Source organism: Pelmatolapia mariae, linkage group LG4, assembly GCF_036321145.2.
Source record: "Pelmatolapia mariae isolate MD_Pm_ZW linkage group LG4, Pm_UMD_F_2, whole genome shotgun sequence".
NCBI lineage: Eukaryota > Metazoa > Chordata > Actinopteri > Cichliformes > Cichlidae > Pelmatolapia > Pelmatolapia mariae.
The window spans coordinates 11,046,186-11,190,364 of record NC_086230.1 but is presented as its reverse complement, the minus strand read 5'-3'; the positions used below and the strand labels follow the sequence as shown (position 1 = coordinate 11,190,364).

Genomic DNA, 144,179 nt, shown 5'->3' with positions numbered 1-144,179 from the left:
ACACACACACACACACACTCCAAGCTTCTAGCAGCTGGTGTTTCCATGGTAACACTGCTGGGGTGCACAAGAGGATTCAGATGTGGGTGGAGACAGCGGCCATTTCGCACACAGCCTCTCCTCCCTCTCTCTCCCCCTCCTGGCAGAGAGAGAGCCAACCCAGCTCCGCCTGCAGCCTCACACTTCACCCACAAACCGCTGCACCCATTCCTGGGATCTGGGTCATATTCTGAGGGACTCATTTTTTCAGCAGAATCAGTCAGCAGCTGGAGGAGGAGGAGAGGAGGTTGGGGGGCGGATTAGATAGGGTGGTGTATGTTTGTTTTGCTATGTTGGGTGTTCCTCTGGGATCTGCAAACCTGACAGGGGTGTGCGGGGGGAGATGGGTGGATGGATTAGAGGGCTGCTCGGGAGGCTCCAACATTACATTACGACCCAAAATGTGCATTTGTGTGTGTGAGTGAGCAGTTGCCCTTTCTCTGTGCTAGAATAAATGTTTCAACACAACGGCTCCATTCAGGAGACAGAAAGAAAGTGTGTGTCTGTGTGTGTGCAACAAATGGAGCTGCTGTGGTCAGAAACTGGCAAGAGACTAAAAATGAAGCTATGATTACACGAGAAACGAGCAGGGGAAGAAAAGACTAGGGTTTCCAGAATTATCCAGGTTGAACTTGGAAAATGTCGTCTTCTTGAGGATGCAATAAATAAATCAGTTTGCAAGAACAAAAGAATTTATCATGAGAAAGTCTTGGGCTTCAAAGTAAGCTTTAAATGTCGAGTAAAATGCACAGACTTTCTCCATATGTGTTAACAACCCTGCCCCCCAGTCTGGCACATTCATCGTCCTGATCGGTCCTCTGCGGTTGAAGAAAGTAGTGAAGAAAGACAAAATATGTGAAGCTTTTGGATAGTTTTCTCCTTTTTATCTCTGAAACCTGTTTACCTTCACAATAAAGCATTTGAAATGAGACCATCAAAGCGCAAGATGGACACGAACGTCGTCTTATTTCCTGACATTTCACATGTTGAAATATTAAAAAAAAAAAAAAAAAAAAAAAAATGTAAAAGGCAAACTAAGATGGCAAGAACAGCCACCCCTCCCTAAGTTCTGCTAGAGATTGCACCCTGTTTTTCCTTCCCACAGTCACAAAGTGCTTGTTCATAGCTGATCATCTGACTGTTGGGGTTTTCTCTGTATTGCTGTAGTCTTTATGTTACAATATAAAACTTTTTCGAGGCAACTGTTGGTGTGATTTGATGCTATATAAATAATTGAATTGAGATTAAAAATATTTGCAAATATTTAATTCTTTTCAAGTCTGGAACCTGTAAAGATCCCCCTTTGACATGTCTTTACTGGAACCATTTTTTGCTGGTTTGTAGGTCTTTGCAGCTTCAAGGTAGCCTTCAGCAAGTGAGACAAATGCTATTGCATTGTGATCTTAGCAGTTTTAAATCCCCAGTTTTCCTAAAGAAGCACTTTGATAGGACACTGCTTCAGAAACATGCAGGCTGCTTCTAACAGAATCCATTTGCGGCGTCTGACTGAATCCGTTATAAAGTATAGCTCTCAGATCCAGATCCAATCAGCAGCCACAATATCAAAAAAACTGACCCAGTATTTTTGAGTGCCCACACCTCCACCACGCTTCAGATCAGGAGTACTTTTCCAGGCTTTTCTCTTCCCATCATTCTTGAAGTTTATCTTAATTCTTAATCTTAATTTGTCCATGAATGTCTTTCCTGGACTGATCAGACTGCTTAAATCTTGCCCCTACCTTTTTGTGATGCGATACCTCTGGTTTGCATCCAATAGTGTTTTCCTAGTTTGAGGTTTTCATGTTGTTTTTCTTAACCATGGAAATAATTCTGTCATCATGCACTCTTTTGTATTCTTTCAGGCCTTTTGGAGTTTTTGATTTTAATAGGCTTACTTTGCTCCATAAGCAGATTCTCTTTTTGAAAATATAGGAAAATATTAAAAATGTCAGCAATTCCACAGCAGTAATGCAATATTTACATTAAACCCCTCAGACTAAAGTTTAAAGCCTCCATTTGATCATACTTGACTGCTTCTTTTTCACAGAAACTATAACTGACCAAGTAGGTGAGCTGCGTGATCAATGTAATCAGAGCTTTGAGCACTACTACTGCAGCAGATGTGCACAATTTTTAAAAAATACATGCAGTTCAAAAAAAAAAAAAAAAAAAAAAAAAGTTCTGGAGAGGAGGTCACTGAGGACACCAGGGTTTTGTCTGAAACTTGCCAGGAAATGAGAAAAAAATACCATTGAGCCACGTAGCGTTCCAAATCCCAGTTTTATTGGTCGTTGGATTTTAGGTGAACCAATGGCACGAGAGAGAGAGAGAGAGAGAGAAAGAGAGATTAATCCACAAATATCAAAAAAATTATACAAAATAATACAAAAGGAAGTTCCAGTTATACAAAGCAAAGATGTGGACTTTTTTTTTCTAATTTGTCTACTGCCCGAAAACTCAAGAGTAAGGCACAGTCATTACCACATGTTTACCCTTCCACATCCGTTTGTCTAAGCCCATGTCTTGGTTACCTTGGAGAAGCTGGTTTCTCTGAGGACAACTGCTCCTTTTATTCACTCGAGATTCTCAACCATTCATGCCAAAAAATTAAAAAAAAAAAAAAAAAACAACCTTCAGAAAGTTGGACGTGGGCTAAGCAGTGATTGGTTTTCCATACTGACCTTCAGATCAGAGGAATGCTGGATGATGATGGGTGGAAGAGCCCAATAATTCAGGTGGGGGCGGGGGTGCACGTGCCAAGATCATCTTTGCTGGATCGTTAAAAAAAAAGGAAAAAAAAAAAAAAGCAGCAGATAGAAACTTTCTGCTTCTGTTAGTATGAATGCAGACTGCTGAAGGGTGGAGAATCGAAGAGGAGGTGGGGGAGGACCCGTGGGTGCAGCGTGCTACATGACTGCATTACAGACCACTTGTAATCAAACGCGAAACCAAACTACTTCTTTCCTCCTTTTAAAACAAGTCTCTTCTGAACTTTCACCAACAGTTCAGACATAAGAAAAAAAAAAATCCAACGCAAACAGAAATGGAGACGTCGCTGTAAATGCGGTCACGGCGCTGCTCGGACCGAAAAGAAGCAGCAGATTTAGGGAATGGGGAACGGGTGTAGAGGTGGACAGGCAGCAGGAAAACCGTCCCCGGACGGTGTGCGAGACGCTCGACGGGATGTTGTTAGTAGCACCAGGTTCCAGTTTTTGTCGGTTCCAGTATCAAAGGTTTGGTCTACATGTAAAGGCTAAGGTGTGCGCCAGGTCGAGGGAATCGAAAAAGCAGCTTTCAAAGAGTTTATAAATCATTTTACTCCAGTTTTTATTTTTTAGGACTACCTACTGTACACTTACCCATGATAATGTCTGTGCCTCGGACATGGAAAAAGAAATGAATCCAACTGTGTTTCACAGACTTTTTTCCTCCTTCATTACACATACCACATGTGGCCCCATCATTTTTAATGCTTCACTTAGTTTCTTTACACTATTCTTGTGACAATAGAATTAGCGATCAACTTCCTACTTCCCATCGTTTGGTCTAGGAAATCAGACTTCCTGCCAAACCAATGAGGAAACAGCTAGAGGAACTATACGGGAAACTGTTTGGACATTTCCTACACTTGAGATGAAAAACGGGCGAGACTGAACCCTTCGATCAGAACATCTTCAACATCTTTATCATCAGCAGATCCACTCCAGTTGTATCACAGTCATCACAGGCGCACGAGGTCCGCTCATGAGAGAGAAAAGGAAATTAAGAAAAAAGAAAACAGCCTGGTGAGAAAACCAGTTTCTACAAGAGCCAACCATCAGAAAAACAGACCTCCTCCTTCCTATCTCACAGCCACCTGACAGGACACAGCGATGAGGTTTGAGTCTGTTTTCAGAGATCAGATCAAGTAGAAAAAGGACTCTACCAGATCAGCTCAGACACCATAAATACTGCCACTGTGTGCCGCTCACACAAACAATAGAGACGAGTGGAAAGACGAGGGGGTTCACTCAGAGAGGAGGGGGCTCTTTAAACGTGGCTCTGCTCTGCTCTGGGGGGTAGAAACAGCCCAATCGTAAGGCGAGGACGGAGTGAGTGGCGGAGGATGGGGGGGTGGGGATGGGTCGAGCAGCAAACCAGATTGGAGCAGAAGAAAAGTGCACAGCCCCGTGGTAACTATGGCAACAGATAAAGGTCGGCACTGCAGAGCAGAGCTGGAAAAAAGAGAGGAAGGATAAAAAGGAAAGGAAAAAGGAGCGTCTCCTTCTTTCCTTCTTCTAGCCTTCCTGTTCTCTCTGTGCAGTTCATCAACATATAAAGTTATAAGTACAGGATATACTGAGGAGCAAGAGGGGAGGGAGGAGGGGAGGGGGGGGGTGAGGACACCATATATGTGTGGACGGGTGGTGTCGTCGAGCCGCCGCCGTGCTCTCGTTTCCCTCCTCTGGCATCACGGCAGCAGTCGACCACATCCCCGTTCGCCGCGGGTTTCCCCCTCCACTTCCCCCTCAGTACTCCCACAGCGTGGCGGTCTCAAGGTCGTCGGCGTTGGCCTTCAGCACGCCGGCGTGGTCGCCGCGCAGGTACTTCCCGTCGGCGGCATGGCAGATGGCCAGCTTGTTGTAGTCGCAGAACTCAAAGAGGAAGTCGACGGGCGTGTCGCTGCTGCTCACCACCGACTGCTCGTTCCCCACCATCCAGTATTTACCTGTGGAGTCTGCAGGAAGAGTGGAGAGGAGGCACAGGGGAGGAGGAAAAGTGAGGATTAAAAATGATAATCATGGGGAAGAAACAAAAGATGCAAATCCTTTTTTGGCACAGACACCTTGTGAGTCCATAGTGAAAATCTAAATCTCTTGGAGAATAAATGATTAACCCCCCGAGTCTGTGTCTCTCCACATACTGACGTTATAGCAACAGCTTGCTGACTGTTTAAGGCTACTACAAATGAAAGTTTCCATTAATGTGAGTCCTCCTCTGCAGGACCCAGTTGTGTCGAAAACGGACCTTGCAGGCTGTACGCTCCATCTCTGAACTCCAGAGTAAAGTAGTCATAGGAGGAGCGGTTGGAGTCCAGTGTCCCGGTCACCTTCCTGCAGCCGATGAAGCCGTGCTCCCCGCGCAGCACGATGATCGGGCGGTTGATCAGCTTCATGATGAACTCCTCAGACTCGCCTGAAAGAGACAACAGATGTGTCAGAGCAATGTGTGCGTCTTCACATCAGCACATTGTGCTTCTTTGTTTTGCTGGAATGCTGCTTATGATTAAAAATGCTGACTCTTTGTTCTCATTAAAAAATAACGTATGTGATGCAACTCATGTCAGAAATCTGTGTCAGCGAGTGCTCAAGCTGCCAACGCCTCCCGAAAGAGAAACTGCAGCACAAAGCAAAAACACTTCAGCTTTGATCCGCCAATGCTGGAGACCAACGCCCGATCTATAAGCGGAGCATCTTGTGATCTGCTTGCTGACTTGTAGTTTCTGTCAGCCTAAATTCTGTGCAAAAGCTTGGCATTTCCTTTTTTAGAACCTCTGTGCCACCGAATAATGTGAGGAAAAAGGTGTTTGCAGAGGGGTTGATCTGCCTATTAAATGCTAATGTTACAGGCAGCCAGTTAGCACAAAGACTTTCATCATGTGCTTGCAGCCAAAGTTAATAAACACTTATTAATAAAAATGTATCTGGCCAAGCGTTACATGTATAAAAATTCAGTGTAATGTCAATGTAAGGACATCAGTGTAACAAATCAACCAAACTACTTGACAATATGTGGCATCAGTGTATGAGGAAAATCTGCAGCTGTTAGCTAGCTGGTTAGCACTGACATCAAATCTGTCTACAACTACAAAAGACTGTTAGGAGAAGCTGTTATTTCAACATTGGCTTCTTATATCTGACCATTTTCACAGGGAAGATTTTTTGTTTAAAACTATGAATCATTCAAGCATGAAGAAAAGGCACCCAACAGAACCAATTTTAAATTGCACCTTTAGGCACTTTGTTGCTAGCAGCCTATTGCAAAAAACCAAAAAGAACACATTTGGTTCCCTTTTTTTTTTCCCCCCGCATAGAGCTCTTAGGTGAATAGCCTGACACACGACCTGAGAGATGCATCCAGAACTTCACCTGACCCACCTACTGTTCACTGATGCCTCACAAGAAATGGTCTCAGTGGAAAGGTGATTGTCAAGAAGTCATTCTTACTGACAAACCGGGAGAAAAGGCTGTAATAGGTATACCAAACTACACAAGAACTGGACTGAAAATCTGTGTCAATGCGCTTTGCAGTGATCCCCAACACACTGTCAATGGGATAAAAGCATATCTGCATATCTCGATAGAAAAAACACAATGTTACACAGTCAGTCATGGATTGGCCTCCCCAGAACCCAAACCTCAACACCATTGAAGCAGTGTGGGATCATCTTAACAAAGAACAGAGCAAAAGCCAGTCAACATCCAAAGAAGAGCTTTGAATGTCCTTCAAGAAGCCTGGAGAACTGTTCCTATACCTGCCCAAGAGAGTTCAGACTGTGTTGGAGAATAAAGGGGATCATACCAAACATTGACTTTCAGTCTTGTATAAACTCAGTTTTTGCAGTACTAGAAGAGCTTAAAATATTCAGTGTTTGAAGGTAACATTAAAAAAAACCCTTCATAATGTCAGCATAACCTGTATTTTCTAAAATGCCAATATAACGTGTTGGGCGATGTTTCACTTTCCATGTTGTGGCTGATAAAGAGCACATTCATGGCTCTGAGAGATATAAAGAGGTTTTTTGTTTTTGGTCAGCAGGAAGCTTTTCACTCATTGCACAACACTGGTAACAAAAGCCAGCCCTTATTTATTTTTAGTGTCACACACACTCTTGCTTGCTCAGGAATTTTCTCATGATGTTTCCAATCAGCACCATTAACTCAATACATCGAGTAAGAACTTGGCAAAAAACGCAAACGAAAAGACTGCAACAGAGTTAAAAAGCATTAAACAGCTTACAAAACAGAACCCCTCCGCTCTCAAGTGCACAACTGGAGCCACAATTGAATTACTTCCACTGCACTGAAAATCCCCCCGTCACTGCAGAGGTGTAAATTGGTTAGCCCCCATGCGTCTGTTTGCACGGCCGTATCAACACATCACACTAACCTGCACTGTCGATGGTGGCCGCCAGCTGGCCGTTTTTCTTGGCGGCGACGTATTTCCCATTAGCAGCCCGGAATGTCAGCCTCTTCCCACGCCACTCAATGTCAAAGTAGCAATTAGCTGATCTGCAGAGATGGAGAGAAAAGTAAAATGTAAGAGTTAAAGGAGTACCCAAAAAACCTTACACAGCAGCCAGGTATGCAGTAATGCACTCGCAGGATTGTCAGCTAAAAAAACAAAAACCAAACACATCTTCACAGACTGAGACACCCAGCAGCTTTATCACAGTGCAAGTAACTCTTGGGTAATTGGATAGGTAGGATCCGGGTAGAGGGATAAGCTTGTAGTCTTCGGTTAAGTGGAATCAAGCAGCTTACTAAATCCTTTCACTTGGTGGAGGATTTTTTAAGTTGATTTTGATTCTCTGAAGCTCAGAAACATTCTCAAAATGTTTTCAGCAGACCACAGCTGGTTAAAAAAAAAAAAAAAAAAGCACTTTGGTGGTCTAATCTGCGAGAAGTAAACAGAGGGAAATCTCAAGAATGTGATTGAGTAATCTGGTGAAGTTCCTGCAGGCCCCCCTCAGTGTCGGGGATCTGCTCGGTCTTATCTTAAAAAACAGAATGGTCTGCTTCTGAGCTCCCTCATAGCGCATGCTCGTGACCGAGCTGATGCCGGATCCGTTTACTGCTGTCCTCTGCATCATTCCTGCACACGTGCAAACATGCTAACGCTAAACATCTGCAACTCCTCCTCATCACCGTTTCCTCAAGAAAGAGTAAAACTCTTTACCTGTAAAACTCTCTCTTAATACTGAAGCATGACACGTAAAAGAGACCAGACTCCCAATCCTGGAGCTGTCTGGGGCCTCACAGAGAAGTGACTCAAGAGCATAGGGTCAAAGGTCAGGGGTTAATAGCTAGCTCTCTGGTTGGACTGAACTACTGTACATTAAAGCAAATGACTCCACAGGTTAGGGTTGCACACAAATGCACTTCAACTCCCACAGCATGCCACAGCTATGAACACGCCATCAATCCCTCCCACACACAGGTCAAATTACGAGTTAGGACTAAACAACAGAAGCTATGACGGACCAGTTTGAGTTTTCCACAATCAGCAGACACACACACACACACACACACACACACACACACTCACACGGACAATGAACGGACAGACTGGAGCAGGTGTAGCTGTGATGATGTGTGCGATTCTTACTTAGTGGAGGCCGTGCACTGCAGGCCGCCGTTAGCCGTCAGGGTCCAGTATTTCCCAGCGGCAGTCCGGAACGCGCACTTCCTGTTTTCACGGCAGATCTCCATCTGGAATACCTCTTGGTCACTTTCTTCATCCTGATTGGCTGACAGATCCATACCTGTGCGGGGTTAAAATGTTGGGGAGACCTTGTCAGGCTGATGAATATGAGAGGGATATGAATAACCACAGAAGACTCATCATTAACATTCAACACACACGCACGGACACACATGCTCACACACGCGAGGCAGGTAACCATATAGTAAGGACTTCTTCTGAAACTTCTCCACAAACATTCTCCAAAAGCTTTTTCTTTGCAAGGATTATGAGGACATAAGCCCTGTCCTCATAATTCAAAGTATCCGGACAGCGCTGCATGCACCCTTATACCCACCGAGGTATACACAGCCCACACGTTCACATCCGCTGGTCAGGATCAGACGTACTAAATGAACAACATCAGTCAGCTTAGATTAGTGAAGGATTTAACACAGCTGCACACAAACCCACACCCACCCACTCACATCTGTCCTGGTCTAGACAGACCCCACTACACTTCAAAGGATCAGGCGTCACGGTGGACGGTCACAGCACACAGAGAAGTCCACGAGAGCTTAAACATCTGAAGCAGTTTGCTAGCCAGCGGTGACAACAGTCTCTGCGGAAATCTGAGAAGGCACAGCAGCACTGAAGCTAAATACTTACATCTACATCCCCAAATAATGATACAATATTAACATGCTTCCATTTATAGCATGGAAACATCATTACTCAACTAAATTATAAGTTGTTGGCTTTGTAGGCATTTAGTATTTCAGATATTTTTCCCCACTCTGCGTGATGTCAGTGAGAACATATCCTAATATGGTCATCTCAGGCACACAGAAGCTCCACCCACCTGCTGTTCAAACCTTCTGTTCATGAGGGGCAGCCAATCAGATATCAGAAGAAAACTGCAACAAGGCCCAGTGTAAGTTAAAAGGATTATTTTGAACTGTGAATCATGCAAAGCTACTATAGCGGATTCCAAGAATACGAAACGAGAGTGATGGTGTCCCTTAAGGTGTACCAAAAGCAATGGGAACTATCTGAATAATTTGATTGGCTATTTCATCAATGGCAGCTAGCCTTGACAAAATTTGTAGGCAAATTTAAAAAAAGAAATAAAGCTTTAGCTCTGTGAACATTTAAAATACATCACAGTTATAATTGTCATTTCCACATCCTTCTTCCCCTGCTGTATATCTGTAGTCCAAAAAAAACTACAAAAAAAAAAAAAATCAGTGAGTCTGTGAGTGCATGTGTGTGTTTGTACAGGACAGCAGACCTCATTAAAATCAAATCAACCTTAGTCAGGCACTCAAGAGCAACAAAGAGGTAAACACATGAGTCAACTATAAGAGAGAAAACCCAGACGCACAAATACAATCTAAGCAGCACAAAGCCCGCTATTGTATATGATGAAATCATACTGTGCACTGACCTATAGCCAGAGGGCTCACAAAAAAGAGAGAGAGCGAGAGAGACTGTCTGCTATGTAAATGTGTGCAGAGCAAGAGGTGAGAGGGCGAATCAGGAGAAGAAGACGAAGAAAAAAAAGTAACTATTCTGCCAGCAGCACTCTGTAGTAACAGTATTCACACAGAGCCAGCGTTACATGAAGGTGTTCAACAGTTACTGCTCACGGACTGTGTCTGGTGCTCACTAAAAGTCAACTCGGGATTGAGTTTCTGCAGAAAAATGCAGAGATGCACACATGTGCACACACACAGATGATTAAGAAGGAAAATATAACCATAATGGGAACCACATGGTGGAGAGGAGGGGGTACGGAGGAAACAAGAATGTTCATTTAGAAGGGTTTGAAGAGGACAAGGAGAAAGAAAAATGGCAAAAAAGATCCGTCTCCTCCAAGATAGGACACGTCACTGAACTCTCCTCTAATGCTCGCTGCTTCCTGCTCAGCCAACGCAACTCTGCAGTAGCAAAGCAGAGCCCATTTATTACAGAGACTGTGGCTATGCGTGGATCAAACCATCTGCTGGTGGTTTTGACCCATGACGAGCTTTTGGCTGGTATTAGAGACGACTTTACAATGCAAATAGCAAATGTGCTAATTTTAAAAACACTACAAAAGACTCTTATGAAATTCATTCAAAACCTCATATTAATATGAGGTCTTTACTTTGGAAATTTTGACTTGTAAATGATAAGAGCACAAAGAAAAAAGCCCGTCAAGCGTGAGTTATGTCATCTGGGCTGCGTTAACATGAGCTGTTCATTCAAAGCAGTAGCACGGGCTCTGTTTTGATACAGTGTCGAGGCGGCTCTATGAAAAACAAGCAGTTTGATATCCAGCTCAGGAAGTTAGGGGTCAAACCAGACAACCAGGGCAAGGCGAACAAATCATAGTGGTAATTACTGAGCTTTAAAGAGCAGGTGGTAGGTGGACTTGTTACTGTGGACAGAGCCAAGCTAGCTGCTTACATCTGTTCAGTTCAAGCTAACCTGGTGCTAACCTCAGCTTCATACAAATGTGATAAATTACATATGAGACTCACAGCACTCAGAGTCACTGAATAGAAATCTATTCAAAGGCAAAGTTGGTGGTTTTCTCGCTCCGTCCTCCAAAAGAACCAATCAAGAGCCAAACCTGGAAACCTGAGCCACTCATCAATGACACATGGCGCACAGGTGTGGTGGTGGCCATATCTATTCATTAGTCACTTCCTTCTATCGTTTTTCTTTGCTGGCTGTTTCCATATTATGAACTGGCATGGCTTTTTAAATCAGTGCTCTGGTGAAAAGAGCTGGATATGTTCATGTGGTGAAAAATAACTTGCATGAAAACCCTTTAACTGCTTTCAAAGACTGCACACTCACTGGCCACTTGTTCAACTCCTTGTTATTGCAAATCTCTCAACAGTCAGCCACATGGCAGCAACTCAACACACCTAAGCAGGTAGATCTGTTCAAGACGGCCTGCTGAAGTTCAAAGCGAGGATCAGAATGTGGAAGAAAGGTGATGCAAGTTACTTTTTATACATAGCACGCTTGTTGGTCCGAGTATTTCAGAAACTGCTAGTCTGTTGGGATTTTCCCACAGAACCATCTCTACGGTTTATAGAAGATGGTCTGAGAAGAAAAATTATTCTCTGGATAAAATACCTTGTTTATGTCAGACAAGAATGGACAGACTGTTTTACGCTGAGGAGAAGGTAATTCCAACAACCACTCGTTATAACCATGCCATGCAGAAGAGCATCTCTGAATGTAAAACATCAAACCTTTGAGCAGTTCAGCTACAGCAGCAGAAGACCACAGTAGAAGAAAACCCATCATACTGATGCTAAAACTCACACAAGATCATTAAAATTGGACAACAGGAGACTTGGAAAATGCTGCCTGGTCTGAGGAGTCTCAGTTTCTGCTGCAACATTCACATTAGAGACAGAATTTGGCATAAATAACATGAAAGCGTGGATCCATGCTGCCTTGTACCAGCAGTTCAGGCTGCTGCTGGCGGGGTAATGTTTTGGGAGATTTTTTCTTTCTGTTTGTGACGCGACCGGTGAAATTAGATTACAGCTTCAAAACGTACAACTGTGTTACCACGCATCTTATCCGACTGTCATCAGTCAAGAGGATAAGCATACTTCCCAAAATGGGGAATTTTTCAAACAAACAGTCTATTCAGTTGCGCTCTGCCCAAGCAAAACAACTACTTCAGTCTAAAATAAAACAACTGCTGACACCAAATCATCACAAGGCTCGAATACGTTCATTTCAGTGACCGATGACTTGGGGTAATATCAAGCATCACACACTTTTAAACTCAGTCTAAAAATATTGAATAAAAAGGTCAGCAGGGTTTACTTTAGCTTCTGTTTTTCATTCTCAGTTCAATGTTTTTCATTTACTTCATTTTTGTACAAATCTAAGACGTCTGATTTTTACGTGCATGTATAATGTGCATTTTCACACAAACACTGAAAACCGGCACCGGCTAAAGTCTGGCGTGAGTTTGGAACTGTTAGTTTCAGCGGAAAAACAAACATGAATTTCACTATATGAAAATAAACCCGGAAACTAAGACGCAGTTTTGCATGCTGAGCTGATTTGAGTAAATGATTCTCCGAATATCTGATTTGAATAAACTTCAGTCAGCCTTACAGATGGTGTCAGACACTTTCACACATTCGGCTGCCTTGTCTTGAGTTATCACAAGGACATTAAAAAAAACTGCTATAAAAATACCAGACTGACAGACAAAACAGTCACCCTGAAGGCCGTGCAGCCTCAGCCGTGACCCAGAGAGAGGCCGAGGCCGCTACACAACCAGATCTGTCCACACTGATCAGTCTTGAAGCTCACAGGGTTATGGAGGACAGAGAGGGTCTGCAATCATGTACACACACCAGCAAACCACACATGCCGAATCCTCCCAAACCTCATGCACACGCTCTACTTAAACAACCCCTCCATCTTTCTGTCCACTCCACCCATCGCACTCAGCCTAATGGCGGCAGGCACAGATTGTCCTCAGTGAGCCAGCACCAGAGGCCTGCTGTGAACGCACGTGATTCTATCAAGCCTACTTTGTGTGTTTGTGTTTGTGTGGCTCCTATTGTTCACCAGGCCCTGGCTGAGGAGGCGACCAGCTGGGGCACAAACAGGGAGCCAGATCATCAGCTTTTGTTCTGATCCAAACACAGAGTGTAACCAGCCGGCCCACACTGACTGAAACACTGCTGCTTCAACTCAAAAAAAACAAAAACAACAAACATGCATGCAGAGAAAAGGAGGTCAGGCATGTGAGAGAGTATCGTGCCCGGGGATGCCCCAAATCTTTTGGCAAATTGATTCAAACTGTGTGTTCAGCTCGTCTCTACTGAAGTACAGTTGCGCTGTGAACTCGAGGACGGCAATGTGGAGACACACCCAGAGCACGGCAGGGTGACACGCTGGAGACCAGCTGAACCCTAACCTATAATAAAGCGCAGACATCGAGGAGGAGAGGTTCCCCCCCTCGTGGGTATGCAGCTGACGCGAGGCCGATCCTCTGGCGCGCTCCCAGCACACAAACACGCAGAGGGCGTGCAAACATTAAAACGCCAGCGTGCCCACTCAGTCACAGCCAGCGAGCATTACCAAGGATGCATAAATTAAATGCTTCCCATCTTTTTTATCTTACTGGCCGACCTTGTTGCAGTCAGAGAAAGCAAATAGTCGCCCTTCACCCCGCGGGGATTATCGCACACCAGCCAAGGTCAGAGCTGCGCCTCTCACGTCTCATTTCCTGCTTGCGGGGGGGTGGATGAAGGAGACAGAGGGTGTCAGGGCTGACTCGTGGCCAGACACAACATGGAGCCAGTGTTTCTGTTTCCTGAGTTTACCACACATTACATGGTTGGTTTCAGCCTGATTAATGCGCACACTTAAATATTATTTATGAATTACGAGATGAGGATTCTGTCAAATTAATGCAAAGCAACCACAGATGAATCTGTAATCCGTATAGATGACTTTATAGGGAGAAGCAACCATTTAACAAGAGTGAGCTTTGTGAGGCTATAGAGATGTTTAGGCTGGCTACATTTAAAGCTCAGTTTGTTCGATCCACAGGACTGTCACACCTCATTTTCTGACATTTTGCTTCCAAGGAGCCGGATTTTCTTAAAATATGTCATCTTCAGGCTGTCTGAAGCTCTTCCAGAGTTTTTCGTTGCATCAGTTGCAATTGATCATTTTCAGAGGAATGGGGTTGTTTTTTTTGTTACTACTCACTGAACCATTCAAGAAATTTAAAAAAGACTCCCGGCTCTATAGATAAACCAGCATAGTGTCTGCACATACTGGACAACTTAGTATAGAACCGGTTTTAAATAGTAAATTTATTACTAGCAGCCCGTCAAAAAAAGAAAGACAAAAAACCCCCAAAAACATTAGCTCACATTTTGTTTACTTTAATCTCTGAAAAATGCCAAAGATAAAGTTACGTCATTAAGAAATAAAGGTGAAAAAAGAATCCAAAGACCTGACACGGGACCTGAGAGGCATGGATTGGCCTCCCCGAACCCCAGACCTCAACCTTGTTGAACATTATTGGGATCATCTTGACAAAGAACAGAAGAAACAGCAGCCGAAACCCAAAGAAGAACTTTGAATGTCCTTAAAGAAGCCCTGAGAACTATTCCTGAAGATTACTTAAAGTATTATATACTTATATACACAACTATACACATACAGTATATAATATTGCATGTTTCAACAAGCTACTGCACTTCTTTCCCATTTTCCTAGCAAATTATAAAGAAATAAAAGGAGACTTAAGATGGTACACAGTACTGTAAGCTAAGTGTTTCACAATGGGGGTTGGAGGTTTGGTTGAATCTAGTGTTTTCATAGTCCTTTGGGTTTTATGGAGACAGCAGGAGCTTTGTCACCAAAAACCAAAGACCCCCCGAGTCAACTCACCTTTGTAAGCAACAATTCCCTGTGGAGCAAAGAGCAGTCAGCAAGTCAGCACTCAGTGGTCACAAAGCAACCACCGGTCACCAACAGGATGTGACGGATTCTTATTGGTTTAGCTGACAAACCAGCACTCAGTCTTCACTCACACTTGCCCTACAGTTTAGAGGAAGAACAGGCCACTTAAGGGCCACCGAGCTGCAGGCTAACTGACTGATAATTGCGTCTGAGTCCATATGAGGGTCGTTAAACAGCCTCTCTGAGAATTCGTGACCAGAGACAAGAAGAGTGGATGTTATGAGCCGGAAACAAGCAGCAGCACCGAGTCAGTTTAAAAAGCAATTACAAATGCTGTGAGTTCAGATTAGCGAACAGCAGAAACTGTGGCACCCATGTGACAAATGACTACTCTGTCCTCACAAGGCTGATTTCAGCAACTTTGAATTGAATGAAGTTTGGGTTTTGTTTAAAGTCACACGATGACGGACATCAGACTTAACGTGAAGCAATATGAAATATTGGATTTATTAAAACACTGCTGGGCTGTAACAATAAAATAAATCACAGAAGGGAGTTAAGAGTCAGCTCCTCTCTTGTAAAAACATTTGCAACATTTGAGTTATTTGCAACATTTTAGATTAACGGCAGTCTCATGATGAAGTGCAAACAAAAGCACTGATAACGTTTCTAATCCCATTCAGCTCAGTTAGAGTCTTTGGTAGGTGTGTTTGGATGAGCTAACTTAATACTATCAGCTGAAGCTGCATTCATAATATATTAACCATCTGCACCGTTGAGGTGTGCGGATGCAGATTCCCATGACGTAACCACAACAAATCAAACATGCTAAACCTGAAACGAGCAGCTGAATCTTTTTCCTCCAGTGAGCTCCACTGTAACACGGTGTCTGTGCAAACTAACCTGCAGTAGCCAAAACTGAAAACACACACAATACAGACTATAATTTTATCTTAAAGTAGGGTTGCATGAGAAAGATAAAAAAAAAAAAAAAGGAGAATTTCATGACTCAATAATCATGGCCGACTAATGAAAGGATGTCTAAACTGGATTTACCGCTTTTGAGCGTGAGAACTTGACAAACAGCAATTAAGTGCGAGTCACCAAATCAACAGTTTTGACTGGACAAAAGCAGCTTTCAGAGTGACCCGATTGAGCTGGCCCGAGCCAACCCCCCCCCCCCCCCAAAAAAAAAACCTAATGAAAGCCAGCCGATTTTAACCATCATCACAGCTTGGGTCTGTCAGCCGCTTTAGAATGGAGTGGAGGGGACATAACCAGCTGTTGATTTGAAAAAACATCTGGAGGCAGTTTAATTCCACTTGGCATTTAATCTGCATCACAATGATCCCGTTGTTGGCGGGCTGAATGTGGTTTTCCCCCTCTCAAGATTCGGATCTCCTGCTCATTATAAGTTGTAGCAATCAGAAGGGACGACTTGGGTTGAGTCACCCATGAGCAAGGCATCATGGGTACATGTCTGATATGATTTCCAATATTTCAGCATAAAGCATCTAAAGACATGAGAAGCAGTCTGATAGCAGTGCTCCTTTCCCTGCACCTTTAAGTTAAAGCAACACACTTAAAAGTGACTCACACCACCTGTGACATCACTCGCTGGTTTGTAGACGAGTTCTGGCCGTCGCCATCTTGGTTGTTTAAAACCAGCCATCGCAGGCAAGAAGTGGCTCCACAGAGTTCATGACGGGGGAGAGTGCATGCTAGCAAGCATGGGTGTAATAAAGGTAAAGACATTCTGAACCCAACACCTCTGTTTGACCTTTTTCTCACTGAGAAACATCGAGTGCAAGTAAATTTTTGTTTGTCTACAAGGTAACCATCAATGCAGATCCACCACGCTGCATCCAATACTCCATGTGTCACTCGAATCGTAAAGAGATGGATATGACAAACTGCAGTTTCCTCGATTACAAGCCACTTGGTATCAAAATTTGCTTAAACACATGCCATGTAAGCAGGATACTGCACCTTCCATAATAAACTGTGGTGGAGCAGCCAGCATTCAGATCACAGTGTGATTGTTTTTGTGGTGGATTATTAAAGAGCAGTTCGTGCTCTCATTGCAGGGGCCCATCATTTTAATACCGCAACCTCCACCTTCAAAACGGACCACCATTTTGTGGGCTTGGACTGAGCTTGAAGGTGGACAAAAAAAAAAGAAAAAAGAAAAAAGTAGCAACTCCTACTTTGTGAGTCGAGGATGAATGTCTCTGTGACAAGTAAACAAAGCAGGGAGACAGAGCAAACATGCCTGGGGTGTGACAAAGATGAGAGAGGAAAATGAAAGGATAGACAGATCACACTTCATGAAAATAGAAGAAGCTGTAGTTAAAAAAACAAAACAAAAAAGCCACTAAACCACCAGTCTTCTCAGCAGACGCCAAATATTCAGAGCGATTCAGAGCATCAGTTATAAGTCGTTCATTACTTTCAGAGCCTCGCGGCCTCATGCAAATACTCTTAGATTACTGCGCTGGCTCACAGTGATATTTAGAGAATGATTCACACACTCTCGCTCTGATCTCAAATTTCTGCTGAGTTCATCATACTTTTTTTTTTGTTTAGGATTAATGATGGGAAAGGGATATTCAGGCACACATCAAGGCTGACAACTGTTCAGCACGAGGCATGCCATCGATGACGACTGGAGACACAGCAGCCAAGCCTGAAGGCTTGGTATGAGTGGGGGAGGGGGTGGCAAGGCAGGAGGAGGGGAAATATAGAAGAGGTGTTAAAAACAAAGGTTAGAACAATAAAGGAGACAGAGATTGGGGAAAAAAGGAAGGAGGGGTGAGGAAAAAAGGAAGGAAGGAAGGAAGGAAGGAAGGAAGAAGGTGGAGGGAGAAGCTTGTGTCCTTGCCCAGTCATGCAGCTGAAAATCAGACATTCATGAAGACCATGAGCTCTCACTCAAACAGTAATGGAGGGAAGGGGGAGTAGATTGAAGAAAAACAAAAACTATTCCGCCTTATCGAAGCTAATAATCACATCAGCAGTGGATGCTGCTGTGCATCTCTCTTAATGAGACACAAAGGCTCCAGTTTCAGCTTTTCCATCCACATTCACTGGGCAGCTGAGACTGTGGAGCTTTTTCTGCTGCACAGATGGTGAGGACTCTAGTGTTGCATTTTTAAATGCTCCTGGTCATATCAGTCAGAACCTCACCCGACCTAAATTAAGCAAGCTGTTTTGGTATAAAGACAAAAGTAGCAGTTGCCTACCAAGTCTTCAGTCATCCTCTCCCCTTTCTCTAACTGTGGAGCCATTCTGCTTCGGTGGCACGGTCAGCCTTCCAGTTTAAGACTGTTTTACATTTGAATGAAGGCACGTGTGCACACGGTGCTCTGTGTGTAAGAGGCTGAGAACTCTGTACATGGTGGTGGTTTGTAAAGTTTACTGACCATAGACGATACAACAGTGCTTTTAATCCGCTCCAGCCTGAGGGGGTTGGGAATAGCAGGGGGTGGGGGGGATGGGGGAAGTGCTGCATTTTGTAGAGGTGGGCTGATGGATCCAAATATTGATAGTATCGATACCAATGCTGGTATTGGTATCAGATGGATACAAACGTGATAGAATCAATGGAAATCATTTACCCAAAACATGCACTATGAAAAATGCAAAAACAAACAAAAGCCAAGTTTCAGAGTACATGAAAAGCTGAAAGGTGGGTTTTGTTGCATCAGCGTTAGCCAATTATAGTGGAATGTAAAAATCAGTGTTTCAGTGGTCATTAAAATGTGCTCAGAATTTGCAAATTAGAGATTCCTCTCATAAATCATGACACACTGCTCTCCCCTACATAAGCTGCCATTATAGGTTAAAAGTATTGGTACTGGTATCAACAACACTGGCCCTGTATTTGCTTGGTATGGCACACCAGGAGTATTTTTTATGCAAGGAGGGTGATTTGGCCCAAAAAGCATTGTTTAAACATGTGTAAGTGCGCACAGGCCTCTGGTGTGGGACTAGAAGTCTAGGCCATGCTCTGTGTCCATCATTCAGTGTGTGTATGTGCGTGTGTGTGCGCGCGCGCTGCAGGAGGGAGATGCAGTCTCAAAATTCCATCACGTTAACCCTTCCTCGACCAGACACTCTTCACACACACAGACACACACTCAGAGGATCTGGACCGGACCACCACCACACCCACCTTGCCGGGTGGAGACGTTCCTCTCGTTGGCTGCGGTGAGCACGACCTGCGGGTGGCTCTGCTCCAGCACGAACATCTCGTCCTTGCCCACGCGCGCGCTCTTGCCGGACTTCATGGTACCGGAGGGCCCGGAGGGCGCGAGGTACCTGCCGCTGCAGTCCCTGAAGGCCACCTTACCGGAGCGGAACTCCAGCGTGTAGCCGGTGCTCTTGTCCGTCGTGGCGACCAGCGCGCCGTCGTTCCTCAGGAAGCGGTTGTCGGACGTCTGGAGGTGGTACCGCTGATCTCGGAACACGAGCGTGATCATGGAGTCCACTCCCCACGGGACATCCCGGTCGATGGCGATCTCGTCCACCTTGTCGCTCAGGTGCGCGTACCGCTTGCGCGTCACGCTGAAGATGTTCACCTGCGGGTGCATGGCGATGTGCACGCTCCATTTCTCCGCCACCGAGGCGGTCTGGGCGAAGCAGATGATCCGGTCCTCGGTGCCGCCCAGGTAGCGGCCGTGCTGCTCGGACTGCAGGGACCAGCGGCCGTCGTCGTGAGCGGTGATGACGAACCGGCATTCCGGACCCGGGGTCTCGCTGTCTCCGGTGACGTTCCCGTCCTTGTCGGCGGCGATGTACCGGCCCAGATGTGACTTGAGGAAGAACACGTTCCCGCTGGAGTCATCGCCGCTCTGCTCCAGGGTCCAGATCTGCTTCTTCTTCATGGACGTGGCGGACGCGTTGATTTTGAAGCCGAAGGTCTCCGCCGTCAGGTATTTGTTCCCGCAGTTGATGAGACCGAACTGGATCTGCAGCATGTCGCTGGTTCCGTTCGTCGCTCCGTTAGTTGTCATTGTCGCTTCTGTGCGCTCGAGCCTCGGACCGGACCGGTTCTGTCCTGAGAGGGATGAGAGAAGAACGAGGAGGAGGAGGAGAGGGGAGGAGGAGCGGTTCTGCAAGTGAGCTCGCGGCTGAAAGGGTGGGATGCTGTGCAGCCTCGCGTGCTTCTCTTTGTTTGGGGGAGTCTGTGAGCGCGCGCCGCCGGTCCTCGGTGCTCTGCCTGTCTCAGCAGCGCGAGACCGCCGCCACAGCTGCAGCCTATATAACCATCAGTGACGTCGCACATCAAGCCACGCCCTCCGGGATGACCAGCAATCTGGGAGCAGAGCTCGGTTGTCTCCTCTGCTCGAACCCTGTTGCTTTTATCCGTCTAGTTTAGGTATTTTCCCCTGTTTTCCCGCTTCCCATGAGAATTCCATAGAAGTCTAATTGCGAACAGTGTGTGTTGGTACAAGCTCAAAACTCAAAATTCTTAAAAAAAAGCTCTCTATTTTAATATCTAGCGACTCGATTTCCACCCAAGTATTAAAATAATATCACTTTCTCTCGCTTTCAGACACATATGAGACCGGTTCAGCATTCAAATCACGAGGACCGTGTGCGTGTGTCCGCTCACAAAACAGCTCTATTCATGGGCCGAGCATGCACATCAGAGGGCTGGAAACAAAGAGGCCAAACAGATCACACTGGCATCTTCTCAGTGCATGTGCATGAGCACACACACACACACACACACACACACACACACACACACACACACACACACACACACACACAAGTACACAGTGCGGAGGTCATATCAGCACTATCATCTGCACACTTTAAAACAAAACAAAACAAAACATACAAACAGATAACGGCCAACGCAGAAGTAGCTTATGGCTCAGTGAAATTTCAAGGACAGTTGTTCCAAACATGACCCGTGCGCGTCCATGGCACAGCTCCATGAGAGCGACAGCGCTGGAGTTTCCAATCTGGGTACATTAAAGAAAAAAACACAAATATTCTTTCCACCTGTATAACTATGCAAAGTAAGATCAATCACAAGCTAGCTTTGCTACCTTTCCAGCTGGCTTCAATCATGATCAGAGAGCTGTCATCGAGCTAAAAAAAAACAAACAAACAAAAAAAAACACCCCCCACCCCTGTTATTCTAATGTTTGAATGTTATTACTAATAAAGTTTTGGTTCTTTTTAACTTTGCCAACAGGAGCAGAGGTTCAGAGTGCCAAATGCCCCCCCTCCAGCCAAAGCACTGAAACCTCCCTGCACTGTGATTTTTTCTTGTATAATCATATTATTATTTAATGAGTGCTTGAGTTATATTTATAACAGACAGTGGCTCTGTTTGTCATCTGCTGTGTCTGGAGCTGAGGAGTAAAGAGTGATGTACTCCCACTCACTTTCATGAATGAATGGGTGTTTGTGTTGTTGGATCATTCATACAGTGCAGCTGGCCTGGATGTACATCACACTCTAGTCCTATACATCTTAACCAATACAATACCAACTTTAATAGTTAGAAACACACAGGATTTTCATTTTCATTTAATAAAAAAAAACTAATAACTGTCACATCCGGTGAGCTGATCACGAGGCTCTGAGGTCTTTGTTACTCCCCTCTCTGCTGGGTTTGCAAACGTAAAGTAATCTGACCCCTAACCAGTAATCTAATCACTAGTAATCTTTGCCTTTCTCTCCTGCAGTCTGAATAAATCCAATCTTCAGACAGAACATCTTCAAACAAATCAAATCTCTGTGTAATTTCAGCTCCACTCTAATAAAATCACCACACTCGTTCTCATGTATTTTTTTCCGTTTTGGGGCTTGTGTTGTTTTCATTTCTAACAGCCTTATTTTGCAAAACTTAATTTTAAAATGTGCGTGTAAGGGTCTGTGAGGTATCCGTATGTGCGTGTGTGGTAAAGCAGTGACTTTAAACTGCAGATCAGCACGGAAACATCACCTTTTGAGTCATTGCAGTTCACACAGAAACCATTTGCATCTGTACTTTTGTACAGCAGCTGTGGCGATCCCAGTGGAGCTTCCATGGAAAGATTAACAGCATGCAAAAAATGTGTCAGTACAGCAGCCTCAACTATTTTCTATGTACTGAAGAACTTCTGGGTCACGCATGCACAACATGAAGTACAACAGGTACTAAGCTGGACTCATTTTAAAAACAGCTCAAGGAAAGAAAAAGTGCAATAATCAAGCTTCTCATAAAAGTTCAACATCATTCAAGAGTTCAGTTTGTGAAGTTTCTGAGATCTTGGTAGATTATTTCTGTTACTGTGGACACACTCAACGTAGCTGTTTCTAGTCTTTAGGTTGAGCTGAGCTAGCCAATCCTTTAAAGATCATGTTTCAGGCACCCATCCATCTTAGAGATAGTCTTATCTGTAGGACAACTTGTGTTGCTGAACTGGAAAGAATTGGCTGTTTTTTGGTGGGGGGTTGCCTGCCTGCAGCATCATCAGTGAGCTTTTTCTCCTAAGTGCAGAATCCCTCTCATTATGTGCTGCCAAACGCAGCTCAAATTAACCAAGAGGATTCAGATGAATAATTGATTTGGGTTTGATGTGGGATTAGCAGACATGTCAACAATCACACATGCTCCCCTCCTCTCTGAGGCTGTTTGCTGCTCAGAGAATTTCATCCCCTTTACCAAAATCCCAATTACAGCTTTAGTTTGCGGCCATGCCCATTTAGGAAAATCATCTTTAACTACTTTGTGATTTTTTTCGTCATGCTACATGTTTGTGGATGTTTTTACTGATGTTTTTACTTACGTCTAAGTGTGTGGAAACGATGAAGTCACTGACAACAAATCAGTGTACCCAGCAAAAAAATAAATAAAAAGAAATCAGAAACATAATGATTGATGAATCACTCACACGGCAACAACATTCACAAAGGAATAACCAAGGAATGAAAAGTGCAGTTCCTCTAATGGCCACTGGAGGCTGGCACCAAAATTAAATCGAGCTCATAACAGAATAAAACATGATGGATGGAGCTTCCAGGTGGGGAAAGTGAAGCCAGTGCAGAAGATCCTTAAACCTGCAATCTATCTGAAGGCCACCAGATGGCGATAGCTGTGGCTGATAAAAGACTTCCAGTCCTATAGAAGTCTATGAGAAAATGGCTTTCTCACTTGACCTCTGTCAACACTTTCCTGATGTGTTTGTGGGCTCAGTCATTAATTTTGGATCATGCTGAATAGAAAATGAAATCGATTTTGTACTTTTGGTCATTCTATGTTTCAGAAAGAATATTATTATTATTCCCATTGGCTAACGACTTATAGCTGACAAGTTGTTAGCCAATGAACAACACTCACTCATCCTTATCACATTCTGTTTTTTTAAACTAAAATGACAAAGTTGAAAATGCTCATTTTAAACAAGACTTCAGAAACCAATGGATGAACATTCATACAACATTCAGACATCGTTACTTATGCCGTGCTTATTGAGATGAAGCAACAATAATGACGCGAGGGCAGTAAATCTGAAGTATTTCACAGTAATTCATTTCACAGCAACGTAAACGTGTAACACAATCAGACGTTGAGTGACTTTCATCCAAATAGCGAATTCATTCTGATGACTGTGGGTCAGCTTTGCATGACAGTCCTCTGGGAGCCTGAAACACACAGGTGAGGCGTTTCACTTTTATAAGTCGGGGACTAATATCAGGGTCTGTAAACTACAGCGAAAATGTGGCTTCACACAGACAGAGGAAGAAACACTTCTTTAAAAAAACAAATACAAGCAAAATAATAATGGCTCTAAATCAAGCCTTCAAAACACGACTTCATTAACCAATCAGCTACATCGCAACAGCTATGCCATCTTTTATATACAGCCTATGGGAATGGCATTTCATTACTAAAGAGTGTGTGTGTGTGAACATTTTACACCTCTCTCACCCTATGCATTGTTGCCTCCATTGATGCAGCTTTAAATTATGTTTGAGAGAGAGGTAGTCTCACACACACACACACAGTCTCATTATGCATCTCTTACAGATGCTGTGGACCTGATGAAAGTGGTAATATTTGTGGTGTTATGTTATACCACACCTCAGTCAAGCACCCATCAGCACAAGCCTCTGTAGAGACTCAGTGGGGGAGGTAGGGAGGGAAAGAGAGAGGGACGCCATCTTTGTTCTCAAAGCAGCTTTGAGGATTGTTGCTATAGTGATCAGCCTCAAATCTGTCAGTTGATGAAGGGCAGGCACTCTGCTGTAGATGGCACACACACACGCGCGCGCGTGAGCGCGCTTGCATTCAGTACCTGCAGACGGCGCAGCACTGCAGCACTGCATCAGAGGACGCTAAGCTGACCAATAAGCTTCCGCCTTTGACACACACCTCTGGACTGGAGCCAATGGCACCTCCTTTTCCACAGCTGCATTATGACATCAACCAATCAGGAAACATCTTTGGACAAAACAGCCAATCAAAGGGAAGCCTGGGAGACATTTTTATTAAAACAGAGTTGTTGTTTTTTTTTTTTTTTTTATATAAGACGCCTGAGTCTAATTAAAGTAATGGCAACATTTTCCCCTGTCGTTGTTTTGTCTGCAGCTGTGGAGAAGTTGTTGCAGCGTTTTTAGTCGTGACTCACTAACCTGACTGAAACTGAACAAAGAAAATAATGTGAGGAGCAGAAAAGGGACGGATATGAACAGGGTGAGAAAGAAAGGGAGAATGATGGGGAGAGCAGGGGGACTCTCCCTCTCCTCTGACCTATATTTACAAACCCCAACTTGCGGAAACCATTGTTCAATGGTGAGTGTGTGCGAGCAGGCAAGCGCAAACCAAAGTGTATGGAGTGTCCTCGCTCTACAGATCTTATATTAGGTCAGCTAGGGTTGTATCAGGTCTGAGCAGACATGCACAACTGAGCGCAGAGCAGCTTTAGCTCGCCAGGGACGGCAGAGCAATAATGAGAAACCGGCTGGAACAGAATCTGCGTCACCTCTCAAGCATTAACCTATATTTTACAGTGAGCATTGACCAACTCAGTGAAGACATGAATGAACTGTCCCACTTTTCCTGCTGCAGTAAATCATATGATGCTGTGACAGAAGGCTGTAGCAAACGTGCCAGCATTTCAAGCCCGAGCGTCAAATGATTTCTTAGCCTCCCATCACTGCTCGATCCCTAATGTGCTCCAGTCTAGTGTGGGAGACATAACGACCTAAATTTGTTCTACAACAGGGTCCTTCCATTGATTGTATTGATCACTTTCCTGGTCATTACAGTCTTGTGTCATAAAACCAACAAATGCCTGTTTTCCCTCTCTTTGTTTTCCTGCCCTCATGAGTCTTCCTCACTAAGAAGAGCTTGGAAATTGGTGAAGTTCACAGGTTAAACCCCCCAACAGGGCTTCTATAGTTAGCTCTAATGTCTGAGAGTCACATTTCTTAAGCAATAACTGAATCTAAATAATGGATAGTGGAAATACTTTAACTTAAAACCTCAAACCAAATCTGTCTCATTATCAAAGCTGAATAAAGTAAGAAATGTAAGAGGGATTTTTTTTTGTTCTTATGCTTTATGTTGGCTTTGATTTCAAGCAGCCATTGACAAATTAAATACTTGATATTCTTAAATTCTTGAGAAACTGTTATCCAGATTTCATGCTTCAGGTTTGCTGAATGTCCAGTCAGTCATAATTAAAGCCTTTTAAATGTTTCCATTTAAAATGCTACTGTTATATGAAGAAAACTGCATAGAAAAACTTTTTGAAAGATGGACTGAAACAATCCTGAAAGTGGATGTCTGAGAGGGTCCTGTGTGTGTGTGTGTGTGTGTGTGTGTGTGTGTGTGTGTGTGTGTGTGTGTGTGTGTGTGTGTGTGTGTGTGTGTGCTGGTGTCTCTTGCAATCAGTAAGGAATGTGTGTGTGTGTGTTTTCTTGTGAGTGTGTGCACACAGCTGCTGCCCTACCAAGGGCCTCCTCTCCACCAACAAAGAACTGGAAGCTGAAGCCACTGGGCAGCCCCCCTCGTCTACTTGCCTTCACCTCCATTCTTCACACAGAGGTCAGGTCAAAGTTCAGCATGTGTGTGTGTGTGTCGATGTGTGTGTGTGCTCTGGGGGTGTCCTCCAGCTCCCTGTGCCCTCACATTGTCATGGCTACAGAAAAGCAGCTGAACTGAGATCAGCAGAGCTACTTCACAGCCTCTCTCTTCGTTTAACACATTACTAAGTGTGTGTGAGATTCTGTGAGTGTGACGGCGACGCCTGAAGCCGACAGAAAGACACAGGCCGCTCAAGGAGAGACGGAGCAATGAGCCACAAGCAGGCCAGCGCAGGCGCATGCGTTTGTGTTGTTGGCGTCACATATTATCTGTTTTTCTTTGTGTTTTTATGCTGGCGTGACGGTCAACTGTGGGTGCAACTGTCACATCTTCACATTTTCAGGCCCCTCCCCCCACACTCACACACACACACACTGCTCTCCCCACAACTCAGGAGAAGCCAGAGAGCTCTGTCTTTTGTGTGTGCTTGAATTGATTGTGGCATGATTGGCGCCTTAAGGGAAACCTGATCGGGACCACTAAAAATACCTCTTCCTGCCTCACTGTGAGAGCCTGTGACATCACATCCTGTCCTTATGAATGAACACTGTAGCCCTGATAGATCTGTCTCCTGACTAATTTCCTTCCTTTTCTTCTAGTCTAATTCTTTCATCTCTGATGCAGTAAACAGCTGCACACTTTAAATCTCTCTCCGTCTTAACAAACAGATACTGAGCTTTTCTTTTCCTTCAGACGGCATCGTGTCATTACCCTTACAAAGCCTGCCCTGTTAAGGTTTAGTCAACTTGTTTAGAGATAAACATTTACTGAAAGACTAACTGTAAACGCAGCATTAGTGTATTATCAGCTTGAGTAAGCAGGTATCTGATAACGAAGCTGGCCACTTTCTGTCTCTGTCCTTATCTAACTTGGAGCTGGTGACCACCAGATGATTGCTAGTTGTCTTTGAGTGGTTTTGGTGTTGGACAGGAGAGCGGGGACAAAGCAGTAAAGCAGAGGTACGTAAAACCAAAACAATGAGCCGAAAGACATTAAAACACTGTGTACAGCATTGGTGGGAACGGCACAGGTTTGTGTATAAATGTAGGGGTAATATTACCCCTATTGAAACAAGCATTCAATAAAGCCCCCAAGGCTACCCAAGCTTACCTCAGAACATGACAGTAAAAATGAACTAAAGACATACCGGCTTCTGTTGAAGAACCAGGGCACACTGATGAGAAGTGGGCTATTGGACAAATATAAACTCATGGGAAAAAGGCTTTTGCAGGACTAGACCTCTGTGGCATGAATATTATTTGTGGGAGAAAAAAATATTTCATCCTACTTTTCAAGAGCTTGGGCATCCCTGATGATATATCAATCAATAAATGTGCCTTGCACCAGAAATTGCTTTGTTGCCTCAGGGTAATAATGTGCTATAAGGGTACGAGAATATCACAGTTTTCTGTATATACTCATGTTGTAGTTATAGTAGAAAACAAGCAGTTGGTTCACTATTTTAATTTCATTTTAACAAATCAAGTTAATTTTCATTAAACATTCAATCTAACAACTAAATTGTGTGTGCATGCTCATGCATGCAAGGGTTTGTCTGTATGTGTGACTGGAGGCCTTTGTGCTTCGTGTGTCTGACATTGATAACTACTCTGTGCAGAACTCGATGATTCAGAGGCCGATATCACATTTCTATCATTTGACTTTTGGAGTACCATAACATCCTGTTACCTTACATAAACTCCTCTCCAAGCTCCCAACACAGACAGACATGTCACCCTCATTTATACGCACACATTGCCCTTAACTGACCCCTGACCTCCCAGCTGTTTCTCAAACTTGATTCTGGGGTCCACTCTCAGGCCTGATTTAGACTGTACTCACTGAGGGAGTGAGCCTCACTCTCCAATAACATTAATTGCTCTTTTCCTTTCCATATAAAGTTCTTGTCAACATTTCCTGTACGTTGGTACAAATTTATGTTAGCACCTACTGACATATCCCACCACTCAGTGTTATCGTGTGAGCCAAATCCCTGCTCCTGCACACCTGATTCAAATGATCGGGTATATATTTAAGACCCCAAAATATTTCAGTAAATAAAATAAATCTAAATCTGTCTTTAAACAGACAAATATACTTCTTCAGATAATCATGTAAGTGCACATAGTTTTATACAAGCATCATATTGCTGCGTCCCACGTGGATGTGATCCCTGAAAGGACAGCTTAACCCACAGGTCAAAGGTCGATTCTTCTTCTATTCTCCATTTTACCAAACTGTGACGTGTCCTATGTCATTAAATAGATACAAATAAATAAATACAAAATTTGAAGGGACAGTGCAATAACAAAAAGTCTGGTCTGATTTAATCCTTTTTTATTTTACCAAATCACCTTAAGGTCTGCTGCCTGCCTGTACAACACTCAGGTCAGTCTATAGGAGCTCTGTTGCTCCACCAACTGGCGACAGCAGCATACTACACAAGTTAGATCATCCACCAATTTCATGGTTCCACGCCCACAGCTCTGCACAGACACACAGCAACACATGTGTATCCCCAGTGGACAGCTGGACACACACACACGTACACACAGACAGTCCATTTGTCTGAAGTGGCAGGTGTTGCCGGTTATTGCCACCACTTTTTTGCTGTACCCCCACCATCGGAGTCCCCTCCTTCTTCTCCATCCCTTTACCTCTCTTCTTTCTCTCTCTCTCTCTGTCTTCTTCTCTGTCTCTGACCTGCTCCCTTCGTCTCGCCTCAGCTTTTCATCTCTCTTTTTCTTCAGGGGCAATGAGGAGTTTTAGATGCTAATGATATGCCCTCTCTCAACAAAGGGTTGGAGGCCCCCTCAGAGAGCCTCTTTGGACACACACACACACCAAACACCAGCTGTTCTCTGCTGGCCTCTTATTACACAGACCCCCTGAAAGATTTAGCTGTTCTCGCTTTTTTTCTTTTTTGGGACACACAGACAAATACACCAGCACGCATGAATAAAACACCACCCTAAATTTTCCATGCTCATAATATTTATGCAGTTCTATCAAATTTCAGGTAAAATGAAATCGAGCTGGCAGGTTCTACAGGAAACACGTTTTTTTCTTCATCGCTTTCAGTCTCCTGGTGTGAATAATTGATGACTGGGAACTGATAATGGAAGAAAATGTGTGTGTGTTTGTGTGTGTGATGGACACACACCATCTGCTGACACACACATGCACTACACTTGCACACGGCCACTGTACACACAGGGGCAGGGATCGTTAACATCTGGCACAGATGACCATCTTGAAAGCAAACTGAGCTTCCACCCTCGTGAGCCAGACATCCGGGTCCACTGGTTTCAGCCCAGCGTAGGGTCGCATACAGTAGGTACACATCATAATAGAGGAGAACACAATGTTTTATTCACCCATGACGCTACAAAGAAGTCATTAACCTCTCTATCATAAAATGTTATCACTTTATTAATTACAGGAAGTTACATTTCCTACTAAAAGGCAACTGTAACATGTAACAATGAGATTCTCTGGAATACCGCTTTTAGAAACACTGTTTTTATGGAACATCTTGCAGCTTTCAGTTCCTGGTACAGCTCAAAAGGAACCAAAGCTACATGCAAAGCTGAGAAAAACAAAACAACTTCAGCTTAATTTAAATATGAGTTACATAATGCACAACTCAGTGTTTCCTACTAGACCAGCCTAACTGTTTCATTGCTCAACCTAACAAGTTTCAGTCTGAGTTTCCAGCTGGGATTAGTCACATATCACCTTATCCTTAAGAAAAGTACTCTCATCTGTTACACCAACAAGCTTTACTTACAACAAGGTATTTATGGTGCAAAAAACTAATGAGTTGCCACGGGATTTATTTATAAATGCAGCAGCATTTATTCATGTACACACAGTCAAGCTAGTGAGCATCAGAATGAGGAAGAAAGGTGATTTCAGTGACTCTGAACAGGGCGTGGTTGTTGGTGCCACACTGGCTGTTCTGAGTATTTTCAGAAAATGATCATCTACTGAGATTTACCCACACGCCCAAGCTCACACGAAGGCAACGGTAACCCAAATAACCACTGGTTTCAACAGAAGTACGCAGAAGAGCATTTCTGAAGTATTTCTGAGTTGGGCTACAGCAGCAGAAGACCACACCAGGTGCCTCTCCTGTCAGCTAAGAAAAGGAAACTGAAGCTTGTGATTGTGTAATAATGTGGGGGATATTTTCTCGGGACTCTTTGGATCACTTAGTAACTACCGAGGATTCTTTTAAATACTACTGACCCTTTATGACCACACTTTATCCATCTTTAGATGGCTGCTTCTAACACACAGGTGTCAAACTCCAGGCCTCGAGGGCCGGTGTCCTGCAGGTTTTAGGTGTTACGTCCTCAACATGTCATGAAGTTCTCCAGAGGCCTGTCAATGAACTTATCATTTGATTCAGGTGTGTTGACCCTGGATGTTATCTGAAACCTGCAGGACACGGGCCCTCGAGGCCTGGAGTTCGACACCCCTGTTCTAACAGGATAACATGCCACAAAGCTAAAATCATCTCAGTTCGCTGTACTCAAATGACCTCCATAGTCACCACATCTAAATCCAGTAGGGTACCTTTGGTATGTGGTGGAACGGAAGACTTACATCACGAATGTGCAGCAACTGTGTGATGCTGCTACATGCTAGGGAGGTAGACCTAACATTCATATCATATTTTAGTATATATTCTAAAGTCATTTATACAACATTTCACACATCATTGCTTGATTTTGACAGACAGGAATCTTTTTTTTAATCTCTGATTATTAAAGAAGCAGAATAAAAAATCTGCATATTATCCCACTCATACGGTGAATGATGCATTCAGGGGGATGACAGAGTGCAGGGAATTTCTATTCAAGTTTTGCTTTTAATAATTTATGCAATCAAGACCACAATTCCCCATCAAACTGCCCCTCCACGCCCATTTTCACTTCTGAAATGATACAGGACTTTCCATTAAATAACTCTGTAGGACATTCAGCGACCTCTAATGTATGTCAGCTACACCGATTCAATATCAGGCACACGAGCAGATATTTATTAAAATCGGGTCAGAATAAGGAAGATGAATTAGAGCCAGACGTACAACATGTTCCATTTCCTCTCAGCTATAATGTGGTCGCTCCGAAAGCACACACTGGATCACACATCCAAGCAGATTCTTTCACATGAAGTTAATGGCAGTGTGACTAACACAGTTGTCTGTGCTGTAGGAAAGAAAATGGGGGAGGGGGCTGGGGGTCAAGACAGAAATGAGACTGCTGCTTACTGTGTCTCACACACACTCTGTCTCAGGGTGTCTCCTATCCCTTATGTAACAGCTTGGTAGTATGTTCCAGGTTATCAGCTTACAATCAGATGAGCCAAGAAAGGCGTAACTACCTCTCTCAATCCCTCTTCTCATCCTCTGTCTTTGCCCAGTTTCTCCACTTTCCCCTTCAAGCCTTTCATAACACGGAGGGGTGCGTTCAAGTGCAGGAGTGACAGGAAAGCTGACGACAGAAGTCACAAAGAATTTAGAGAGCTAAAAGCTAAAATAGGCAAAAAAAAAAGGGACGCAGAGGTGTAGGAAAACGAATGGTCACATGTGTGCATGTCCGTGTGCATGTGTGACAGAGAGATAAAGATAAAGAGAGAGAGAGAGATTTACAGCCGGTCTGTTTCCTTAAAAGGCAATCCAGTCCAGGTGATTACCTGCATTCCTCAGCCAATGACAGTGCAGGGAGTCATCTACCTGTAAAAGCCCAATCTCCATTTTCTCCTGTCCACTGTGGCCATATCTTAACACAGGGCACATCCACACATACAAAGCTAAACACACACATTGGACATTTTCATATCAGCATGTGTAGAACAATGACACCAGCGGACGCAGCTGCAAGTGAAGGCCTCACAAAGTGTTTTTACAGTTGCTTACACTGGATTCCTTCCCTGCACATCAGCACAGTCACAGCTAATGCTTGTGTGTGTGTGAGTGTGTGTGTTCAGGGTTATGCAACAGTGCTAGGAAAACTGCTGCGCCTCTTGACCTACATTTTTGGGGTGTTTGGTAAAATGTAGTTCCCCACTGCTTAGGGAATCCCATGTGTTTGCCTGTAATGCACACACACACAGATGTTTTTACATACATGTAACAGTATACACACACAAACACACACACACACACACACACACACAAGGCTCTTTTCCCTGTGTCTCCTTAGCTAGTTTCTCTGCTAACGTCTTCCCTCTTTGCCTGCGCTTCCAATAAAAGACACGCTGAAGCAGTAAAGTGTTTTCCACTGTAACCACTTGACAGGAAGTGAATATGTGCCCACATTGAAAAGGGAAACGGGAGTGCAACTGGGTCATAGGTTTGTGCAAATTTCTTGCTTAATACAACAATGCAGAGGGGGGAGAGAAGCAGAGAAGGAAAGAAGGGGTGTTTTATGTGGACAGACTGTCGAACAAAGAGAGAGATGGTGAAGTTATGTGGCATCCCAGAGAAAAGTGCCAAAGTCTTGGAGATCCTGTTTGAGGTCCCGTTTCCCCTCTGGCATGTGCGTGTCCGGACGGAGGGTTGAGGTGGGATCTCAGCTGTGTGGTCAGGGCGGTAATAGCTCTGGGATGGGAAATGAGGAAGAGCAGGGGGGAGGTTGTGATGGGAAAGAGGGATGCCCGAATTCAGATGATGATCGATAATGTATCCAAGTTATCTCATGGTGTAAAAGCCCGGGGTAGGCAGTGAGGTGGCGGCCTGAGCACAGAGCTGAGTCAGCACAGAGGGTCAGTGCCCGACAGAAGCCTGAATCAGAATCTGTTTATGGGTTTCCCGTAGCATAACACCACACAGCACATTCCTCAGATGATAAGAATTACACTGAGTTCATGCATTTTATCCCTACTTCATCTCAAAGGAATTATTCTGAATGCATCACATGCAGACGATGTGCCGTAAGCTGGTCAGTCCAGGGTGAAGTATTTCATAACTATCTGATTTTCTACACACCCCGGACTTCAGACTCGCTACCTCAATTTACATTCTGGGTTGTAATGAAGTGTTTACCTTTCATGTTAGCTACAGAACCTTACTGTACTTATGTGCGGCCTCACAGATACATTCTGGTTAAACTACAGGCTGTTTAAGTTAACCACACTAGACGCACTAGCTGAAAAGAAAGCCTGGTGTTTTGTTTGCTGGCAATAAAAAAAATCTCTTGGAAAAACAAGTAAATGGCGTCAAGCAGGGCCGACCAGTTATGCAGTCCTGAAATGAAAATCCTCAACTCAGGAATATTTAAATGAAGCTAAAACAGAAACCTATCTAATGCTGTTGGTCCAGTTTAGAAAAAAAAAAACATGCAAACGGGTACGCTGAGGACAGCTAAGGCAGGCATCGGGTTGTTGCCTCAAATTTCCTGTCCCCACGATGACTAACACGCACGCTTGCAGATACGCAGCGATGAAAGAAAAGGTGGTTTATACAGCCTGGTTTTTTGCCCAGATATGACTAACGCATTTGCCATAAGTCCTCGTGGTTGAACTTTGAGTGCGAAGTAGTGGTGTCTACCTGTCAAAACGTTGACCTTATATGGTGCCTCATAGTGAAAAAAGAGGAAGTCCCTTTGTGTGTGTAGCAATAAAAAAAAAGTGACAACCGTGTGGTTTCAGTAGAGGATCAGCAGCTGTAGGAGGCACTACAGAGCAGCATCAGCATGTAGCCCACACGGTCAGCTTTAGGAAGTGGTGTGAGTGCTGATTTTCATTTCTACATGACCACAGATGTGTGTTACAGGTCCACTCTTCATGTATGAAGGGCTCATCATCAGGATCTAATGGTTTTATTACTGTTTTCCAGCAGCTCGTAGACACATCAGTGTGCCGATCTGTGTAACATCAATGGGTTTGAACCCACCCATCTTTGTACTTAACTGACAGGCGTACAGGCCGCACATGAAGTACACAATCAATCACACACGAATACACACACACACACACATAGAAGTGCTTGTTCTCTTGACAGAGAAGGAAATTGGAACGTCCTCCTCTGCAGTTTCCAGTTACTGAAACACAACTGAACGAGAAGTGAAATTTCTCGAACTGTGAATTCCCCTGTAATGTAGCAAGCACGCACGCACGCAACAACACACACACACACACACTCATGCACGGACAAACACATGAAGTCAAAGAAAGGGGAAAGTTACTAAAACTCTAACACAGAGTAGCACTGTTCATCAGTAACACACTGATACATCATGTGTCTACACAGAGCTCATAACTAATAAGACAAACAGACACGCACGCACACGCACACAACACAGTCCTTAGGGGGTGAAGCTGATTTCCTTGAGATGGCATCCCATGTGACTCGCATTCCTCAGATTGTTGTCATGTGACAAACTTAAAGATCTCCTTTTATGGACGTCAGTCTTAACAAGAGGGTGTGGCCTCACTAATGCACACCCAGGTCACACGGAATACGCACTCTGGCACTGAAAACGAAGAAGAATGCACTTAAAATGTACTCTAAAATACCTCACGTTCCAACCCGAACACAAACAAACCCCGCAGAGACGGAAGAAAGTGGTTGTGAAATCAGACTGGCACCACTGTCATCCTCTCTGTCACAGTCACTTTGCAGGTATTACCAGACTCCAACCGCCCCAGAGTTTCAGGCCAATTGCTTCATTGCGTGACACCTGGATCATAATAGTGTACCCATTGTAACTGAAAAAACGTTTAACTTTATGTAACAAATGAAAACAATAATTAAGCCCATTTTATTTATTGATCATTAATCCCGCTATAAATCAGCCAATGAAATTAAATTATACGAAAGGCGCCCTGTTATGTTGCTTTTCAGCTCATTCATTTAACAAGGGAGTGATTTGGAGTTTTGTTTTTGTTATTTAAGCCTGTAAAGAAGTGGGATAAATCCAAGAAGTGCTCCTTCTCAAGAACTCATTCATTTCTTTGGACTCTATAAAGGTAGCTTTGCATGAGTCACTATTCAAATTGATCCTCATTTAAAGCAGGCCCTCAGTTGATCATCTGTCTGAAATAAGCCTGAACCTTTAAAGCTAACTGTCTTCTGACTGGCTGCCCCTCATAAAACAGAAGATTTGAACAGCAGGTGGGTGGGGCTGCTGTGCCCACATATGTAATATCACACAGAGCTTTAGTAGAAATAACTGTGTAAAACTGAGCATTTCAAACGCTGTGAGGCCTCAGCTTTTGGGCTCACAGGAATTTTTTTTTACATACACCTACCTAGTAGATAACGTTTTCAAACACGAGTCCCCTCACAAGCTTAAACAATCTGAAATTTAACAAAGGCTACTCACTAGAGCTCAAGTTTCAAAACTTCCTAGAGGCTGCCAAAGCTCATAGGTTGACTTGGCTGCCATAGACCTGGGAGTGGGGGTGGGTAAGTGCAGATTTTGAGTTTATCTTTATAAATCCAGACTGGATTACCACAGTGGTGGCAGGAGACTATTCAGACTTTATAAATAAAACTGCAGCCTCCATCTTACATCCCTCAGTCTGCACAGGAACCTACACGCTTGCCTTCCCCCCTTCCCCCTGTAATCTCTGCTGGATGTTCAGATGTGGACAGAAGAAACGGAGACCTCTCCTTTGATGCCTCCCGCCGGCGCGTTATGTCACGCTTCACTCGTGTAAATCTTTGTTGCCATGTGTTGCTGCCCAGTTCCAACTGGACTCTGCTCTGCACTTGTAAAGTAAAGCTAATATGCTGCACTAAGCTGAAAAAACGCTGGCGTGAGTGATTAAGAGGCTTCCGGGTACACATTTCAAGCATAGGTACTGCGGGTGGTACCCATGGATGACCGGCTTTCCCTGACATGTGCTTGTCAGGGGAAAGGGATGCTAAGACAGAAGGGAGGAGAAGCGGAGGAAAACAGAAGATGAAAAGAGAGATGATTGATGGGAATCGTTATGTCAGATGAAGAGGAGGAGAGGAGATGATTGTGTCATAAATTAAAGGGATTAGAAACTGAAAAGAGAATCTGGAGAAAAAGGGATTAAAGAAAAGGTGTGGCAAATTTCTTATGAATCCTCCATAAGCCACACGTTCTGCTGCCGGTCTCTGAGAGCCGGCTCTCCACTTCCTCCTTACCCCACTTCCTGCCTCTGCTGCAGGCCTATGCCCTTATATGGCAACTGCGGGCAGCCAATCAGCACTGAACAGGCAGCTCATTCAAACTGCCAGTGTGAGAGAAGAGAAGGGTGGGAACTGCAAACAGAAATGAACAGAAATCGCCCCGTGCAAAAACAATATACTCCACCGGCACACACGCATAAGCCCCCCCCGCCGGCTTAAAACAAAAGCGAGGTGTCACAATACGACGACAAAGCCCAGCGACACATGTAAACTTTACTCAGCAGCAAATTCGGGGGCCACTGGGTGCATGCTGCAGCGCTGCACTGAACTTGTTTTTTGGTGGCAAATGGGAAAGGGTGGGCTTGGTTACTATGCAGAGGAGAGGAGATAGATTTCCAGAGCTGAAAAGAGGGTGTGGACCGAGATATGACTCGGCACGATGCCACAATTCCCCCGGATGCTTTATTTTGAGGGAATGGTCAGCAACTGACTTTTGATTTAGGTGGAGACACAGAGGGGGAAGTAAATGACAGAGAATGAAACAGAGGAGAAGATGTAAAGGGAATTGGGAAATGCAGAAATAAGAGGACAGGCTGTCATGTTATGTAAGGAGTGTGCAAACAGCCGATTACCAAGGACTGCAGACCAAAGAGCACGCATGGGCGTGAGTAGGTGGCTGACCTCTCTCGCCATGCTTTAGTGGGGGCAGCAATGAAGTAAGGTAGATCAGGAAATGGGAGCATGGCCGCAGCCTGTAAGAAGCTCATAATTCCCACACAAGCCAATCAGAGGGCTGGTAAGTGGTGAAACGAGCCAATGTGAGAGGAGGCTCCCTCCTACTAGACAGAGACAGATGGTAGAGGAGACATAAGCCTCCCTGGGTCCACCACCATGCAGGGGGTGACTAAGGATTGTGTGTGTGCATGTGTGTGCATGAGTAGGAGATAGAATTAGATACAGAGATAGATAAAGCTGTCAGTCTTCTGAGCTTGTGCAGCAGTAATGAATATATCCTGCAAATGAGCTTTTACATCTAAAAGTGTGCAAGCCTGCATGCATTTTTACACTTTTGTGTAAAAAAGACTGCACCTCTAGCGTAACAAATGCTTGAGGTCGTCTACATGTGCCGCTTTTGCGTTGGCATTTCTCCATTCATGGTTGAGACTGCTTTGTCATCAGTTTACCTGAGTAACATATTGCACCCTTAAAAGGCACCTCGGCCTAAAATTTGGGCCAATGAGGGCCCAGAGCTACAGGAGGAAGTGAGGTGGGTGCACAGGAAGAGGCAGAGAGGAAAGAGAGAGAGAAAGAAAAACACTGTACCTTATTATAACTGTTCAACCGTTACAGAGAGACTCTGTTTGTTTACCAAAAAAAGTGTGAAAAGTGGTAACAATCACATGACTTTCAAAAACCAGGGTGACACTCTTGCATTGGCCTGCAACCGACACATATAAATCACATTCACATTCGTTGAAGAGTCCAACACACAGGAAGTGCCAAACAGGCAAATCAACAGCAATGTAAAAAAAATATCCACACATTCATTTGAACTACCAGCATCACTGCTGGGGATGAACTCATCTGAGGATCACAAAATGCCAGGAATCACAAAAGACAATTAAGAGTTTAATCCATTATTTATATATATATATATATGTTATATGCATTAGGATAAATGACATAAGATACCATCAGGGTGGCAGCGTGGGGCGTGTTCAGTACATTATTTGTGTGTCTATAGCTAGTGCATTTAAGAAGTTATGAGGTGGGGGGGTGGGGAGGGACAGCGTTAAGAATCCATTTAGGCCGTAAATGGGAAGCTAATCCAATTGAAGCACGAACTGGCCAGCTGGCAGGCACAATACACACATACACACACACACACACACAGCTGGTAACTGGCCCGTGCCTTGGAGTCAGACTGTCACCACGGTGACCTGCGGATCAATGACGCTGCAGACGACCAATCCATTGGCTGCATCGCAAAGGGGAGGGAGGCAGAGTGGAAGGGAGCGAGGCTAGGGAAGAACGGTGAATAGGGCTTCCCTCTCTGAAACTATGACCAGTCACAGATGGCAAACAATCGGTCAGCCAGTCACTTTTAATCAGGCTGCAAAGACAAGAGGGAAACAAAAGGGTGTGTGTGTGTGTTTGAGAGGGGAAAAGGAGACAAATATCTGCTTAGCAAAATGGGCGGATAGATGACTCTAAAAAAAAAGAAAGACAAACACCAGAAGTTTACTTGGATAGACGAGACCTCACTGATGTCTGTGAAATATAAGACCAGAGCCAGTGTTGTGCTAAAAAGTGATTTCCAATGTTTCTGTGTGGTTTTTTTTATGTGTACTGTCTTTGCTTATTTTGGTAAATAGACTGAAGTCAACTGGATTTATCAGTGAGTTGTACGGACATATATAACTCAAGAAATGACCAGTTTTGGAAGTATCTTTATAACTTTGCATAATTGTACCTACACAGTAACCAATTCAGTCCCTTTTGGCTACTAAAAATATCTTTATACAACTGTGATGTTATATTTGTTGTAATTTCTGCTGCGCTCTTGGCCTGACCTCTATTAAAAAAAAGGAACACTTTAATGTCAGTGACACGTCTTAGCCAGATAAATAAAGGCTATGTAAAAGTCACTTTGTCAAAAACGTTGTTTGGGGCTCAAAATAACTTGATGGCATTCATGAGAGATACAGTAGGTTTGACATGTTTCACAGGTTATATACCAACAAGTCATTTACAACATTTTAAATAAGGGCAATAATATTTTGGCACAACGCAGCCGGCCAGTTAGCTTAGCTTAGCAGGAAAAGTGCAAACTGGAAAACAGCCAGCTTGTCTTTGTATTTATAAAAACATCCTTTCGGCTCAGTTCTGAGCAGCTGGCAGTTGAGGAAATAGCCCGTGTGTGGACAGGACATAGTGTAGGGATTCAGGACAGATCACCATGGAAAACAGCAACTAGTTATTGTCCCCTGAAGCTAAACTCAGCTGTAGAGGTGCTGTTGTTGGTCCTTTTCTCCTGCAGAGAGCCACAGTTGCGGTTTCCCTTATTTCTCATATTTGTGCTCACTTGTTGCTGGAGTCAGTCTCCAGAAACCGAAAGTGTACTCAAAGTATTTGTTTAAACTACTTTGCCATTAATCTAAAGGAGAAAATCCCCGGATAGCTGCATTCACCTTAAGCTTGTAACCGGGAAACTAATCTGGCCTCCTCTTTTCCTGCTGCTCTGTCACACAAAACACTCGCAGGGAACCAAGAATGAAACTCCTGCGGGCGACAAACAGGATGCATTTCCAAGATGACATCAAGACGCCTCTCGACATCTTCTTCTGCTTCCATTTCCATCTTAGCTTCAACCAAGATCCCATTTGATGGTTTTATCGCTTTTATCGCTCGCTCTTGCCATCACTGCTTCCCATCCCTCATCTGACAACAGCATTGTGCTTTCAGCCTCTGGCAAAGCTAATTGCAACTAATGTTTTTTGTATTGAGCTGCAGTCTAGTAACAGTAAGACTCAAGGCAGCTGATGTGTAACTGTGTATGATTCTTGTCCAGCCTCGAAACCGGCTTTAGTCATCAACAAATAAAGGCCTTTTGTGGTTCCTCTAACCTTCCTACACAGACCAATAAAAAAAACAAAGAAAAAAGCCTTGATTTCAGCCTCAGGGCCACGTCCACAAACATGGCGTGGACTGTCTTATTTCTCTTGATGATGAAGGGGACAGAAAGAGGAAGAAGAGACACATGAGTGTAGACACAGAGCCAAAACAGGTTACAGCGCGAGCGAGTTAGCCAATAATGGCCTTGCCGAGTTGAGAGCAAAGGGAAACTTGTGGCATCTTTACTCATAAGAGGAACAGGAAGCCACGGTGGGACGGGTTTAGCAACTCAGGGAGTGGCGTCGCTCTGTGTTGTCGCTCCCGGCCGACTGGTTGCTTACCTTATTTGAAGAGCAAAACCTGAGGTGCTGACGTCACAGCGGGTTTTTTTCAAATCACTGGCCAGTGAGTGTACACAGACACACGTGACTGGTGTGCACTTTGCAAGGTTGTGTGTGTTTTCATGCAAAAAAGCACTGTTTGTTTCTCACTAGTCACACAGACACACTCTGTCAGATCTATGTAAAGCTCGCCGTTGAGCTCTAAATTACTCAGACACATAAAAGCAGAGTCAGCAAAGATAGTACGAGGTCATGGTTAGCTCCTGTCCCTTAAAGAACACATAAACACAAATGCTGCTGCGGTCACTGGGTTACTGATTGACTCGTCACGTGGCCGGGGTAATACCTGGCTTCAGCCAAAAAAACAGCCAACGAGATCACCTGTTGGCGTGCTTACATAATACACACGGATCTGCCATAACTTAAAAACCACCTGCCTGATGTCGTGCGAGTCCTCCTTGTGTCATAAAAACAGCTCGGACTTGGCGTGTACACGGGACCTCGCGCAGGGCTGTTGGCAGCAGATTCATTGGGTCATGTGGCGGATCCACACTGTAAAGAAAAGATGGACCTTTTCAGGCGTAGTTCCATGTCTAATGGCTAACCCTCCCTGACTCTTCACTCGCTTCTCACATTAAAGCGTCACTTAGCTTGACAAGTGGTCTATTTAGAAAACCAGTGATCACAGTAATAGTTATTATACACAACACCTCAAGTGACTGTGTGTAAACTCCCGTCTGGGGGGGAAAAAAATCCCCGGAAAAATTCATTAGGTGGCTTTATAGCAGTAAGGATCTTGGCAGCAGGGGCCCAGGGTCAAAGCTTGTTTTTGGCTGGCACACTGGGTGTAAGCACAAACACACACTTACACAACATACACACACATGCTGGTATGATACACGAGAGGAGGTGGAGGAGGAGGAGGCTTTCCAGGACAGTATTCCAAGCACTTGGCGAGTACACATTTCCCACTGAAGAGTGTTGACAACATAGCACTTAACCAGAGACCTCTCACTTCCAACCAGAGAGCTGTACACAAACATACATAAATACATGCTCGCCCAAGCTGACTGACAACCTGAGCTCCGCTTTGATTCTTTATAAAGGAGTGAGCGAAGAAGCTCCGACGCCGCTGTCGCCGCTACGATGGTGGATGTCATATTAAATATAGCCACAGGTTCAAATATTGAGCCAAAAGCTCAAGCCTAGCACTTTTTTATCCTTTTGGTCCTGCATGATGTCACAGAACGGATATCATGTGTACATGACATGACCTAATATGGTCAGGTACACACAAGCCACGCCCACCTGCTGCCCATACCTTCTGTTTGTGATGGCAACCAATCAGAAAAAAAGTTGGCTTTAAAGACTGAGAATGCATTGAGTGCCCGCACTGAGGTCCAGCCTCACATCAGTAGTGATTATTCTGAACTGTAAATGATGGAAAGCTTCTTTTTAGTTCAAAACTAAACAAAAAAACAATAGATCCTCCTTTAAATGCTTTTGCCCTGAATCAAAGTAGGAGCTGGAGCTGTGGGTTGGAACAATGACTCACCTATGCACGTATGTGCGTTGCATAGACACACACTGTGAATTCAAAATCCCACAGGCACTCCCTGAGGCCGGATTAAACATTTCCCAGCCAATCCCTGTTTACGCCATTACAGAGACACAACCCTCTGGTTTCTGTTCAAACCTCCATTAACAGGGTTCATGCTTTTGCTTTGTTTTTTATTGTTTTATTCATTAGAAATACAATTTTAATACTGATAAAACAAACATGAATAAAACTTTAGGCGTTCAAGGCAACATCGCTGAAGTCTAGGTGAGATTTAAGACCTGTAAATTAGCAAGTGTAGCCAGAAGATATTTTGATTGCTGTAAACGCTCTTCCCTGCATGTGCAAGCCCTCTAACTGCATCTGCATGAGTCTGTGCACAAACCAACACTTGATTTGATCGCTTTTAACAAATTTGTTCATCACCAAGTATTAAAGTTCAGCCGGAAGAAGGGTTAAAATGTGCAGGTCTCACCCTCGCCATTTCACACTACAGGAAGCTGTAGTTCATTTAAAAGAGGCTTATAAGGGTCCATTTAAATGGCCATTTAAAGTCAACATGACAAAGAACAGAGGGCAGGAACAACGAGATACACAAGAGTTGATGCAACTGAGAGAGGAAAGGGAAGTGGTGTGGGGGGAAGAGAAGGAGCTGCTGTGAGTGTGGCTTTAAATGGTACTGAGGCCACCTCGCCATTTTTATAACCTGCATGCTTGTGCACTGAATGAATGAATGAATGAATGGAGGGATGGCTGGATTGGTGTGCAGGCTGTTTGAATTTAATGAGAGATAGATGAGAGGGGAATGGGGGACCACAGAGGAAGAGTGGGGTTAAAGTAAAACCTTCAAACCTTCACACTGTGGTATGATTGAATGTTAAACCTTTACACAGCGGTGAATCGTTGATGGAAAGTTGCCTGCCTGCAGGCCTAAGGTCAACCCCGCAGCATAAGTCTGTGACAGGGGTTAGATTGGGCCCATTGCTCAGGGAGTGAGCAAGGCCGAAAATCACACGTTTTAAAGTGTACTCACACAAGAACAGGAAGTGGAAATGGGCGCAGTGTGTGTGCCTCTGTGTTTTATCTGAAACTGGTAAATAAAACCTGGGTTTTTTTTATTTATTTAAATAAAGGTCAATCAAAGGGGATCTACTGAGTGATTAAGCTAAAGGCATGGGAGTGTTGGTCGTCTGTCTGATAGAGCAGGGAGTTTTAATACTTCCTGCTTCATAGTAATCAGCAGGAATCACACCCATAATAACCAAGCAGAGCATAAAAATCTGAGACAAGCATGAGATTCCCCCCTCCATTATCACCTGAAATGACACACCTTTATCATGCTGCTGTATCTCAAACAGAGAGGAAGAGGTAGCTATTTACAGGACACCTGACAACCATGAAGGACACATACCTGACATATAAATGAACTTTATAAGAAACAACTGGCATCAGTGGACAAGGGGGTGGCCTTACACACAGCAAACTGGTCATTCCCCGGCCTGTGGAGGGGCAGCTCCACAGCTCTGTGTTCATTAAGCTTTTGACCTGGTGATGCAGTGGTCGTGACTCCCACTGGGCTCACATCTGCCTTTCAAAGTGGAGGCAACCTCAGCATCACCCCCACCCTACTTCGATGTCTGAAATATCAAATAATGCTAGGTTATTCCAGGCTGAATAACCGGGAGAGAGGACAGCCTTTTGATAAAAAAAAAAGCCTGAGGCCTCTGCAGCCTTCACAGGGAGGAGTCCTGGGTGCTGAGCTCTGCTAACGTTCATATATGTTTATAACAAACTGCTCTGAGCAGGTGCAGGAGGGACATATTTCACTTTTAATAAACAATAAACGTCATTTAACCTGAACATACAGCGGTATATCTACACATTAAGACTTACTAGGTAGGCCTCGCCACACCAATCCCTTCCCTTTTATTTTCTCCAATCCTTTGCTATTATCGCCTCCCTCTCTGTCTTTCTCTCTCTCTCGAATCGCGAGCGCTCGGTGCACCATAGCGTGCACGCGACGTGCCCAGTGAGTGACGCCGGACCAATCAGGGGGCGCAATTCCGAAAGTTTACCTTTTATGGCTAGAGCCAGGCAACCGACTGGGTATAAAAAACAAGCGCCCACAGCTAACGGATTCACTCTGAGCGCCGTCACACTCACAGCTTGTGCGGGATATCATTTGCCTGAAACCGTTTCCCTTAAAGCGAAAAGCCCCCCACCCAAAGGTAAGGAGACAGAGAAATCCTTATTTATAAATTCTTATTTTAGGATGTTTATCAAGTAAACAACGAGCTGATTTGTTTATTTTATGTAAACATGGATGAATTTATTCACCTTAATGCAAACTGTCGTCGGGGACCACGCGGTTCTTTGTCTTCCCGTACAAGAATTGTATTGATTGTTAAACAGCAGTATCTGTATCTTGTGTTTGGCTTTTTTAAAACGAGGAACGGTTATGATTGCAGACAAGTTCATTAGCGCTGCTGCTGCGATTCACAGGTGCTTTTGGATGGAGCCGGCTTCTAGTAAATGGCATCCTATGAGTTAATGGTTGCGCTAAAACCGGTGTTTGTCACCGTGTAGTCGTACACGTTTTTTTTGCAGGATTGTGGCGATGCCTGGCATTTGGTCCCAGGCAGGGTACTTTGAAGAGGGTTTCCGAGTTGAGGCTGTCTGGATCCCGGCTGCTCCCTTTGTGCGCCCGATGCGGCGGGGTGTGACCTACTTTAGCATATTAGCCTAGCCACATCATGCTAGCACGCCCTTCAGATTTGCAGCAGTTGCAGTTTTAAGTCTCTCTCGTTTATCCTGGATACTCCCACACACGCTTTTAAAAGTTGAATTCCTTTCTTTTTTATTTAACCTGATCTGGTGTCAGTTTAAGGCTTGCAGTAAAAAGACAGAAGGCCTAGCTTTTCTTTCTTTTTAAAGGTGATAAACTGATTAATAGCTCAAGTGAATGAATATGTCCCGATCTGTTTAGTCTTTTCTTAGATGTGACAAGAAAGAAAAGAGGAAATTGCCAATCAATCGCCTGATCTTCCACTCCGAGAAAAGGCGTGGCTTTCAGGAAATGGATCACCAGTCAAGCGCTTGTGACCATTCATGAGTCGGCATAAGTTCATTATGCAACTTCTCTTCTCATAAACTAGCTTCAGTATTAAGTAATCGCAGACTTCATCTTTTTTTTTCTTTAAACCTGTAGCCTTTTTTAAGTGTCTCGTGCTGTGCAATGAATGAGTGTGCTGCTGCATGACGCAGTGATATTCACTCAAAGGACTTAGAAGGTTCATAAAAGCGAGCGTGATTAAGCAACAGTGGGAGGGCGCTGGTTGTAACGATAGTAAAATGAAGGGAGTGGTCTGTCGGCTCTTCTGTAATGTGGACTGTTCCTCCTTTTTTTTTTTTTTTTTTTTTCTTGCCGTGCGTTGCCGCTCTGGCGTCGCGCCACGCGCCGGTAGCCGCAAAGCTGCTCAAAACCGAACCATGTCCTTATATGGTAATAACAGAACGCAGCGCCACTTCCTTTTGTCTGGCTTACTCGGAATGTGGGGCACGAGCTCCTCCTAGCGGCCGAGCTCGTGAACTTCCGCTAGTTAACAGGAAGTGGAAGCAGAATGGCCGCAGGCTTGATTGTTAATCCTTTTTTTTTCTTTATCTTCAACAGTTCAGCCATGGAAGATGAAATCGCCGCACTGGTTGTTGACAACGGATCCGGTATGTGCAAGGCCGGATTCGCCGGAGACGACGCCCCTCGTGCTGTCTTCCCCTCCATCGTCGGTCGCCCCAGGCATCAGGTTAGCGACTGCGCATGTCTACTTTTAATGCCACCTTAAATGGTGACTTATGTCACAAATCAAGCCTAAATCAAGAAAATAGTTCAACTTAATGACAGTTAATGTTAGTTCAGCTATCACTTCTCTAACTTCTCTAAATTTTGTAATTTGACTTTTTAACTAAAACTGATCTCCTTGTTCAGGGTGTGATGGTGGGTATGGGTCAGAAAGACAGCTACGTTGGTGATGAGGCCCAGAGCAAGAGAGGTATCCTGACCCTGAAGTACCCCATCGAGCACGGTATTGTGACCAACTGGGATGACATGGAGAAGATCTGGCATCACACCTTCTACAACGAGCTGAGAGTTGCCCCTGAGGAGCACCCCGTCCTGCTCACAGAGGCTCCCCTGAACCCCAAAGCCAACAGGGAGAAGATGACCCAGGTACACACTTTTTCCACTTGTAATGTTTGGCTAGACCTCAGTGTTTATCTCCTCCCCAGTTTCCTTCTGTTCCATTCTCATTTGCTCCTTCCTTCCCCTCCCTCCTCTCCTCCAGGACCTCTCTTCTATAAGATGATCTATCATCAACAGGTCTCTTGACTGTGTGCCTTACCTGCACTTGTGTCTATTTAGGAGCGCAGTAGCTCTGCACTTTATTAGACATTGACTTACTTGCACAAGTGTGAAGGAATGTTTACTTTCTGCACTTTTATTCTACTAACTTCAGTCAGCCTCACTCTAATGCATGTAGTGAGTGCAGTGGTCACAAAAGCTAGACTTGTCTTTTTAAATTTGTAAAGCTAAAATGTGTTCTCCCTCTCCTTGCAGATCATGTTCGAGACCTTCAACACCCCCGCCATGTACGTTGCCATCCAGGCCGTGCTGTCCCTGTACGCCTCTGGTCGTACCACTGGTATCGTCATGGACTCCGGTGATGGTGTGACCCACACAGTGCCCATCTACGAGGGTTATGCCCTGCCCCACGCCATCCTGCGTCTGGACCTGGCTGGCCGTGACCTCACAGACTACCTCATGAAGATCCTGACAGAGCGTGGCTACTCCTTCACCACCACAGCCGAGAGGGAAATCGTGCGTGACATCAAGGAGAAGCTGTGCTACGTCGCCCTGGACTTCGAGCAGGAGATGGGCACCGCTGCCTCCTCCTCCTCCCTGGAGAAGAGTTACGAGCTGCCTGACGGACAGGTCATCACCATTGGCAATGAGAGGTTCCGTTGCCCCGAGGCCCTCTTCCAGCCTTCCTTCCTTGGTATGTTTTCAACAGAAATCCACCACTTATTAAATTGTCACATGCAAACTGGGCCCTTATAGTGTCCTGCAGTTCCACTTGCTAACTGGTGTCTTGTATCTTCTCAGGTATGGAATCCTGCGGAATCCACGAAACCACCTACAACAGCATCATGAAGTGCGACGTCGACATCCGTAAGGACCTGTACGCCAACACCGTGCTGTCTGGAGGTACCACCATGTACCCCGGCATCGCTGACAGGATGCAGAAGGAGATCACAGCCCTGGCCCCATCCACCATGAAGATCAAGGTGAGCTGACTTGCTTTCTAGTGGCATTCATAAGGGTTTAGTTAATGCACTTAAAAATTATTAAGCATCCTAATGACACTCTGCCTCGTTGTCCTGCAGATCATCGCCCCACCTGAGCGTAAATACTCCGTCTGGATCGGAGGCTCCATCCTGGCCTCCCTGTCCACCTTCCAGCAGATGTGGATCAGCAAGCAGGAGTACGATGAGTCCGGCCCCTCCATTGTCCACCGCAAATGCTTCTAAACAGACTGTTCCTTCTCCCCTTCCCCAACCAAACGCCCAACAACTTCAGCTCTGTGCAAAACAACCACACACCACACATTTCTCATACACAACTCAGGCGCAGAGAATAGATGACCAACTCATTGGCATGGCTTCAGTTATTTTTGGCGCTTGACTCAGGATTTAAAAAAACTGGAACGATGAAGGAGACAGTAATGTTTTTGGCTAGGTTTTAAAAAAGACACCCCAGGGTTCTGCAGTCTCATCTGGGGCTTAAAAAAAATGTACATTTTGTTTTTCTTTAAGTCATTCCAAATGTTTGTTAACTGCATTGTTCAGACACATGATTCCAAATGTTAACTTGCATTGTTCAGATACGTATTTGCCTCTGTGAAGGCTGCCCAGTGGTTGGCGCATACTTAACATGGTTGTAGTATCGCTTGTATGTAAGTTATGTCTGGGTTTTTTGTACTTTCAGCCTTAAAAGAAAATCTTGGTCCTGTTTAATTTTTGTTTTTGTTATGCAAACCCTCATCCTGACCCCACTTCTTCTCCCCCCATGTTGGAGGTTTCATCCCTGGGGTGGTGGGGCAAGGGGGTGTCTCGGAATGATGGGGTAAACATGGGGTGCCAGACCGGTGGGGCCAACCTGTACACTGACTAAACAATCCCAATAAAGTGCACATGTGTTCCGAAGTGATGTCTGACTTTTGTCTTTTTTATGACTTGAAACTTTCTACAGCTTAGTCTTCCCTTTGCAATAATTTTAGCATTACTATGTGAGTGTTAAAGTAGACTTAACTGCTGTATGACTAGCATTTTAAAACCAAACCAATGCTTTATTCATGGCGCAAAGTCATGCTAGTGTACAGATCTATTATAGCTCGTTTGCTCATAGTTTTTGGCCTTTGAGCTGGTATCTGTAAAAGATTAAAGGTAAAATGGCAACAAACTGACAATCTGTAGATCTACATTTTGATATACTTAAAAGGCAAAGCTGAAACATCCTGTCTAAATGCAAGCAGTTTCCAGTGTTCTCTCAGCTGTGCTCAGCCCTTGGGCCTTTACAAGCTGTTACAGCAGTGATGTATTTTCTTGCTAGAGCTAAACTAGAAATCTAATCACCAATGGGTTCTCCAATTAACTCCCCATAAACAAGCTGTGCTTGCAACTGTAGGATAACTTCATAACTGCTATAATAGCAATGCACCTCTAAGCAGCTTTTGCTGGTCTGTATTTTTATGAAGTAGTGCTGCTGTTAAAGCCAAGTTGCTAGATGGCAGATAAATCAATTACCACTTACCGTTTATTGTGAGTGATTCATTAACATGAAGCATTAAAGTGCCATAAGTGCTATTTGTGTATATTAGGTTAGAGGGTGGAGGCACCGTGGCTTCTCCCATTAAAAGTGCCTTGCCAGTAATTCCCGTCCATTTGACTCAGTGTTGCTGAGAACCGGCGAAGCCTCGATCTCATTTGATGTTAGATTCTGAAAATAGTGCCCGAGTTAAACTTAATGCACAGTACTTGCAGACTGTAACAGGATGCTTTTGCGTGTCAGAGTATGATGTGTTTAAATGCATCAGTATCTCTATGCTTTTTGGTGCTTCAGGGGTTTATGCTGACCTGTTTTTTTTTTTTTTTAGTATTACTTACGTGAGCTGACTGTGTGTAAAGTAATGTGACTATAAAGGTCAGTCAGTCTCACACGGTAAGGACAGTCTCTAAATGTCACATGAAAGGGTCTTTTCGCTGCCTTTGTGTGTTTCTTAATGACTTCACTGCTTTCCTCATGATGAGCTGTTTATTGGCTATAAAAAGCTTTGACAGTAATCTTTTTGTTTTTAGACTTCAGTTTTATGATGTGAGTGACAAGAGGTTAAATCTCTCCATAAAGGGGGGGAAAAAAAAAGATTGACTTTCAGGCAGTTGCGCTGTTTAGACAGCAGATGGCGACAGAGGCTGATTTATCTTCATATCACAAACTAAGGCGTGACTCTCCTGCCTGTTCTCACATCCTCGTTTTTCTCTGCACAAATGCACGGTTGACCAGGTGCTTTGTGTCACTGCATGTGCAAGGTATATATATATATATATATATATATATATATATATATATATATATATATATATATATATATATATATATACAATACTGTGCAAAAGCTTTATGCAGATGAGGAAAAAATGCTGTAAACAAAGAATGCTTTCAAAAATGGATGTATTAATCATTTATTTTAATCAATCAACAAAATGCAATGAATGAACAAAAGAGAAATTTAAATCAAATCAATATTTAGTGTGACCACCCTTTGCCTTCAAAACAACATCAATTCTTCTAGGTACACTTGCACACAGTTTTTGAAGGAACTCAGCTGGTAAGTTGTTCCAAACATCTTGGAGAACTAACCACAGATCTTCTGTGGTTGTCATGTAATCCCAGACACACTCGATGATGTTGAGATCAGGGCTCCGTGGGGGCCATACCATCACTTCCAGTACTTCTTGATCTTCTTCAAGCTGGTTCTCAATGACTTTGGCTGTATGTTTGGGGCCGTTGTCCTGCTACAGAATACATTTGGGGCCAATAAACAATCATTTATATTTCTGAAAGCATTCTTTGTTTGCAGCATTTTTTGACACCTGCGTAAAACTTTTGCACAGTACTGTATATATATTAGAACCCAAAGGGTGTGGGGAGAAACTGTGAGACGGCAGTTAAAAGATGCCATTGAAGTTGAGGTTTCATGCCAGCTTTCCTAGAATGGTGGGAAAATAAGATCCCGTGCTGATACAGGCCCATTTCCTGTGCACTTCTAAAAGCGGATCTTCCACATTTGTATATCAGAGAGATGAAAGAGGATAAGATGGATAGACCAGCCCCACCCTCATGTTCAATGCATCATATCCTGTTTCTGTGTGTGTGTGTGTGTGTGTGTGTGTGTGTGTGTGTGTGTGTGTGTGTGTGTGTGTGTGTGTGTGTGTGTGCGCGTGTGTGCGTGAGAGAGAGGGACAGCACAGATCTAGTGCGGCTCAAAGTCATGCTGCTCCCATTAATCAGGCTGCCCTACATTCATGCTGTATCCTGAGTGGAATGCAGGCCTGTTAGAGAGGACATGCAGGTCCGTGCATATGCATAAAGACGTGTGCACTTGCCCTGATAGAAATTCATATATGCACGCTTCTAGAAAGGCTACACACACACACACACTCCGAGGATCGAGTGTGTTTGGTATTGAAAATGTATTCCATCTCACTGCAGCTCCCGCCCCAGTGCACCCCTGTGATTCTGCTGAGACTGCTTCCCTCTGATATCCTTTTACTGCCACGCCAGCAAAACACGCACTGCCAGAGAAACAGCGCTTAGTGTGTGTGTTTGTAGTGTACTACACTTTATTTTCCCGGTCTTTGTCAGGGTTGTGTGTGTGTGTTGTCTGTGGACTGCAGGTGTTTGTGAATGAAGCACTCCCAGATCAAAAGTGTCTGTGAGAAACGACACAGTGGGGTGGGGTGTGTGTGTGTGTGTGTGTGTGTGTGGGGGGGGGTCATTTGTCATAAAAAAAAAGAGGCTTAGTGTGTCCTTCCTTTTTTCTTCTTCTTTCTTTTTCTACTACAGGCGTGAGGTTCTAGAGCAAGCAAATCCACTGGTCAGGGACCTCTTTCACCTGCAGTTTTCACCTCTCTCCAAGAGGTGGGGCTGCTGCACTACATGTGTCTTCTTCGACCTGTGAACTGGGTGAAAGGCAAACACGAGAAATAGAGGGCTACAACTGCTGACAGGAGGAGGCCAGAGGAGAATAATCAACTCAAATACACTAGATCCTCCATTTGCAGGGCTTGGAGTGATTTCAATGCTACAGTGGATGACATGCTCACAGGGTTAATACATCTCTGCATCCACCCCCCCCCCCCCCACCCCCCCAATCCCTCAAAGGACATTACAGTATCTTGTCTGATTGACTGACAGCAGCTTTAAAGTGATATTTTGTGTCTGTTTCACATACTCTGGAGTGCAGACCATCCCTCTGTTCTACAGTAACCGAATAAAGATGCATGATCGGTAGCAGCGTTTGCAGCAGCAGGAGCAGCAAGCCTTGGGAGGACTCAGTGACCCTGACACATCACCACTGAGCATTTACTCAGCAGGATATATGAGTCTGTTGCATCACTGTTTCCTTACATTTGTGGCAAGCCTGTGGATGTTTGGTTTTTTTATTTCTAGAGAAAAGAAAAAAAAAAACATGATTTCTCAGAGATCTGACCGCACAAGTCAGGAAGAGGAACAAGCACCAAAAATATACAGTCCTGCAAACTGCAAGCTTGCTCGAGCACTGTACAGAGCACAGCTGACAGACACAACCACTGCCTCCTCATTTGCCATCCCCCACGTTGGTTTAAAGCAGGAGGGGCAGATGGAAATTTCTGTGCTGTGACCGCTTGGTGCATGTCTTTGTCATGGTGCTATTTCCAGGAGCGAAAAGAAAGAACCTGAAAGATTAAGACAAGAAAGCAACACCACAAGCTTTTGGGCATCTCAGTTATGGTAGACTGACTTATTTAGCACTTTCACATCTGATTACAAGCTCAGACTATAAGTCAGACAGGGTTTTCTTCTTGGTAGAAGACTGTCGCCTGTTTTCTTTCTTTTTAAAAAATCCAAATAACACTGGCTGTTTAGTGACCTATTAGTCACCTGATGTATGCTTAACCTGACTAATTTGCCTGCTGGCTCATGTCATGGTGTACACCCTGACATTACATTTACCTACAACTAAGGACAATCAAAAGCAAATTTGTCCCTCATTGCATACAGCAGACCGACAACCAAATGTGCTGTATCCCATAGCATATCTGGGTCACATCATCAGGAATGATCGCTGTGGTCGCCCAGGCAAATAAACCGGAATGCAAACTGCACAATGTGCACAGACGATGTCAAAACAGTACCTTTTACAAGCTACTGTACTCCAATGCATGCAGCACATTTGTAAAGGAAAAACAAACACACACATAGAAAAAAAAGCTTCAGGTGGCACATGATAACACATTCAGGATTTTGCTCAAGCTTCCAACGTACACAAGCTCAAGCCAAATGTTTGCAGCTAGTAATGTTCCCACCTTTCACGCTGTGAGTGTAAAAATGGAGTTATGCTGATCTCAACTAAGCGTGCTCTAAGTGACGCAAAATATTCCTCATCTTTCTGGGAGCACTGGAACAAATGCCAATGCTTGTTTTGATATTTACTGCTTCCTTTTTTCTTTCTGTATTGAGATGTGTTGGATGTAAAAGTATGTCCTCGCACCATCTCATGTACTTCTTCCAGCTGGTGTGTTGTATGTGTGTGTTGTTTTTGCTGTGTGCATTTGGCTATTTCCTAACCCTGAACACACCGCCCCCCAAAAAAGAAAGAAAAATGCAAAAAGAGACAAACCAGAAATCACTTTACACATTCTGGAAATTGGTGGACCTACTTTTTCTTCTGTCTTGTGCACACGTCTTCTGATGTGAAGTAAGTGGCCAGCTGTGTGTTCTCAAGTGGTCCAATCAAATCAAAAACAAAACAAAAACAACAACAAAAAAACCCTTCAAGGCTCTGTCTGATGATTGGCAGTCACCCCATGAGAGCTCTGGGTCTGTATGGGCCTACAGCTCTGAAGTGGAGGGGGGTTGGTCTGTGTTTGTGTGGGTGGGTGGGCGGGGGGGTGTCAGTCATCTAAGCCTCGGTAGCATTTTTATTGCACGCGTGTGTGCGTTGCCTGTGCATGTACATTTGTTTCGCTCCAGCAGGAAACATGACACTGCTATTAGGTTTCTTCATAAATATATTTCTGCATGTATCTTGCTGCAGTGCAGTAGCACCAGCTTCAGTAACAATACAGAGCTTGTGTCGAGCATGAGATGTGGTTTGATGAATGATTTAGCCCTCTGGGCATGCAGGCTCACTGCTCTGTGTGTGAGGGAGGATTTTGGGAGGGGGAGGAGGGGGGGGGGGGGGTAGTATTTGGACTTATTGTTTTGTTTTATGGAATACAGTAGAAAATATACTTAACTGAGAATACAACCATGCCTCATGGTTTTATTAGCCCATTACTGTGTGTTTTTATGGTTATGCAGGAGGACATCCTTTTGTATTTATGTAGGGCTATGCGTCTCCTCTCCACAGAGGTGTGAACCCCTAGCTGAATGAATCAATGCCGCCTCCTCACTCTGTCCCCCGTGGGTTAATGCAGCCACAGGCCTTGGAGAAAATCAGATAGTCTGTCCAGCAAATCAAATCATTTACCTGATCCTTCAGCTGATAGGACAGAATTAACCCAAGCCTTAGAAAAGATAGTATTTGGACAGCCACACAGCTAGAGGTTGATGTGAGATACGGCGCTGAGGGGGGAAGATAAGGGGCAAACAACAAGAAGAAAAACACTAGCAGCCTGGATGAGAGTCAAGGATAACAAATGTTCTCCCTCTATAACATCTGCTGAGTGGAATAAAAAAAAACCCCAACAACAACAACAACAACAAAAAGCGTTAGTAAGATGAAAAAAAAAATGACTGTGGTATTATATTGACTCAGCAGCGTTTTTAGGTTATAAATCATGGTTTTCTGTACTTTTTCCACAGCAGCTCCAACAGCCTGGAACATACAGTTGGATCATCCTCAAAGAACACAGTTGGTGTATATGCTATAAAAAAACAAAAAAACATAATCTACCAAATGGTCCCATCTGTTCCTATCCATGTGACAAGCCTAACCTAGAAATAAACAGATATGTCTCTGAACCTGGACACATTGTTCTGCACATTAGCTGCTTGTTGTGCTGTAGGTGGAGAGTGCAATGAGGAATGCTGAATTAGCCTTTATTGGGTTATTTGGCTGAACTGGAGGGTTTCATTACATAGAAATTCAGTGTGATGTTTGTATAAAAATAAGTCACCTTATTATTATCATTTTATTACAGTGAATAAACACACATTATGTTGTGGATGTGGATTAAACCCGTGCGTAAAAAACTAAAAAAACAAACAAACAAAAAAACAAGCTGCAAGTAATAAGCTGTGCTCTTGATTATACGCTGGAATCATGACTAAGCTGTTTGGTAAATTTGCCACGAATCATCCGTACCCACCTCAAAGTGGGGATAACTCCCACGGAAGCCACGGTGTTTTTGACAAGACAAAACCAACACAGTGAAGGTAAAACCTGCCTCTCGCTCGCAGGTTGAAAAGAGGGCAACAATAGGACACTAATTAGAAAGCATTGTCTGAATTCCCAGTCGGGAGCGATTTGGAGAACAAAGAGCCGACTCGGTCCCCTCGGACAGTCCGGGACATGACTCTGATCTCCGCCTGGTAATTCCCTCCCCGAGTCCCGTCAGGGATGACAGGCACATCGTAGCAGCGAGGTCAACGGGGTGAGATCCGCCGCTGAGCTGCCTGGTGTTTTTGCAAAGCTCGCTGGCGGTGTGGTGGTCCGATTGGACAAAAACAAAGAAGCCACCGAGCCGTGGCCACCGGGAAAGTCGGGCACCGAGTGTCCCCACAAGCGGGTACATAACGTCCACGTCTGCTGTTCGGATGAGCCCTCGCTGCTCTCCTTCTTCTCCTTTGGCGATTCGGTCTGTTGAAGCGCTCGCTGTGCCCCTACACCGAAGGGTCGCCTTGAAACCGGTGCACTGAGGAGGGAGGGGCTGGAGAAATGGAGGGAGGAGGAAGGAGGGGGGCACGGGCAGCTTGAAACCGCCTCTAATTTTTTTAATCAACATTTTTGCAACTGTGTAACGCGGGGCGGTGTACTTCAAAGGAAACTTATGGATAATAAAAATCCGCGAGGGTCCGACAGTGCTGTCCGCAAGGAGGAACAGGGGGGTCACATCGGGGATGAGGAAGGGGAGGCGTGTGTGTGGCTGTGTGTGGGGAGGGACTTCTACAGCCACAGATTACACCAAAGGTCGACCCCCCCCCCCACTCCCCCTTTATGAGTCTTAACACAATGGTACTAAATGAGTACGCCACTTTTTCTCCCCCTTTTAATGCAAATGTGTGTGTCCCTCCTCCTGTTCAGTCTGTGGAGATTATGCACAAGCGGACACCCCAGCCTTGTTTTCACCTACAGCCCGATTTGCATACCGAAAGCGGTGAATTCGAGCCGCAGCCCTTAAGATGCCGACAACGACGAGTTCTCAGTGGGTCTTCAGGAGGTCTCTGACCAGTGAAATAGTGCTGTAGATCACAGCGCCCAGACGATGGTAGACCAGAGATATGGCCGATCGTGGTCTTAAACAATGCTTTTGATGGCTCCCATATGGTCAGTTGTCAGGCCTAAAACATAAAATAGTCTGTGTTTCTGGCTTGTGACTCGTTTCCCATTTCCACTCATGTCTTTTCATGAAACCATATACCTGATCTACTGTTTCTAAAGCCCTAGCCCAAATGAAATGAATTCATTGCTATTCCCTTTGTAGCAAATAGTGGAGAGTGGGATAATTCTGTGACTTAATTGGGCTTATTCACTGCTTCCTGGTGAGAAAAAAGTAAACTTGAGTACCACACTACCTAAAAAAAAAAAAAAACTTTACAACGCCTCCAAACGCCTGGGATACTTTCCACTCCTCAATCTCCAGTGATTTTTTTTAGCGTCTATTATAATCAGCGTGGAAACTGGTGGGTGGGTGAGTAAGTGGGGGGGGCATCGCTTTGACCCCCTTACTCTCTCTCTCTTTCTCGAGCACACATGGTGGGGGAAAAAAAAGAGAAAACCCACTGCTTGTTTTGATCACCCGGTCTTGATGGAAGAGGGGACCTTGAAACTGCTCAACCTTTCCTCGCTCCATAATTGGTTTTATAGTGCTGGCGAGAGGCCACGGTGTGTGTTTTTTTAATACACTCGGGAGCTTTGATCGACATTCCTTACAGCCAATCAGAGAGGAGCAGTGTGAAAAGTCCTGGGTTGGGTGGTGGTAAAGGAGGTGGGTGGGGCTTACAAAACAATGCTGTGTTTCATTGCTAGACGCGTCACGGGCTTTCTCTCTCCCCCCCAGTTATTCCCCAGTTTACCTTCGGACCAGCCTGTAATGGACTACTCCAGTTCTCCCAGCAACCTGGACGGATTTTAAGAAGCGCTGGCATTTTTTAAGCCCCTTTCACGACATTTTACCCTTTCAAGTAAGCGCTGGGCATGTTTTTCCCCGTCTTCTCTACGTACCATGGCCTTTTCTTAATAAAATAGTCGTATTTTTTGTTGTTTTAAAAGCTATTTTGGTCCGCGAGTGCGATTTGAAAAGGGCGCGGAGGTTAGTGCACGCGACGTGTTGTTATTTTTTTTTTTATCGGGATGTCGTCGGTGTGAAAAAGCAACTTTCGAGACGTTTCTTCCGACAGAGTTTTGCGTGGCTTTTAGTGGAACCGTGAAAAAGTTTGAAACGTGGCTGAAATGCCGAGCCTCCTGCGCTGCCGTGCCGCATGGGTCACACCGAGAAGGGAAAAAGCTTTCGGTCTAGCTTATCTCCTAATTTAACTGTCCTGGACTCTTTTTATTAAAAAAGAAAAAATACAGGCACTTTCTCTTTGGCTCCCGTGTTTCTCTAAAGTGGTAAAAAGGCGTTATTGTGATTTCTAAGCGAGCCCTTCTTTTCAGAGCCCGCCCGCTTGGATATCACGAGTCATTGCTGTGATGTGTTTGTTTGCAGCCTTTGAAGGTTAACTCGGCTTTAGCCTTTTTCTTTTTAAGCTTAAATTCATGACTAATAATGTAAGTCGTGTTTAATTTGGGGGCAATCTGTAAATAAATAGAAAATAGGATATTGAAGCTACAAGCTACCGTGTTTATACCGTCTTGGATGCCGTTTGTAAAAGTCGCATTTGCTTGTTATTTTCCCCTAAACTTTTGTTCTGTATCTCTCTGGAATTTAAACATAACATAGATATCTGCGAGGTTTTAATAAAGAGCTGCTCCAAATTCATTTGAAGCGACCTTTTTTTTTTTAAATCTCATCTTTTCTCGTCCAGAATCAAGACGCGTACTTTGCTGGCTATCCGTCGGTTTATGGTCTGTGCTGTAAAGCCTACTATTATGTGTTTAAACGAGTTCAAACTTGCAGCAAAGCGTCGATAAAGTGGATATCAGTCTAAGTTTTTACACAGTGTTTGCGGCTTGGGTTCAGATTTCGCTCCTTGGGCAGCACCCTCGTCCAGTTGCGAAGTAACCCGGACTAAATCTGCATGTACAGGCAACAAAACACCGCTCACCCAGCTGATAAATGATGCAGGCTTTTGCGAGCTTATTTATTTTTAACCCGTTTGAAATTTATATTTGATGCGCCTCTAGTATTTACGGTGTATTGGTTTACATTGCGACTCGGCCCGGAGCCTAGATTGCAAGGTTTACGGATTAGAGGGACCCTGTTAATCAAGAGGAGGAAAAGAAAAAGGTGGGATAGGTTTCTAAAATCCGACGGGTTCTGGGTTTCCAGAGCGGGATTGCGAGATGCTTTCACGGTCGGGGAAGAGCAGCAGCCGCTGGCCGCTCCTCCTGCTCGTTTCCCTGGGAAGCGGAGCCGCTGTCTGCTCGCTGTGCAGCGTGGGTGTAGTACCGCTCAGATGTCACATCATAATATTGTAGATAAGTTAAAATCGTATTAAAATCTTCATTTAGGGTACGACGGCAGTGCCTCACACGGTCTCATCGGCGATTAGCTGCTATTCGAGGTTTAGTTTTTGAAGTGCTTTTCCAAACTGCGTCATTGCACATATGGGCCGCCTGTTCGCTGGAAAGAAGAGAAATCCTAAAACTACCAGTTCCCAACAGTTTGCTCCGACATTGCAGTCTGCTGTAGATTATATGCCAAGCTCTTATATTATTCTTTTTGTTTTCATTTATTTTAATTTTTGTATTTTATAGGTCAGAAGGATGGCTGAAAAGGAGCCCGAATCGCCTGGAAAACTAAAGACATTATTATAGCCAGAACTGGCTTTTTCGGAATAGAGGGCCTATCCGAACGGACTATTTCCTTTCACAACTTTCCCCGCTGTGGATAATGGATGGCAGAGATTTTGGTCCTCCCCGATCCGTCCACGTACCACCTTCGTTGTTGGCGGGGCTCGCGATGGACTCTCACTCCATCCGGCTCGGAGCAGCTGCTGCAGCCGGGAGGATCCCTCCCTCCTCCGGTCACTTGCTGGGAAGTCAGCCGCAGCCTCTCCACTCCGGAAAATTCTTGCCATCGGCCATTAACCTACATCCACACCACAGTAAGTGAGCCACGCTTCATTGCTCTGCTTGATTCTGTAATATGAGTGTCCCCCCACCCAAAAACAACAACAAGAGGAAGATTAAATATTAACTTGAAATAAAAACTGCGCACGGTTCGTGGCTATCCGTGGCAGCCTGCGCGGTCACCGCCTGGATGTGCGGTGTGATGTGGGCAAAGACAGGCGGCTGTTATAAGGCTGTGACAAGTTTCAGATGTAACAGCTCGTGTTCAGGATCCTCGGCCCCTGTAATGTGCAGCGCATTAGCGGAAAATTACTTGGCAGTTTCCGACACACATTTCTTCGGATTGAAAGGACAAACAGGGCTGCGGTGTAGATGTTCATGCAGCAGCTTGCAGGTCAGGGTGCAGCGGTCTAGGATTGCATGCGGACCATTACACTGTCATTGCTGCTCGAGGGCCGATGCAGTGTGTTTATCTGTGTTTGACACGGCGGCGGTGGTAAAGTTTTCACCTTAAAGGTATTACAGACCCGTGCTCGACCCATTTCTGAGCTAGTGTGTATTTGGAGTAAAAGTCACTCCGCTGGAACATTTGGCAAATGGCTGATGTTTCTTTTTCTTTTTTTTCATGAATTTGTAGCAGTTCTGTTAAACAGCCCTTGTTCTGCTGCAAGTACACTGGAGGATCTGTGTAATGGAGAGAAACTGTGTGTATTGGAAGCAAACTGCTGGGGTATTACACAACCATTCTCCTACAAGTGAACGCCCATGTGTTTGTTTACATCGTGTGTGTCTGTGCATTATAAGCAGAATCATATATGCAGTATATGTCATTCCCTGTTGAGCTGATGATTTTTTCCATTTACATTCAGTGCCTGCACAGTAATGTCTTGCGCTTGTTATTGGCATAGAGAGCCTTGAAATAACAAGAAAAGGAGATAACATTGCATGTTTGCATATGGTTTTGTGGTCAGTCACAGAGGAAGTTGGAGTCATCTATGTTCAAACCATATGTTCTGTGTGTGTGTGTGTGGAAAGGGATGTCTGCTGTTTCTTTTGGGAAAATGGAAAGTCTGACAAATGCTCTCACTGAGTTACTCTGAAGTCATGTAGCTGCGGACAGAGATACAATTACAGGTTTTCTGGTTTCTTTTAGCCCCAAAGGTGATAATATTCCCTTTTAGATGTGTTCCCTCTTCCTTATCTGTGAGCGTGAGTTCATTGCAGTACTTAGGGGTCCAGTAAAGTGAGGGCAGGGCTCCGATGAAGTGTTAATTTGACACCGTGGCAGAACCCACACATTCAACTCTCACACACAAACATGAAAAGGTGTCAGAGATGAAATCAGTGCACAGCAGGGAGCGTTGGGATGATTGATGGGTGCATTGTGGCAAAGAAATGTACCAGGGCACAGTTTATTGAACCAATTTTGCGCCTCCTGACAGTTTTGGGCATTACGACCTTAAATTTCTATCAGCATTTTTTTATATATATATATATATATAATGAGGACAATATTTTTATTACCAGCTTACAATACTAAAAGCATAACCCACTCACAACTTGATCCCACCTCTCTTCACACTGCTGGAGATGTCAATTAATATATCTTGCAGATTAATAGTAATTAAAAGGATGCGTTCCATGTGTGTTTTGGGAAAGAGTTGTATGTGCGTAGGCTGTGATGGGATTCATGTAAACTCTGTTAGTAAACTGCATTGCTTAAAGAAATAAGGACTATATGAGGATTTGGAGGAAAGTGTGCTGTTTTTTCATATGTTTTGAAACAAAGTTGCCACATTAATTAAGATCGGCCACATCACAAATCTACCAACCAGCCTGGGAAATTCCCAACACATCTAAGAGTATTTCTAAATCATGTTTCTTTTAGTTCACTGAAAGTAGCCTGTAGTTAGCCCGTGGGAATGAGGTGGGTTATCGTGTGTTGTTAAATTCTCTGGAAGTGGAGCGGTTTGTCCGCTCCTTGGAAGACTGGTGGTTTGATCCCTGACTGTAAAGCCCACGTATCAAAGTGCCCTTGAGCTGAACTTTACATACCTCGTGTATATGCTAAAGCCACACATTTTTCACTGTCATGGTGGTATTGCAAAATATATGCTTGTTGACAAAATCAGTGTCCCACCCACCCCTATGTCCTAAATACCATGGAATATTTTCCCTTTGGAGTTAATCGACGTGTGGTTTTTACTAGTTTTTACTCTTCCCAAATACCATTCTGGCTCATTCTTTCCCGGTTATGACGGTTAACTAAAACTAAGTGTGAAAAAACATTAAAGTTAAGTGAAATAAAAGCGGGAAAGTAGACAAATTAAAGCAATTTTCTTTGGTTTTGGTTTTAGTTTGGTCAGATTTGTCAACACAAGGAGCCTGTGTTTGTGTCAGGCGACTGTGTGTGAAGTTTTTGCTGTGTGTTGTTTTGCTTTGAGCTTCTTAAAGAATGCCACTCATATCGTAACAGAAACTAATAATAGCTAAACTAAAACAAGACATTTCTGCTCTATAGAAACTGAACTGAAATGAGCAAACTTTCCCAGGAAAATAAGTGAAACCCAGCTCAACTGAGAGGGGAAAATTGTTTAACAGTAATAACTTTGGTTAGGATGACGTGACGCCCCTGCATCTCCCCTCCCGTGGCTCAGAAACGAGCTGAAAACTGCTTGTGTGCAGACGGGTTTGTGCGGCGCAAACTTGACGTTTAGCCAGAGGGGTTGTGGGACGGGGTGTGGTTGTGTTGTTGTGAAGCAGAATTGACCCAGCTGCTGTCCCAGCCCAGATTGGCAGTTGAAAGGCTCCTTTTAAAACAGGATACATTTTACCCTGACCTTCCAAAACTCTGTGTGACTCATCTCCCCTGTTGCACACTCTCACAGCCTCTGCCCACCAAAGCCCACCACAGTGCGACACAGGTCATTTAGCTTTATGGCACTCCTCCATATCAAATCCCCACACATTACATTTAACCAACCCCTAATGAGATTGCAGTCCTGTGCTTGTAATAACACTATACAACCCTATTACATAATAATTACCCAGTAATTGTGAATGTTCATAATGTTCCTCTTTAATTGCAATAAACCGCATGAATCCAGTTCTCAAGGACCTGCTGTGCAGTCAGAGGAGCCAGGGTCGCCCTGCTACCGTTTCTGTTTACACATGTTTCAAGGAATTCAAAGCTTTTTTTTTTTTGCTTTTTTTTTTTTTGCACAGTTGTTTTTGGCTGAGCTCTTGATAGCAGGGTTGACTGTTTATAGCTGCCAGTGCAGCCTTATTTCCCAGGAGTCTGCCTTATTAGTTTTTGTTTAGTTCAGTTTTAATAGGGTTTCCACCTGACTTAATAGAGTAGAGTGTCCTCCCTTATTTTAACAATTCTGGGCTGCCAAATGTGGAAAGCAGCTTAACACTTAGTTTGCAATGCGTTGTGAAACTGCAAATAGTTTGTTGACATTTGTGCTGCTGGTGCAGCAAAAAGGGCATCTGTAAAGACATCATTTTCCATCAGCAAATCCTTTCTATGCAGCAGCTCCTCTATCAGCCCGCTATTCACCCAGGTTGTATCTAAACAAGATCAGGTTCAGTCACTGTTTATAGATGTAAAATGGCTGTAAAAGGTCCGCAGTCTGTTGGAGGTCTGCCGGTGCCTCCATCACATGATTGAAGCCATCTGTCCTCTCCTTCTACGTCCCTCACTTTTGTGCCTGAGTGCTGCAGAGGTAGGACCTGCTGAAATGTAACTACACTGAGGAGACAAGCACACCCATGCCTTTTATTTCTGCAAACTGTAAAAAGGTTGGAGTGGATGTCATAGGAGGGGTTTAACGGTAATTTCACTTTGCTTTTAACTAATTACCATCTTACACATTTGATATATTTAGCACACTTGAAAGAATGAACTTGTATCACCAGTAAAACTAAAACTTCCTTTATCTGCTGTAGTTTTGTCTTTATTTCACTAGACGGCAAATCCAGCTTGTTACCTAAGTTATGTGCCCAAGCCTTCCACTTTTGGCCTTGTGGGTAACCTGTGTGTTAGATGGGGCCAACGGGCTTTTGTTGTGGGCACACTCTCAGGTGTGTGAGAGAGAAAGAAGTAACGTTGCTGACACGTAGCCACAGCTCATGTTAAGTACGTGCCAAGAAATGGTAGAATATGGCATACTGTATCACTTGATCTTTATTGTTGTCGTTCAGTGTTGTTTTTATTGCAACTTGTATGCACTCTACATGGAGCTCGGTGCTAGTTTTACTTGCCAGAGTCACTTCTTCATGACTTTTGTGCTGTTGCTTATGAAATCATCAAGGCTAAACAGAAGTTCACTCATTTGCAGAAGTACAACTTGTAGAACTTGCAGAACTTGTAGAAGAAGAAACTGCAAGGGGAAATGACATACAGGGAAGAAAAAGCAAATTAGACAGTTAATGATTACACGGACACATCATTAAGATTAAAGGGGGATAATGCACAGAGACAGAGAGACTATTATGCAAAGAATAAAAATGTATTTAGTGGTTTTTTGCCTTATTTGGTGTACTCATGCCTGCTGTGTTGTGCTTATTTATTTCTGGGACTGATCGGGTTAATATAATGCAACGCAATGTGTCCAGAAAGACCAAACCTTGAGTTTAACAGTTCGTACAGTCTCTCCTCTTTACTCTTCACTCTGCACAGCAAAGGTTAATTACCAGCTACCGGTAAAGACGCTGTGCTTAGCAGCAGAGGTTTCCGTCCACTGCAGGGCTGCAGAGGTAGACTCAGAAATCTGTTGCCCTGCAGAATTTGAAGCTGCTGTCACACCTCAAACACAAACACTGTTTACAAGATTGGCAGCTCGTTCCTGCTGCTGGCTGTGATCAACCAGCTCTCCTTTTTTTCTTGTCATTGTTCATATTCTTTCTATTGTATCACCTGTCATGCCTTTTTTGCATTCATTAAGCTTAAGGTGGATCACCTCTGCACGTGAGCAAAAACCCAGGCTGCACATTCAGTGGTGTGTATCAGGAACTCAGTTATGCAGTTAGTTTACATTTCACTTCAACCACTATTTTTTCTTTTTTTCTTCTTTTTTTAGTGTCACTTTTGGTCCCAAGTTCTTCAGTTCTTATGTTCCCACCGTATTACTCAGAGATTACATGGTGGTCTAACACACTGTGACATCAGACTTTTTCATTGGATTTTGAGCATTTAACTTCTGCTTTCCTCCTAACAAATAGAACAAAAGTCACAGCAGCTCATCCCCGTCCTTTCCCACATTTTTAACAAAACCAGATGTAGGTTAATTTGCTGTGTTGTGATATTTGCTAGCGAATGTCACAAATGCTTGTTTAATGAGATGAAACTGTGGTGCGCGGTGGTATTGCTCATTTCGTGAGACTTGAGGTAAAACAGCTTCACTTTTAACTGCCTTCGGTACACAAATTTCAGCCTCCCCCATTCGGAGAAAGGCCAATAGCTGTTGACACAAACAACCTGAGATGAATGGAAAAGGAGAACTAAATGAGTGGAAATCGGCATTTTATTTTCAGAGGAGAAGAGCAGAGGTTTTGCTGGTTGTGTGTGTATGTGAGAGTGTCTGTGTAGATGAGAGGACTGAAGTCTGGTGTATAAGAATGGGAGCATGTGATTGTGCTTAGTACAGTTAGGGCTGGGGCTTCCCCCCTGAGACTCTGCAGAGAGAAGAGATTTATACTGACCACAACACATTCATACACGGTTAGATAAATGTGCTTGCCCTTCAGTTGTTCTGTCTCTTTCAGTCTCGCACACACTCACAGGGCACACGAGTGGAAGGCTAATAATTCATGCAGCTTGCAGGGGCAGGCCAGGGATGTCTTGGCTGATACCAATTTGTCTTCCGTGCCGCTTGGCTAGTGTGTCTGTTTGCACTTAAATTAATGTGGTGAGTGTGTGTGTGTGTGTTTGTGTGTATAAATATATATTCAAGACACACACACCTAAGTATGTGTGAGAAGATGTGGCTCAGACACATCCCCCTCTCAGATTAATTGAATCCTTCAGGAGAGAAAACTGGCTCCTTAAGAGAAAGCACAAGGCTCTGCTGCCCTGCTACAATAAACCTGTCAGTGGCAGAAAAAAACGACACACACATATACAGCACTCACACACAGCTGTCAAACATGAGAGTGATAGGCCTGTGTGTGTGTGTGTGTGTGTGTGTGTGTGTGTGTGTGTGTGTGTGTGTGTACAAGCATGCTGTGGCATGTTGAAATACCCAAAGCATTAGCTAAGTCGTTCTCTGTGCCAGATCCCTCCCTTTAACACAAACAACAGCCTCCAGCACACAAAGGTCACACACTGTGCTGTGTCTGTCTGTTTGGCTGCGTGTTGAGTCTCTACGTGGCCCATTACATAAGCCTGATGATATTCTTCCCAAGGCACTTAGGTAAAAGCTCAAAATGTGTAACAACACGAAGGATATGCACACAGCAAGTTTGACATGTGACTAGTCAGTTCTAGCTGATTGTTAGTTATGTGGAATATGTTTTAACCAGTGGAGACGCCCATACCTGCAGCATGTTTCAAGGTTCGGCTTACAAATGCTATTAAAGCTGAGCTAAACCTTTTATTATTGTATTATTTAGTGTTACTAGTGGTTGTTCCTATTAAACAATCAGTATATATATTTCTGACTGTTTTTCTACCCTTGTATTTCTGTGATGTCAGTGAGAGATCTTTATGGTCATCTCGAGCACCTGCCTACTGTTTGAATCCTCTGTTTGTAAAGGGCAGCCAGTCACACACAACTATCTTAATATGAAAGGGGCTAAACTGGCTTAATCTATAGAGGAGTTCTTAATTTAGGGGCTCAGTGTAACATAAATAAGGATCATTTTTGAAATGTGACTCATGCCAAGCCACTCTAGTAGAGTGCAAAGATAAAAATATGGAGCTGGAAATCAGCCCTTGAGTTTGCAGTCATCCTTAGATTGACTTAAAGGTACTTTACTGTGCATTAAATGAGAGAGTGTTTCTAAAAATCGGGTTGTTTCCTGTCACTACATATGTGGTTTTGTGATTACACCACTTTGTAGTTTCTGACTCTGGTCTGCAGCTGTGAATACAGCTTTGTGGTGTTGCATGATTTTAAACACGTATGTATGTTTCTGTGCACACACTACCATCCTTGCCATTTCGTCTGCCTGTCTGTGACACATGTTGGACTCACGTTTGCCGATTTTCGAGGTGTGCGTCAAAGTAACGCATGCCATCGTCACAGGAGATTTGAGTGCAACTGCGTGGGACGGTGTGGATGTCGGTGTACTCGATTAACGTTTGCTCAAAGTTTGTTTTGTTTTTTTGTAAATTTGAGTAACATGGAGTAAAACATCAACTTTTTTTTTTTTTTTTTTAAATTTAAGAAATTGTTTAATCTGGGAGAGTTAATTATCCTGTGTGCGGTTGAGATGGCTCAGTCCCACTGATCTCCCTCTGGTGTTGTGCATACTGGTGACCTTTCACACCTTTGTAATGTCCTTTAACTACTTTCTACTACTAATATATATACACTATGTACAACTATATATCCCAAATCTTCATTTTATTCAGCAGGGTTCTGCTTGTTTTAATAGCTCCATATTGTTCTCAACCTTTTCTTAACCCATGAGCGCTAAAATCTAAATTCTTATTATTCATACTGTATTGAATGCATTTTTAGTGCTAAATAATGCAAAAGTAATCTGCCTTTAATGTCTGATTAAAAGCCATAAACTGGGGTTAAAACCTCAGTAAATAAAGAAAATGTGAACTACAATTTACAGTTCACCAAATACAACTGTGCCTTTTTTTTGTATAATGTGGTTTTAAAGTCATTATAAAATAAAATTTAATTCCAGCCTATTAAATAAATAATGGAAGAATTGGTTAGTGATTGATGTGTTTTACAACCAAGAACTGCAACAAATCCATTTATCAATCTGTTATCTATTGTTCACAGAGTCCAGATGGCAGCTCAGTTTGGGTCTCCATCTGATTTGACATTTCAGAGCTCATGTAATGTAATTTTCCCTTCATTTTTCTTCCGCTTAGAGATTTTCCTTTAAAAAGAAAAAAAATTACGAGTCTCCATTCTTTTGTTGTGCATACCACCTCCCACCATTTTCTCTCACTTACTTTTTAAGTTGCCATTAATATTATTTTTTTTAATCAAATGTCTGTCTCTTTGGGGTAGCTCATCTGGTACTCACATCCAGTACACCAGAGACACATTAGTCCTCACTGCACACTGCCTGTTTCTTTAAAGTTTCACTATTTCATAAAGACAAAAGGCCCCCAAAATAAAACATAGTGAGATTATGGGTGTTTATCACTATAACACTTTAGAGAAATCACGACAGTACTGTGCAGCTCATCTCCTTGTTTCCCAAAATTTGTTGTAGCACAGGAGTTATTTTCAGATGTGAAATTTTAGCCCAGAATAAATGCATGATCTAAGATAAATAATTAACATTCTGTCTTTCTTTTTTCTTCTTCTTCTGCTGTGTGGTAAACAAACTACTCCAACCCTTCCCTGCATGTGTATTCAGAGTATCATCAGATGGAAGGAGATCTTTTTGGAGTTGAGCAGAGGAAGCAGCTGTGCAAGTGATTCTGTTTGTTTAAAAATGAATTTCTTTTTGCAAACTTATTTCATTTTTCTTTATCCAATCAAACGACAAAGAGAGAAACCAGTCAGATGCCACCTTGTTGCAGTTCGGTCTGCCAAACCGAGAGGTGACGTGTCAGAACTCGAACTTGACATTTTTAATTAAAGTTGAGAAACGGTTTGTATTCAGCTCGGCTGCGCAAACAACACAAACAAAACCTGTTTCCTGTAAACGGCTCCCAGCAGAGGAGAACCAGACATCTCCATTTTGAAATAATTAACACACTTTAAACCGCATGGCTGAATGAATTCACGGACGCACATGCAAATTCCCGCACATCCCTTGCCTGTGTGTGAGTGTGAATGAGGGTTTCTTTACAGTTGGGGTTAATGGTTACCAGTGTGTCAGTGTGCCAGTTAGCTGTGGGATGTATAGCACTGCAGAGTTTTACTGTTTCAGTGTTTTTCTTGCAGGGAATAAAAACCAGAGATCAATAGAAATCTCCCCCAGCTAACCCTGCTCTGAGTGCCACTGATGGATAACAGATGGGTTCAGTGTGTGTGTGTGTGTGTGTGTGTGTGTGTGTGTGTGTGTCTCAGGCTTTTATACCAGAGATTTTCTTTCATTTCTTCTTTTTTTCTTTTGCACATTTTCCAGTATTGTTGAATTTTGTGTGTGTGTTTCAGAGAATTTGGATCAATTTGCGATCGACACTGACTTGTTAGTTTCTCTGATTTTTATTTTATTTCTTTTCTTTGGATGTGTGCGCCTTTGTGCCAGATTTGCAGTGAGTCTGACAGAATTGATCTCCTTCCTATCTCTGATATCAAGATATATTTCTTATACTGATCTGAAAATGGAGGCTCAGAAACGCGTTGGGAGTCAGAGAGCGCGTTTCTTGGCAACTCGTTTCTCCCAATATGGCAAACTAACTGTCTTGTGAACTGAGAGCCAAATGCTGTGTGTGTGTGGTGGGGGGTGGAGTTGTGAAGGGAGAGCGAGGGAGAGAGGAAGGAAAAGGTTAAAAGAGAGAGGGAGAGGGTGAGAGAGAGACGGAGCTAATGAAAGAGTAATTCCAAAACATTTAAGGAAACATTTCCCTCTCAGCTACCATTTGGATGTTGTTTCTGGAACAAGGACTGCAAATGTTTTTCCTCTTTCTACCCCTCCCACTTTTTCCTGCTTTTGACTGTTCAGGAGGGGCAAAGGGACTTTGGGATTGTTTTTTTTTTTTTTTTTCCTGCTCACTGGCACAAAGCAAAACTGTAGACTGTGTGTCTATGTGTGTACATGTGTGCGTGTGTACTCAGACACATGGAATAAATGGCCTGTAGGCGGCTACAATGCCGAGATTGATCCATATTCCAGTGAGGCATCTGTGCCTCTTGACGTGTCTGTGTATGTGTATTAGAGAGACCCTGGTGTTTGGCCTGAAGAAATGGAAACTGCTGACATCCTACCAGGACTTCAACAACCTTGACAGGTGGTGGTGGTGGTTGGAAATGTATTGTGTGTGTGTGTGTGTGTGTGTGTGTGTGTGTGTGTGTGTGTGTGTGTGTGTGTGTGTTCATCAAGGGTGCATCTATGTTTTGCACGTCTTACACATGAGGTAATGATTATAAAGTGGCTTAAAGGTGAGGATAATTTGTTAAAACAACATGGCTGGCACCTAGTGCGACACACATGGACACTCGCCGATGTGATGTGTTGAAAAGTGGCAGTAATTTAAAAAAAATAGTGAAAGTGACATTTGCTAGAAACAATTCGGGCTTTGTGTCAAGAGTTGAACTAATGCCAAATAATTTCATCGAAACAGTGCGGTTATTCCTAAAAAGTAGGAACTGTAAAATGGCCACGTCAGGAAATGTTGCAAAATATGCTTTATGGTTCATAGATGAGCAACTTTGCCTTTTTTGATTTACAGTGGTGAATTTAACAACAGCATTTTATGTAATGTGATTACAGGAAACATTGCAGCTAACAGTTTTTTTTTTTTTTTTCTTTTGTAAATACTGTATCACACCTTCATTGTGTTACTGCTAATGTAGACTGAGCGTGCTCACAGTATGTATTGAAGCGTTCTTTATATATAAACTGGTCGCAGAGCACTGACTGTGATGAGTCATCCAATTTGAGTTTACAAAACAAGATGTGGTCCTTTTTTATTTTTGTTGTTTTTGTTTTGTTTTATTCTAGCAGATCAGTTTTGAAGTTTGCAGAGGATAAATGGAGCACCACTGATTTAGTCAGCTGAAGGACAAAATCGCACTACTATCTTTGAAAACAACATAATCAAGATAAAATGATGCTGCTGGTTTCCATTCCAGGGATGCTCTTGTTTTGTTATAAATCAAGGACACACCTTTCCAAGAAAGTAGTGACTTCCCCTCCTTAAAAGCCAGAACTCATCCCTTAAACCCCGGTTTATGATTATTAAGAATTATTTTAAATTGTAAATTATGTTTGATTATATAATTTGTGCTGTTTCCAAAGTCAATGAATAATAATGTTTTAATAATGTTAGTGTTGACCCCGAAAATTGGATTTATGCATTTGGTCATAATTGAGTAAACCCAAATCAAATCAATGTCTTGGGTAAAGAGTATAAAAGTACTCAGCATTATTTACAGCATTTCAGGTCCCTGTTGTTTATGACCTGCTGAATAAAGGCTGTGTTGTTTAAGGAGGGCTTGGCTCCACTTTACACACATGCAGCAGTTGCTCCTCTATTAGTATTTCATAAAAAAGTTGGTGGCATGTTTGCTGTAGCGTTAAACTGCAGTTGCCTTTACCACCAGTTACCACAGGGAAAGCAGGGCTTTAATCGTGAACATCACAACTTCAAGGAATGAAAGCGCACACCTAAAATATTGTGAATTATAAACATAGTTGAAAGCGGAAGGAAAGTGAGGCTTGTGTTGTTGTTTATTATTAATATTGACATCAGTGCATCGATGAGACTGCAAAACTGCACAGATGGAAAATTGTGCCATTTTCTGGGTAAAACCTCATTGCTGCTTTTCAGAGTTAACGTGTATGTTTGTGTGGGTGGGTGTGGTGTGCATGTGTGAATTTGTAAATGCAGGTTTACGGCAGTCTTTTTGTGTGTGTGTGTGTGTGTGTGTACAGCTTGTGCAGTGTTTTTGACTCAAAAGCGCATTCACTGCAAACCCACACAGAACTGTTTGCACATGTCGGTGATCATACGGCAAAGAGGTGCAGGGACTCTAAGCACACGTGCACACACACACGTTTAAATGCGAGCGTTAATAAAAACTGTGTCTAATAAGGCAGAGTGTGGAAGAATCCACCTACACAGTGTTATCACAGTGAGAGAATAAAGGCACAGTGCATTACTTCTGTATGTGTTTGCATGCACGCCTTTACGATAGATTGGAAAGCTGCATTTGGTATTGATTTAAAATGGTGTGTGTGTGTGTGTGTGTGTGTGTGTGTGTGTGTGTGTGGCTGCTGACGGACTGCAGTTTTAATGTACTGATTTAGATGCAGGGGAAACTCGGCAAGCACAGCATGTCTCTTGGATTCCCACAGGACTAATACAGAAACACACGCATTCATTCCCTCCCCCCTCCTGCCCGTATACAGGCAGCACCCTTTCCCCTACACACATGGTTAGTTTTATCAGGGTAATGGCCGTGGAGTGTGTTCAGTAATGGTTCGGGGAGGGGGGGTCTGGGGGTCCTCGGCTAAACATGAAACCTTTTCCAGCTCTTCAGAAGGTTGCGCTTGGAAGAAGCTGTAATGGTTCAAAGTTTGCCGGTGGTCAGATTGCACATGTGATGAGGGTGGAGTCTAATAAAAACGATCGATAACCGTGTCGTGTTAAGATATGAAGTGATTTACGGGGATTCACGCTCTCCATGGAACTGGATTCAGTGGTGTGTAGTGGTTGGGTACAAGAGTGTTCCCTCTGACACCTTGTACGACCCAAACACTCTGAATATTATGTTGTGGTTTTATTAATAACACCTTTATAAATGTATGGGGAAACTCTAAACATAAACTGTTATATATTATATTATGCAGCAGGCATTTTTCTGATAAACGCTCCTCTGACCTCGTGATTTATGTCAAAGTCTAATGCACAGTGGCCAGTGCAGGAATAATCTGGTCAGCTAAAAAGTCATCTTCAGCTATTTTTAGTATGTTATGTCTCATAGTGAAGCAAAGATTTAAAAAAAAAAAAAAAAAAAGTACACATTATCAGTTTGATTCTTTCCAACTTCAGATTTTGCTGCCTTATCTTTGTAAAGGGAAGCGCTTTCAGTTTTGTGATGACACAAAATGTGAGTTGTTACCAGGAATGGTGCATCGGGTGCAAAGCTACAGCAAATTTAAAAGAAAATACGTCAAGAAAAACTGAATATGTGCGCTTTTTTTTTTTCCTTCTATATTTGTGATTCTGAAAACAAATTTCAGGTTTCAGTAATCGTCAACATATTTCTAAAAATATTTCACTGTTGTTATGTGTTACTACCCTTTTCAGATTTTAAAAAAATATTTATAGCATTGTGTAATCAACTTAACTGTTAATTTCCATGAATCGTTATTGTGATTAACAGGTTGAGCTCAAGCTGTAACAAACATTTAAGGTGTTGGGTATTTTTGTACTGTGTGTGTGTGTGTGTAATTTATGTTACATATACATCTTTGGCCTAATGCTGAAATACATTTGCTTTTAATTATATTTTTTAAATAATGGAAAAGATTTTGTCTGTGAGTTGTTTATAAGGTTGAGTACATTTTTACTTGGTCAGATTTGTCTTATAAAAGCTGTCAGCATGTAATCCAGAGCTCTATCTGACAGACAGTTGAGTTTGAGGTAAATCCCTGTCCCATCCTGAACAGAGACGCACTCCTCCTCGTGCCCCACATGGCTGCATTCCTCTTGTGACGATTGTGGCTTTTGGTTGGTGGTTACATTAACTTTCCTCCTTTCTGAGTGAAGTCTGTCTGTGGTTTGTCTTGTTGAAATGGAGTGCATGGCTGCTCAGTAATAATGTGATTACAGCAGACTGCTCGGGCACAGTAACATCAGCACATATTGATTTAGCTCCCCTCACCCAAAAACGCACACAGGAAGGAATGACATCACGTACAGAATAAAAAACATTGACTGTTTGTGTTGTTTGGCCTCGCGGTTACAAGGGTGACTGACAGTCTTCATTCTTTTTCCTATAGGCGATGCCTTCCCGGCAGGCTCCAGCCCCTTCCTGTCAGGCTATCCAGGCCCCTCCTCTCTGACCTCTGACCCTGCATACAGATCCGCAAATCCCAGCAGTCTGCAGATGGCTCAGCTGTGGGCATCGCATGCTCATGATGGTAAATCACCTACATTTGCATTTCTGTTTCTATCCTTTTCTGTCCCAGTACATAATTCAAAGGCAGAGTGGCATCATATTTTCATGGCATTTTTCACAATCCTGTCCTGACCAATGCCCAGGAGGCCTGTTCCTCTTTGCTTACTCCACTGGGATCCTGTTCCATTTCTGTCTCACGGCTGGTAGCTCTGCTGCTGGCTCTATCCTGAATGTGCCTTGGTTCCTCTGTCCTCGACCAGTCCTTTACTTTCGCCTGTCATCTGTGTCTGTAATCTGTCTTCCTCTCTCTTGTTCTTTTTTGAGCCTTCTGTCCAGTACGCACTTTGTCTCTGTCGGCGTCTCTCTAGTTTTCCTGCCCTACTTTTCATACACCATCCTGCCCGAACACACTTTTAGACACATGGAGGATTGTCTCCTTGGACTCCTCGTTTCCTTAACTTGCCTGTGCCTTTCCTCAAGGCTTGTTCATTAAGTGATTGAATCTCGGTCCCCTCCTCATTCCCTTGTGTCCTTATCAAATCTCACTGGAGTAGGTCAGATAGGGTAGAAAACAAATCCCACAGTGCATTTCAGCAAGGTAAGAGAAGGACAAATGGATTTCATTTAAGATGCCTTTTAAAAGTGATTGCGTTGCCCGTGTGACGCACAACTTGCTCAGTGCTTTTCAAACATTGTAAATCAAATTATGTGGTTAGTTTATTTATTTTAAGATTTTGTCTTTGTTTCTCAGTTCGGGGACTGTTGGTCAGGCACTGACATGATTGTAGCTCATAATCTGACCCTTAGCTTTTTGGAGGCTCTGCTTGTTTCCTTCTAATGGCCAAGTGTCATTTCCTATCAAAAACAAATGGAAAAAAAGCTGTTTTTACAGTAGACCTCTTGTGCTTTTCTTTTTTCCATATGCTATTACAGTAGTGGATGCTCACATTAAACATGGCCACAGTTTAAAATAATGAGGTTAGTGTATGTGCAAGTAATCCTTGTGGGTCAAAAGCTCAGGCTTTAGACTAAACACTGTATGATGTCAGTGAGAGTGGATATGAGAGCACTAATATGGGTCGTCTTAGAGGTGCCCAGTGTGGAAATGTGAGGTAAAATGGAGCTTGCTGGCTGTATGTGAAACTGTTCCTTTAGGGTTGTGATTAGATCTCCTGTGTGGGAATGGTGCCACTAATCGCTCATTGTAAATTTCTAATTATAAATCTAAATTTAAAAGATGTAACCTGTTTCACTTTATATTCAGCCAGAGAAGGAAATATAAAGGGTGGATAAACTTTGACATTTGACTTAGGTTTGACTGGATTTAAGGTTGAAGTCTCTAAAGCTAAAAAAGCTAAACCCCCTGCTTGGTGAAGAAGATTCCTGAACAGAATCCTTCACGGGCTAAGAGAGATTCCTAATACCTGGTGGCTGGCTTTGATAGCAGCTAAAGTTACTCTAAGCTGGAGACGTTTCTGGGCAGCAGCTAAGAGGCAGACTTTGGATATGCCTGGGATGCACTGTACTGCTACAGCTGAACCCCAAATCAAAGCTGTTAAAGATCAAGGCTAGCTGTTAACTGTGGTTAAAGGGAGCTTTGCAAGAAACCCATCCTGCATGCTGTTACCCTCATTCCACCATGCCTCTTATATTTCTGTCTCCCAGTGCCTTCTTCTAATGCTGACACCCCTTAACACCCACCTCCTCGGCTTCTCCATTTCTGCATCTCAGAACGAGGGGAGACCCATTTATACCTCGGCGCTGCTGCTGGTGCTTTTGTGCTGGAATGGCAACTGCGTCTTTAATACTTCTTGGAATGGCTGGAGTGTGGGAACAAGGAATGCCTCACCCTCCTTTTTTTCTTCTTCTTTCTCCTCTGCTTGTGGTCTAACGTGGTGACACCAGCCAGCTCAGTCCTAACACAGAAATCCAAACACAAACCTTCGTCTATATTAAGATCTGGTCTCTGAGAGCAGCAGTTGGCTGTCGGGAGACTCTTACCCAGCAACCCAGGCTGACCCACAAACAGAGTGATTTGTGACATGAGGTCAGCTGTAAATGTTTTATAAAGAAAAAAAAGAAACAGAGTCACAATTGATAGTGTGGTTAAATCTCTTGGAGCTGAAGTTGATTATTTAATTCAGTGGACAAAAAAAAAATGGATCAGCCACTTAACTGAGAGTCCAAATAAATACACGCACGTGTAGTTTAATTTCACCCTCTCATGTGTACGTTCTGATTTCATTTTCTCTAAAAGTCAACAGATATTAAAGGAATCACTTTGAAAAGTTGGAGCATTAGAAAGTGAAGGTAGCTACAGTCCTGATGTCAGCTGATTACTGATTATAAGTTAAGTGGATAAAATATTAGAAACTCCTCTCATTATACAGTAACTCCATCATTACAAGTTAAACAAACACCAGTTTAAACGGTCTGAAATGTTTAAACATCAAAGCAAGAGTCATTGAATGCATGACTAAGAGGAAGAAAGAATGATGTAATGATCTGAAATGCCTCCTTGTGATTTCCTCATACATGGTATTGCTTCAGACCAGCTGACTGTAACGTCTCAGAGTCCAGGGTGACAGTCCAAAACCCAAAGGTCTCGGATTTTACAATAAAATGACTGTAACTGTAAACGAATTATCAAACAGTCAAAGACTGATTATCTGCAGGTCAACTAATAGATTCAAAGTTGACTAATCAGAGCAGTCAGCATGCAAGTGTTGAGATATTTCTACCTGATGGGTTAGGATGAGAATTTGGCCAATCATTGACCCTAAAAATCTTCATTGTAAAGAAGATACATGCCATTACTGAACATTTAGCCGGTGCAAAGTGGAAGTGACACAACAGATAAATGTCAGCTTCTGCCATGAGTCAACAGGACTGACGTTCAGAGGAAAAGCTAACAAAATTACCTTTTATATTTATACGACTAATTTACTGAACTTTTCTGGTGTTTTCAGTGTCATTTCTATAACCTGCATTCTGTGTCTTCAGGCTACCCCCCCCTTCCAAGCAGCCTGTACTCCAGCCCTTACCTGGGGCACCTGGGGCACCTTGAGCCTCCCTCGCTCTCCCAGCACCATCTCTATGATTCTCATAAAGGTCAGTATCTGTCGCCGACAACATTCACAAAGACCAGTTGCCTGAATTTATTGTACATATTCTGCCTTATCCTGTGATACATCAGCAGCAGTAGGTTTTGTGCTAAACCTTTTTATTATAGCGTGAAAGCCTATTTAGTTGTGGGCCCTGGCCAGAAATACAACACCAGATTTAGCCCTGATTCCTTTGTCATTTTCACACTATAATGTATGTCTCTTCTGTCATTCGGCTGTTGCCTATCTACTATAAGCCTGTTGCATTGTCACGTTTTCTTGGCAAGTTGACACATAAATATTTATTATTATTTTTCACCTCTGCTTGAGTGCTGCAGGATGCTGCTGTACTCTGCCTTCATCATCTGTTTCATCATCTGTCAGCATGCAGTGTGGTTGTTTGTGTTGTCTGACTTGTGTGTTATGTTGTGTTTCTAGAGGGATATTACCTGCCATCCTCCCTGAGGCAGTCACCTCTCCACCCCCCGTCTGCTGCCTCCAATACCCCGTCCAGCTCCACACCCCCACAGAGGACATCCCGGGAAGGGGTGAGGGAAAGGTCTTATCGGGGAGAGAGGGATAGAGACAGGGAAAGGGAGCGGGAACGTTCAAGAGAGGAGCAGCGGCCGCAGAGCGTGGTGGACCTGACACAGGACGGGAGAGGTGAGGAGGACCGCAGGGTGGGCAGGGAACGGGAACGAGAGAAGGAAAAGGACCGGGACGCAGAAAGAGACAGAGATGGTTGGTCCTTCCATCTACACCAGCAAAAGTCACACTCCCAGCCTTCCACAGTGGAACCCAGATCCAGGCTGTCATCTCCACAGACCTCCTTCCCTCCTGGTGGGGGTGGAGGAACAGGCAGGTTTCATGGACCAGAACCGGACAGAGGGAGTCGGGACGAGGATAGCAGCTCTCGACTCCACCATAACTCTAATGCTAATGCGAATAACTCAAACCCTCATTCAGAGAGACATAGGAGGAATGACTCTGTAGCCACGTCAGCTGGAACCCTCCACATATCCTATGTCCTCCCTCCTGCTCTCCAGTCCTCAGCAGCTGGTGCGCCCCACCTTTCCACAGCCAGAGAGTCTGTCAGGGAGCAACGAATAAGCGCACCTACATATGTGCCTTCTGTGGAGGTTTATGATGAACAGACGGGGCCGATCCAGATAGCATCACAAGCGCGCGACAACAAACACAGAGACAGAGAACGGGAGCGTGACAGAGAACGGGAGCGTGACAGAGACAGAGACGTGGAGCATGAACGGGACAGAGAGAGGGAGAGCTACAGGTTTCATGAGAAGATCCTCATGGAGCATCCTCGGCTCTCCCACTCAGGCGATTTAAGCAATCAAAGAGAGGAAGGTTCTGTGATTTGTTCCAATGGTTCCGTTGGTAAACGAAGCCAGGACGCATCCCTCTCCTCCATTCAATCAAGGTTCAGCCCAGAAACCAGGGACATCTCTAAACACTCAAACAGATTAGGCATAGAGCGATCTGCGGCAGAGCCCAAGTGGAATACTATCAGTTCGGTGACCAACTACGCTACAAGTCACATGGCTGCTCTGGCAGCCCAACACACGCTTTCTTCTCCCCACAGCCAGCAGACACACACGCGAATGTCACAGTCCCCTCACACATCCCATCGACACAACAGCAACACACAATCGACCCACAGCCATTCCCCCCAAACACACTCCTCCCAGCACGGACACGGGTGTGCAAGCGAAGAGGGTAGTCAGAGACGCTACCTGGACCCATCGGCGCTCTACCGACCAGGGGGTTCCAGCGGTGGAGAGCGTGGTGGGGGATTGGGTTCGGATTCTAAAGAGGTTTCGGCCATGCAGAGCCTGATCAAATACAGTGGAAACTTTGCTGCTGAAGGTCCTGGTTCCTCCAGGAACATCACGGACGGCAGAGGGCCCTTTGGTGGATTGGGGAACATTGGGATGGAAGTCGAGAGGGAAAAGGAGAGGGAGAAAGAGAGAGAGCGAGAAAGGGAGAGGGATAGGATAGCAGTTGGCTCCGGTGGTTCAGGAACATTAAGGATGCCTCAGCTGAAGAGAGAACAGGAGCGACCCGACAGTGCCCGCTCCTTTGGCCGGGAAGGTGAGGGCGAGGTGCGCCACCCTCCGGTTGGGATCGCTGTTGCTGTGGCTCGGCAGAGGGACAGCGGGACCACCAGTAAACAGACGAGTGGAAGCTCAGACACACAGAGACCCCTGCTGCAAACCACTATTAAAGGTCAGTATTTCTTTGGTCTTCTCCTGCTAAAAACTCCTTCTTTTTTTAAATTTTATTTATTTTTTTTCCTGGTGACTGATAGACGTACAAATCTGAGTGCAGGTTTTAAAATACTTCCAGGAGTCACATTCACTGAACTGATTACACAATATTTTAAAGTTACTGGCAAGTTAAATCAAGTGTACTTAGAACATTGTTCAAATGTATTTGCTCGTGCTTCTGCTTTCAACTCTCCACTGTGGCTTCTCTCTGAATTGTTCTGCGGGGAACATAGATCCCTTCAGTTAAATGAACCAAGAGCAAATGATTCCTCATTTTGGTTTCTATGAATAATAGACGATTCATTTTCTCCCGCCTCAAAGTCATATTTCCTCAGCCCCCTGTTTGACACTGAGGTGTTCATGCGTGTAACGTGATTTGAATGGTTAAAAACAACTTTTTTTCCCCCCACAATTTGACTAATTATGTCATAGGGTGTATTTTGTTGAATGGCTCTCTGCTGGCTGCATAGCAATTCCTGCCATACTACACTCCATTCTTGGACGTCAAGGTCATTCAGCTCCAGTGCTCCCGCTCCATCTCCTTGTTTCTGTTTCTTTCTCAGCACCGTGTGTCATTGAGCTCTTTCTGTCTTCCCACAGCTCGGCCTCACTCTCTCTCTTGCTCTTTTCATTGAGTTGAATATCTCTCTGCCTCCCCACCCTTCTTTCCTTTCAGAAAAGGGTTTTGTAGAGGCACTCCCTCCTTGTCCCACCTCTGGGCCCTCTACTCTTTCTCCGCTCCTTCCCCCCCCTCTCTGCATTAAACATGTCATTACAGAGCGCAGCTAAAAGCTACAAACAAGCCTTGAATTACAATAAGACCATGGCTGCGTTGCTAAGCAATGGATCAGTCTTGAGTGACTGTGTGTATATTAGGAATTGTGTGTATTTATGAGCTACTGTAGATGCACATGCAGTGCATCCCTGTTTGCAATTGGAGGGGTGGGGTGGGGGGGGGGGGGGGGGGGGGGTTAGTCATTTCCTTCCTTGAGCAGATTGATTTGCTAATAGCCTCAGTCCCTCATGCTAGGAGGAGCTCTAAATAAACAGCAGAAGAATTACACTGGAAATAGATGGATGTGTAAATGGAAGGAAGCACGAAGTGGTCTAATGATAGGAGAAGACCATCTATCAATAGGTTGATGGACTGGAGGAGAAAAGTGTGTCAGGAAAGTAAGAAGAGTATGAGACAGATGGAAGCACAGCAATGAGGAATTTGGGGGAAGAAGAGGGGGCACGCAGTGTTTATCCCTGATACAGAAAGGATAGCATGTGGGGCAGGCTCCTTGTAACCTTGGTAACAGTGTAGAACCCTTTCCTGTGGAGCATGTCAGGGATTGTTAAAGTCTCTTGTCCTTTTATAGGCTACACACACACACACACACACACACACACACACACACACACACACACACACACACACACACTCATGACTGAAGGGTTTGGCGCACATGTATAAAACCTTCTGCTGCTTGGGGACCCTCAGTCAGCGTTGATGAGATGGAAAAGGGTTAATGGGAGAGAGGAGGAGACCCTCATGTTTATTCTGGGTTGCCCGCTTGAGTGCTGCTCCCCTTCCTCCTCTTTTCTTCCTCCTCAGTCTTTTGCCGTTGGCTCTCATAGTAAGCAGGATGGGTTTAAGGCCCTGTGTATGCAGTAGTAAGGCAGCGATGGCAGGTTCACGTGTCTCCTGTGGCACTAGACTAATAATTGATGCGAGCTGGCAGCTGGAGTGAGAGCCGTCGCTCCATTTCTGTGTGTGTTTGTACAGTTTGTGTGCACACACACTCTGTTTGGAGAATGAAGCTTAACATAATGTTTTTTGTAGCCTCTCTGCTCATTATGACATGCTGTGCCACCTTTAGTCACTGTCACCTTGTATTTTTCCCCTTCTGTTCTCTGTTGTCACCCATCGTGCTCGACTTTATGAACTTCTGCCAAAGTTTCCTTTTTTCATCCCTACTATAGACCAGAGAGATGTCCAATAGTAGAGTGCACTGTAGCAGGTAGCATAATATGGCTGTTATAGCCCATCATATTTTCTTCTATGGTGTAGTATAGAAGAAAATGTGATAATGAATCCTTTTCTCTCCTCCCGTCTTCCTAAATGTGTAGATGAAGAACGTGGAGAGGACCGTGCTCGCCACCACAGTGACAGACTGCTGGCTGGCCGGCTCGAACGTGAGCAGGAGAAAGTGCTCAGGTGAGGAAGTAATTCAGCTATTGATTTTTTTTTTTTAATTTATTGTTAGTAACTCAGTTACTTATTAGTCATGAATCATGGTTAAACAAGTCTAGTATTGGGCCAGCTGCAGGTCTCTTTCATCACCTCTTCTTTAAACAATATTAAATTAAAATCATAGCCTGTATATAAAGGATGGAAGAATCAACTGTGTCACCTGTTGCTTTGTGACTTAAACTCTGTGATTTTCACCACTTTGTGAGTTTGGTGCTACATGTGACCATATTTGCAGTGCAGAGTTCAAACTTATGAGCAAGCTCAGCTAACGAGCTGTATCCCGAAACTGTGCGGGTGCAGTCGACACAGACTCCTGCTAATTCCTGTGAAGAAACAAATAAGGGACTAGAATTTTTACTCACCAAAACTGGAGCACAGATTTTTTTGTTGCTGTCTAAATTCCAGTAAAAATGCTAGTGAAGAGGTCCAGTTCAGCCACTCAGATTTGCTGATACAGCACAGAGCAGGTAGCTAGTTTGCATCCACCTGTCTGTCAAAGCAGTCATGTTCCTGTTAATGCAAAATTTTAAGCCTGAACAAAATCTAAATCTTACAAAACATCCTGTGTACAGTTGTTATGAATGTGGTGAAAAATGTTTATGTAGCACACTGTAAACTGGTTTATTTCTGCTGTAAAGTTGAATGCATTTTAACATGGGAGTCCACTGGGATTGACTCGCTTTTGGAGCTGTCCTTGAAACTGCAGTTTTTGGCACTTCCACTCTGCCTTCATTTCTCAGCCCCAGGGGTTGTCCCTTTATTAAACGGGTCTTGTTTCCTTTTAGAGAGTCCAAGGAACTGGCAGAGTTTACTCAGATGCACCCTGCCCCACTATCTAGCGGCTTGACACCCGGTATGATGACATCCAGCCTCATGACCCCAAACCTTGTGGTCACAGGAGGGGCCGCTCTGGCAGGGGCTGGACGATGGCCTCCCGACCCCTCAACTTTGACCTCTCACCCGTGGATGCCCCGGCCTGGAGCTCCCCCAGTCTGGCTCTCTGGCTCTCCATACAGTATGTAGATGTGCTTTTGTCTCAGACACTTTAGATTTTCCCCCAAACTCCTCGTAACATCGTTGAGGAACTCAGTTGTGTAACTGCCGATTTTAATAATTTTGTGCTTTATGTCAAGAGAAAAGTCAACAGAAGCTGAAATAATGAATCTTTTATTCAAGCAGCAGAAAATTAATAAAGACACATTGTTGATTGTGCTGCTTTTATTTTGACTGTTGTTTCACAATTGTTTTTTTTTTTTTTGTTAGAGTAAACAATTATTTAATGGATTATTTGGAAGTAATCATACAGAAAGCCCTAGTTTACTTATTGTTTGCATTAAAACAAAGTGGTAAACACATGTTACGTGTGTTACAGTCGGTTTGTTTGATGGAAACAATTTCATGTTGGAGTTTAAATAAGCTCCTTGAGCACTGAAGGAGACGCCCAGATGTGGGACAGATAGCACAGCACGCTGCTAAAGGAATTAGCGGTTTTAACTCTGTATGCTTTTGCACTTTCAGAAGCATTTCTATCTTACTGTCTGTCAGTGTTATAACACCTGGTGCTAAACGCAGAGCAACACACAACATGCTTTGTCTAGCTTCTCACACGTGGCTTTTCCTGATTGGTGTTGTCTGTCCGTCTAGCGGTTCAATCAGCAGCAGCCCCGTTGAGTCAAGTGCCGCAGACATTCCTGGTCTCTGCAGGACATTCCAGACCTTCTTCTTCCAACGCACACTGTCCAGAAATAACAGCACAGAGATGCAAACTCACTCACTCACATGCTTATGCAAGCGTACACGTAAGGTTTGAAAACATGCAACACTGAGACACATGGTCATGCAAAGCTCCCCAAGGGCCTTCTCTGTCTAGACACGGAGGACAAAAAAACCCCCCAAAAACAAAATCCTCTCTCATTCAGTGCACGGTCCCACATGTGATTCCATTATGCTTTCACTGCGAGTATAAATACGGAATGAAGAATAGCACTGGGTAAATGTTGGATTCAGTTTGGCTTCTGTTGACTTTCTCTGCTTTTCATCTGACGTTTTTCACACTTCTGCCTCCATTTTTCACCCTTTTATTCTCCCCCCCTCCTATTCAGGCCTGGGTCCCTCTTCACTCCACCAGACCCTCCCCCCAGGCTACCCACCCTCTCTGCCAGGCTCGATGCCCCCTCCCTACCAGTTTGCCAGAGATCCGCAGTCTGGACAGCTAATCGTCATCCCATCCGAACACCTGCCACACTATGGTAGGAAAGCTGTTGTCTTTGTAAAAGTATCAGTGCAAGTTGGCTTCCGTTTTGCTCGAGCAAAAACAAAGGAGTACCACTTTTATACAGACAGATGTTACTGTTTGTACTTTCTGTAAACAAATGAAAATGGAAAACCACTCATGTTTCTCTGGCTTCATTTTATAATTTGCCATCAGCTGAGGCTATTCTGTGACCATAAGCCACCCTAAACCCTGTATCTGTGATCCTGTAGCAGTGCATTGTACTTCTTTTCCCCTTGTACATACTCAACTCAGTTTCAGTCGTTTTCCTTTACAGTTGAGTACCACCTAATGTGCATGGGGTAGTTATAGCAATGCAACAAGGCAACAGTTTTTATATTAAAACTACATCAGCTAGTTTCCTCAGTGCCCAAAAGCTACAAAAAGGACGTGGAGTATCACAGTAGTAAACATGCCCAAGTTCCAATAATTCTCTATCAAATTCAGAATATCCAAAAAAATCTTTTTGTAAGTGGGGAAAAAAACTGCTTTGTAAAAAGCAGAAACTTTGAATGGACATTTAATTTTACTTTCTTCTCATGGCTCTGGCTGCTGTTCTGCAGGTGGTGATGTACTGGAGCGTGGAGCCCCAGTGTGGTCGGGTGTGTACGGTACAACCAGCACTTTGCAGCATGCGGCCCAGCTGCAGCTCCTCTCTCAGCAGCAAATCCTCCGACAACACGAGCTACTCATGATTCAGCAGCACACGGCGCAGGTCCTGGAGCTACAGAGGAATGCACAGATAGCTGTGAGTGGACTTTGTGCTGTTAAGCACCTTCATGTCAACAAACAACATATTTAAAGACATTTCCATGAATATTACACATTGTACAATCCAGCTGTATGTAGACATAAAGGCATAAACACAGCAAAACAATGTGTTAGATTGGCTTGCAGTAGGATTTTAGTTCCCTGCTTTGATTGCGCTTCCAAAAAGTAAAGATCAGTAAACAGCCATATCCTGCAGCTGCAAAAGAATACAGCCAGGGAAGTCTAAACAAAGCACATCCCACAATTCATATCCTGAGTCTGTCACATCATACACACACGGTGCGTGCATCTGTCAGAAATATCTCCTCTCCTGTGTTGTAGGAGCGCCTAAAGGCCAGTGAGCACCGGCCAGAGATGGAAGACAAAGCAGACAAGCGTAACACTGACTCAAAGCCCAGACCCTCCTCAATTTCATCCCCGTCTCCCTCACCGGTGCTGCATCCCCGCAAACCTCCTCCTTCCTCTCGATCTCCAACCCCGTCGACATCGTCCCTAACCCCGCTGCCTCGGCTCCCCTCTCCAGTGACCACACTGAAGTCAGAGGAAGGTGGGCAGAGAGTACTGTCTCCGCCGAAGCCCCTGCCTCACCCGCCTTCACCCCGTTCAGCGTCTCCCCCCCCTTCCTCGCCACGGCGGCCTAAACAAGAGATGTCTGAAGAGGGGGAGGTGGGACGGAGGGAACAGAGAGAGGGGCAGAAGCCGACCGCTGCACCCTTTCAAAGCATCTACTCCGGTGAGTCTGGAGCAACCTAACAAGTGAAAATGCAGCCATCTTCGCTTTTCATCATCATGTCAGCTAGAGTGGATACATAAGACTTTGTTTTCACGGTAGTCCAAACATAAATTGTCTTAAGCAATGAATTAATCAGACCTACCTCCTGATATCAGACAAATTTGCTGTTCTAACTTATATTTTTGTTTGCCTTTGTGACAGATCTCCCTCCAGGTTATCCTTACCAGTCCATCACGGCCCCATTTGGCTCACCTTTTCCTCCTTATCACATCCCAACACCCACAGGGGAAAATGCAGAAGCTGTCCCACCTCGTCGTGTCTGCTCTCCTGCTTTAGCTGCCCCTTTGCCCTCAGCCCATCTCCATTCAAGGCTTTTAGACACAGATATCAAGCCTCAAAAGCTAGAGCAGTCAAAGTCGGGATCTTTCCTCAAACAGGAACCTGATGTGGAGCAGGGAAAGCTTGACATAACACCAGAGCCACTCGGACCTCTTCGGCAAAGCTGTAGTCCTGCCCAAGTCACCCAGGACAATGAAGAAGACAGGGAACCCCCAAAGCCACAGCCTCAACCGTTACCTCTGCATGTCCCTAGTCCTCCACCACAACGAGCCAGAGGGCTGGAAGCCAGGGAGGAAGAGAAGGAAGAAGGTCAAATCAAAATAGAAGTTTCAGCTTACTCATGTCAGACAGCATATTCTGAGCCTCCTACACTCACAGAAGCTGAACCTAAATCCAAGGTCATAAAGGATCCAGACCAAACACATTATGCAGAGTGCATCAGCACAGATTCAGACAGACAGGAACTGTCTCAGACATGTGCGTCACTAGATCAAACCACCAGCGCTTCATGTGAACAGGAACAGCCAGACAGTCCAGTCATCTTGGATGCTCCAAGTCCAAAAGAAAGTCTTGTTGATCCTCCTCTCTATCCACTTCCTGCCCCTACCTCTCCACTTCCACTTGTCATCAGTTCAGAAGATCCCATGGCAGGGATGCTCGCCTTGTTGACAGCTAGTGAGATGGTCCATCCTCTATCCATCACCCCACCTGCCCCAACACTCATACCACAGATAGAAAGCTGCAGCACTGCAGGACCCATGGAGATGGTGGCGCTAGAGGGGATGGCCCTGCTTAGCCAAATGGCTCAGCAAGAGTTAGAAAACAGCCACAAGGAGCAAGGTAAGCAGTTTCTAACAGATGTAATAAACAGCTATTTATATTTATGAACTCCTCTAATTTTAGTTTTTTCTGCATCCCATCCAGACGTGACATTAGAGGGTCTGGACTGTCTTCTTGAAGCAAGCAAACAAATCCTTCTGGAGGCCATAGAGAAACAATCCCACATTGATCTGCCCAGAACGCTGGACCCCAACAAGAAGTACAGCTGGCGGCACAGGAAAGAGGAGCCGGTAAGATCAAGAAACGTGTGGCCCACAATTGAAAATGAGCCGGTTTAGGAAATGTTTCTCACCTCGTTGCCTCTCTTTGCAGCTGTACGGTAAACTGCCTCTGGATGTGTTGGACACAATGGAAGTGGAACTCCGTGTCCGCTTGGCTGAGCTGCAGAAGACGTATAAAGAGAAGCAGAGAGAGCTCAGCAAGCTCCAGAGACGCAGAGACAAGCGGTAAGTTTTTTTTTTTTTTTTTAACACTGCTTGCACACTTGCTGTGAGAGCCACTACTACGCAAAATAATCACAAAACTGCGAAAACTGCTCCCATTCCTCCGCTCCTGGACTAACACACACTTAAAATTGTTTTGTTGTGTCAGTGAGCGCCAGCTGCAGGAAGATGAGAGGCGCAGTCTGACCAGACGGGGTAGAGGGCGACCTAGAAAGAGGAAACACTTGGCCACACCTACCAAACTGGATAGCAGGCCTGGAAAGTGAGTGATCCCACAAATGTAATCTGCTGCTGACTTTCGCCGTTTGTTCTCCTTTACGCATGCTTTTCTGTATGCATATTCAGCAAAGGTGGATATTTCTGTCCCAGGGTGGGTAGGGCAGTGCAATACTCGGAGGATTCTGAAGCAGGGGAAGGACAAAGGAAGAAGTTCCGGGTGTCCAGAGAAGAAGAGGAGACAGAGGCAGGAAGTGGAGGCTTGAAAGTGAAAAAGAAGAAAAAGAAGAAGAGCTGGAATGACACGGAGCCATCTACTAGTCATCCGCTGGAGGTAGGCTACCTGGAAGTGCATTTTTTTGGCAGTAGGGTAATGCGACTGTTCTTGTATAATTAATGATGAGTCTATGGTGATGGTCTTAGGTGCTAAAGGCAAAGCGCGGCCTCGTATGTGAGCAGGAGCAGCTGGCGTCAGACCTCGACAGAGCGCTCTCTCTCTCGCAGCTCGGCTCTCTCGGCGCATCACGCAAATTCACCTCCAGCACGAAATCGGAGAAGTCGAAGAGCAAGTCCGTTGAAAGTCGACTCAAGGAGAGAGGAATCCACTCCTCGGTGAAAGCAGGAACACACAAGATGGCTTCCAAGGGTTCTGCTTCAGATGCTGCCCGGAAAGTGAAAGGTCAGAAGAAGACAGCTTTGTTCTCTCCCATGAGATCAGAGCTCAGCAGCTGCTCTAACAGTGAGTACCTGGAGACAAAAAGTAGCTTCATGTGTCTTTTCCCCAACTGTCAACACAGCCTGAGTTATAGAGTGGCCTACTTTTAGCTAATGCTGATACAGTGTCACTTTTTATATAATTCATGGTTAGACTTGGAAAATTAAAAGTGCAGCACATACTCATGTTTTATGCCACTTACGTCATTTTACATTTGTCAGACACTGGCTTCAGCACACAGAAAAGTGCTGTAGAGATGGGAGTTGGGTCTGAAGTGGTGGGAATTAGATTTGCATGTGCAAGACTTCCACAGATAAAGTGCATCAGAACCACTGAGAGCAATTTAAAGGTGCACAAGTGGATCAGTTTCTGGGTGACCTGCTTGATCACTCACTAATCTTGTCTTTTTTTTTGTCTAGCAATGATTTGCTTTCTTGCATTTTTCCCCATTTTCTTGACACATGCTTGTTGGTTAGATGGTGTAGAAAGTTAGATTATCTGCGGCTGACTGGTTCCAGATATGCTGGGCTTTGCTGCATTAGTTTAGAAAATAAAACATTAATCTCTGCGAGGCTGTGATATTGAAACCAAGCGGAAACTCTCTTTGTGTCTGAGTCTTTGTTTCCATCCTCATGACCTCATGAATGATTAACCACACTCTCTCCACACCAGACTCCGATTCAGAGGAGCACACTTCTGCTCGAGGGGGCTGGCCCCCTCTCTCAGGGACGCGCTCCCACGGCAGCCTGCCCAGGAAGAGGCGGTCCACTTCATCGCCGACATCCCTGCTATCCAGTGAGAAATCTCAGAAGAAGAAACACAAGCACTTATCCCTACTGCTGGAGGAAGCGGGCCTCAGCTCCTCCGACGACTCCTTCGACCAAGGTTACTGACCAAATCTTAGAGCTATTCGCCGCTTGCTGTCGAGTCAGACATCACTGTGTCTTAGAGCTTGTGTCTTAGTTTGGTCTTCACTAAGGCAGCTTTTTTTGTGTTTTTTTGTTTTTTTTAAGACTGTGCTTTTGCTTGACGATCTCTACCTCTCTCGCTGCTGGCCTCTCTGCAGAGTTGCCATATTTTTTAAAACAAATGTTTACCTATTTCTACGGTGTTTTTTAATGCCTGGATTGCAAACTGTTTTGTAGCATTTGTACATTGAACATTTTGTGAATTGTGAATTTTTCGCCCCCTCATAAAATTGTATTGCAGTTTGACATCTATAAGCTTTATTAAAGGTGTTGATTTGATTGCTACAGAATGCAAAGCGCCGTGGTCCTTGTGTCTGCTTCATCTGTCTGTCCGTCTCTGTCAGTACGTCCAGCTGCCCAAGTGCACCTCACACATCCTTTGAAGTGCTCTGTTCATCAAATATCCCTGTGGATAGCTGGAAAATGGCTGTTCTGCTTAAGGGTTCACACTTGGAAAGCTAGAAGATGAATTCAGAGCACACAGAGCCCAGTCTGTTTGGACAGATAATTTCCTTGCTGCGCTTTTAAACGGTCATAAAATAGATGTGTAATGCTAGTGTTAGTCGTCGCGCTTCACTTTTGTTTTTAGACCAACGCTTCTTGAGCATGTGGCCTGGTGTTTGACGTTTTTTGGGGGAAAAAATGACCCAAGAGTGATTTTGGGATATTTGGACAATAGAGCTCCTCCTGTGTGTCTACTAAACCTTCAAATAACCCTTTTCCCTTTACGTTGCTGTCTCCGACACCTTGCTCTGTCCTCTCACCTCTGACCCCCACCCCCATCCCCTTCCTGCCCTACTCATGATGCTTTTAAGTGTCTCAGCCTGTTCCATGTGCTTGTGCTGCTGCTACTGCGACATTACAGAAGCTTGGCGAGGACTAGCGCAGCCTTGAGCCTACACTACCGCGCCACGGCCATTCTGCGCTGTGGCTAAAGCTTTGCTTAAGCTAGACTGGGCTAAGGCCAGGCTACATTACGGCTAGGCTCTCGCCGCTGCGCTGCCCCGCCCCACCCTGTCTGAGGCCACACCCCTGTCACCTGCTCTGTAAGTAGGATGTGCCCCTCCCTCAATTTTATTATTGACTAACATGGACTATGCTGAAATTGAAATGCCTACAGAGAATATTAACTTTTTTGGGGGGGAGGGGTTTGTTTTGGTTTTTATGTTTTTATTTTTATTTATTTATTTATTTTCACACAATTTGGAGCTCTAACGGTAGCCATGGTTACCCCCACCTACCAAGTTAATGTCTACTGATGGCTTGTAAAAGTTTAAAGAGACACATTTGGTTTTGGGTGGGAACAGGATGTAACCATGGATAATTAAACCACATAAGGGGCCTCACAGGGCTGTCCTCTCAGTGCCTGCTTGTCCTAACGTCTGTCTGCTACTGTTAACACACAGTGGATTCACAGTACAACATGTGCACCAGATTTGGTTCCTGAAAGTAACTGTTAGAGCCTCGAAACAAGTCTTTAAATGTTTTCGTTCTTGTCTGGAGCTGCATTGAAAGTAAACTGTACAATTAATTGGGGTTAAAGCCTAAAAACCCTGCAGTGACCCGCAGGTATGCTCCAGGGCAACCTGACAGCACAGTCACCTCTGATTCTTCTTAGAACTGAGGCTTTGAACGCAAAAATCCAGAACCACTTGATTTTCAGCCTAGTGATGAGTTTCCTTTCCCTAACATTTTTTTAATAGTTCTGTGCTTTAGTATCACTTAAAGTTATAGCCTTTTAATAATTTTACAGCTCTTAAATGTACTGTGTATCCACCCTCCATGTTAACACTAACCCCCTCTGTTCATGAACTGCTAACTGCCAGCTACATGCAGCTAACCGCCACTATGCTACACTCTGAGTGTGCGTGTCTCTTTGTGTGCTCTTCTGGCTTGTCAGAGGAGGAGGAGCAGCTTTTATTTTTTTCCATGATGTTTTTAAGTGTTTTTATTTTTCCAATAATAAATAATATCCCAGTCAGCTCACTCGGGTTTACTGACTTTGTGGGGACCTTAATCTGTTTCACCACTTAAATTATGGGGACATAACTACTTTATGGGTCCCCATGATGCAATGAATACATTTGAAGGTAAAGTGATGTTTTCAGGCTAGGTTTAGGTTGGGATTAGGTTCAGGCAAGCTACAGCTAAGGTTATATGAAATTTCCAGTGTAAGTCAATATAATGTCCTCTGAAATCAGCTGTGATGGGTGTGTGTGGCTCAGATGCATGTTTATGGTTGATTTTTCTTGCTGTCGCTTTCTCGTGCAGCTTTACATTGTAAAGGCAGGCTGCGGCGGTTCAGACAGTGGCTCTCCTCTCTCTCCACTGTTGTTTCTCGCCCGCCTACATGTTATTGTGTGTTTATGTGTATTTGTGCAGACACATAGTTAAAGATCCGGGCTGCTGCAATAGCGGTGTTATTTCTTTTGTTAATTAGCCCTCTCTGTGGTGCAGTCTCTCTGCAACAGTAGGAAGCGATCTGACCTTTGGTCCAGACCTCCTGCCGTGAACACATTTGTCTCTGAGCTGGAAATCTTTTCTCTGACGCAGAAACCTCCGAGGAGGAGGAAGAGTCGGATTCAGACGACGACCCCGGTTGTGAGGAGAGCGGGCTGGGTCTGCTGGCCAGGTTTGCGGCGAGTGCGCTCCCTGTCAGCTCGGCCTCTTTGAGCCTCCACCACGACAGCAAACACTGCAGCAGGCAAAGCACTCTGGGTAAAAGAGCTTACACACAAATGAGCTGTGAACTGATCTGCCCTCTCTCTCCTTTTGTTTTAATGCAGACAGACCTGGTTCACTCTGCTTCTACTGATTTTGCACATTCCCCCGATGGCCTTTAACTCTATTGTGTTTTTTTGTGGTTGAGCAGATTCACCACCTGAGCATTCGTTCAGGATTTTCTTATTGATTGATGGTTAAATTTTAATTCATTTCTAATTGTCACAGCAAGGGTGTGTGTAACGATTCACCCTTGAATTATGTATTAGTTTCAAACTGATCAATAGTCCTATTCACAGAGTTATTGATTTCAGGCAATCTACCACTTCAGTTCATTAATGACTGGATGTTTATGGGAGGAGTCTAGTTTTATGCATGTGTGAGAGATACATAGGAAGAGTTTTTACCATCATATGACCCTCTCCTCACCTCCTACAGGTTCACCAGAGTGTGAGTGGTCAGACTCCGGCTCGGACGTGCGGTTAAGGAAGTTCCCTTCTCTGCTGCACGGAAAACGCTCCGCCCCCGAGCTCCCCCTTTTGCCGCCGGCGACCCGCCGCATTGACCAGAGTAGCCCCACCAAGCGAGACGAGGCGCTGCCAGTCAAACGCAAGCCTCTGCCCAAATCACGCCCCACGCCTCGCTCACCCCGGAGATTTAGCTTCGACCTCGCGAGCAGCTCTGGGTTCGGAGGTTTCAGCGAGGATGAGGGCTGGAACCGCCGACGCAGCGAGAGGATTTTTCTCCACGATGCCACCATTTCAGCAAATCAGATGTCGGTGTCAGCCTCCACCCCTTCCACCAGTCAGAGCTCCTCGTCCTCCTCCACCAGCTCGGCCCCACCGCTCACACCGAAGGCCGTCTCCAGACCGAAGCCCACTCAGCCCAGCAGAGACGGGAAAGACGTGGTGAAAGTATGTCAAGAAGTCACTGAGCTGTTACCGGCTCAGACTGAACAGCAAAATCACACCTTTTCCCCCTCTCCTCTCACTCCACATCTTTTCTACTATCTTTTCGCCCCCTTGTTCAGACTCCTGCTCCCTCACATCCTTTTCTCTATTGAAATGTTTGCAAGTGTGTGTGTTTAGGAGTGTATGTCAGAGTGCCAGCAGGGTTTCCGTTACTTCAGTCAGTGCAGCACTCCCCTGCTGTCTGTGGCGTGTTGCTGACAAGAAAGGACAACTGCAGGTGGCTTGGATGCACCCCCCCGTGTGTGTGTGTGTGTGTGTGTGTGTGTGTGTACACAATGTGATTCTGCCCAACAGAGCCTCGGTGACATAATTTATTCATATGCATGTTTTTAACTGTGTTGTAAAAACAGAAAAAGAAGCTGAAGGACTCTCCTCTGCCTGTGAGCCCATCCACTCTGTGCAGTCCAGTCACAGACAGCCCTGCACCGCTGAGCCTCAGCCTGGCACGTAAGAGTCAACCAAAACCCAAGACCAAAGCCAGAGAGGTCAGTATGATGATGAATTTGCTGCAAAGATGCGAACTTAATTATGCTGACGAGGACAAGGCTAAATCTTTAAAGTTATTGGACTTAATAGTGCAAAAGGTACTTTGAGGCTTGGGGTGTGTGTGTGTGTGTGCATACACAGTATCAAAAGGTCTTCAGAAACAAACTAATAGCTTGTGTTGGATTTAACACTTTTGTTTTGTTACTGAGGGGAAAAAGTAAACCTAATTGTGTGATTTCTGCCAAAGTGTTGTATTTCTCACCATCTGCCGCCAGACAAAACTTGAGTTTGTTTTGGAAAAGGAAGCAGAAGTGTGTGCAGGGCTCTTTGTGCTGGTGGAGATCGTTTATTCGACAGCATAAGCGTTGTAATATGCTACTGTTTGTGTGTGAAAAGTTCATTTGTGGTGTGTCAGCCTGGTGATTTGGTGGAGTGCCACAAGTCAACATTAAGTAGAAAAGCCACTGTGTCGTGGGGGGAATCACTCTTGTTCCAGAATAATTTGATTGTAAGGAAAATAACATCATCACGGTTTTTTGGGAATATAATCAAATCTGCTTGTTTGTGTTGCAGCCTTCCAGGGGTGCGGTGAGCCGGCTGATGGAGAGCATGGCGGCAGACGAAGACTTCGAACACAACCAAGACAGCAGCTTCAGTGAGGACGAACTCCTCCCAGCACGAAGCAGCAGCGTGTCAGAGAGTGCCTCGACTCCCGGTCAGTGCCCGCAGACTCGAACCTCAGATTGTCACATATGCTAAAATGATAGCATGCATATTTATTACTGTTTGGGGTGGTGTTGTGTTCAGCTCCAGTGCAGTGTGTGCTGGATAAGGACTCTCTGGTGGACGGACTCAGAGTATTGATCCCGATGGACGACCAGCTACTGTACGCAGGACATGTGAACACTGTACACTCCCCCGACATGTGAGTACACATTAGCAGACTTGTAAGTAGAGGGAAAAACATGTGAGGCGTTTGAACACCTTCTTAGCTTAGCATAAAAGTTTGAAGCGAGCTTTCTCAGTAGAAGTTGTAAACACAAGAAAAGTCCAAAGGTTTATGCTGTCCATCACATTTTCCAAAGCCGTCCAGTGGCCCGAATTGGGATCTTTACCAGGCCAATTTTTGCCCTCGGGCCTTGTGTTTGACAGCCCCTGCTTTAACCACACACATGCATTCACACAAACATGGAAAAATGAAAACATTAAACATGATATTTCACTGATGAGTTTTTGACCCACTCCCACTGTCGACATGAAATTTCACATCTCTGTGTTAATTTGGATCCCGTATGGTTATGTTAGACAGATATTTTTGACCCTGTGGTTGTTCTTGCTACAAGTAAGTACCACCAAAACCACATTTTGCCACAATGACACTCACACAAAGTGAAAACAATAGTAAAGAGAGTGGGTTCCTCTATCTGCTACACTTCAAGCTCTATCAAGATATGGCCTAAGCTCTGGTTCTGACAAAGAGACCACTCACACTTCCAAGAACGCTGCTGTGGCTCAGGAGACTGTCTGACAGTGTTGCTAAAAGCAATGACCCTTGCTCGATGACCCCAAGCTTTTGACCAACTCCTTTTCCCACAGATACAGTGTGGTGGTGGAGGGGGAGCGAGGAAACCGACCGCACATCTACTGCTTGGAACAACTACTCCAGGAGGCTGTGAGTATCTATGTGAAATATGTGAGCTGTAAAGAGTAGCAAAAATAAAAGTGTTGTGTTCATATGCAAAGGGAAGTATGAAACAGTTTGATGCTTTAGCTTGCCATATAAGAGTTCCTACTTCTGTGTGTACAGATCATTGATGTGAAGCCTCCATCCGTGCGCTATCTCCCTGAGGGCACCCGCATCGCTGCCTACTGGAGCCAGCAGTACCGCTGTCTTTACCCCGGCACTGTTGTCAACGGTGCGACAAGAGCACAAACAGCCACCACTTCAATGATAGGATTCATAAGCAAGTTACATTGTTGCCAGCAGCACAAACAAATGCAAATGATCTTAGCAGAGCTGCACTTTCATTGTAGGGATGTTACTGTCTTGGAGATTGTAAAGGAAACGTAACTGGTCTGGATTCTGTTCTTGACTTCAGATCGAAACATGCTACATCAGCACTTTTAATCTAATCTAACCAGATCCAATCGTTCCTGCTGACCTGCGCATTTTCGTTTCTTCCAAACAGGAAGTTCAGACATCGATGAGAATGACGATCTCATCACGGTGGAGTTTGACGATGGCGACACGGGCCGCATCCCTCTCTCACACATCAGACTGCTGCCGCCAGACTACAAGATCCACTGTGAGCACGAAATATGCACACAACAGTGTGAAAGGTTTAGCACCAGAGACACTCAGATTACTCTTGGAGAAAGAGAAGGGGGAGTCTGCACGCTCTCTCTGACTCTCTTTGCACTTTTACATTTGAATTTTGTCCGTTTTTCTCCCATAAAGTGCTCTTATACACTACGCTGGCCTTTTTAAACTGCTGTGTGTGAAGCCAGATTCAGATGTCAAAAGCAGTGAGAAAAACAGGGACCGTGAAGCACATTGCTCCCTAAAAAACTGAACATATTTAATGATCACTGAGTCCTAATCCCCGTGTTTCTCTGTGGGAACACTTCCTGAGGGGATGAAGACAGTAGAGTGTATTCTCTTACATAACAGTACCCTAAACGTCTTAGCCCAGTTTGCACATTGCAGACAACCAACATGAGCCCCCAGCCCCCTGAAATCTCCTGCATTCATTATTAAAAGTGTGAAAAGCGAAAACTTTAAACCCTTGTCTTCTTCTGTAAAGGCGCTGAACCATCCCCGGCTCTGCTCGTGGCCAGCTGTTCCAGGAGGAGGGTCCGCAAATGCAGCAAAGAGGGTAAAGAGGCGGGAGCAAAGCCAGAGGAGACCACACCCAAGATCAAGGGAAAACCTGGTCGCAAACCAAAACCCAAACCAGGTGAGCCAAACAAAGTACTAATACCATCACATTGTCACGAACTGCTCAACTTTCTGCTTTAATCTGATAGAAAACTTTTATTCCCAAAGCTGAATGTCTCTGCGTACATTTTTACATGCTTGAGACTTTTTGTTTATCAGAGATAATAACAGAAACACTTCTGTGTGGTTTCTTTATGCATTTATGAGAGAGACCACTTTCGATGAGTCACGTTTTTAAAACAACAGAACCAGCAAAAATAGCTTGAGGTTCAGAAGTGTCAGACATCTCTAGTTTGACCATGTGTGTCATCTCTGATGTCAGTTTAATGAATTTACTCAAACTGCTGCTGTGCTGTTCTGTGAAGCTCGCAGCCTGTAGCTTTAACTGTAATAAAAAGCACACCGCTTGTCCGATTTGCTGACGCTGCCACGTTTTGACTGGGTAAGCAGTTCTTAGATGTAATATTTTCATTTTAGAAACGTTTGCTTGCTGATCTGTCTACCCTGCTCAGCATGACGAGCTGCAGACCACAAAAGTCATGAAGCCACACAATGGAAATGTCAGCAAATGCGGAGTAAAGCAGGAAATAAAATTACATTTGTATTGTTTTTCCTCTTCTCCCCACAGAGAGCTCCATGAACTCAGACGGTCGGGAGAAAGCTGATCCTCCACCTTCCTCCACCCAGCCTGTTGAAAGACCCCAGGCTCCAGCCAAGCCCGCCCAGGAGCGACCCTCCTCTGTCCAGAAACCAGCTCAGGAGAAACCCCGCCCTGCATCCCGGCCAACACTGGGAACCCAAACTAAACCAGGCCGAAAGAGCTCCGCTACATCCCCAACAAGCAGCCCTACGCTTTCCAGTCCAGTGCCCAGGAAGAGCAGTCCGGCGCAGCCTCCAGCTTCTAAAGCAGCTCGTTCTCTCCCTCCCTCGCTCTACCCCTCCACCTACGGTAAAGTCCTGACTGTGGATCTATACAGCGAGCCAAACCTCAGCTCGTACAACAGCCAGCGCAGAGAGAGGGAGAATAACAGCAATGTCAGTCCTACTGCAAACAGGCCGATGTCTAGGCCCAGTATAACTGCTTCATCTACTGCATCCAAGCCTGCTGCGTCATCCACACCCAGACCTACTTCTAGTTCCTCGCCTAAAACCAAACCCTCCTCAGACCATCACAGCAGCTCTAGACCCAGCCTAAACTCGGGACTCATGCCCAGCCCCATTTCTAGGCTGTCAGCAGGCAAAACCAGCTCTTCTCTGACTCCCAGACCCTCATCATCATCTTCTATATCGTCATCCTCGGCTCCCAGACCTAAAATCAAGATGCCGTCCGACCAGCTGTCGTCCAGGCCGAGCTCCATCTCCAGGCCCAAGACCAGCTCTGGGCAGGGTGATGTGAGGCGGAAGTCTCTCTCCGCAGAGCCCCTCGTGAAGCTCGACCACGAAGGAGTCACCTCCCCTAAAACTAAGAAGACGAAGGCTCTGATGTTGCTGGAAGGTCGTGAAGTTAGGCGAGACCACACCCCCATTAGCACAGCCACAGCCAATCAAAAACTACTAAAGCCTAAAGTGAGAGCTCCGGGTAGTGAGACTGGTGTGCCAGACAAGGACTCAACCTACAAAGCCCCAATGATGGCTAAAGAGAAGGCAGACAGTCGTGGAGGTAGAGGACAGGAGGTGGACACAAGAGAGGAGAAAGGTAAAAAGGAGGAGAAAAAGGAGGTGGAGAAGAGGGAGGGAAGAAAGATGAAAGAGGAGTCTCAGAGCAGCAGCAGCTCAGACTCAGAGGAAGAAGGAGAGAAAGGGAAAATGAAGAAGAAGAAGAAATGCACCTCAAGCTGCTCTTCATCGTCTTCATCCTGCTCTGGTTCTTCCTCATCTTCTTCCTCGTCGTCATCTTCATCATCATCTTCGTCAACTGACGACTCCTCCTGCAGCTCAGATGAAGAGAGGACTCCTACACCTCCACCAGCCCCAGTCCAGAAGCCTCCAGAACAAGATAAACCTAAAGAAGAAGCAAAAGAAGAGGAGGAGGAAGAGGAGGTGAAGAAGGAGGTTGAGGTGAAAATGGAGGAGGAAGAACTGTCTCCACCACCACAGTCTCCCTCCCCTTCAACCTCTCCAACAGCTGCTGCTCCTGCTCCCTCTAAACCGGCTAAGCCAGCCACCGGAAAGGGCTCCGGACAAAGGGGTCGTCCTCCAAAACCAAAGCCCAGTGGAGGAGAAGGGAAAGCGGGGAGGCCAAAGAGGAGAGAGGGGGTCCACCTTCCCACGACTAAGGAGCTGGCTAAACGTCAGAGGCTTCCAAGTGTGGAGAACAGGCCCAAAATTTCAGCTTTCCTTCCTGCACGACAGCTCTGGAAGTGGTTTGGGAAACCCACTCAGGTGAGGAGAAAAATCTTTTTCTATCATGTAGGAAAAAAAATCAATCAAATGCAGATATCGCTCTTTTCACTCTGTGACCAACGTGTCCTTTGTGGCCCCTCCAGAGACGCGGTATGAAGGGCAAGGCTAAGAAGCTCTTCTACAAAGCCATTGTGCGTGGCAGAGAAATGATCCGTATCGGGGACTGTGCAGTGTTCCTGTCCGCTGGCCGCCCCAACCTGCCCTTCATCGGTCGCATCCAGAGCATGTGGGAGTCCTGGGGCAGCAACATGGTGGTCAGGGTCAACTGGTTCTATCATCCAGAGGAGACAAACCCCGGCAAGAAACTCACAGACAAGAAGGTAGAAGTTTGTGCCTCAACACTGATCAAAGGTTTATAAAGAAAGACAGCATTAATGTATTACACTTTTTTTAGAGAGGTTTATAAAAATGTGTACGTTTTTGAGGAGCTTCCAGCTTTGTGTCCTAAATGTAAGATTGCTTCCTCTGCAGAACTGGGATCAGATATGCGGTCAGTCTTTACCAGCAGCTCTGCACTCTTCCATCCAGAGGAAAGACTTTATGGAGGTAAGGAAAAATTTTTATCTCTGAACTTCAGACTTCATATTCTACTGGCAAAGTGTACTTAAATGGATTCACAACCAGGAAAAATACAACTGAATACAGCCATAAATAATCCTATTGGTTGGAAAAGGAAAACTTCATACAGTGTTCTTTCTTATTTGTAATCAAATAACTTTCTTTATAGAAAGAATTTTCACTACTATTTTGTCTTGCTACATGTTTTGAATGCTAGTCTTGAGCCACTGCCGATCTCTATCAGCCAGAACACAATGTTTAACATCAGCTGTAATCCCAAAGCTAGTCCATTTTAGCTAGCATGCTAACACCAACTTTCTTTGCTACCTCACTGTAACTGAGAGATCAATAATAATCGTTTTAGGACAAAATAAAATAGCACTAGAAAGAAAAGACAAGTTATATAATAACTCACCGTCACGGCAGATGGCTCCCGCTCCCTGAGCTGGGTCCTGCAGGAGGCTTCTTCCTGTCAAAAGGGAGTTTTTCCTTCCCGCTGTCACAAAATACTTGCTCAAATGGTCTGATTGTTAGGGTTTTCTCTCTATTATTGTAGAGTCTTAACCCTTAAGTCTAGCATGAGCCACTGCCGAACTCAATAACAGACAAGTATTTGATTCTTGGGCTCTTAGCTGTAGAAGTAGTGGCTCGTTTTCTTCAGTTAGGGTGATTAGCCTTTGTTGTTATTTAACATTTATGTGTTAGTGTTGACTTGTCTGATGAATGTGGGCTACAAAAGCAGTAAAAAGCCTGTGTCTGTGTCGCAGCGCGCCCTCTACCAGTCATCTCACAGCGACGAGAACGACGTGCAGACGGTCAGCCACAAGTGCCTGGTGGTGAGCGTGGAGGAGTACGAGCAGATGACCCACACTCGCCGCTACGCCGACAGCGAGGACCTCTACTACTTGGCCGGCACCTACGAACCCACCACAGGGATGATCTTCAACACCGATGGAGTTCCAGTCATCTGTTAAAAAAAAGAAAAGAGAAACTCACTACGAGTTGATAAAACCAAATTGTGACCCGGCTTACTTTGGACCTCACTGGGAAGGAGTCAGTACCCAACCTGTCAAATCACTGATTTTCACTGGCGGTGGATCTTTTCACAGACTCGATGAACAGAACTGCTCTGAAACACTTTAAGTAAAACAAAAAAAGCAAAAAATTAAGAAGAAGACAGTCATGAACAGCTACTACTACAGAAACGGGAGACACTATATAGACAGTATTAGAAGAACTGCATCTCTTGAAACATTTGCACACACGAACGTCATGAACACGCTTCTGTTTTCCTTGTTGTGTTCATGGGAAAGCTTTTCGAACACGCATGAACACTTCGATCTCCTTTTACAAGTAAATGCACCCTGTCTAAAGAGACACACGTACGCTCACACATGCACAAACACAATGTAAATACAGACGCCATGTGACACAGTTATATAGAGGACAATAATGAGTGTTTTTATTTTCATCTAATAGATTTATGTCTGAATACTTTTTTCTAAAGAGGTAAACAGTCAAGAAGCTTTAATGAACTGTGAATGGAGATGCAGGAGAGAGGCCTGTGTCAGTCTGTCCATCCCCAAACCCGCCCCCCCACCCACACACGCTCCGGCTAAACGGACAGACGGACCCCGCTGGTGTGATGTTGTGATTATGTTGCCGTGGTGATGTTACAGTCATGTTACAGTTATATAAATGTATCTACAGAACAGCAGGAGCGACAGACAAAGAGAGAAGGAGATGCACAGAAAGAGAGAGGTAGACTCCTCCTTACCAGAGAGCACTTAAAAAAAAAACACTTAAAAATCTATCCGTCTTTAATTTAAACGCCCCTCCTCCTCCCACACAATCCCCCTTGACAATCCTAACTTGGGCAGACAAAACTGCCCGTGCGCTTCTAAAAACTTCCTGCTCCCTCAGAGACTCAGGCTATAGAGAGAGGAAGGATCTTGTACTATTAAAAGCACTTCTCATTTTCATCTTTGAACTCCTTGTTTTTAAAGAGGAGGGGAGATGAAAGAACCACCCCGAAAACACGCAAACACTAGAAAACAAAAGCAGCTGCTGTGGAAGTGTGCTGCATTTTGTTGTTTGCCCATTTTGTTTCAACGCTTGGAGAAGTGGACCCCAAAGGAGGCGCAGACATGAGATGTGGTGCCTTAAAGGCCTGTCTGGATTTTTTTTTTTTAAATAAAAGCATCCTGGGAAATGTAGGCCACCTCTCTTTTTACTTTACAAACAAAATGGGTAACCAAGAAAAAAATAAACCACAACACTTGATGAAAAAGGAGATCTGTGAATGCACTGCATGATATAAATGATATAAGCTAATGTATCAGCAGTGCAGGATTCCCAATGGGTGGATTTTTTCTCTCCTCCTCCTCCTTTGTTTTTTTGTTTTTGTTTTTGTTTTTTTAATTTAGGGTTGTGAACGCTGCAGCCGGTCTGAGAAGCATCAAGGTCATGGCTCTGATATTCACCACGAAGCTGCCAGCACTTGTTAGATCAACATAATTCAGTTTTAACACTCCTCTTCCGCAGTCTGCAGCGTTTGCAACCTCCAAATGTCCTGCGCTTGGATGCATTTTATTTTATTTTTTTCTTTTGCTTCTGCTGTTTTATGGATGTTCATCGTTTTAGCCTCTTTAATCACATTTTGCCCTCCAAGCAATCATCTTTAACAAGAGTGCACTTTGAATGAGCTCCGCTGCAGAGGAGAGTCTTGTATGTCTTCCTAAAGTATTTACTACCCCCCCCCCCCCCCCCCCCCCCCAAAAAAAAACTCCCGCTGCTGTCACCATCTCTTCTCTGCACGCCACCGTTCCCCCGTCAGAAACAAGCAGCGACACATTCGTCTCATTTTGATGTTGTTTCTTTGTTGTTGTTAATTCTGTGTGCCTCGTTTCACCATTTTTTTAGTGGGAGACTGTTGAATGTCGTGCTCAGGATTGTGAGCATTTTGAGAGGCCTTACTCTCCCAGGCCTTATGATGATGATGATTATGATGATTCGCCAAATCTTTTACACCCCTCCTGCCCCCCCTGAGTCCCGCACCTTCAGGAGGAATAATCAGATATGCTCCCAGTCTGCTGGGAAAACGCCTTCTTTATGATCATGTTTTGGTTTTGCAACCTATCCAACCGACCCGGAGCTCTTAACCAACTTTACTTTCTTTGTTGTGTATAGTTTGTATTGGATATAACCGTATCTTCTGCATACAGTATATCAGTGTATGTATACATGCAGTGTATGGTAGCTGTATGCTGTATAAACATGTAGGTTTTAAACATGTTGCCCTCTCTGCTTTGCTGCAGAGTTTAAAAATTGTCTTGTTGATATTCAATAGGTTTAATATTTTCTACTCTTGTTGAGCTCTTATGTCTAGATTTGTCTGATTTTTATCATACCCTATATATCCTGTTTTTAAGTCACTCTGGAGGACAACCCCACATGTCCCTGTTGTTAATGTGGCAGCAGCAACAAGAGGTCTGCCAGCACAGTAACAATTGCATATGCATTTATATATAATCCAGATGTGATAGCCACAGAGTAAAAGAGAACGTTTGATAATGTGCTGCTAGTTTATTAGTATTTTAAAAAAAAAATGAATCAGGTACAGAGTGAGTCCATGTGCCACTTTCTGAGATTGCTAAAATCTTATCTGCTAAAGCCCCACCTGCTCCTGTCGGTTCATTTCAGACTAAAACTCGATGCATTTCTGCAGATAAACGTTTTTAAATGACAGGCAGGCCGAAAGTGTCTCGGCTCGTTGGTGTTTGGATGTGTGGGAGCATCGTGGATACACAGGTCGCACCGGTGTTTGCAGAGTGAACAAGCTCCGTATTAAAGTGCCCGTTATGAATGTTTGTTTACCCCTGGAGCTGCTCAAGCACTTTTTTTCTGTGTATGTGTGTGTTTGTGAAGGACAGAGGTAAGGAGACTGATAAGACATCAAGCTCTTATCTCCTGCTGTCACCGCACACACACACACACCCTTGTAACCCTTAAAGGTGTGTTTTATTGCCTTCCAATCTCTATTTGCCCCCCCTTTCCATCCAAATCCCAGCCTTAGGCCTTCATACAGGGTCCAACACAAACACAGACACACACTTATTCCCCATTTCACCTTCAATTTTTTGGTCATACATTTTAAGGGTCTGACTTTGTATATGTTCTGTTTATCAATGTTTGTCTTATTTCGGCTTTGTATTCGATTATTTGCTGTGATTGCTTTTTTGCATCCACCCCACCCCCTTCTTTTTTTTTTTTTCTTTTTTTTTTTGCATGTCCCCCCCCCCCCCCGCTTCCCCTCTCTGAACAATCGTCCACGCCTCTCAAGCAATACTGCTGACTGGCACTGGGAGCTAGCTGCTAGAGAGAGAGAGGAATGGGACAGAGCGAGCAAAAGAGAGAATGATAGAGAGAGAGAGAGAGAGAGAGAGGTGGACTGGAGGCTGGTTCTTCGTCTGCTGTTCCTTCAGTATCGTTATCGTCCTGTTACAGAAAAAAAGATTATTTTGAAAATAAATAGAAAAATCATCTAAGTTTTGTAAATGATCCTTCACTGTCGGGGGGAGAAAAAGCTATCAGAATATACTTTGTACACATGTCTAATCTTGTAAAAAATGCAAAAAGAATACATTTTAGAGAGAAATCTGAAACCTGATATATTCTGTCACCCTATACTGTATGTGTAAGGAACTGTTCTTTTTTTCTCTTTTTTTACAGACAGCAACCACGTTTATCAGTGTTTCTTTGAAATTGTTTTAGTAACTCAATATTTTATAGGTAATCAATAAACAGATGGAACTGTATGTCTCTGACTCTCTGATTTGAAAACAATGTTTTTCATTTTACTAAAGGTGCAGACACTCGTGTTCTGGAGCTGTTTAATGATGTTTTCCAACAAATTGATTCATTTTTAGAAACTTATAATTAATTCATTTACAATTCATAGCAACAGGCACGGCTTTGTGGAAGCTGCCATGTTGTCCCGCCATCTTGAATACGGTGGCCAAAAGGGACATCACAGTTCACGTTAGGCTCGAGTGTCCTAAAAATCATTCTGATAAATGATTTGATTACATTCTCACATTGAGTATTTTTTGCTAACATCCACTTTAAAGAAATTATTATGGGATACAATCTAAATGTAATATTTTGATTTCTGTTAACTGACTAAACCATGTTTGTCCTACAGTGGCCACCTTAGCTAGGATTATGCACTTAAATGAGAGGGGTAAGAAACAGAACTTAGATAGTCAATAGATTGCAGATTGCAGTCAACTATCTATAAATCTAATAGTGAGATTTTATACACTGTACCTTTAACATTTTCTTCCTCTACTTCTGCTGCTTTTTGATTGCACATATTTGCAAACACCATTAAAAACAAACAAACAAAAAAAATTCATGATCCACTTGCTGCCCATCACATGCTGGCAGGTTAGTTAGTTGCCAAGGTACCCCCATTATGTGTTTCCCACCTATATTCTTCACTTCCATCTCGTTGCTTTTAATCTCTTGCACACACCTTGACACTGATTAATGCATGATTTATACTTCTGCAACGAATCCATAGAGCCTACAGCGTAGCCCATGCAAGAGTCTGATGGTGCTGACAGCATTTATACTTGTGCTGGAGCAATTCGATTGCTCTGTGGAGTTCAAGTGGATCCATTCTCTTTCGTTCAATTTGAAAAATGGAAGAAGAAGAACTGTCAGAGAATGGATGGATGTAGAGCTCACTTTGGTTGCCCTCATGCTGACAAAAACGCTCTGACCCATAGAGGTACGGATATAAGATTCTGTGGTTTGTAGCAGACAGTGGCAGCTTAAAAATGAAGCCAGCATGTGTCGGCTGAACTGTTGCTACCAGGAGGGATCCATGCTTTCATGTCCTTTACTCTAAATTCTGACCCGGCCATCTGAATGTCGCAGTAGAAATGGAGACTCAGCCAGTCTTCTACTGTCCAACTTTATGAGTCTATATGAACTATAGACTCAGTTTGTTGTTCATGGCTTGCAGGAGCATCATCCGGTGTTGGTTTTCTGCAGTTGTAGTTAATCAGCTTCAACGTTTGATGTGTTGTGTATTCAGAGATGCTCTTCTGCAAACTGTGGTTGTAACAAATAGTTATTTGAGTTACTGTTCTTTCGTATTGGCTCAAAGCGGTCTGGCTGTTCTCTGATCTCTGACGTCAACCAGAGAATATTTCCTCTTTTTTAGACCATCATCTGTAGATCCCAGTAGATCAGCAGTTTCTGAGATACTCAGACCAACTTGTCTGGCGCCAACAACCATACCACATTAAAAATCACCAAAATCACCTTTCTTCCCCATTCTGCTTTGCACTGATTTGCTGCCATGTGACTGGCTGATTAGACATTTGTGTTAACAAGCAGGTGAACAGGTGTAGCTAATAAGTGGCTGGTGACCATATATATGAGTTCTTTTCTGGTTTTTCAGACTGTAGGTTAAGATAGAGATGGCTGAAGGGCTGCATGTATGCTTAAGTCCTACGCTGCCTTCACCCTATCTCCAGTTGTATCTCAATCAGCAAGTATCTTTAGACATGCTCTGTTTTCTTTTTTCTTTTCTCTTTTTGTTGTTCTTTTCTCCTGTGCCTGTTTAGTGTGTGTGTGCGTGTGCACGCTGCTCCTTTAGTCAATAGTGGACTCAATCAGGGCTCCATTTTGGCAGTCCAGTAATGAAGCTGTTGGTTGTGATAAAATGGAGGAAAAGTCCAGCTTCCTCTGCTGAGCTGCAGAGCCGACCACAGGAGACACATTTTCCACCGCTGTCCGTTCATGACTGTGCTTTTAAAGAGCTGGTAAAGGTGTGTGTGTGTTTTGAATTCCTGTGTGTCAGCGTGTAATTAAATCTTTGCTGACATAAAGTGAGTGTGTGTCCCTGCTTCATGGTGAGAGCAGCAGTCAGAGGGGTTCAGACGCCTCTCTGCTTTCCCTTAAGGACCGGCATCAGCATAACACACACACACACACACACACACACACACACACACACACACACACACACACACACACACAGGGCAAGACAGAGAGGTACCAGGCATCCTTAAACACACACTGCATTACCATACACACCTTCCTGTGGGTGTGTCAGCATGTAGCGCTCTGATTGGACAACAACATACAAATGGAAACATTCTATTGGCCGAGGCTTCATTGCAGCTTGTGCAGGGGGCAGAAGCGCGTGCGTGTATCTGTGTATGTGAGCGTTTTGAACTCATTACTTCTGAACCTGCCCCCTCTCACCCACCTCCCTCAGCTTCTCCAGGCAGCCTTGCATGTATGTGTGTGTGTGTGTGTGCGCGCGCGCGCGCGTGTCGCACAGTTTCCCAGGAGACAGGTATCTGAGTGAGGGGGCGTTCAAATGCACGCTGAGCGCAACAGTTTGAAAGGCTTGTTATTCAGACTGGAGTCTGCCCACAGACTTTCAGAACTCTGTGTTTGTCCTTCAGTGAAAGAGACAAGGACTTTTCTGCATTCAGTTCCAGCTCTAACAAAGCGCTTCCCCTCCTTACCTCCATCCCTCTCTTAGTTGTGCTTTTTCCCCCCTTCCATCATAAAATGTCTTGCGTCTCTGTGCCGTCGTCGCTCTGCTTCATGGTCACAAACGGAAAAGGAACAGCTTCACTTTTTTTTAACACCTGCCACTGAGTTTCTTACATTTGCGTCGCATTAAAGTGGCTTCAACAATCATTTTCATCAAGGCAGCGCATTAAATAGCCACACACGTAAGCGCCACCTGTAGGGATGGACCTGTAGAGCGCGATCACGTGCCTGCTTTGGTTCTTCAGCCTCGCTCTCACCGCTTTCAGCTGCAGAAAATCTCCCAAGATCCACTACGTACAATTTCAGCTCTGCACAGCTGACAGATACAGTCAGCCAGCTGGTTTTAGCAACTTAAATAAATAAATAAATAAATCTGGTATTAATCTCAGGAGTTGATGGAGACTAAAAACAGATGAAAGCAGAGTAAACCTCTGACTTCTGTGCAGTCATCAGGTGGTCCCAAACCCTCCTGAATCACAATGTTTCCCTCATATCAGCTCGTCGTGTTTACCAAATATGTAACGACTTGATTAAACATGTATATATTACTCCCGATCAGATTCATCCTGCTTCAGGTGTCTCCGTGTTTCACGCTTTTGCAAAGCTGCAGAGATCCAACAGCGTGGAAGTCCTGCTGAGCTGCAGATGCAGGATGGTGCAGATTTATCTGACATGTCTGTGAGTGCGCATTCTTTGCTTTCTCTGGCGTTTGATCTCCTCTCACTGCGTCTCTCGTTCTTCTCCCTCTTGTGATAAATCTGAATGTGAAAAGACAAATATTAGTTCAGAGCGCGAAGCCACGTAGCAGAGTGTGTGCGCGCGCGCCGTGCGTGCACGTGCGTGGTCTACTGCATATCAATTAGCTATCTATTATTCATGCTGACAGTGTAATGAATGAAACATCACAGGCTTTGTATTTCAGGCATGTTTACTTGTCTCTCACTCTCTCTCACACACACGCAGCTGTCGTTGTGCGTATTTAGACAGGAGAAGCAGTGTGAGCTCAGTCCCATTGTAGCCGCGAGGGCGAGGTGGCGCCCGCTGATGATGTGACAGCTGAATCCAGCCAAAGACAACCAGCTCATCGTAATTAAGAGGGAAGGACATCATTTGGACTGAGAATGAGGGAGGGATGGTTTAGTTTGCAGAATCTCTCTCAGCAGCGTCCTCAAACTGGTCCAGGTGCCAAAATCCAGAGAAGAGTTGAGTTCATAAAAATGTCCATGTGCTGGTCTGCCCTCATTTGTTATCGTGGGCTCAAAGCAACCAGAGTGGAGGCTGAAGCATCTGCTCTGTGGGCGTTTTCCCCCCGGGTTTTGCCTCTGAGGCGACATTCTGTTCAGGCTGCCCTCACCCTCATGATTGGTGGAGGTTGTTAGGACCCACGTGAGAGGTCGTAGAGACACAGAAATGTCAGTTTTAAAGGGGGGAAAACTCAACGTGAAGTTTGTTTTTACACAGGAAACTACGAGGATGATTTAAAAACAAAGAGGCATGACACATTCTTGGCAAGACCAGAAGTTGCCTAACAAAAACTGTACGTGTGGTTTTGAGTGACATTAATAATGTATGTTTACTTGGTGTCAGGCTCTTCCTTTTCTTTGTTTGTTTTTATTACCAGGCAACAAAAATAAGTACACTGTAATTACTTATTTCTAAATAAAGAAGTGTATTTTTCTAGCGAAGAGAGCGTGTTTTGTGTTATGCGTGTTCATTATTATATTTAATCATGTAATGACGTGCCTTCTTCGCCATGTTTCGCTTGAAAAAATCATTTTAATCTCAACGGACTTCCTTTTTAAATAAAGTTTTAATTAAAATAAAGCAAATAGAAATAATTAACTAAATCGATTTTTTTCCATTTACCCTGTTCAGGGTTGCAGGATTGTTGGTGCCTGTCCCAGCTGCCATAGGGCGAGAGGTGGGGTACACCCTGGACATATCTCCAATCCGTTGGAGAGCTCACACAAAGAGCAGACAGCAACTCACACTCACACCTATGGCCAATTTAATTATAATCATAACAGCAGTCATATATTGAGGCTTTATATTGAGCAAGCACTTGGCGACAGTGGGAAAGAAGAACTCCCTTTAAACAGGAAGAAACCTCCAGCAGAACCAGGCTCAGGACAGGACAAAGACACGGTGTGGAAGAGAGACAGAAATTAATAAATTTTTTTTACTATTTATTATATTATTTTTTAATAAAATAATCGAAGAACCACAGTGGTCCTATAGATACACTGAAGCCTATTAGGCTATTTATTACTGCTATTATTTTAATGTTTATAAAGTCTATCTCATCACGTTCAATAACATTATATTTAGTTTTAAAATAAATGAAATGAATATGTACAAAAAATCTATTTAGTTAGCTCTCATGTTGAAACAGCTCTGGTATAATTGTGGCATAATGAAAAATTGTAATGGAGCAGGATCACAGAAAGGGAGGACTGAAAATGAAAACCAATTTTTCTGGCTTGATTTTTGTTTGCTCTGTGGACTGCTGCTTAAGGACACGGTGTTAAAAATCAGAGGAAAATTGAACAAGAAGAAAAGATTAGTCAAAAAGAAACCCAGATGGATTTTCAGTATATCCAACATTTGTCTTCCCTGTTCTGATAATTAAATATCTTTAAATATATTTAAAGAAAAAGCATTTTATACACAGCTAAACAAAATCTAGAAGGTTCCGCAAGTTTAAGAAGCCCAAGCTAGCTTTGGCTGCAACATGTAAGGAAAAAAAAACATGTTGTGGTCTCAAGAGCCGAATTTGTTTTCAGGATAACTGTGGGCATGACTCACCTACTTAAGCTGTATTTATGGCTCAGTGTTGAGTTGCTTTAAAAAGATACCTTTTTAGCTTTTGTGGAAAGTACCTTATATTTAAAGCTTGTTTTTTTAGCAAACTAAAATTAGCATCCCAGTGAATATCACAGTAAATTAGCTATGGACCATGCTACTGAACTAGCCAGCCCTTGCTGACTGATAACTCCCAGCTCTGCTCAGTCCTCCAAATATAGCCACAAAAAAGGCAAACCAACGGATGGCGAGACATTGGGTGCTTCTGTCTTTTATTTACAGTCTATGGTGAGATTATTACATTTATTATATTAATTTAGAGTTGATTATCGATATCTTAGAGGTTGGTATCTGAATAAAAAACCTACAGGAGAATGTCAAAAAATAATGCTTAAATATCTTAAAGTCCTTTTGGGAATACAATCTCACGCTTGTTTGTTATAAATAACTTGTTTTTTAAGTCCTACAACCTGTTTGGATTAATTCAACTTCATAGTCATGACATTAAATTTGAATTTTATTATTTAAAGTAGCAGAGGGCTGAAGCGTTCGCCAGCTCAATGCTGCCACCTGTAGGCCAGAGCTCACATTCATATCCTGAAAAGTTTACTGTCATATTTCATCTTTTATATGACAGATTTGTATTATTGTCTTCTATCCATCTCGCATATGAGACAATTCAGAGCATTGTGTCTCTTATCAGGAGGCCTCCATCTGTCCCTGTAACCAATCCACCGTCACTCAGCCATCGCCTCTCCTTCCTCCTTCTCCTCATTCCTCCATACCGTCACGCTGTAGCCATTGTTCTTTATCTTGTCTTTCTCTTTTGCTCTCTTCTAGTTCTTTCATCTTCATTAAGTCAGAAGTCGCGATGCTACTTTTTCTGCCATTTTTCCTTTGGCTGAACAACAATTTAAAAAAAAGACTTGATAGCAAATAGCAGCCTGGTGGTTGGAGATTTGCTGTATGGCAATTATTTCGAACCCCTGCTGTCTCTTTATCAGCATAGATACCACGTATTAGTTTGTGTTTGTCTTCCTTGCTTTAAGCATTGAGTTTGTTTAGTCAAATCTGTGGTCCATTAATAAGCAACCCTAGAATGGAAATGAAGGATGAACCGCAGCATAGAGAAAAAGACGAGTGATCCCTCCTCAGGGAGGCATGGAGATACAGCAAGGAGGAAGCAGGCGTATGAACGAGCATAGTTTACATGTTCTGATGCTCAGATAGGATGCTGCAGATTGTTACAGATAATTGCATACAGCGCGATCAGGGTGCTTATTTCCTACATTCCTCTCATAGCTTCTGATAATGTTCTTGCAACATTTTAAATTTAGCTGTGACCATGAAATGCCGAACAACAACAGAAAGACTAAAAGTAGGACATCGACAGTCACATGCAAATAGCTCGTTACTAGAGGTGCATACAGAGACATCATTATCTCTCTGTGTATCTGTTCAGCCAGAAAAACGAGAACAGACGACTGGAAGAGGTTGATCTGTTATGTCTTCATGTAATGTTTTCTGGAATGCAATTGTTGTACTTTATATACCAGCATCCAGTAATGATGAAATGTCTGTAGTAATGTATCAGTTACTGTATTTAATATTTCATATCTCTCTGTCTCATGTTTTTTTTTTAACCAAAGTTTTAAAAACTGCCTGAACCCCACAACCACCACACCCTTCAAACCAAAAGTGAAAAAATGTATGTGTCAGGTATCCAAGAGGTTTATGGAGGGAATACAGGATGATCTGATCTATCAGAGATGCTCTTATCGATGATTTGTAGAGAAAAGATGTGCATCGGGAAAGATCCAAAAATATACAAGTTAATGGATCTGTCAGGAGTCCATGATGTTTACCGGGGCCCCTTCACGGAGTTCTGATCTTCCACAGATGGTTGTGTTATATTGTCCTGATGTGATTACTGCAATTCATCAGTTCGAATACAAGATTCGTACATCGCAGAGATCATATGTCTAGCATAATGGAATCAAAGGGTTTTTCAGGAAACTGCGTACAGTTAATGGAAAGTTATAGAAAGACTAAAAGAAGATGTGACTGTGTTATTTTCACTGCTTTATAAATTGGATGATTCTGTTTTGCACACATGCACAGTCCTTCATGCCATACTGGTTGGTTAGCTGAAATAGAGAAGCCTTACAAATCAAGTGTTTAGTTTGTCATTCAATATGAAAATCAGGTACTGTTTTTGTCTATTTTTCTTTTTTTCTTGAACTTTAATTTCATTTTAATGACAAAACTGTAAAAGCACACGTCTCTTAAACCATCAGCAGTTACTCCAAACTTCCCCAAGTTGTTACATGACTCTGGAGTGACAGAGTGACAAACACATCCTGCTGTGACAAATAGTGTGTCTGATGAGATGTTTGGTACAAGGCAGGTCAGCTACTTGTGTCCCTGACTTCAGCCCAAGTTTAATTGGACTGGTGTTTGGGACGAGGTCAAACAGTCCTCTGCTTATCAGCAAATACACTTAACTTTCATACACAGGATGTATGCGACCACGCCCTATAGGCACCACTGGCACCTTATATGGTGTAGTATGTGAATGCACTGGAGTCTCTACTTTTTGGAGAGTGGTCAGAGATATTACTTATCCGCTGTCTCCATCTATCCTGACTTTAAATTATTTGCATCAGCTGTCATTGCACAAAACCCAGAAGTGCATTTTTGTGGACATGACAGCTGCTTCAAAGATGGCTTGCTTAATCATCATCAGAGCTAACGTTTATCGATGTTGCTTATCACTCTCCTCATCTATGTTGCTCCATTCCTCTATTTCTGGTTCCTGTGGGTTTGTCATTTGCTTAATCTTTCTCTGTGGTTTTACTGAATGTGTGACAATATTTGTTCAAATGGCAATAAAAATGAGATCACAAAAAAAGAACAGCATCTAAGCGTGCCAGCTAGTTAGGTTTACACAGATTCCTGGAAGCAGCAGGTTCTCCAGACAGCTCGGTCGACTTATCTACCTCAGGAAAAAACAAAACATCCGTCTTCAGGTCCCTGAGGAGTGACTTGGGTACCACCTTGAATCTGCCTTACCTTGGGGACCAATGATCAAGGACTGGTCAGATATTTTGACCACATACGGACAGCTACTGTGAACACATGTTTCTACTGCTTTATTTGACCTAAAGGTGTCCAACAGTACAGCTTTGAGAACCTGCACACACATAAACAGAAATGAATGAGCCCCACTGACTGGACAGTCTGTACTCCGGCCTCCACTGTGCACTACTGAACCCCTTAAATCCGTCTGTGTCCTCACTGCAGTGATTAACCTTTTTTTGCTTGAACATATGGAGTGTAGACTTCCACCCAGTGGACAGGGGAGCCACCGGGACATTTACTCCTGGAGTTCAGCGAGCAGCCTGTTTGAGTCACCAAGGCTGCTTCAGAGTTCAACATCTTCACAAATCAGCTGTTTCTGTCTCTTGAATACGAAAGCACTTTAAAAGCTTAATGGAAATCCAGATTCCACACCAGCCTGTTGGCTTTCCCTAACCAAGAACAGTCACCTGACCAGGTGTGTGGGACGTGGGGAAAAACCGTGATACAAGGGTCATTATTTAGTCTTTCAACTGTGTGTCTGAAAATCTGAAAATACAACACCACAAATAAAATCCATAACTGAACTTGATCGCACTGATATTTTAACAGTTTTCCACAGTTATTTGCTGTGTTATAGGAAACACACAGACTGACTCCATCTTATGGCAACATTTATGGTAGTCTTCTCTGACCTGTTGGTTTTCTTGACAATCTCATTTTTAAGCCAATAAATACCTAACGTGGCATGACTTCATCTTATTGGATAAAACAAATGCTGACAAAGTTTAAGTTTGAGGACGTAATTTGCAGTTGACAAAGGTGATAAATTGCACTATATGTTACTGAAATACTGGGGTAGGGCTTCCAGAACAGTTTTGTTTTGTATCATATCAGATTTTATTGTAATTAAAAAACATTGTTCTCCTATTCCTCATTTATGTACAACCCTGGCAATAAAAGTGATTCTGATTCTGGTTACAGGGAATAGATGTAAGTTGCACAAAAGTGAGTGGTCAGCTCAGCAGTTTTGCATGTCTAGTGCTGGTTCCTCCTTCGCTGTTTGGGGTTTGATTCGCACCACAGAGAGAGTAAAGAAGAACAATTTTTAACGATGCGAAAACAGCGCTTGTTGCAATTTCACATCAGTAAAAATAAAGGATGCAAAAATAAGCGCCCCGTGGCACAGAATCACACTCTTTCTTGCAAGTTTCCTGCAACATGTGACAGATGTGATAGATAACGTTTCAAAGGAAGCAGTGGGCTGATGATGCACATGTTTAGAGAAATGAGCTGATACAAGGCTTCTCATTATGTGTTTAACTTCAGACTTTAAATTGCAGCATCCACACAACAACACTTTCACTCTCTTTCCACCTTTCTGTATCTCCTCCATCTTCCTCCCTCTCCTCCACTCTTCCTCGCTACGGTAATTGGAGCAGAGTGACTAATGATCAGTGGCTCTGTCACACACGGGAGACTTGCTTTCCCTGCAGCCACATCCAAAATTAGCACACACAGACACCTATGAGAACACAGGCGTACACAAGTCTGCGTGCAGACGTTTACAACCAAAAACCAGAAAGGTGCATGCACGCACTTGCAGATGAGCAGCTCCACAAGAGCGCTCTGACCTCTGTAACACAGCACACAGACGGAGGTGTCATTTGTCTCAGTGAAGCATTTCTGTGCCAAAAAGAGAAGTTTTTCTTTCCTTGCAGAGAATAAGATTGGTTGTTTGGAGCCCCTGATCTGCTGTAGATAGTGAAGTCCTGATACTGCATGGGACTAAATGCTGTGCTCTGATCTTGCGCTCTCTCTGCTGGATGGAAGCAGCAAATACAAATCAGCTTTCAAAAGCTGTTTTCTTTTCAGGAGCACTTTAAGAGTATTGCACTTGCTGGAATGAAGAAAACCACACTCTGTTTCATGTCTCTTCAGTTTCTTTCCTGCAGCAGGCTGCTAACTGACCCCAGATCACACAGCAACCAACCCACACCTGAAGAACAGAGCAGCTCCGGCATCAAACCTCCCTCTAGTGTTTCGTGTTGTGCACAAACCCAGATAATTCAGTGTTCAAACACTCGTAATCGTGGCTGGATTTGTACGAGCTCAAACGAAAGGAAAAAAAAAGATTTTGTGAGATTCGAGCTTTTGTGGTGCAGATTGGTGCTGCTCACAGCTGTTTAAACATGAGAAAAAAGGGGGAAAAAGAGCCAGATCCTAGCGACTGAATGTGGTTGCAATGTTCTTCCTGTTTTCACAAACACAAATTATCTCTGATCAAAACCATAGCATGCGAAAGTCTTATCTCCATTTCCATGACTGCAAAAATAGCAACACAAACAGCAGATGTTTGCTGAGGGTATGCGGGCAGATGGATCCTAAACCAAAAAGAGAACAGCATTTTTAGTTTAAGCCATTTTATTTTATTTTTTAATTTTTGCACATTTGCTCACAAATCTGCTCAGTTCCTACAATAATATCAGTCATGTTTTGACAGGTGAAGTACTAGATATCATTTTTAAAGGGTATCCTGTCCTTATTTACTTCAACATCCTATAAATTGTAGTCAGGAGAATGATCTCTGTTGAATCCTTCACTAATACAAAAGGATTTTGCATCAAAAGGCTGATTAGAGACCCAAAGCTCACACAATAATTTAGCCAAAAGTAGCTCGCGGCACCTCTTTGCAGAACAGGTCTTTACAGAGGACGTGCAAAGCCCTTAAACTCTTCTTTGTTTCTTCTGTTTCACAAATTGACTGTGAAATATCATCACGTTACAGTGTGTGCGTGCATGTCTGTGTATGCTCCATCCTTTTACACCATCTCAGTGTTTCACAGCGTGCAGTCACATGTTAAAGCCTGAAATAGTCAGTGTGACGTATTTCTAAAATATATATATATATATATCATAGTTTAAAAAAAGTGTTATGGAACAGTGTGGCTGAATTTATAAACAGAAACAGGAAGCCACATGATGGGTGGAAGATATCGGCCCCGATGGGTGAGATAAAATGTAGAATGAAAAGAGTTCCCGTGCTTCTGTTTCTGTTTTAACCAGGTCCCTGTTTTCATGAGGTTGAAAGTGAAAGTCATTGCAAAGCTGTGGAGTAACCTTCAAACTCCTTCACTTTCCATCACAGGCACAAACCTCCCCCTTGGGGATCTTTGCCCACTGCTCCTAGGCTCACTCTAATTGTCATCCAACTATTCCTTCTGCCTCTTTTGCCCCTTTTTATGTGATTTCTTGACACGCTTCCTCTTTGAGGAGCTTTCTGCTGTCATGTGTGATTTTGTCAGAGCTGTCTGAAATTTTCAGAGATTCATTTTTTCATGAAGCTCGTTCTTCTGTGAAACCCATCATGTGTCACTTTGGATAAAGGTGTCGGCTAATCCGAGAAAAGTCTACGACATGATGAAAGTCCAACATCACCAGTGGAAAAATTCCCGGAGTGTACATGCAATTCTTCTTGTAGTAGATTATTAATATAATTTTGCTGGATTAATTTTCTCAGCTGCTCCTATCAGCTGTGACAGCATGGCTGTCTTCATCCTGTTCTGATCCTGGAGACAACTTTTATTTTTCATTTTTTGGCACGTGGTTACAGTTAGGTCCCTAATTTGTCAGACAAGACACGATATTTCATAATTTTTATAGTGTTGCCTCTTCATACTACCTCCATGGATTCATTCAGACTGGTGTTGCATTAACTGTTTAGGAATATCAGCCATTTTTACACAAAATCCTCAAATTTCTAAAAGTTTTGCAGTTTGCTTTGGTTTATTGTCCATTTGCACATTAAATCGTTGTCCAGATAGTTTTGGAGCATTTGTCTGAATCTGAGCAGAGACTATAACCCTGTACACTTCACAAGCCATCCTGCTGCTTCTTTGCAGTCACATCGTCAATAAACACTGGTGAACTATTATCAGCCACACATCTCCATAACATCCTTCACCATGTTTGACAGATGATGCAGTACGCTTTAGATCCCGAGCAGTTTCATCAAGTTTATCTTGGTTTCATCAGTCAAAAATATTTTTCCAGAAGTGTGCAGGCTCCTTTAGATGCTTTCTTAAAGTTGTTTTTCCTAACCATGGAATTAATTGGGTCTATTTAGTCATCTTTTGTGGTCTTACTGCAGCAGGAATGATCACAAAGTTGCATTCACTGGTGCAAATGAAATCATTATTAAGAGTTTAGGTGTGGTGTGTGATCGTACACCAAATGGTCTCTAAGTATTCACTCTTCCTGAAGTTTGAATATGTACAAGTATGACGTCCTTTGAGGTTGTTTCTTCCATAATGGGCGTCTTGAGGACCATATTTTGCAGTGGTAAGACAGAAAAGAGAGAAATCAACTGGGGAGTTGGTTAGTTAGATAGCTGCTAGCTTCTTGTTTACCCTTCTTGAAAACCCAACAAGAAAAAGAATTTCCCCCAAAACACCAGATTGCTTTACTAATCCTCACAATGAATGTGCGAGTTCATCGTGAGGAATGGTTAAAAATGCATTCCTGGGAAAGTTGGATTTCCCCCTCTCTCAAAATGTCTGCAGGAGAGAAAGAAAGAGAAGGAGAGAGACTTTTCATGTCCTTTAATGACACAACTGACCAAAAATAACTAAAAACACCTTCAAACCCAGCAGCTCGCTGCAGGAAGCAGGACATACATACAGTAATGAGGTTAGCTCCCAAATGGCATCCCACCGTATTTCAAACAGTGCCAACAGTCTCCATTCAAGCCATCACTTACATAATGCAGTGCACATTTGCCTGTCTTTACACTGAGGTCTGTTATTTATTTATTTTTTTAAATATAATATATAAACTGTGAACTCGGCTGCTTCTCTTATCGCTGAAAAATTAATCAAGTCCAACAGGAAACATGAGGGAACGGAGACGCTGCTGCGCGTCAGCTGGAAAAAAGAAACAGAGATAAATAAAGGAGGGGCTCCAGGGGTCAGTTCAACTACATAAAGCTACAAAAGATATGAATCTGATTCTTTCTACAGGCTTTGCAGTAGTGAAAATAAATGCCTTTCATTGCCTTGAATGCATTTTATTCTACGTATTTACAACTTTACATTCACTTTTTTCTCCCTCCCCCAATCGCATCTGTCATAAACACAGACTGTTTGGCACTAATTATTTTGTCCCCTTATATCCCACATCATCACATAGACATTTATTACAGACACCATTCAAAGGAGGTGCAAACGCGACAGGACTGCAAAGCAGCCGTTATCCCCCTGCCTCCTCTGGTAAATAAACACTTTTTTCAGCCATCAGGGGGCGCAAGAAGTGACCTGAAATCTCTCCTTTTACATGATTTCTTCCTTTTTTACCCTACAGCTGATGTTGTTTGTGTGTCATGATGACAATTACGTGGTCCTGGAGACCCTCTGCTGTAGTAGGACATATCACACCGACAGGTTCGAGTACTTTGTGGACAGATTCTTTCAACACAGTTTCACAAACATGCAGATGCAGTCACAAAATGTTACAAGTGTTTAGAGACTGAAAAAAAAAGAAAGAAGGTGAGTTTAGAGAGGAGCGTGGGCCGCTCATGTGAAACCAAGCGGTCACCCCGAGGTTGAGGGCGTTGCCTGCTCCAAGGTACGAAGCAATCAGACTGATTGGTGAATTTTTGCTGATAATCATTGTTTAGTTTACTTTATAAATGGAGACAGATTGTCAACATGTTGCACTCAGTCTATAGTAGTCTGCACCGAAGAATACAACTTGTCTGCAAAGTGTCTCGTTGTAGTAAGGGGTTTGGATCAACTGGTTGCAAACTAGTTATTCTCCTGTAAGAACGCAAGGTTGTTGAGCAATCCTGCAGCAACTACGTCACTATTGAAACAGAAGGAGTTCTCTTTCAAATCTGTGAGGTTCTGGATGGATTCCGAATTTGAAGTAGTTGTTGTGAATTTCAGTGTTTGTTGTAATCACAAACAGACTGCCAACTTGACTCCATTTAGTCTTTTTGTTCCTTTATCATCATCTTGATGCAACAAATTCGCTTTGAAGACAACAACTGACTGCAAGTTGTTGCAGATCCGATTTACGTTGTTAAAGCAACCATGTCAAAGGCAATGACATTAAAATTTAATTGCACACAGTTGCAATAATTGCTTCCAACCATTATTTCCCCCAGTCTGGTTGCAGCATTAGATATCTAACACAGTGCTCTCAGGATCAAAAGAATGTCTTTGGGTCTTAGGCAGAAAAGACACTGTTTGTTTAACCCTTGTGAGGTCTGAGTCATTATTGGTAACAGCTCATAGCCCCAAGTCCTAACCCAAGACGTAAGTTTTTTTCAGTTAGAATGATTATTTGTTTGAAAAATGACTTATTCTGACAGCACAGGGTTAGGGTCATCCTCAATAAGGGCTGAGATCTCATAAGGTTAAACTGATTTTAATAACAGGGCCCGAATAAAATGAGCATTTATAGAACTCATCGTCTAAAAACGCTGATCATATTTTTACGTGAGTCTGAACAGCATCTCGCTTCTATGATGGGTGACAGCTCTGAGAATTCATAAAACATAACATCACATATGATGCAAGGTCTCCTCTAGAACCACAAGCCATTAGCTCCCCGCAACAAAATATCACTTGACTTTGCACTGTACAAATGTCAGATGATGTGTTCGCACATATGCAGACAGTAATTTCACTGTGTGATACTCTGAGGGTTAATGTCTGCCTGCTGGCAGACGCACAGTTCCACTTCTCTTCCTCCGGGGAAGTTCATCGGAGCAGATGCTTGAAGGTCAGTGGATCACCGGGAGATGAGCGAGTGGAGAAATCTACACTTTTTTCACTTAATCCCTTTCAACACTAAAAGCCACTGCTTGTCTTTTCTTTTGTTATTGTTGAGTTATTCTGCAGCTGGAGTCTAGTCCATCAGTTTATGCTGCTGTAAGGCCAAATGTCCTGTCCTTATGCAGCATGTGTGTACATGTAAATGTATACAGATGGATGAGTGGGTGCGTGTCAAACCTACGGACATTCAATACATGGTAGTGTTGGCAGGTGTGTGTATGTTGAGCGTGGAGGAGCGTATTCCTGTTGGTGGAGCAGTGAAGCTATAAGCTGCATACGCTACAGCGGAGCCAACCATCAAGCCTGTCATGTAGGAGACAGTCATAGTATTCCCTGGAGAGAGAGAGCAGAGAGTAACTGTAGAGCTGATCATACTGCCTAATCCGGGGGGAATGCCATTTTTAAATAAAGAATACTGCTCAGAGTGAACAAGTAAGCAAGAAACATGTTAGATAGTGAGTAACAAGTCTAAGAAAGTACATCTTTGCTATCCACTCTTTGATGTTCTTGCATGTTAGCATCAGCAGGGATAGCATGTGCCATTATAACCATCCTAATTTAGCATGCTAATTTAGCATGCTAACATTAATAGGAGCGCAAGACACCAAGCACAGGTCACTCAGAGGAAAATTATAATAAAACCTATAATTATAATCTAAATGTAACTTTAGTATTTCTTGACAAAATCCCAGCCTGAAAACAATGTCAGACTGCTAGCTTAAAAAAACACTTGAAATATGCACTACATTTGAGTGTTAAAGATAACATTTAAAAAGCATCTCACAGGTAATAATGTTTAATATTATAGCGCACATAATAGTGTTGAGTTTGTGTGATATCTTATATGTAATCCTTCTCTTAAGGCTTAAGCTAACATAAAATAGGCTATACATATATGCCTGGTTGCTACTAGCTAAGCGAAGCTAGTTGTCAGGCCAAAAAGAAGTTATTCATTCTAAAGCAAGGCAACTTAATTAAGGTGATAAAACAATTAAGTTACAGTTACAGTGCTAAGGTCAGTGTTATTCTGCTAAGAAGAATATAATTATCTAATTTTCAACCATTTAATGGTATTCTTATGACATACAACAACTTATATGGCTAAAATGAAGCTAAATGGGTCTAATCAACTGGCTTATCAGTTCAATTATTGATGCTTTTTATTTAACAATAAATCAGACAGAAGAAGTCAAAAATCACCTGCAAGCTCCCGCTGTTCAGGTGGCACTTTGCCCGCAGCCTGGATCATCGGTACGGACCCAAAATATCCGTTGGTGACTCCCATTAGGAGAGAAAAGAGACAGGGCCAGGCAGGATGGGATAGGGTGGGTTCATTGGCCGGATACACACACATGACAAACAGAGGGATGAAGACCACCCTCAGGCAAGAGAAGAAGAGCAGACGACCCCCAGACCAGTCATATGGCAGTGCTGCCAGGATCTGAGGGGACAGCAGGAGTGTTTCAGTCAGGCTGTGTATTACACTTTGGGAAAACAAGGAAAAATATTCAAATAATATATGAAATATATGAGCATTTGCACAGTTTTGAACTCTAGACCCTTATGTTCAGTAATTCTCCATTGCTTGGAGCAATTTCTAAGGAAAGCACTTGTCAGGGAAAATAAATAAGAACAACAACAGTATTAGTGCAAAACAAAGTGAACCGTGAGAGAAATGCAAAAGAAAAATCCTTTTTACACTTTTTCAGTCTCTTATCGTGACATTTTTCTTTCTCTCTCTTTTTTTTAATACCTCTAAGCTACCTTAATTTTTCCTTTTTCAATTTAATTCCTCTTCTAATCTCTTTCCCTCTTCATTTGAAGAAAAAACTCAATTTGCCGCGAGGACAAAGCCAAAGCCTACATAACAACTTTCACTAAACCAATGTTGGTGCCTTCAAAGTCAAAATTATGACCCAAGGAAACCAGATAAGTTTCAGAGTGTTCGGATGAAGCCTCCGAGCTATAGTAAGTGCAATTATCCCACAATACACCAGACGTTTTACCAGCCTTACGTTAAATTAATGGGTCGACGACTTTAATGGTTTCACAAGGTTAACTCTGCCTTTCTGTCTTTCTTGTTCCTTTAATGCCAAGATGCCTGTAAATGGAAATTTAAATCCTAAAATCTCAGTAAGTGTAGCGTGAGAAGGGCAATAGCATTTAATATTAATGTTAAACCAGTGAATTTTATACATTGGCAGTAAGTTAATACAGGCCTAGTTCCAAAAATGATGGGATTCACAACAGAACAAACCTAAAACTTAATTTAAAAAGAGCATCTTAGAGAGGAAGACTTTCAGCAATCTGCAACAAAACCCTGCATTTTTGGAACAATTTCAGTAATATTCCTCATCATCTGTTATACATAGTAGATCAAAAGATTCTGATAATTTTGGAGAAATCTCTGTGCGCAAGGGACAAGGCTGAAAGACAGCTCAGACAGCACTGCATTAAAAACTATGGAAGCCTGTTTCTGCCACAAAAAAAGTATCCATAACTTTAAATTTTGAGTTATTTTCTCGAAATTTCGACTTATTAACTCGACATTTTGAGTTAGCGCTGCCAATCAGTAATCTACGTGAATGAAGTCATTTCCTTGTTACCCGGATCATATGGATACCCTTTTTTTTTTCTTTTTTTTTTGTGGCGGAAACAGACTTCCATAAAAAAACAGACATGAATCTGTCATAGAAATCACTGTGTGGGCTCAGGAGTGCCTCCAGAAATCACTGTGTGTGACCACACTGTGCTATCCACGTATGCAGATACAGCTCCATCGTGCAAAGAAGAAACCATATTTTAAGATGATCCATGTTCTTTGGATGAATGGATCATATAAAAAACATGGATCAGCCAAAGGCTAGGCTTTGGATTTCTGTTTTTCATTTACATTTTACACAGTGTCACAAAATTTGTGGAACTGGGGTTGTTCTCTACAAAGTTCTCTCCAAAAACTTAAATCCCTGGAATCAAAGGTTAAAAGACACCACCATGAAACATATGAAGGCATGATTGTACATCCTTGGGCTGGAAGCAGAATAGCAGATTCTTATCTCTCCGATTTTATGCAAAGTATCATGTGTGAAGTGGTATTCATCTAAAAGTCACCACAATGTTTAAATTCAAACTTGTGAAGTTAATATATGGCTCACCTTGCCAACAAAGTCCGACATGTTGAAGGTGGCCATGATGAGGATGGGGAGCCATTCACCTAAGGTGGAGTTTCGTATCTCTGACTCCAGCCCGGGAAACAGACAGAGAGTGATGCTGTAGGTCACAGCTATTGACAGCATGTAGGCCCAGATCACGCGGGACACCACGTAACGATGCAAGATCATGTCTGGTTTGAGAACACACACAGGACCATATTAAAAATTCAAATGATTCACTCGAGCAGTCATTTCATTGAGATCGCTCCTCTACCTAAAAAAAAATCACCAGGGGATGCATTTAAATTTCAGATCCATCTGTTGGAGTCAGAGGGTAATTGAGAAGTGAATAGACAAGATTTTGAAAGAGACTACCTCGGAGCCCGGGCCAGCTCCTTCTCATCTTGGCTTTTGGGGCATCAAATCGAACGTAGGTACCGCCCGCAATGTCCTCGACGCCTTCCTCCACCGAGGACGCTCCTGTACCACCGTTTCCCTGAGGAGAGACAGACGAGATGTTTACTGCAATCTTCAGGAACTCATTTGTGTTGGATCCAATGACGTATTTACAGGAAAAAATAATCAGGAGGTTAATCCTTCAACACTGTGGGACTGATGTCCTAAGGGAGAATTTTCTAGTCAGAACATACTTGAAAAAACTACAAGATTAAGATTGTTATTAAAGATCACTACATTACAACCCCAATGTGAAAAAATCAACAAGAATTAGACCCGATAATGATAATGGGTGAAGATGTGGAAAAAAATAAGAGTCACAAAGCAATAACATTATGTCGCGGGCCCTAAAGCGACAAAATTGTTAGTTTGCAGACTGTGAAAACAACAATTAGAAAGCACTTTTCATGAGATCAGAGCTCCAGCTACTCATATAATTACTTACAGTTTGGGTGGTATCCAAAAAAATTGATTAGAGTGAGAGAGGAAGAAAAAGACTGCTTTCTCTCTAAGTGATGATTTTAGATCTTAGCCGCTGCTTTAAACTTATATTCACGATTGTTTCAGGATTTTTAGAGGCGAGTGAAAACGGTCTTGTAAGTTAATGGGCTACATTTCCCTGTTTCACACTCTCATCTCTGTGTGATGACAGAAACAGAAATAAAATATTTAAATGAGAACAGCGTTTTGGGGATATTTGCTGTACCACAGAATAAATATATTACATATGAGTACAGAGAGTAGGCGAGCAGCACAGAGGTGGTGATGTTAGCTGCATTAGCTGCAACATGCAAACTTTGTTTTGGAGGTATTGGAGTTTTTTGTTTTGCAGGTGATATAGTTTTGGAGTTAAAGCAAGCAAAAGGTCCGAAATTGACTCCAGAAAAGAACAAAAACCCTGCAGGATATAGGAGCTGGTTATTATATTAGGAATGCAGATCCATTCTTCAGGTGTGGGCAATACTTATCATCTTTTGAAGTCACAGCCTCCCTCATATACTCATCCTTATCTTTGGGATAAAAAAAAGGGTCCTTTGTCCTCAAAAACACTAAAACATGTGATTCTGTCCCCTTTTAATTCCCTATGCTAGAAAATACTGAACTGTATTCATTTTTAAACATAGTTCTGAGTGGGAAAATTAAGACTTCGTTGCTCATTTCTGAAAACTTTTTTAAAGCATTTGAAGGTTCTTTAAGGAAACACTAGAGGTAGCCATCACACAATAAATAAACCCATTCACTTTTACTGCTTTGACCTTTACATGTTTTTGTTTTTTTCATTAGTATTGGCTTCTGGGATACATGACATTCCCTTTTTATGACAGTGACTGTTAGAGAGGATGGCTGTGACCGGCTGAAGGCTGACGTAATGATTCCCCCCCACCCCACCACCACCACCACCACCACCACCACACACACAGACATCTTTCCGGGTATGGGCACATCCCTTTATGCTTAGGTCTACACACTAATACACACTAATTCACTGAGCCAGGTGACTGCACACACACACACAGATCCATTAGTTGATTAGAGGGGCTGCCGGGCCAGAAGGCACTCCTATTCTTGATTATCCCATAATAGGAAGAGCAGCATTCATTTCCCATGGCAACCAGAACAAAGAACTGCCAGAATCAACCCCAGACACACACACACACACACACACACACACACACACACACACACACACACACACACACACACACACACACACACACACACACACAGAGCTGTAAAACACCGGGGGATGTCCATCACACACTTGTATGTAATGGCGCACATACAAATATGAACACGCACACATTAAGCGATGACAGCCTCAGGTGCAGTTTCTTCCTTTGAAGGCTCTGAATGCACACACACACACACACACATACACCTACACACACACACACACACACACACACACTGAGCAGGATGAGCAGTACTAGCTCCATGTCTTCAGGCTACAAAATGCTGCTTAAAGCACAGCTACAAAGTGGGTTTCAATTCAAAGTCGTTTTCTTTCCCTCTTTTCCTCTCGTTGTCATGGCCGGTGTCCTGCTCTCTTGCCCTTCTCATCCTTTAATTCGTTTTGTCTTATGTTTTCTCTACAATTCTTCCCCACTCTCTGCACTGCCTCTCTCACTTGTCTCGCATTACGTCCCATAAACTTTTTTTTTCTCTCTCAGCATCGTGACTCTCTTTCTCTCTGGGTTCAAAGGAGGCGTCGTCAACTCTCCGTCTTTCTCCTGCACCACTCCCTATATACCTCAGCCCTAAAGAACAACTTCCAATATCTTTTGCTCTTCCTCTCCTTTAGCATCTTTCTGACCAGCAGCCAAGAAACAGCTCATAGCTACTAAGTGATTGCATTTTTAACCACAACCAGCCCTCAATACTTGTGTGCATGCTCGCTCTGGATGACATTACAGTTTAGAGGCCTGGCATTTCCTCCCTGTCTGAGTCCAGAAACTATTTGTCATTACAATATTTATAAATGATTTAATGAATAAAACATGTAGCGGAAGCTTTAATGAGGGAGCCTGTTGGTCTGTGTCGAGTCAGTATCCTAATCTAACTTGAAAAAGCAACGTGAGAAAATTATCAAAGACGCTGAAGATACAACGCTGACTGCAAAATATCAAGTCCAAGCACTTTAGCAGTTCACTGTATAGTGTATGGCATATTTATGACTTTTGGTACCAAATGCACTACAGGAGATATGCATAGCTTTCTTGTCATTTCTTTAAGTATTCTTCAGGAATAGTTCTCCAGGCTTTCATTCAAAGCTCTTCTTTGGATTTTTGCTGTCTTTTATTCTGTTCTCTGTCAAGATGATCCCACACTGCTTCAATAATGTTGAAGTCCGGGCTCTGGAGAGGCCAATCCATGACCGATGTTCCATTGTGTGTCCTTCTAGCCAGCTATGCTTTTACTGCATTGGCAGTGTGTTTGGGATCATGCTGAAAAATGAAGCCAATCCGATGCTTTTCAGTTGTTACTGCATAGCGAATTAAAAACTGATGGTACATTTCTGCATTCATAATTCCATCAGTTTTAAAAACACCAACAACACTGACTGAAATGCAGCAGTATAGCGCAGTAAAGCGCTGTACAAATACAGGCCATTTACCATTTAACGTTAGTGTAAAACTTTTTTTGCCTGTTAAACTCTGTTATCTTTGACACTTTTCATAGATTTAGCTCAAGAAATGGGAAGAAATCTTGTGTCTTTGTCACAGCTGTTAATAGTACAATTAAGACAACACTGATCCATCTGCTAAGTTAGCTTATTAATGTTTGAGTGATTCATAGGTCAGTGTTAATGGCATAATAAACAAAAAACACTCCTCTGAAATGATCGGCTACAAGGACTGTAATATAAAAGAGCGGAAACCAGCCAATATCTAAAGGCTATAGCTCAAGAGCACTTTAAACACTTTAAAGAAAGCCTGGCTCCTTGGAATATATAGTATATATGTTAAGACATTTGTTCTGTACCAGAGTAATTGAGCCTGCTGCTGGGATGACTAAAAATACTTAGTATTCGCAGTGAACAGACATAAAACACATGTGAGTCAATAAGCTGTCCATAAACTTACAAATCTTACTTCCTCTGCAGTGACATCGTGGTGAACCCTGTACCCGGTCCCGTTGTCTCTCGGATCGTGACATTTGCCCGGACCTTTACCCTGGGCGTGGCTGGTGTAATACCGGACAAATCGTGAGCGGCGGACCAGCAGGTGAAGCAGGAAGCACAGCATTTCCATGCTGATGGAGACGAGGAAGAAGATCAGCGTGTTCTTCTTGTCGTCTTTGATCAGCAGCTTGGTGAAGATGCGGGACAGCGAGATGATCACCCCGGCCGTACCTGAGGAGGGTACGTAAATGATGAATGAGATGAAGAAGGTGAGGAGGATGACAAAGCCTGGCAGCGAGAGCTAACATAAACATGTGTGCTAATCGTTGAGTGTACTTACTCTCTCCAGTCATTACCCCCTGTGTGTACCTCTTGGGCAGCATCCCCATGTAACCATAGAAACTGGACTGCTGCACTGAAGAGGGAGGAGGGAGGCAGTTATCAGTGTAAATAGAGGCCCAACAGTCAACATTGTAACAACACGATTTATTTAGACGGGCAACTTAATGAACCACCACACACCACTTGAGAGAAGCTGCTCTGACCCTCAGACCTCCACTAATTAAACTGATATTACAGCAGGCAGAAACTCTGAGTTCTCACTCACAGCCACACAGAGGAAAACGGCTCTGTGTATTAAAGTCAGCAGCAGCAGCTGAGGACCAAAACCTCTATTGGGTTTGTGTTTATCCCAACAGCGGAAGCTCTGACACATATTTAGTTATAATTTATTATCCTTTTAATAAAAGTAATTGTCCTTATAGCTCTATATTGTTTTCCACAAACTCATGAGGGAATTGTCTGGCTATTAAGGAGCTAAATGTTCCACTTTTTCTGCCTTCTTTTACAGGCTGAATCGGTGGTGTACGGGCTTTAGCAGAGTGTTGTTGTCTGCTAGCTGGCTGCAGTCAAAACAGTACATTGTCTGTAAGCTTTTTGCTACGAGCCACACTTTTCACATAGTCATATACAACCAGCAGCTCCAGGACTAAACCCAATGCAGGTCCTCTAATCTCCACTTGAGGCACAATTGAGACAATTTCAGAGTCCCTGAAATCAACCTCATTAAGGTGATTGTGTTGTTAGCGCCTTTTGGAGGGTTTTTTTAATGGAATTATCAGGCAGACCTCCAAATACGTTTGTGAAACAGTTATGGTGATTCAAATTCTGGTATTTAAAGGTCTGTTACCTAAAGCTATTATTACACATGTGTCTGTGTTGCTTCGGTATATTTTAAAAATGTAGCTTGCTAACCAAGCTAATTTGTGCCATCTGATAACTGAGCTGTGCACCCTTTCATCCATATATGGTCACTTAATGGTTAAAAAAACTCACATGAGAGCCATCATTTACATACAGCCTGTACAGTAAAACTAGCTAACGTCTCCATAGCCTGGGACAGAAAAAGAGAGTATTTGTCTCGAAAGCTAATTTCTCCCTTCATTAAAAAATCTGCAGGGGTGAATTTTTAAACATTTTTCAAAGAAGTTAAGCCCTAAAGCTTATAAGCATTGTTACTGCGTTGATTTATACGGGAGACAAGGCACAGGTGGCTGTAATAGCGGCTAATGATTGCTAGGCTTCTGAAAGGCTAGCAAACATTTCTCAAAGGCTGCTAGTTTCAGTTAAGTCCGAAAATACATGCAGCCTGTTTATGGCAATTGTGTGTGATAAACTGATAAACTGGCATGTAGATGGAAAATCTTTTGCCATCTACATACATAGAAATTCATATTAACTGCTTACAGTCATTGCACAGCCAGAACCCGATGGATATGAAACTGAAATTCTGAAATTTCTCCACAAATAGTGACATAATTGCTGCATCACTGTAATTTAACTGCAAAATGCAAGAAGTGCTTGACCACCTCGGTTTTATATAGACTACAACCAGAATACAACCCGGTGCCAGATAGCTGAGCCGAGTTCCCTACTGCAAAGAGCCACATCGCAGGCAAGTTGCGCTAATTGGTGCAGACGGACTCAGACTGATTGTAACATGTTGGCAATCTGTCTTTCTAGCCTTTCATCCAATTATAGTTCATCTAGTTCCAAAAAGTCAAGGCTGCAAGGATGTAGTTAACAGTGGCTGTTCTGCCTTTTAAGTGTAGTCTACTGTCATTCAGTTGGTTTAACCATTATTAGGGTAAAAGAACATCAAAGTACCTGTACATCCAAAGGCCACCACTCCCACTGATACCAGGTTGATGACATAAGCCTGCTTGGTGGTGAACTTTTCCAGCCAAACGTCGAACACGCTGACAAAGATCAGGGGCCCCAAAGCTAAGATGTAACCTGCAGAGAGAGTGACAGGCTGAGTCAGTGATCCAGGTAATGTTGTGACTGCAGGACTGAACACATATTTGATAAGAGTGAGGAAACTATATGTGAGGCAGTTCATTAACTCTTTAACCCGGGGATAGACACTCAAAAGCTGACAACAAACTTCAAAAGACCTTTAACCAAAAATACAAGCACAGCTATTTTAAGCAGCAGAGGCTATTGCGGTGAAACCCCGTTCTGAAATTTATCATGTATGTGCAGTGATCTCAAACTTCCCGGGAACATGCATATTTAAAGAACTTTTTATCATGATTTTTTTAAGGGTGAGCTTGAAGGGCTTTAATATTTCTAGGTTCATCTCCAATATCACAGTTTGAGAATAATTTCTGCAAAGATGTAGAAACTTTAAAAGTAAAACAACTTTTAATGAATATTTTTGGCCACATCTCTCCAGTATCTCCAGCTAAGACTTTAACAAACATGATTTTAAATCAGCCTGTATGTGCTTGCCTGTTACCGAACGGCTTATTCAAAGAGCATAGCAAATCACCTTTAAAGATGTGTTTGAAATATGAAAGCAATCTGAGGAAGATGCAGATGAATCCTGAAACCGCTGCTTGTCAATTCACAGTTTTCGGCAAAAGCCAAAAACGGATCTCCTGTGGTGTCTATGAATAAAGACCACAGGAGATCCGTGGAAAAGTGGATTTTTCTTTATCTTTATAACATTTTTCCATTTTTGCACACTCTGATAAGCTTTGTGCTTCCTGCTGTTTTTGACAGTTGTTACTACTGCTGGAAGTAGTGCGCCCTTTTATGTGTCCACACGTGAAGGACAGCTTGTAAGGTTAGCCTTAAGAATTAAAAATAAAACTGATTTTAACCAGCAGTGAAGTTTTTGGCTTTATGCTTCATATGTGTGGGAGTAAAATATGATTTTTGAGTCATTAAAATGAGGTAGAAATCTTGGCATATCTTGACCGGCACTTCACTTTCAGCATGCTATAAGGCAGAAATTATACACCAAAGCCATTAAGACAACATGAAGAAGCTTAACGAGGATTACAAAATGATAAAAGACCATAATAAGAGTTATGTTAAATTACCAACCACAAGCCAAGTCTTGTGTCATTACTGGCTGCAGGTGGAAGGTACTTCACACAGTTACAAAAAAAAAAAAAAAAAAAAAATCAGACCTCATCATGTCTGAAAATTATTTAAACCCAAAAAAAGATGAACAACAATACACAACATATTTTACAGTGTCATTATTTGTTTAACAAAATTAAGCCAGAATGCGAAAGTAATCCTGTGAAAACCTGAGTATACCTTCACTGCTTCCATAGAAATTAGGAAGGCAAGTAGGATCGGGGTGCTACTCATCAAACTGATCATCAGCAAGTGTGAGCACCTCTATTAAAGCAAAGGTTTGGGTAGTTTGTTGGTCTGGAGCATTCAGGTATGTGTTAGGGAGCAGGAAAACATCAGCAGTGATCGCAGTCACTGTGGAAAATTATTCACAAGTGGAAAACAGTCAAGACAGTTGGCAATGTTCCCAGGAGTGGATGTCCCTGCAAATTCTCCACAAGGTCAGACCGTGCAACGCTCAGAGAAACTTCATCTTGGACTCAACAGGCCTCAGCCAGCACGTCAAATGTTAATGTTCATCACAGTACAGTGTATGGCTCTTTCAAAAGGTCTGAAGTGAAAGCCTCGTCTCTCTAAAACAAACCATGACAGCACAGATTTGCAAAGATAGAACTGAAAAAAAAAAGACTTCTGGAACAATGTCCTTTGGACTGAGAAGACCAGAGTGAAGATGTTTGGCTATAAAAGACAGAACCCTATTTGTCAAAAACCGAACACAGCACATCAGCGCAAACAACTCATACCAGCTTCCAAGCATAGTGGGGATGTTGGATGATTTGGGCTTGTTCTGCAGCCACAGGACCCGAGCGCCCTGCAGCCACTGAGTTGACCATGAAATCCTCAGCCGTTCTCACTCCCAAGGCCTAACATCCTGATGATTTGTCACGTCCCTTCGCCGTTCTTAAGGTACGTGCCGGGTTATGGGTGAAATACAGTAGAATGACGGTCCCGCGGTAAAACATGTTCCAGCCATGTATTCCAGCCTTAACATAACCTTATCCGTTACCCATAACCTTATTCCTAACCTTAACCAGCACTTTAATGACGTGAAATAGTGTTTTCCAAAGCGATTTGAGGAAAATGAACGAATATGTGTGGATTGATTCCAGACGGTTCTGATATTTTCCAATTTTTCCGATCTCGTCATTTAGGAATGTGTTGGGTGCCCGGAAGCATAACATGTTGACGATTTGTCACCTAGCGTAAAATATTGAGCCTCGGGAGTGAGAACGTGTTTAAATTCTCTGTATACCAAAGTATTCTAGAGTCATATGTGAGGCCATCTGTCTGACAGCTTGGCCCAGGCTGGGTCTTTCAACAGGACCATGATTGCAAGCACATCAGCAAATCTACAACAGAACGGCTGAAAAAGAAAAAAATCAAAGTGTTGCAATAGCCCAGGCTCAACCTGACTGAAATGCTGTGCATAAACAAATGCCCACAAGGTGCACTGACATTTTTGCAATACAATAATGTGAGAGACTGAAGTCATACAGAAAACAGCTTCTTCAATTATTGCTATCAAATGTGGTTCTCCAAGCTGCTGAATCATAAGGTGTACACACTCTACCGTTCATTTTGGCTTAGTGTTTGTAAAATAAAGTGGCATGGTGTAAAAATATATCTGAGGTTATATTTAAATAGTCTGAAGGCCGAGATGATTTTTTCACACCCTGATCTGTGAAAGAATTGAAAGGGAATGTGCTTTCTTTTTCATGACTGTAGTTCTCAGTGAAGCTCCCCTGTGGGTAGATCTCTTCAGGATTGTGTGGTCCCAAAGTATTTAATAAGTAACAGGGTAAGTTTTAATGAAACAGTTTTTAATTTTCCACTCGATCTGTGCTCTTGGCGCCTCTCTGACTTACCCACAGTGATCCTGGTGTGCATGCTGAGTCGCTCCACCAGCACATTGTTGAGGATGACGGCCAACAAAGCCACTAAGATGTACGTCAGACTCATGTCAAACACTATCGATGTCCCTGAAACACAAGGGAGAGATGTGACAGCGTAGCCTCGAGCCGTAACCGCACACAGCCTGTGACTTTGTGCACACTCATCCATATTTATACCTTTAAACTTCTGATGCAGGTAATCCACATCTGTGATGAAGCTGTTGTAGGGAAGCAGGAAACCCACTCCAGCCAGTAGCATTGCAAAGTAGATGCCATGGTAACGGTCGTCAGGGATCGGTTCCTCAAAGTCTGAGCAGCAAAATGGGAGTCATAGGTTAGAGAATTAAAGCAGCATGAAATCAGACAGCGGGATATGATTAACATCTGAATTAGGACTGAAGCCAGAACACTCTGTCTTCAGAAAAGCTAATCAGGAGGAAGAAAGGTGCAGCGGCAGCAGGAACGCCTCTGTTCCACTTGATGGAGCAGCTGATGGTGGAACAGACTGTTGCGCTTGTGTTAGTGAAAGATTGATCACGGGAATCTCAGATCATGGTCTAGCTGTCGAAACAGCTTCAGTTAAAACTCGTACATTTCTGTTTTGCAGCCGGATCGGTTACATGGAGAAAGTGTGATGTGCAGGTTTTTTATATAACTGTTCTTAATCCTTTACTAATCCTGTAAGCCTAATATTAATGGCCCCAAATCATTCATCATGAGAATTTAGGCTTTACTGCAGACTGAGTGGGAAAACATCCTTCTCACTGACTCATGTCACTACTTTATTACTATAGAAACAAAAAATGTATTTACTGATGCATCTGTTGATGGGTAATAATAATAATAAATTTAAAAAACGAAGTATTGTTCAAAAGCTGGGGGACATTTTTGTACCTAGTGTTACACCAAAGTGATCAGAAATGCCAGAAATGACCTTTATTAATTACAGCGCTATTATTATAGATTATTTTAGGTTTTTTAATGGAATATCTGCATAGGTATGCAGATGTAATGCATTTAGCTAATGTGTGTGCAGCACGGGCGTCTGTGGGTTTAATTATTACATTACTGTTTGCTATTTCTGCTCAAAACTATTAAAATCACATCGGATCTTGATGAATGAAATATTCAAGTTGAAAAAAATCAATACTGACAAGTATTGTGCAATTTGTTCTGAACAAAATGACGTAACAACAGTCAATGGAAACCACATTCATCACCCACTGAGGGCTGGGATCAGTATCAGTAACAGTAATAACACATTTATAAGAACACCACTTGTTTAAAACTTAAAAAAAGCTGCTAGCTGAGGACTCTGAGGACTCTTCTCTTTATTAAAATAAGGTCGCAGATGCCCTTTTTCTCAGGTGTTCACAAGGATCACAAACTTGTCTTTATATCCGTTAAATCAGTTAGTGCTGTTCTGTGAGGGGAGCAGTACACACGGCTGAATTAAATCCTTTGTTCTTTGCCAATTTCTTACATGCAAAAGCCTTCATTTCCAAGAACAGGAATACAGTAATGACTTTCAAAAGAAAGTTGTAATATAATAACCAATATGATATAATGAAACCCAGACAATGATGTTGCACACACTCCACTAGCTAAATCTATGTATGTATTGCTTCTTTAAACAACAAAACAGTTTAAAACTGTGCTAACATATTTGTAAAAGAGGTTTTCTGATGACAGATTAACATTTGAGCATAATAAAGTTGTATTCAGTAACAGAGTGCCAATGTGAAACACATCCTTTACATGTAGATTATTATTTTTTATGATAATATATCATAAATACAGGAAATTGCTGCAAAACTAAAGATACCATCAACCTGTGTGCACTACTCCATTTACAGCCACTTGGCAACCAGTTGAGTCGCAGATGGTTGCAAACTCTAAACCCTAACCATGGTAGATTCATAGTAAAGTATTGTACAGAACACTGACGCTTTTATGTTCCTTTTGTTGAAGTGTAGGTTAAGATAATATGATTGCACACGGTATAAGAAGCCTTTTAAGCAATACGAAATCATCACAAGTTCATGGCTAAAACCCCCTCAAAAAACAGTTTATTAATTACCGAAAACTTAGGCCAAGAAAACCAGAAGAATCTTCAATGAAGAAACTGACATCATACAAATGGATTTTCACCTTTTTAAAATTAATTTGGCTGCTGAAAATAAAAATCAATGTGCACTACCAATGTACACCTTCAAAAAACCTGTTGTCCTCTGCATACAGAAACACAGTTGTTGTGCAGCTGCAGAACTGAAATGACATCTTAAGGTTAACTCATTCTCGGAGGCTGCTTTGCCACACCTCCATCTTTTATTTTCTTCTATGAGAAGGCAGACTCTGTGGAGATTGCATCCCCTGTCTGTTTTGCTGCAGACTGAAATATGAAGACTGACAGCTTCAGGGAAGAAAGGGAAGCAGGAAAAAGCAAAGTATAAGTAAGAAACACATGAAGAGAACAGCGAAAAAGGCTTCTCCCTGCAAGGCTGTCATTGTGCGTCACTGGTCACTTATGACCTGATTAACATGGCCTTTGTGTAACCCGTGTAACCAGGCAACACAGCAGTTTTTTGTTATCAAGACCGCCCTCTGTGTCTTACATGCACTGCCCATACAAATCTGCAAGACGCTTATTAAATCCATTCTGACTTACAAAAATTTAAGGGCCCTTTGATGGACTGGCAACCTGTCCAGGGTGCACCTCACCTCCTGCCCAAACACAGCTGGGAAAACCAACCGGTTTTCTACATTTGGAAGAACTTATCCAGAGGTTAAGTGGGCTGGAATAATCTAGCAGCACGGCTATGTTTAACCTTTGATTTAAAAAATCTGATGTCACTTTCAATATTGTTCATTTTTGAAATGTTCAGTTTGCATATTAGTTATCTGTTGTGGTAGCTGTTGGTATAGAAGCTTAGCTGTAGCACTGAAGTTTGATAGTCTCATTGTTAAAAATAGTAAAAAGGGGACGGGGAAGAGACTTAAAGCTTAATATGACTAAAATTTTTATTTCAGATTTTTTTAAACATTTTTTTTTCTGGTCAGCTGCTGTTGTAAAGTGTATTTGACAATAAATCAAATGACAATACAGTGCTGTGAAAAAGTCTTGAGCAACTTCTCAATTCTGCTTCTAAAGAGCCAGACTTTCTAGAAAGTTCTTCAGACTTTCTGAAGGTCTTTAATAGTTTTGTCTCTCTCTTTTTTTTTCTTTTTCTTTGTTTTACATTGGCTACCTTTTTACTCATTTTCAGTCCGGTATTGGCTGTTTTCAGAGGAACCTTCAAATATAAAAAAGCACCTAACTTAAGGGATGAACCACTGTTGTGTAATCCACGTAACAGACGAAGAAGAAGAACAGCAAAGAATCAACTTTAAATTGTATCTTCAGCCACTTTGTTGCAAAAACCTTTGTTAAAATTCCTTTAGTATAATCTATAAAAAATCCCACGGGAATAACTTAGTATTTTTGTACCATTGAGGTGATTCCCAAAAAGGTGTTAACTGAAAACGGCTCATTGGTATGTAGAGATGAGGTCAGTAGAGAAGTAGAACAGTGGGTGTGTACAGCCATCTGTAAAACATGGTGGAGGCTCAGCCAGTGTTGTTGGAGAGCTTGTCAAAATTGGTGGATTTATGAACACAGGAAAGTATTATCACAGTTTGATACACCGAACAATACCATTGGGCAACAGCTTCATTTTTCAGCTTGACAATGATCCCAAACACACTGCCAATGCAGTAAAAGCATACCTAGATAGAAAAACACACAGTGGAACACTATTAGTCATGGATTGGCCTCCCCAGAACCCGGACCTCGACATTATTGAAACCGTGTGTGATCATGTTGACAGAGAACAGAACAAAAGGCAGCAACATCCAAAGAAGAGCTTTGAATGTCCTTCAAGAAGCCTGGAGAACTATTCCTGAAGAATAATTAAAGAAATGACAAGAAAGCTGCCTAAAAGACATTAGACTGTGTTGAAGAATAAAGGTGGTCGTACCAAATCTTGACATTCAAGGTGATTAGAATTATACAAACTCTGTTTTGTATTATATACTGTATTTACATGTATGTTTGCATATGTTTCAATAAATCTCTGCACCCTTTTTCCTAATTAAATATAAAGAAATTGCAAGTGACTCAATGCTTCTGCACAGTGTTGTGTTTTGTTGTTGTTGTTAAACAAACAACAATAAAAAACACTGCAGTTTAAACCAGAACAAAGTTGATTTGGATGGATGCAGTGAAGGTGAGTTATCCACACTCACTGACAGCTCAGGCTCGCAGTCATGCAGTTTGAGTTTCTCCACCTCTCTCTTGTCAAATCCCACATAATGTTGTGGCATATGTGCTTGTTTCAGGTCAAATAAGCACAGGTGAGCAGATCACAGCCCGTCCACACAGATACAATTTCAGCATGTCTTAAAAGATAAGACAGTTTGGGTAGTTAATCTGCGGTATCAGTAGCAGTGATATAAAAGATTGTGGGGTTCTTCGATCTATACAACTGTGCAAACTCTGAAAACTTCCAGCTGAAAAATGCAAATGTCCTATAACCACCCTTTTCATTGCTTCTTACAATCTCAAATATCTTTTAAAACCATCCAGAGCAGAGGTTTACTGCCCTCTGAATACATATCTAACAGCTAATCAGTAAATATGTAAACAGCACATGTAAATACTATTCTGTCTAAATTCTTTATATATAGAATATAATGTGAAAGTGTGGTAAACAATGAAGAAGGTGCATTTTAAATTTCCTGGTGGAAAATCATTGGCAAACGCTTTTCTCTCTGTCCACGTATCTAAACACTTTGTTCCTGGTGTTTAGGAGTAGAAGGATATTAATGTGCCTTTTTTCACTTTGACAAATTGCTGTTTGTTGGTACACCTACCCCTTTCCTTCCTTCCATGTTCCTCGCCTCTCTCTTTATAAATAGTAGATTACACACACTCATGCACAGATAGAACAAAAACTCCCTCACCGGGCTCGGACAAAGCCAGCACTCCTCGCTCCGGGGCGTCTTTACTGATCTCCTCCTCCTCCAGCTGGTATGAATCGAAGCTGTAGCTCTGCACAATGCCGCTCTCTCTTCCCTCTCTCCAGCCCTCCCTCCAAACAGATCTTCCTCCATCCCTCCACACGTCCCTCTCCTCGGGCGTCTGGGCCGGCGTGGGCCTGCGGCGCTCCGCGCCCACCGAACCCATTCCTGCACTTGACGTACGCTCGCGAAGAAACACGCACTGTGGTTGATTAGACAAGCTGTGCGCTCTTGTGAGCGTGCATGTTAGACGCAATCACAGAGGCACGCCCTGGAAGAGATGCAGAAGACCTTCCGATGATGGAGGATCTGCAGGGCATGAAAGAACAGGAAACAGAATTAAATATAAGAAAAGACAGAAGAGGACTAGAAAAAACACAAGCTGTGTGCTTTCCGGAAAATAACAAAACTCAAGGTTAGACACAGCAAAAGAAATGTGCGCCCCCCCCGTTTGTGTATGTGTGTCGGTGTGAGAAGCATATTAACAGAGAGAAACAGAATGACAAAGGATGCATGACTGAGTGACAGACAAGGTGAGCGAAAATGCATCTCTGCATTCAGTAAAGAGGCGCCGAGAGAGCTGCTGCTGTGCAGTGTAGAAGAGAGGAAGAGGTCCAAGTGGAAATCAATTAGCTGACTAACAGAAATATCCGTCATCTACAATTCAAGTCATTGATTACTAGTTTGCATTTTTGCAGCTTTACAATTCAACAGAGAAGCCCACTGTATTCTTTCACCTGTTGAATCGTTTTGTCTACAAAGATCAGAAAACAGAGCACGATGCTCATCACAGTTGCAGCATGCAATACCAAAAACACCTCAACACTCGCTTGGAATCTCTTGTTGTCACCACTACCCTGATTTTTATTTGTAGCCAACAGTCCAAATCTAGTCAGTTTTGCAGGCTTATAAATGAGATAAGCACTGACCTTTGCTACCGAGCAATTAATGAGAAACTTGATTAGCAGTCAGAACACACGCCAATAAATTCTCTGCACTATGACTGAAAGTGTAGCCTGCTGAGGAGCGGAGGAACCCCTGCTCACTTTTAAATGTAAGTTAGTCCCTTCTGTCATTAGAGCAGCTGAGCTGCGGTTCAATACGTGTTTGCATTTACTTCAGTCAACATTGTTACAAGCTGGATCAATATTAATGGCCGCTGATGTTGTTCCATATGCAAACTGGCGTAGAAAGAGAGCACAAAAGCGCTTCTATTCTGCGCACCTGGCTGGATTGTGCAAACACCGGAGGACATGCAAAGAGGAGGCAACAATTCAACCCTGCGGCCTCGCTGCCAGTCTCCCTGCTCACCTCTGGTGCCCTTTCAAGTGCTATTTCACTCCAGGCCAACAGCACGAAGCTCCCGAGTGCGGAACAAGACGGCTTTATTTCTTTTTATGTTCTATTTTAATCCTCTGCTGTATGGAAACTGGTGGGATCAGATGATGTAAGAAGGTTATCATCTGTGTAACATCACGGGCCCCGGTGGCCCCCCAGAGGAACAGGTGATTAAATACAAAGCAGTGACAGCTCTGCTTATGAAGTAAAGCCGGGCTGCTGTTCTAGATCAGATAATGATCCCAGTTTACGCTCTGTACAGATTCCACATCCAGACGTCGGGCGGCGCTCGCAGCCCTTCTCCTTTTAAATTAAAAGGCTCCAGCCAGCTGCTGTAATTGAATTGCAGTCTGATGTGCTGCAGTTTCTATTGTTGACTTAAATGAGCAAAAAAAATTATAAAAGAAAGAAAAGAAAAGGAATAAATAAAACTAACATCTCGTTTTACGCCTTCTGAAGAGCGTACGCCTGCAGAAATGGCAAATGAACAAATGAACTCACAATCATTTGCTTCTGATAGAAAAACGCGTGATTTTCATCAAATCTAATGAAAAAATAAATACATACATAGAAAATAAATATGAGCAGGACGTTAGAGCGGATGGCGGCACAGAGATAATAATGCCAGTTCCTCTTTTAGAAACCGTGGAAATCCAGCCCAGTCAGTCCAGCACGGCTAACGTGTCGCTCTCACGTCGCTCATTCGGCTCTCCTCTTTATGAACGACAAACAAAAACACACCAACAACAGGTTATTAACGGCCCGTTACCTCCCGAGTCTCCCCTCTCGCTCCTCTCCCCCTCTCGCTCGCCTCCCTACAGCAGCAGCGAAGTCCTTCCTGCAGGATCCTCGAGGTGGTCTCCGCCGACCGGACTCGCTCCTTTCCTCAGCGCCGTCTCCATCAGACAGAGGGGAAAAGCTCCGGGTTTCCTCCTCCGTGGGGTCCTAAAAACGCACCATCCAGCGGCAGAGGCAGAGGGAAGCGCGGATGGATGGATGAGGAAAGCGAAGGGGGGAGGGAGGAGGAGGAGGGAGGAGGAGGAGGGGGGGCACCCGCCTGTGGCTGTTCATCTTTTCCAATCAGCCTTTTGAAAGGCACCGATAGAGCAGAGAATTCATCCCAGTGCGTCTCCAACAACTTTCCAGTTTAATCACCTGCTTTAAAGATTTGAAAGTGCTGCTTTGTTTTTTAATGATTTATAAGCCATGGTGTAAGTCATCAAACTACAACTAAAAATTATATTTCAGTGGAAGAAAGGGGAGAAAATGCAAACATTATGCACTTACTTCACACACCACAGTCCTCTGTGCATCACAGGCCCACATCTAAATGTGCTTAACAGTCCCTCCATCCCCCCACTTGTTTTCAACATTTACTGGCCTGATGTGATAACCTGCATACACATGTGTCGCCAGAGCACGTGGATGAGACACACGGTGGTAGGAAATGGGGATAAATTGTGCACACCTACACACCAAACACAATGCTGGCAGTGGGGCCTCCAAGTGATTGACAAGTTTATCAGTTCAGTTCAATATGCTAATGCTTTATTACTGGCAAGCTCTCCGTCATGCTGCACACCCCCACTGCTGCCATAAAGGAGCCAAGCCAGGCGGGAATTAACTAAATGGGATAGCAGCCTTGTTAGGTGTGGGCCTGCTGTCAGTGCAACAGCAACAGCCTCAGGAGCTGCTGTAATTGTTTCTGCTGCTGTTGCAGTGCATGATGTGAGGTCCTTGGTTTGAATCCCAGTCTGAAGCTTGCTAGTTTAAGCGTTGATTTCACTAGTGCAGAGTTCAGCTCACTCATCTCCAAGCTTAAAATCACTGGTCACAGAAAAGCTCCAATGCTGTAAAGCATCAAACAAAAAGTTGATCCCATTCGAATGCTAAATTTGTCCTTTGGTGAATTTTAGTAATCGCCGCGTTTGCACATATAGTTGCTTGCTGATCTCTTAAAGATTATGTGCAGAGAGCAATGCCTTTGATAGTCTGGATTTCTATTTCTGATTTCTTCCTGGCGCACGCTATGCATGGCAGACTAATTCAGAGAAGACACGCAAATTAAAAAGACGCAGGGCGAGAACACAAGTAGAAATATTTTTTTTAAAGTGAAGCAGCGGGAGCTGTGCTAAAGCATGTTTTACAGAAAAGAAAATCACAGCTGCATAGCAAGTACTTTTTGATGCTGCTGATTTCGTATGTCTGTCTTTTTCATAATGGCATCACTCAGACCTTTACTTTATACCTGAAATGAGTCCAAATTACAGCCCTGTGCTACATCATCAGTGCAAAGAGCGCGTTCGCTGACTCACAGCACAGCAAGGTGTATTTTTTGTTTTTTTAAACCGATTTCTGAGAAATGAACAATTTGAAGTCATGAAAAAGACAAGTGCGTCTCCACACCAGTGTTACTCTGCATATACAAAAGAAAAGCATTAAAATATCCCAAAGAAGACGCATTTGTCATTAAATTTCAAGCTTCGGTGTTCTCTGTACATTTAATTCTTTCCAAAGCAAAGCTGCACAGTGCTAGAAAAACTGCACACACTTTATACACAGACCTGTGTGCTGACAGGGGATTATGAGCAAAAAGAATCACACTGTGGGTGTAATTTTGGAGCCATAATTACAGTATGTACGCTTTACTGTAGATGCCCCACAGCAGAACATATATCTGACAGATGTAAAGGACTGGCCCTGGGACTTATTGGTTTTCTTGCAGAGTTAGATTAAAAGATCAATACCTCTCTCACAGCTGTGCCTAAAAATACAAAGCTCACTAACAACACATTTTCCCTTGTATCTTTAAACCATTCAAAGAAGAAAAACAAATTCAATAAACAGAGCTGGCTGCTCCAGTTTGGCACTCTTTCCCCTCACTGACAGCTTTTTTCTGATTGGCTGTCCCTCCTAAACAAAAAGCTGGTACTGCAGATTGATAGGGCAGCTGTGTTTACAGCCAGAGCCGCCTGTCCTGTTTGATGTCATAAAGAGCCAGGAGCAGAGAAGAAGTTGGAAACGGAAAAGGCAGTGCAGTCTGCATTCACGGTTAATATAAGAATCCACCATTTGTAACAGTATGTACTGTATCTGACACAAAAGTAAGGGAAAAGACAACAGGTTCACTTTAAGAGGGGCTCTTAGGAGGCTTTTATCCCCTGTGGACCCATCCAGGCAACATTTTTCTTAACTTCATGCCAAACTAATTATAAAAAATGTTGGGTTTCCCTGATTGCATCCTTTACTGCTTGGAGAATTTGAAAAGCTGAACTTTCATCTCTGAATTCCTTTCAGTTCTTATGTTGCTACTCAGAGAAAGGAAAGAAAGTCGGTGGTTACAGCTACAGGGGAAGACGGAGACAAGCGAAAAGATCTTGTGGCCGAGGAGCAGGCATTCTGACGGTGGTCCAGAAATGCTTCCTTAAGATGAATTTAATCTGTGTGAAATACCCTGGATCTGGTGCCTGCTTTATCTCTTTAGCTGGCTGTTTTGTTTGTGCACCTGTCTTCCTCTCCCTCCACCCGTCTGCCTGTCTGCCTGGGTTATAACTGAGTTTCCAGCCTACCCGTCTCACCGGCTCTCTCGTTTTGGCTGTGCGCCTGCCTCCCTCTGCTCAGCTCGTAGGAAGGCTCACAGCTCTGGATTTATGCTGCATGTTGAATAGTAATGGCTCGCCGTGTTGTTTTAGCCCACAGCAATATGTCCAAAAAAAAAAAGACTTCCTGTAGATTTGTTGGCATCCACGTCTCACTTATGTTGTGGAAGACCTAAATGTGTTTGCACAGTCACATTATGACTTCCCTCTTCTTGATATAAATCTTTCAATTTGAAAGCAAAAACCTTTTTTTGTTAAAAGAAAGTCGTGGTGGGGGTTCAGGTGAGACTAGATCTCCAGGAAGTAAATGTCAGTGTGATATCCTCTGAAATCATGGATGCAACACTCTGTGAGTGAGTGTGTGTGTCCCGTAAATATTTTCCTCAGTAGCTCTCTGTCATGAATGTGTAAAAAGGTCAGAGCATGTTATGCCTCCTTTGCTCAGATGGAATTAGTTTTCTTCCCAACAATAGCCCGAGGTGCTGCATTGACAGTAGTATCTATGTGTGGTACTAGTTTATCATCTGTATCCAATATTTATCCTGCTCTTTACCACACTACCTTAGAGCAATGTGTGTGTGTGTGTGTGTGTGTGTGTGTGTGTGTGTGTGTGTGTGTGTGTGTGTGTGTGTGTGTGTGTGTGTGTGTGTGTGTGTGTGTGTATGTGTCCCTCCATCCGCTCATCCATCCCTCCTTCCAGCCTGGTAAAGATGCTGAGCCTCTGCTGTGTCTATATTTAGCTGCTGGTTCAATCAATGACGGCAGAGCCACAGCGCCATGACTCTGCATGCTGATAGTACTCCTGCCTATCACCACCTCCGCTCACCTCCGAAGAACGAGATGGAGAAAGGCAGCAGGCGGAACGGAGGGAGACAAAAGCAGGAGGATCAGTGAATGAGAGAAAACGATGACAAGAAGATGAGAGCAAAACAGGCAAAAAAGACCCCAAAAAACCCCCACAATCAAAGACAGATGGAGGCCTTCATCCTATCACACGGGGAAGAGTACGAGAAATATGAAGCAAAGGAGGTGACGGCGACGTGCGAGGCAGGCAGGTGAAGGAGAGAGATGAAAGGAGAGAGCAGGTGTGGAAGCAAAAAAAAAGGCAGAGGCATCGGGAGATGGAGACAGATGGAGCGAGGAGGGGGAAAAGAGAGAGATGAAGCGGGAAGAGGAGGTGGGGAGTTCACACGAGCAGAGATGAAGACACATGAATCGAAGGGTGAGAGAGCAGGGGAGAATAGCTGTTGTGTCTGAGAAAGGAGAGAGCGTGGAAGAGGGAGTAAAAAGTAAAGGATGGTTCGATCAAAAATAAAAGTGCATGTACAGGAAGTGGAGACTACAGGCTTTTCTGTAGTGAACAGAGGAGAGGCGCTCTGTTGGTGTGAGTTTGGAAGGAAAATGAAAAGTAGAGAGGCAGGAACAGGTGCAGGAGGGAGAAAGAGCCAGAGAGAGTGTATTGACTCTGCAGAGGCTCCAGTGAGATCTGACAAAGAGAGAAAAGAGAGGAAAATTGAAGGATTTTCAACAGACACGCAGTGCTGCATCGTGGAGAGAGAGAGAGAGTGAGGTCAGCACTGACTCACTGCTCGCTGGTGGTAATACCAAATTCAGAAGCTGTGACCTGATTAGGAATTTTAACTTCACAACACCGCTCTTTTTTTCATGTTCATTATCTAAAGCTTCATGGCCAAAGCTAGCCACCCAAATCTGTAAAAAGTGCGAGAAACTGGAAGGAAATCAAAGCACTGGAGTGCAGGTGAGTTCAGCTGAACAGCCTCACAGAACAGGCTCAGTGCAACCCAAGCCTGACATCTGTACAGACCATGTGTTGATTCCTTGGATGATCACAGACTGTGTAAATGCTCCAACAGTCGAATGTATGTGAATAATGCCAGATAAATATTTGCTTTGCTTGTGGGCACTGAGGCCGGGGGGTAAATTTGCCGGGAAGATTGCAGTGTTTTCTTAACACTTACCTGAATGCTCCAGAACATCTGCTTTTATAGAGGTGCTCATACTTCCTGGTGATCAATCAGTCAAGTGCATTTGGTTATCAGCGCCTGCTGTTATTTATCCTCTTAATTCCAATGGAAGCAGTGAGGTTTTTACAGGACTGTGAAAACGTTTGAATCACACAGTTCCTAACTAACAAGCTTTTGTTTCACCTGGGAACGTAAACAAAATGTCATACAACGACATTGTTGTTGATCGTGCACCTACGACATTTATCAGCAGGAATCATTTGCTGCACAGGCTGTCCTTCAGTCCTTCAGTATGAGAAGAAGATGTCTTTGTGTAAGAGCAAGAACTTCACTGTACAACACTCAAAGTTATTTTAACAGTGGTCACTTTGTCCACAGGAGTATTTTGTGCATATGAGCACAAGAATATCATATTTGTGTCCGAGATGACATGTTTTAGAAGTGCCTGCTAATTTCAACCAGACTTTAGAATTTAATGTTCCAGGATTAAAAAAGACTTAAAAATGGCTATGAATGAAAATTAAAAGTTGGTGCAAAAAAGTTTTTTTATTCGATTATCAAAACACAACAAAACAACAGACGCACCATAACAAGGCTGTTATAAAAAGAGGAGCTTCAGTAAATATTTTCTGCACGCAGAGATGCTCACACAGTGAAAAACCCACTTTGGTTAATGAGAAGAACATGATTCAGGCCTTCAGCTTAAAATAAAACGGTTTACTGTATGTTGTGGGAATCAAATGTTGTCTCAGTAGCCTGGCTGTGGCTATTGCACATACACACACATACACACCTAAGAAAAATAAACATGAGCTCCTAATCTTCACTGTTCTCACACACGCAAACATTATCTCAGTGTCTTTATTGTCTCGCGGGGCATATACAAGGAAAACACATTCAGACAGAATACACACACACACACACACACACACACACACACACACACACACACACACACACACACACACACACACACACACACACACACACACACACACACTCTAGGAAGCTGTGAAGACTGGAGAGTGCCTTGAGCACTTGGAAAGCACTTGCTGTAAATCCACACTATTGTTATGTTTGGCAGTGATCAGTGCTGGGACGGAATTACACGACAACACAGGCAAATCCCAGCGAGTCTCTCTGCTTTCTTTCTTTTTTTCCTTTATGTAACACAAAAATGCATGCAAACACACTCATACACACAGACAAACAAACACACAGACACACTGCATAAGCATTCAAATTACACACACACACACACACACTGATTTAAGCTCCTTAGATAGATATATAGATAATGCTAGGGTGCTCTCTTCTCTTTCCTCAAGAGGCGTGTGTGTGTGTGTGTGTGTGTGTGTGTGTGTGTGTGTGTGTGTGTGTGTGTGTGTGTGTGTGTGTGTGTGTGTGTGTGTGTGTGAACATACAAACATCGTGCTCTGTATCGCTGACACTCGGAGGGTCAGAGTTCAGTTACTTAGACTGCCTCCCTCTTGTGTGTATTAAAGGCTGATATGTAACGAGGAGCTTCTTCACCACTTCACTTACTTTGCTCGCGGCTTTAACACACCATGCATGTTTTATTGTGTGCCTTTCAATGTGTGGCTTGTGGTTTTATGTTTCTTTGCCCCCCGCTGCAGTATTTTACGGCCAAACAATTGGACCAATCTGTGTTTAATCTCCTGCACAGGGCGGCCGTGGTTCTCTGATACTCTACTGTTTCAGCTCTCATAAGATGGTTTTCAGACACAGCCTGTAGCTGATCTCAGTGAAAAGCTCTATCAATACTTGCTCAGCGTCAAACGACACACAGACAAAGTTAGTGACTGAGCATTTCCTGCTAACAGAGGATTTCTGTCAGGAGGATAGTGAAGATGAAAACAGGTCTAAAAGCTGGAATAGTGGACATACATTAAACAGATAAATGTGAGTCCAGTCCAAAATACCCACAGTGGAGTGTAAAGTATAAATAAAACAGACTTCAGT

General features: G+C 43.4%; 4 protein-coding genes across 7 annotated transcripts; 2 read left to right on the top strand and 2 right to left on the bottom strand.

Moving 5' to 3' along the window:
- Nucleotides 1-2,300: 2,300 nt before the first annotated feature.
- On the bottom strand, nt 2,301-20,190 carry fscn1a (fascin actin-bundling protein 1a). The gene is made up of 5 exons (XM_063471438.1): nt 19,109-20,190; nt 8,407-8,563; nt 7,189-7,310; nt 5,047-5,214; nt 2,301-4,756 (listed from the first exon to the last, which is right to left on the bottom strand). The coding sequence occupies exons 1-5, from the start codon at nt 19,947-19,949 to the stop codon at nt 4,548-4,550; spliced, it is 1,497 nt and encodes a 498-aa protein (XP_063327508.1). The 5' UTR covers nt 19,950-20,190; the 3' UTR covers nt 2,301-4,547.
- Nucleotides 20,191-43,757: 23,567 nt separating this feature from the next.
- On the top strand, nt 43,758-47,916 carry actb2 (actin, beta 2). The gene is made up of 6 exons (XM_063471437.1): nt 43,758-43,885; nt 45,328-45,457; nt 45,640-45,879; nt 46,267-46,705; nt 46,813-46,994; nt 47,094-47,916. Exons 2-6 carry the CDS (start codon nt 45,335-45,337, stop codon nt 47,235-47,237), a joined length of 1,128 nt encoding a protein of 375 aa, XP_063327507.1. The 5' UTR covers nt 43,758-43,885; nt 45,328-45,334; the 3' UTR covers nt 47,238-47,916.
- An 8,296-nt stretch (nt 47,917-56,212) lies between these two features.
- tnrc18 (trinucleotide repeat containing 18) lies at nt 56,213-102,182 on the top strand. 2 transcript variants are annotated; one of them, XM_063471436.1, is made up of 30 exons: nt 56,213-56,376; nt 58,112-58,461; nt 72,245-72,385; nt 75,367-75,474; nt 75,906-77,711; nt 79,868-79,955; nt 80,777-81,006; nt 82,094-82,240; nt 82,827-83,011; nt 83,356-83,767; nt 83,969-84,946; nt 85,031-85,176; nt 85,259-85,392; nt 85,538-85,651; nt 85,759-85,939; nt 86,029-86,344; nt 86,993-87,205; nt 89,842-90,006; nt 90,448-90,923; nt 91,331-91,465; nt 92,040-92,181; nt 92,274-92,391; nt 93,063-93,138; nt 93,274-93,382; nt 93,656-93,772; nt 94,271-94,423; nt 95,033-96,786; nt 96,891-97,127; nt 97,279-97,353; nt 98,133-102,182. In XM_063471436.1, the coding sequence occupies exons 2-30, from the start codon at nt 58,248-58,250 to the stop codon at nt 98,337-98,339; spliced, it is 9,177 nt and encodes a 3,058-aa protein (XP_063327506.1). In that variant the 5' UTR covers nt 56,213-56,376; nt 58,112-58,247; the 3' UTR covers nt 98,340-102,182. The 2 variants fall into 2 exon arrangements, with proteins under 2 accessions (XP_063327506.1, XP_063327505.1); XM_063471435.1 differs by having other exon boundaries at nt 93,274-93,430.
- A 13,230-nt stretch (nt 102,183-115,412) lies between these two features.
- On the bottom strand, nt 115,413-137,612 carry slc29a4a (solute carrier family 29 member 4a). 3 transcript variants are annotated; one of them, XM_063471431.1, is made up of 11 exons: nt 137,382-137,612; nt 135,218-135,583; nt 130,394-130,525; nt 130,190-130,303; nt 127,059-127,187; nt 125,233-125,307; nt 124,855-125,123; nt 121,190-121,310; nt 120,818-121,005; nt 118,863-119,103; nt 115,413-117,995 (listed from the first exon to the last, which is right to left on the bottom strand). In XM_063471431.1, the coding sequence occupies exons 2-11, from the start codon at nt 135,438-135,440 to the stop codon at nt 117,850-117,852; spliced, it is 1,638 nt and encodes a 545-aa protein (XP_063327501.1). In that variant the 5' UTR covers nt 135,441-135,583; nt 137,382-137,612; the 3' UTR covers nt 115,413-117,849. The 3 variants fall into 3 exon arrangements, with proteins under 3 accessions (XP_063327501.1, XP_063327503.1, XP_063327502.1); XM_063471433.1 differs by having other exon boundaries at nt 124,864-125,123; XM_063471432.1 differs by lacking the exon at nt 137,382-137,612 and adding an exon at nt 137,180-137,316.
- Nucleotides 137,613-144,179: the final 6,567 nt, after the last annotated feature.

What these genes read in the sequence shown, in the direction of transcription:
- tnrc18 (XM_063471435.1), top strand. Translation starts at nt 58,248, where the DNA reads ATGGATGGCAGAGATTTTGGTCCTCCCCGATCCGTCCACGTACCACCT. An exon ending in CAGAGACGCAGAGACAAGCG is followed by an intron (nt 85,393 to 85,537) that starts GTAAGTTTTTTT and finishes TTGTTGTGTCAG; the next exon opens with TGAGCGCCAGCTGCAGGAAG. An exon ending in CTGGATAGCAGGCCTGGAAA is followed by an intron (nt 85,652 to 85,758) that starts GTGAGTGATCCC and finishes TTTCTGTCCCAG; the next exon opens with GGTGGGTAGGGCAGTGCAAT.
- actb2 (XM_063471437.1), top strand. Translation starts at nt 45,335, where the DNA reads ATGGAAGATGAAATCGCCGCACTGGTTGTTGACAACGGATCCGGTATG. An exon ending in ACAGGGAGAAGATGACCCAG is followed by an intron (nt 45,880 to 46,266) that starts GTACACACTTTT and finishes CTCTCCTTGCAG; the next exon opens with ATCATGTTCGAGACCTTCAA. An exon ending in CATCCACCATGAAGATCAAG is followed by an intron (nt 46,995 to 47,093) that starts GTGAGCTGACTT and finishes GTTGTCCTGCAG; the next exon opens with ATCATCGCCCCACCTGAGCG.
- slc29a4a (XM_063471431.1), bottom strand. Translation starts at nt 135,440, where the DNA reads ATGGGTTCGGTGGGCGCGGAGCGCCGCAGGCCCACGCCGGCCCAGACG. An exon ending in GAGCTGGCCCGGGCTCCGAG is followed by an intron (nt 121,006 to 121,189) that starts GTAGTCTCTTTC and finishes TTCTCAAACCAG; the next exon opens with ACATGATCTTGCATCGTTAC. An exon ending in TGAACAGCGGGAGCTTGCAG is followed by an intron (nt 117,996 to 118,862) that starts GTGATTTTTGAC and finishes CTCTCTCTCCAG; the next exon opens with GGAATACTATGACTGTCTCC.
- fscn1a (XM_063471438.1), bottom strand. Translation starts at nt 19,949, where the DNA reads ATGACAACTAACGGAGCGACGAACGGAACCAGCGACATGCTGCAGATC. An exon ending in CAGTGCACGGCCTCCACTAA is followed by an intron (nt 7,311 to 8,406) that starts GTAAGAATCGCA and finishes CCATCTCTGCAG; the next exon opens with ATCAGCTAATTGCTACTTTG. An exon ending in GGCCACCATCGACAGTGCAG is followed by an intron (nt 5,215 to 7,188) that starts GTTAGTGTGATG and finishes TGTCTCTTTCAG; the next exon opens with GCGAGTCTGAGGAGTTCATC.